This window comes from Centroberyx gerrardi, chromosome 14 (genome assembly GCF_048128805.1).
Source record: "Centroberyx gerrardi isolate f3 chromosome 14, fCenGer3.hap1.cur.20231027, whole genome shotgun sequence".
NCBI lineage: Eukaryota > Metazoa > Chordata > Actinopteri > Beryciformes > Berycidae > Centroberyx > Centroberyx gerrardi.
In genome coordinates, this window is record NC_136010.1 from 21,469,934 (window position 1) to 21,611,454 (window position 141,521).

At 42.0% G+C, this 141,521-nt stretch overlaps 4 protein-coding genes across 5 annotated transcripts; all 4 read left to right on the plus strand.

The window, feature by feature from the left end:
• The first annotated feature begins 25,444 nt into the window (after positions 1–25,444).
• Positions 25,445–29,176, plus strand: zfp64 (zinc finger protein 64 homolog (mouse)). Of its 2 annotated transcripts, none has more exons than XM_071915234.2 (6): positions 25,445–25,587; positions 25,896–26,054; positions 26,222–26,368; positions 26,561–26,623; positions 26,717–26,968; positions 27,058–29,176. In XM_071915234.2, exons 1-6 carry the CDS (start codon positions 25,566–25,568, stop codon positions 28,494–28,496), a joined length of 2,082 nt encoding a protein of 693 aa, XP_071771335.2. In that variant the 5' UTR covers positions 25,445–25,565; the 3' UTR covers positions 28,497–29,176. The 2 variants fall into 2 exon arrangements, with proteins under 2 accessions (XP_071771335.2, XP_071771351.2); XM_071915250.2 differs by having other exon boundaries at positions 25,458–25,587; positions 25,991–26,054.
• A 25,249-nt stretch (positions 29,177–54,425) lies between these two features.
• On the plus strand, positions 54,426–60,509 carry sall4 (spalt-like transcription factor 4). The gene is given in 5 exon segments (XM_071915220.2): positions 54,426–54,484; positions 54,486–54,592; positions 57,039–59,504; positions 59,585–59,889; positions 60,075–60,509. Coding segments are annotated over 5 exon segments (3,372 nt in total).
• Positions 60,510–63,177: 2,668 nt separating this feature from the next.
• atp9a (ATPase phospholipid transporting 9A) lies at positions 63,178–93,325 on the plus strand. Its single transcript, XM_078288373.1, has 28 exons — positions 63,178–63,295; positions 65,247–65,391; positions 67,223–67,336; positions 67,598–67,706; positions 68,986–69,044; positions 70,064–70,115; positions 71,217–71,311; positions 72,427–72,507; positions 72,665–72,740; positions 73,334–73,410; positions 73,633–73,793; positions 73,947–74,089; positions 75,173–75,285; positions 75,986–76,195; positions 78,770–78,931; positions 79,545–79,637; positions 79,829–79,912; positions 80,992–81,162; positions 82,009–82,107; positions 83,187–83,276; positions 83,490–83,634; positions 84,192–84,256; positions 84,895–85,050; positions 86,448–86,512; positions 86,765–86,873; positions 87,017–87,074; positions 89,921–90,124; positions 91,383–93,325. Exons 1-28 carry the CDS (start codon positions 63,228–63,230, stop codon positions 91,517–91,519), a joined length of 3,141 nt encoding a protein of 1,046 aa, XP_078144499.1. The 5' UTR covers positions 63,178–63,227; the 3' UTR covers positions 91,520–93,325.
• A 7,748-nt stretch (positions 93,326–101,073) lies between these two features.
• On the plus strand, positions 101,074–119,835 carry nfatc2a (nuclear factor of activated T cells 2a). Its single transcript, XM_071915457.2, has 10 exons — positions 101,074–101,462; positions 102,036–102,969; positions 103,103–103,271; positions 105,831–106,033; positions 106,169–106,341; positions 108,306–108,446; positions 111,210–111,265; positions 111,439–111,571; positions 111,702–112,415; positions 118,338–119,835. Exons 1-10 carry the CDS (start codon positions 101,330–101,332, stop codon positions 118,391–118,393), a joined length of 2,712 nt encoding a protein of 903 aa, XP_071771558.2. The 5' UTR covers positions 101,074–101,329; the 3' UTR covers positions 118,394–119,835.
• Positions 119,836–141,521: the final 21,686 nt, after the last annotated feature.

Here is a 141,521-nt window from a genome sequence, read left to right on the forward strand (position 1 = left end):
TAAACATATTAGAACGTGTCTTTATCTACCGGACAGTGCTTACAGTGAAGGCCCTAGATTTGAAGTGGGATAAAGTAACAGACTGTTTCACTAGATAGGCAAAGCGCCCTTCATTGAAAGTTATTGCCAGGCAGCCAGGGGTAATACATCACAGCTTTTGTGAGGACAATGCTACGAAGCCGAATCCAAGTACAGATGCATCATAGTTGCACAGTGAGCATTTTGTTACAAATAATGTTGTCATCAATTTTCATCTTTTGTTTAAACATATTAGTCTTTTGGACAAGATAGGTCATATTTCAGCAGGTTGATAAATTTTCTCCCCTCTCCTCTTCACAGAATGTGCACTTAATTAATTACACAACCTTTAATTGGACAGATTATTCCTAATGGTGGTACAGTGCTAAATGTACAAACTCTGAGAGGGCTCACGAGTAATTATTTTAATGCCACTTTCTCAGCTAGTTGTAATCAGTATATTTCAAATAATTAGTGATTTTCATAGTATAAGATACAAATACTCTAAAAGAGACAAATTACGTTTACATTTGTATGTTGGGGAGATTTTTTTTTCTGTTGATCTCGTCTGGTGCATCACTTCCATGTGCTGAGGCTGTGCAGTGTTAAGGGGCGTTTGATCACCACTTGATATTTTACGATATCTGGAGGTATTACCTCCTGTTTAATTACCTCAGTAATGTGCGTTGATGTACATGATGGATTTTTACGGAAGCGGGCTTCTTAACTATCGGATGCAACGACATGAATGATCATCACCGCTGCAGTGGTCTTAAGAGATGAATTAATAATTTTGATTGAGGAAGCAGAATACATTAGCAAAAGCATCTGCGGTCAACTAAAGAAGACAAATAGGAGCACAAACACGCTTACATATAGCGTTGTATCACTTGTATGTTATACTGTTGATATCAGCACATGCTTTCATGTCATCCTTGAATAAAAAAAGATAAAAACTAAGCATCAGGCGTGTTGATTTGTGCATATCAGGCAAAAAAACATCCCCACATGTATTTAAGTCGAAGATCACATTTAGTCAAAGTGCACAGAAAACATCAATTTACATCTATGAGCGTTCCCACTCTGCACTGCTGTGGAGGTGGTACGATTGAGAGAGTTGAAAAAGGGGAATGATGGCACTGTTAAAACTTCACAGCTTGACTCTGAGATAAGGGGAGAGTGGTTAAACTAATGGCTGAGGCCTGGTTTGAGGGTGCCTAGGCCTCAAAGTCATATAATTCAAAGCATGTATGTCAGCCTGGTGCTCATTACCATGACTGATCATACTGTCTACCAGTATCCTGCCCGCCTGGCACCCAGGACCTGCAGGTGGTACTTTATCTAACGTCCACCTCGATTATTCACAGGGAATCTTCTTTGCTAAGCAGTCAGGAATCTCAAGTTAGGAGAGAACGAAAAGATCCAGAAACCAAAAAAAAAAAAACAATCAACCCAAATGAACAACCAAACTGCATATGCAGGTAAAGGGTACACGACAAAAAGGACGCAGCTGTACTGGGATATATCAACTTATTCTTTTATTTACCTTTTCAGTGGTAGTGGACAATATAATTTAATAAAGTGTATTTTTTATGTCTTTTTTTTTTATGTCTTTTTTTGTGGTCAGTAGCCAAATACACCAACATTCTGTTTGGACAAACCCTGATTTCATATATCTAAGTGCTCAAATGCCCAAAAATCATGCGTCACTGACCATCATTCTTCCCTCTCCGGCATCGATGGATCTTTTTTTTTTTTTTTTTTTGTTTTCCCTCTTTCTCCCCCCTCTGTCTCTTGTCCTTCTCTTTTATTGCTTTGTACAGCAAAGCACCATTACTGATCCCTTCCAAAGCACAAACTAAAAATCTATCCCGTTGTCATTTGCTGCACCGTGCCATCTATCATCGGGGGTGCTTGGCAGCGTCTCCATACGAGAGAGGAGGTGCTGGAACAGGAGGCAGAGTCAAGGACTTTCACGCGCAACAAAAAACTTGTCACAATTATTTATGGCTCTTGCTGGGACACATAATAGGACACATCAAACTGCTGTTTTTTTGTGTGATGAGCGCCCTCACATCGCTGGCTCCCTTGTCGAAGTGGGTCACAGGCATCTCTTGCCTTACACATACAATTTCCAAGACAATGGCGGAGCACTTGGGGAAGTGACAGTGACAAATACTGGAGCCCCCACGGAAAGCTGGGCAGGCTGTTACATGAGTGATTGCGCCAATAATCATGCGGAGTCGTCACGTGTCTGTGGAGCAGGAGGGAGATGGGCAGCAGGGGTGGCAGGGGGTGGGAAGAGACAGAGCGAGAGAAAAGGAGCGAGAGAGAGAGAGAGAGAGAGAGAGAGAGTGTATGAGTGTGTGTGAATAAGACAGGGAGGAGCTGGGGGGAGCAGCAGGCCCGTGTAGAGAAGTGGCTAACAGGTCCTGGCAAATCATTTTTTATTTCCTTATCATCCATCTCCCACTTCCTCCCCTCAGATGAGTTGCTGCTAAATGACTGTCACTTTGGACGGTGCTGTGATATGTTCTGCTGTAGCGCCCGTAATTGGGAAGGGGTCACCAGTGCCTGTTTCTCTGTGTGACCTTTCTTAAACTCGGCCGCCCAGGGAATTGGGCAGAGCCTCAGATTAAATTACTTCTCCAGCGCCTCGGCCCTTCACCTTAAGTGCTGGCACTTGGCTCCAGTTCATGGGAAAGAAGCCCCCTGTTCCCGCTTCAGCGCTTCAGGCACCAAGCACAGACTTGCCCTGTTTGCCAGCCTGAGCTAACGGGAGAGAGAGCATGGGCCTGTGCTTTAGATATATGGCTAAACTATGTCTTTACATTGTACCTTCAGATGCATTTCCAGATAAACGGCCGCTACGCTCCGTAACTCAGCGAGCAGAGAAACTTGTTTGTGGTTGAGTAATGTGTCAACAAACATTGATAGTGACAAAGAAGCTATAATCAAACGTAGCAAAATATAATTTTCAAATTACCACTTAATCTCCCTCAAACCACACATTGACAATCTAAGTAATATAAGTAATCCCCAGTGGGTTTGTGGCATATTCACAGTAAAACTCTTCATACCACAATAGACAATCTATTGTTTGGCCAAACGCTATAGTATGTAGCATAATGTGCAGGGTAAGGTAATTTTCTTTGTTTCTGGTATTTGTTTCTACTGTTGGTAAACAACAACAAAGAGTTAAATGTGAAATCATCATCTTGCTGTCAACAATATACCCCCACCTCCTCCCTCCCGTCACCACTTAAAAAATGGCACATTGACCTGACACAGCAATGTGAGGAGAGAGGCAGCTATTCACTGCTCTGTTAGATATGATATAATGAGACGCCACCGCTCTGAAAGACTGACAGAAGAAAAAACACCACCCAATTGTTCTCCAAACATTGTGGGTACGTCTAAATAAAAATGTCACATTTTGGCTCGCTATCATGCAAATTAATGGCATATCTGGCTGTAAAATAGACATTATGTGAAATCAAATCATCTCCAAAGACATAAAAATGCTCTGATCAAGTGTTCGTCCTCCCCTTTGAGAGCCTTCAACAGCTCGACTACCTCCTCAATTACTTTGGGTGTCAACAGACAGCTATCTGCAACGAGGGCATGTTTTCCCACATAATGACAACTGATAGCTGGTGTCAGACAGGTTATGCTTTTCAATTTGTGTCTGGCAATAATAACAATTACAGCTCATGCAAGTCCTCATTACCTTACAGTATGAATTCATTTTCCCGTACATATTTCCCAAAACACTCATCTCTGTGACCGTCATCTGAGACAGGCAGCAGGCAGGACAACAGAGAACGGAAAACAAAATGGCAAACTTTCCTTCAGTTGACCTTTAACTTTGCATTACGTTTTGAAAGGAATCAGTCCTTTAGCCTGGACCGGCCCCTGAATCACTTTGGCCCCTTCTGGAATTGTTTTAGCAATTCAGGGTCAAACCTCAATGACTTGTTTGGAGATAGCGGCAGTTCTGCTCTGGCCACCAATCCAGATCATCAAAAAAGTGGATTGGGTAAAGCCACATGGGAAAAACGGGGCTTCTGGCTGTTCAGCGGCAAAGATTCTCCAACTGGTTAGGGAAGATTAGCCTGATATTCAGACTGAATGGCCATTTTGTTACCACTCCATTATTCAGCCTGAGATTGCCTCCTAGTTAGCTGTTTTCTGTGTTGGGGGGGGTTGACTTTCCCCGAACCAATCACTAGCGACCGATGTATCCAGACGCTGTGACGTGTGATTTTCAGTCACACTGATGCTGGGCGTATTTACTAACTTCACCAAGAATGTCGGTCATTTTTGACGAAAATATCGTCTTTGAAAAGAGAATATGTTGGTTAAGGAATGATTTCAGCAAATGTTATTCTGCCGAAACGCCAATGAAAAGCCGTCGCACGAACGATTCAAACTTTAGTCCCGCCCACAACGGCGCTGATTGGCTCGATTGTTTCTCCCAGCGAGAACAAGCCGTTGACAAGAGCAACACCAGACTCTCTGACTCACTCGACAAAATCTGAAGAGTGGGCGGGACAAGATTCAGGAGTCTGGAACCAGGATAAGGAAAGATCCTAACATTATTGAAAAAAAATTTGGATCAAAGACCTCTATTCTGGCATCTCTCCAGGGCTCCAGTGATGGCAGCTTCATACTTCTATTCAGTAACAATTGCTTGTACAGGGAGACACTCACAGTTAAACTCTCATTTACAAGTGTTGCCTATAAGTACCAGGGCAGTAAGATAAAATATAACAGGATGCATTAATGAAATATATACAGTACATAAAAATGCAGCAGCTTATAAAAGCAAAGAATATAAAGTCAAGAAAACGGCAGAGTTTAGACAACAAACGAACAAAAGGAAAACAGTGAATTAAACCCTGGAACAAAGAAAATAGTTGGAGCACTCTTTTGTCTATCAGACAATTACTGATAATTTCAAATAGGAAAATAGAATGAGTGAATCTAATGTGACAGATTGCTGAGGTTTGTTGCATTTGGTGGGTGCATAAAAGCTAAAGGCAGACTTTCCTATAGTTGATAGAGTTGATATATGGAATTGTCACAACTAGATATTCTTCTGGTCACGCTTGGTAAGATGCTTTTGTCTGTAATTTCAGAGATATGTGAAGTAGTAAGATCATTTCTGCTGTAGGGCTGGATAGAAAACCAATAGACATGGGTCGTTCCCTACTTCTGTATTCAAATTTACACAATGTGGAATGACAATTGAAATTCATGAAATGGACTAAAGACTAAAAGCATGTTACTTTATAGTAAGAATCTCTGGGTTATACCAAACAAGTCAGAGTGTGGTGGAGGAAAAGCCTGTGGATAAACCCCTATGTTTCACATTTTACTGTATGTCTGCAAAGTTTTGTGACTACTTTGAATATTGAGGATTGATCTTTAGAAAAAGTATCAGTCTAAATCATGAAGTGGAGCTGCTACAGAGGGAAGCGTTCCTTTCCGAAGAATTTCGACACCATAGATTCGCCCCTACTCGCCCAAATTATGTAATTCCTTTTTTCAGGTATGGTCACTGATAGGAAATGTTCTTGCAGGAAATAGCGAATCGAAACTTAAGAGCGAAATACAAAACTTTCTCCAAAATGTCAGCGAGTGAGCGCTCCGTCCACAGAAAGCTGGACTCACCAAGAACGGCTGAACCTGCTGACAAAAGCTTTTTTTCCACCATCTTCTACCTTACCAGCCACTAAGAAAAGGAAATTTAGGTCCAAGTAGTGTGCAGTTTACTGACGTCAAATTACATGTCTTTTTGGGTAATGAAGTCCTTCAAAAATTAAAACAGTTATGTCCTACTGCCATATGGGGCCGCCAACGTGCAAAATTACCCAGTACAGCTTTATTTCACCAGTATAAAGGTCCACTTCTCAGTTAGCCAATCTACATCTTTGATAGGAGATGCAAAGTACTCTTGACGAGGCTTTAGGCCCGTGGGTGCAAGTCTTGATTTTTCCTTGTCTTTGTCTTAGTTTGGTTGTTTTTTATTTAATTTTTGTCCTAAACTCTAACTATTGCCTCAGTCTGGGCTTGCACTGCAAAATAAAACACCTAGTGACTGCTGGATGATGGCTACTGAACTCTTTTAGCCACAAGCACTTGGTCATCCATACAAGGTGGACTGCCAACTTTCCTTTAATGCATAAAAAATATACGGTTGTATACTGGCAGACAAGCTAGGAAAGTGGGTCATTATAGTAACAGTGCATTCACAAACAGTAAAAGATGGTTGAGTTGAGGGTCATTGCTTCTGTCACTGAGCTGTAGCTTCTCATTTTCCCTGCCTGGCATCCGGCCCTATAAGTCGCTGCCCTCAGTCTGGAGACTGGCTTGGCATATACAACAAAGACAGACATGTTTGGGCTCCAGTCAGCGCTCCATGGTCAAGGCCCACCCACCCTGGAATGCTTGTTTTTCCCTCTGTGACATGAGCTGTAGTGTTTTGTCCTCTCTCGTCTTTGGTTTCTGTTATTTCTGTTCTGAATATTTCATACATTCAAGTTTTGCCCATCTGACGGGAATTTTCTACTTTCAACCAGGAGATAAATTAACCCATTCATCATGTTTAGTCTTTCTGTCTGTACGTCCAGTCCCTCCCCCCACTTTACTGCATGAAACTGATTAACGTTTTTTTCTTCTTCTTTTTTTTTTTTTTTTTGGTGGGAGGAATATTACTTTTCAGGCACTTTTTGCGATGAAAAAACTGACTGCATGAAGTTAAGGATTACCCAACAAAAGCCAGCATTAGGTGCTTTAGCGGCTCGTGTGATACTCTATTGATCCCTGAAGGAGAAATTTGACTTTTCGCTGACCCCCCCTCTACAGAGAGGTCAAAGTGCAGGATTAGCTGCAGAACAGCGCCTATGCAGTTGATAGGGATTCAGACAGGGGAGATGATTGCTGCCATGGGGCCTTGAACCTGAAGTCTGTCAAGTCACTACACCATCCTGCTGCCCCTGTTTCTTACTGTATACAAAGCTGTCATTTGTTTGGGGTCCACATGCACTTTTTATGATCAGTAACCAGAATAAAGGATAAAGAACAGAGATAGAAACTCCATAACAAAGTGCTCCAACACACTTGGATTTTCATCAGGTCCTGTTCTAGTATAGAGGCTGTATTTGGAAGGAGAAGTCAGTTTTAGTGCCAGTGGGTGCAACAGGTCCTCAAAAACATGCACTCTTGAAACTATTCAGTATTAATATACTGTTGTTGGAATAATAAATGCATTTTGGGCGTTAAAACTAAACTGATTAGGGATTATTAAATGCAGTGAGAGGTCAGCATGGGCGAGTGAGTGGGGGATTTAACAGATTCAGCCCACGTCTTGACTAATTCCAGCCGACATCTTCTAGAGGAGGGATTGTATTGCACTGGCATCCATGTGTGTCTGCTCCTCTTAAACACTGTGGATGTGTGGCCAAAGCGGCACTCGACAGCGACACAGAGTGATGCCCCCTCAAAAGCAGGGAGAGGGGATCCGTGATGAATCACGTCCCATGTAGGGAGAATGTGTTAAATAGCACTTGGACACTGCAGCATGATAATTTTCTATCACAGCAGCCTATAAGTATCTGACAAGCCCTATGCTGACTCGGCAGTCTGTTACAAAATGGCAGGCGTGCCCTTTTATCTCGGCACATGTTTCACGGCAATTGGACAATCAGCCACTGCAGTGAAAATCCATAGTATTGATCGGCCTGTATCTTCTCTATAATTCTCTAGCAGGAAATCCCTGATGACAAATTATATCTGCACCAGTTTTTGATTGGTGCTTTGATGTAAGCGATCTCCAAGGGCAGACTGAGGAACTGGTTGAGGCTTTATTAACTGAGTCTAACCTGGCTCTTCCTATTCTCGCACCTGCCCAAAGCCAGACGTTCTGTCAGACAGTCGGGCTGCAGGCGCCCAGTCAAACCTGCTTCAGCAATTCACAATTTACAGCTGCACATACAGGCCACCCGGCAGCATAGACAGAAACGCGGGCGGACTCTTCTCGAAGGATAGCTGGCTGTGAAGGTGACTGTCTGCCTCCAGTGTCTAGACGTGAAGAACACATACGCACGCCGACACACATGCCGACACGCGCGCGGCACAGTAAATCTCGCATCAGATATCAGACAACTTTTTTTCTGTTTATTTCTAGATCAGAGCAAAGTCATTGCTGTATTTCATTACAATTTACAACATGTATACTGCTTTTTTACAAGTCCATCCTGAGCCAGTCGCTGCCTTTTATTATGCCTTTGTAAATTGTGCCGCAGTGTTAAGTTTCAATTTACTGTCAATGTAAGCGGTCATTTCTTTCAGGCAGTAGAGGGCCAGATCCTAAACCATTTCCCCCCGCATCTGCCATAATGGTCCTGCTACAGTGGAGCTAGCCATCTCCTCCAATCTGCCGCTTATGAATGTAAAGCAAAGGGATGGAAAAGGCAACGCAAGACAAATCAAATGTGATAGTGTTCCCTATTGATTCTAAACAAACACACACGCGCTCTCTCTCACTCTCTGCTGTCGGCACTTGATGTGTATAACGAGCCTTATCATTATGCACTATGTACTACTGCTTTTTCCTCAGTTGATAACCCTGACCACAATGCACCGCTCAACACAGTGGAGTGCACACATCAAGAGGCCTCTTCTAATCCTGCTCGGATACTTAGCAGGCGTCAAAATTGGCGCAGAACTTTTCCGAATCCAGTGTCATAAATCCGATGATTTTTGAAAGGAGAAGAGGAGAGAGAAAGCCCTTTATTGGAGAGTCGGAGGGAGGGGGGGGGTGGATAATGTCGGACGTAATCCAGCCTCTGACAGAGGAGGAGGGGGAGCCAGCATCGTTTACAGAGAGGCATATGCTCCCTCCCTTCACACAGACATGAACTACAGCAAAGCAACCTTTTACCAGCCAGTCAGAGGAGGATAATCTTTCCCCTCGCAGCACAATGCAGGAGATTACATGGAGAACATGTCAGTCTGCACTGGATTTGCTAGACACCAGATCTCTTGTCCCTATCGATTTGCAGGCTGCTCATTCATGTTTTCACACGGGTCTCACAGGCATTGGGGCCAAAAGCATATGGTTGGGGAGGCAGCCATTCTTCTCTTTCTGCTCTCTCGCCCTCTTTGTGTGATTGGGTGCACCAGTGTGTGTGTGTGTGTGTGTGTGTGTGTGTGTGTGCGTGCGTTTATGTGTGTGCTCGAGTTTGCGCTTGCATTTGCACATGATCGCAACGGTGTCAATGCAACACCTGCTCCCGGGAAATGCGTTTTGTAATCACAGGACAAGTTAACCTCGACACCACAGACTGCAGATGTTGTAATCCCCGGTGCCATTCTGTCGCTGTTGATTTGCTTCTGCGCAAGCACAATCATCGCCCTCATTTTAGGGGTTATAGTTTTCCCCAAAGCTTCACATTATTAATCAATTATTACATTGCACACCCTTACACAAACAACAGAAGCTGCAATAGTTTACTCACTACTGGACCCAGGTGGATAGGACTTTCTCTATCATAAACAGGGTTCTTTCTTATGTGGTGTGCAGGAAATGCTTGTTGGTAATGCGTCACTTACAGCAATTTAACTGATGGAAACAGAGCTCTATTGTTGTTGGGAAAGGCAGCTCAGGGAAGCATAGCTCCTTGGTTTATTGAACACATATGTGCCAAAACACCCACACCATTCTGACAAGTTAGCAAACCATCCATTGATATGGTTGCACAATTATTGCCGGTAAAGTGATCATACCATAATGAAGCTGCAAAGTAGAAAAAGGAGCTTGTAGAAAACTCTTCAAGCAAGTTAACTCAATAGCCTTTTTTTTTTTTTTAAGTTTTAAATCTGTAGCATCAAGAGCTGACTTGAGAGATTACTGACTAATACCATATAACAGATCATGAAAAGAACAATACTGTTGTAGCAATAAACTTTGTTGACACTTAACTCAAGCAGAAATGCTTTTCTAAAGAAAGAAAAGAAGTGGCAAAGAAAGTCTATGGTGAGCCTAGCACTCCTGGTCCTGAATGACAAAAGCCCTCCATATTTCATGGAACTTGAAGAGGCCAGATTAAGGCCCACAGCAGTGGACTTTGACAGAGGAGTCCAGTGGACTCACAATGCCCATTTTAAGGAGCAGAAAACAAGAAGTCCTCACTCAAGCGTTTCCTAGTGATCAATATGCTAACTCGAGGAATGCTAAAATCGAGGCGGATGCTTGACAAAGATGGATAGATTTGCACCGTCCGTGAAATGTCACTGATTCAGTGGAGGATGTCACCTCAGGATCGCTCGGCTGTGTGATAAGCCTGACACATCAGCTTGGGGTGGAAAGTGGCGTGGCGCCACTCTCTCGCTCTCTCTTCCTGTCAGAGCAGACGGATGACAACGACCACCGCCGCTGCAGGCCCAGTGGGACCCAGGTAAAAATGAACACAATTAAAAAATGGATGAGTTGCAATCTGTGGAGGAAAGTCAATGTGTGGGGTTTCGGGTGGTTAGCGACTGAGTGGTCTCAGAAAAATAAAATCATTAATTTCAAGTGAGAGTTGTCAATCTAGATTTGATACAAACACTCTGAAGTGCAAAAAAACTTTTCTTATTATTCTAACTGAATCTCAGCACTTGTCTTTATTTGCAAAAAGTGATTGAATTTCAGCTTGTTTAAATTGCTGAAGGTAGCCACCTTGACACGGCGTGATAGGTCCACATCCACTGTAATATATTCAGACTGACATACATCACTTTCATTTTCAGCATATCAGCCACTCCTTGCTGGAGATTTCTCTGATGATAGGAACAAAGCTCTGTCATTTTCCATAGATAATGTAATTGCCATAGGGAATGGAGCCATAAAGATGGCAATAAAGGTTTTAATTTTACTGCCTTCTTCCAGAATTTGACCCTTTGTGATGCCCATATTTCCAAATGCCCTGAGGCAGCAGCTCTGAGACTCTTCTCTCTATTTGTTCTAGATCAAAGGTCTGTCCAACAACAAGAAGCACTGACAGTCTGGTTTGGCATATGTTGGGCCTATCTACTGGGCCATGGGGAAGGTGAGAGAGTGGGAGTTTTCTAGCTTACTGTTTTCCTCATCACTCTGTCAGAGAGGCCGATCTCCAGAGAGTTTTGTCCAGTTTGTGTGGTCAAAACAAGAGAGTCACACAAGGGGGAAAACAGCAGGCACCAGAGTGGTACTTTAGACTGACCCACAGCTTGACTCACTGTCAGATTCCCCACCTTGGTCCATTCGGATGTTCCCTTTTGCCTGATTTTGACTGATTGGTTTTGTTTGCTCTCACCTTTTGTTGTTTCTCAGTCCTACCCTCTTCCCTCCTTCTCACTTCTAGGCACCGCGGGTCATATCTCATATTGTATCCCACAGACTTTGATTGTAATCCTGTTGCTTTCTGAAGGATAAACACTAGAACCTGACAGAAGACAAAGCACCATCCACCCACAGGATCCTGGGTAACTAATAGCCCAGGTCAATGTCTGTCCTTTTATTTATAATCCTCAGCGGCATGAAATATGAAGGGGTAGATTGAGATGCATAACTTCACCCCCTTTTTTTGAAGCAGGAAGCCCTCGGACACCAAAAATGATGAAATGCTTTGGCTGAGAGGTAAACTATTAATAGACTCCTCCACCTGAAACTGTCACTGTGATCCCTGCTCTACGGCCCTGCATCCACACCAGGAGCACCTTTCAGGGACCTGTGAAGGGCTGCTGAGAAGGACTATCACATATGCTGAGGTGCACAGAGCACACACCGTACAACAGCCATGGATATCCAGAGACCAATATGTTCCATAATTGATAGCAGCATGCATGTGTGGGTAACTGTTGATGACGATGATGTGCAAGCAAAGTGTGGGCATGCAGATATTTCATATTGTGCTGATTCTGGGTATATAACTGCAAATCTGTTACAAAAGCCCAAGTGTTGTTGAGTCAAATAGGGGATGATAGTAAAAAAGGCATGCCTGCATTTTTCATGGCCAACTAATTAGCCATTTCCCCTAAGAAGCATAATAAGAGCTCTTGTGTGTGTCACTGCCGTCTGCTGTGGATCATGAATAAAATGCTCATTTTAAACATTTTGGGGACAACTTTCAGGATGTAAATCAGCCAGCAGTAAAGTTATGTCAGAGGAAAAGTCACTGCCGGTAGCAACCACATTCCACAAATGATCATTTATTACCCAACACTATTTTTAAAGGGGAAAATGGCAGCCTCCCTTTGTCAAATCTAACAAGGGAATAGCTTTCAGGTGCTTATACCACTATAACTCATCTCGGTGACCTTTTGAGCAGGAATTAGGGCACTTTCATCCTTGCTCAGGTGCTTGTTGAAGTCCATTAGCATTTTTAAAAAGTGTTATGGAGTGTAAAGAAAAACAGGGAATCTTTCATTAATAGACCTACTGAACTTTAATATGTTAGGTAAATTATGAAAAATGACCCGATGAGGGATGATTATAGCATTGATACAGACTCTACCTTGAAATTCCATCCAGTGACTAATGACTTGATGGCGTACTTTTATTTCCTAACAGTAACATTGTGTCTTTTTTTTGCACAGTGCGTCACATTAAAGCTAAAATCCGTGACAACTTGAAGCACACGCAGCAATCATGAGTTCATATTTCCTTGCTTCAAATGTTCAGTTCCTTCTTTATCATTATGCTCCAATTCAACATGCTCCTCCTTCAGGGAAATTACATAGCCCGCCACCTAATCCCAGTCGCGGTGAATGCTATTCCACGGTAGCAGACCAAATTAAACATCTGACTGAGATTGCTGAGAGAGACAGGACATAGTCTTCTAACCCATTCTCTATTTTTGAAGCTTCTAAATAATTCATAGATAAAACAAAACACAACAAATACCTTGAGACGTGTGCTACCCAGTAAGTTAATCCCACAAAATGAAATAGAACTTTATCTTGCTGCTCAAATTGAAGCAATACCATGATATTAAAGTGTGAAAGAGAACACAAACACTGCAACAAATAACAAAATGCCAGGGGGACCAACAACAGTATTACAGAGGAGGACAAAATACCATTTCATTTCAGAGTGTGGGACATGCTGCTCAATATTAGTGTTATTGTCTATAAATTGTAACATGCAAGCTAGTTGGAATCATCATCTTTTGTTATATATTGAATGATGAGGTAGCTGTATGGTTAATTCCCCCAATCATATAACATTCATTCATCAGCTTTCATAATTCCCGATTTTGCATTATGAGAAATACCATGTAAGGCCAGCAAAACTGATTATAGTAAAGAAAAAACAGCAACCGCTTCCAAGTTTTGTTTGAATTAACAATGTAAGGCACTCCAGAAACCAAACCAAACTAAAATCATCTAAAGTGCTACTTTGTGTTGAGATGTCATACCTTCCACTGCATGACACTCGTTTTGTATTACAAGTTCCATTGTGATCAGAAGCATTAATCTAAAAAAGGGGGGATATCTGAGTGCAAATATCATCTTTATATCGCCATTACTTATTAATCTTTATGTTCATTCCGGGGCCACTAAGTCATGTCACCTACAATGTCCTCTGAAAGCAAATGGCCCGACACAGTATATTGAATTACATGTTCCCCTATTTACTGGAAAAGCAGGTCTTGGAGATAACAAGAAAGGTGATATTTACAGTAGCCTGCAGCAGTGTGATGTGCCCTGCCAAATCACAGCTCAGGTGGGCCAAGGAGCTCCTCTGTGTCGGGGGAAGAGGAAGAGAATGGAGTTGTGCTCGCTGTGCCAAGAGACACATAGAGAAGATGCATATAGAGCTCGCACATTCAGACCTGTGTGCTGTGAAGAGGGGCTCAAATAATTGTACTCATACATCAGTGACTGGTGGTGATTCTGGTTTTGTTTTATTTTGACCACATCTTTGGCGCTAAGCTTATTGCTGTGGTGTTTTTTTTCTGCACTTCCCAGAGATCACCTGTCACTCAAACTGTCCAGTACTGTGACATCTCTTTCCTTGGATTTTCTGTTGATGCAGTTTGAGTTTCTGTAGGTGGCGCTCTTTTCTTTGTCTGTTCAGCCATGGTGGCTATCACTGCTCATGCTAACTACCCAGCTCTTCTTCTGTTTATTCCAAACAAAGCGCTGTTGCTGCTGCCGGAAACATACATCGCTTCCTGTGCGAAGTGTGAATGTGAACTGAACACACCATTTTCAGGTCGGCTGACAGTTAGGTAGGTTTTCGTCATGGGTAAATAAGAAAAACTAGTAGAAAATGTCTTCATGTGTTGGGAATTGAACTCAGGTAGTCAGGGCTGAAGGTAAATATACACACTCATCCACCATCCCAACCTCCATACTGTTAGTTCAATGTCAAACTACTGCCTGTTTCTAGTCGCATCTCCTCCAAGTAATCCGTTTGTATTGGGGAAACATATTTATCTCACTTTTCATTATTTGCATTTTATGACATCGTGCTCATTTCACATCAATTCTTAAGACTAGGCTTTCATGAAATCCCTATTGTATCATATCAATCGGCAATATAGCGTAGCAAAACAGAAACAGATTATTACTTTCAGTTAGACATATTTTCTCTGTTAATTCACATGACCTCTATGGCCTCATTTAATTGGTTCACGGTGATATATGACTATTAAAAGCTACATTTAGAGCCAGAGATAGTCTAACATATGAACGCTCCATCCTCCTGTTACGGTTAATAAAGTGTTTTGATCATCAGATATAGGACTTGGGAAACAGGTGCAGATGAAACAACTGGAACACATGGTGTAAGCCAGAAGCCCAGCACACCTGTTCTCTCCCTCCTAAACAGCCTCATAGTGGATCGTCTCTGGAGCACAAAATAACTTCCATCTCACACACAACAAACATCCCTCGAATCCTAATAGCACGGAGATGCAGAACAGACATTTGTCCCTTTTAGGGCCAATAGCAATGGTGATAAATGAACGCAGGACTCTTTCTCTATGCTGCTGGAAGATCTTAATGCATTTTCCTCTGGTCTGTGTAGACATAGCGCTCCGCAGGGAGGGAGGGGAGGATAAGTAACTATAGGAGGTGGTAATGGTGTTGGTATCGGCTGGTGTTGTTTGCCCTCGCTGTATTGAAGCGATGGTCCCTGAGGAGCCTGGCACAGGGAGCTGGGTTTGTCAACCTTGTCTGAGGGACTTAATATGAAAACAACACTAATGAGAACCATTTCCATTGCTCTGTTTATTTTCAGAGATGCATTGAGCGGGGCATACACACGGCTCAGTGATCGCACGTTGCATTGCATTCATTATGGGGCCCTGGATGGGCTACTGATACATTACACACAAACACACTTATAATTGCATTTTTTTATTGTTCAATGCTACTTTTAATGCTGCGCTGAGGCAAAATGGGGTCCATCTGACCAAACACAATCATAAGGTTATGCATCTGGTAAGCATCCTCTCAGTAATTTCTATGAATTCTGACTGAGAGCTAAAAATTAGACGTATTTAATAAGGATTTCATGACCAGGGCCAAACACTATAAATCTTTATATATAGATTCTATAGCATCTGAAGAGGTATTCTCTCCATCAATAAATGACAAGCTTGAGCAGACAAGTATCATTTCCTCAAGCAAAATGAATCCTCCCGCGTCCATCTATTCACTCACAGACATGCCATTTTGAAAATATCTCTAAAGTGACATCACTCTACAGATTGAAACCACTATTTCATTGAGCAGAAAATTGCTATTGAATTTGGAGCTGAATAATTGGAAGCCATGTTCCAATATAACCGACGGAAAAGGTGGAGTTATGTTTTACTGTCACACTCAAACCAATGACATTCTGAAGCTGAGCGGCACAAATGGTATGGGTATTGTTGGACGGGACATTGCTCTCCTTTGTATATGAGCCATATCAAGCAAGGAGTTGGAAGGCAATTTGGAAGGATGCATTTCACTTTGATTTGATAGAAGGCCATGAATGGAATAAAAAAAAAAAACAGCATTATACAGAGACGATACAAGCGCTCAGCTGAGCAGTTACATTTGCTATATTTGTCAAAGCATGGACTACATATTAATTTCCAAAATATGGCCTATTGTAAATAGAACAAACTATAATAAAAATCTTCTTCCTACAAGAATAGTGCTGTTTTACAAAAAAAACAAAAAAAACAAAAAAAACGTCTATCTGGCTTTAGGGTAAAGCATATTTGTTGGCATAAAAATCAGAAAATGAATTAAACATTATTATACATAAGCAATATCATGTCTACAAAATATGTGTCTACATGTATAGTGTCACTATGTTCCTGATGGTATGGCAGTGACACTATAGGCCCCTTTAAATGGTCTACATTTACAAAAACCACCCCCATTTAACAAAGCAATAACTGCTTCAACAGCTCTCCTCTGTCTGTTTGGTGTATTTCTTGTGTTGAGGTTGGCCGCACTGCCTTTCTCCTCTTTTTCCCGGCCCCTCCCTTCAGCCAATGATCGTTTTGTGAACCCGTTAGCCTGTCATTGGTTTAGAGACTCCAAATGACCCTGTGTCTCTGCAGAAGACTCATTCATCCCCTCCCTCTCCCTCTCCCTCCCCAGGCCAGTGGCAATACTGATGACCACAAGACAGACACACACACACACACACCCACGCACGCACACCTCACAGACACACATTTGCAAGCTTACACACACACACACACACACACACACACACTGATGGCTGCTGTGGTTTGCTGGTGTAATGTGCTTTGTTGTGTGAAGGTATCAATCAGAGGGGAGCAGATTATTAGAGTGTCTGAAAGAGATCAAACAATGTTGCCGTCTGCACCCACACATGGCTGATTTACAGGCAGGCTGATAAAGTACTGCAGCTCTCTGTCAGGGGCTACATGACGGCTCGCCGCGCTCTTAGGATAAATTATTGCAGAGGCCCGCGGTAATGTCTCTCCACCTAGCAACCGGCCGCCCCAGCCGCTGCCAGGGGAGCCCAGCCTCGTCTGCCATAATGGCACTGTGTCCGGGGTCAGCAGTTACTGTATCGTAGCAGGGTTGGGGGGGGGGGGATACGTACACACACACACAGACACACACACGCTTGAATGCACGCGCACACACACTTACACACCTATTCTCGTTTGTCTCTACACCTGCCATTGGAAGCAATGCTAAAAGACACCCAGGGATGTCTATGGGAGGGCTGAATGGACACAGGGGAGGTACTGATGTCTCGCTACAATTTCGCAGTGTAGCAACATTTTGCAAAAAAAACTGACACCAAGGTTCCAAACAAGACAGCACTGAAAGGGGGCCGCCATTATCAAAAAATAAACCTTGGCAAAAGCATTATAGTAAACCATTTGTAAAACAGGTAGCTCCCACTGCACTTTGTGATTGGCCAAAAGGCAATTTTACAAGACGTTATTTCATGATAGGCCATGGCTACTGTGGAGTTTTTGCCCCTGTCCTCATATCAATATGCAAGCCTGCAGAAAAACAATGACTTCCTGATTGATAATAGCCTCATATGGACATTTTTAAATACTGCTCTTTTTATGGCAAAATACAGCATCTAATTGACACATCCACGTTTCAAAACAAAGCTGCATAGTATGAACAGAGCTGTAGCGAACATAGGGAAATATAGATATATGGATAGATAGGCAGAAATCACAATGAATAAGTCACTACCTAAGAGTGGATTTCACTTAAAGATGAAGCATAACTATTTCATGTCCCGTTGAGTTTCTTGCCCTTTTATTTACTCAAGATGGCATTTTTCTGGACACTGAGCAAGGTCGGAGAAAGTGGAGTTCACCCTGGAAATTGGCAGGGAAGACACAGGCTTGTAAAAAGTAGAGTAGAAAAACTATACCAAGATGCTAAAAGATAGATGCTGTCAATTGAGCGTAATGAATATTTTACTGAGGCTTTCTCCATTAGAGCTTTTTGACAGTATCCTATGATAAAAAAAAAAGGGAGGGAATGGTAAGAAATGAAAAACACAAACAGAAAAAAAAGGCATTTTTCTGGCTGCTGAACTAAGGTGGTCCAAAGGTAGGAGTTCAGAAACTGGCTTTGGCAAGTCGTCTGCCATTTTAGCAGTGACTGGGTGATCTCCCCCTCCCTGCCCCCTCCCCTGTGTTATCTCGCTCAAAGCAGTGCCATCCCTCCATTGTAATAATGCCGCTTCCCGGCAGCCCTTGGAATGACCTTTCTTTAATTAACTGCATCTTGATGAGCAGATCTACATAGAATGTGAAGGTTAATTAATGAAGTATCACTGCTTAGTCTTAAAACCATCACCTAGCAGATGACAGCCAGCCCACCACTCTCAATTTTTCCCCCCGATCTCATTAGCAATAGTAGGCCAATGGACAGCTCGGCTTTGGCCGGTGGAATTCAAGTAAATTGTATCAAAGACAGGCCCTTTGATATCCTTCATATGGCTACATAAGACCGTTCTGACTCTACACTTTGAATAATATATGAGAGATGCTCACAAATACACACACACATTCTTGCATCACATAATGTGTTCATGTTTTTCTCTGAGGTATGAATCTAGTCAGCAACCCCATAAATAATTCAAATGAAGGTAAAATAATATTTCAATTAAGATCCATGTAATCTGTTTCCTGCAAACAAATACATGATGGATGGTGATGGATAATTCTTGTATTATTGCACAGTTTCATCTTGATAAGCTTTCGGTTTCCGTGTGATTTCATTTCAGGGCGCATTTCAGCATTGCTTATCATTGCAATTTGGAAAGAAGATCCACATTAGCAAATGTTGGCCAACTACTAAGAGTGTCTTTCTGTGGCAGTTTAAGCTGGTAAAAGATGGGATGATGATGATCTAGGGTCTACGATTACAGCACATTTCCCAAAACTGGCTTTGCTCGCACAGCTCTTTGTCTATCTATAATCTATCACAGTGGAGGATGAGGTGAGATATCACCTCACTATGTTCAGCACTTAGAGCACTAACACTAGGTGGAAACGTGACACTATCCATCATCATAGATGGGGTATTTTTTGTTGCTGTTGATTGCAAGGTTTCCCCCAGTGTATCACAGGCCATGCGAGCCACCTGGGCTAATTTGCCTCTCCACCTGGCCTGGACATTGGAAAAATAAATAGAAAGTTGGGTTTTCTGGCTACTTCTATGTCGAACGGAGAACCCCAAACAAATAGGGATGTTTTCAAAACCTATTCATATTTTGCGCCTGAAGGAATATTTTGCAGTTCTGTCATTATGCTGCTATAAATCTGCCACCTCGTATGCATCGTATGCAGTTTCCACCAGGACTAACAACTTTTCTGAGTGACGCCGTGTGCTACTGTAGCGTGTACAGATCTAAATGTAAATCTCCATCACTGATCTTCAGTATTGAGAAATATGATTGAGGTTCTGCAAGTAACCTTGCTTTAGCCCTAAAGTCAAAGCACCAGCGTTGGGACTTAATGCAGGGCTTCAGGTGGGAGTGACAGAGGCACAAAGCAACTTCCACAAGACATCACACTTTGACAAGTGCATATTTATCCTTCTTTATCCCGTATTTGCAGAAGAGAGAATAAAATAGAATAAAATATGATAGATACACATGGGCCTTCTGGATACCGATAACTCATACGCAATGCTACCAGTCTCTATTTGTGCCTGTTAGCATTACAAAGTTATTGATTCTTACCATTTACCATTACAGTCTTTTGACAGCAGAGACAACCAAGTGCAGTATGTAAAAATCGACATGGCTGACATCATGACAAGCTAACAAAAATACACAAGTGATATCCCACTGCTGTCTCTCACTGCTGGCTCTCTGTGTATTTATAGAGTAGAATAGAATAGAATAGAATAGAATAGAATCATATCCAGAATGCCTAGACAGAAGAGTGATTTCAGACATGATCTCCAAGCCTCATTTATGGATCAAAACGTACATCAAGTCATGACGAAAGACTGAACGAATTTCTCAGTGAACTCCGTTTTGTTACTCATAAATAGTTAAGATTTTGCCAAGGTACACTAAATCCCTAATTGGTGTAGCTTTTTGCCACCACTGATACGGTGTCACACCTTCACTGATGACTGTCAGGTAAACTTTCTATATAGAAGTATTTCCCCAGCTGAAGCATCTATCTGATTTTCCTTTCAGCACCTCGAATGACACCCCACTAAAAGCTGGCACAATACGCTTCCCGCACACAACGCTGTCACCAAAGACAACTTGGGAGAAGCGAGTGTTTTGAGAGTTTGAAACAAAATAGCTGGTGCAGCATTTCCCCATTTCCGTCTGAAATCCTTGACACCAGAGGATTTACAGTGAAGTGAAGTGAGGTGGGTGCCGTATGGAACGAGCTGTGGGGGTAGAGTTAGGGGTGGGTGGGTGGGTGAGGTGGGGGGTGTGGGGGTGGGGTGTGTGGGGGGGTCCGCACTACACTCATGCTGACAGGGATCCTCCCTGTAGCGCGTGCTTTTTTTCCATTAGTTCCTTACTCACTCTCTTGCCCTCCAGACCCGCAGAGTGAGGAAGATTTAAGTGGCCAGTCAAGTGAAATCCCCAAGGTTTGGCAGGTGTGAGGTCTGGCTTCATTATCTACAGACACCTCTGTCCAATTATGAGCCTTGCTCCCTCTGTGACGATGATGATGCCGCGTGTGTGTGTGTATGTGTGTGTGTGTGTGTGTGTGTGTGCAGGGCATGAATGAGCCAGCCCCGTTGTTATCTGTCTAACTATCAAGATTCTCTCCCATATCATGACATCATTGACAATTTCACACACATACTTGCACGTGCACACACACACATACACACACACACACACACACACACACACACACACCTTTTGTTTAGGTTTAGCTCTGTGGATCTGTCTCAGCCACAATCTTCACTCCTCATTTCTTACTCCATTCTACTTGGGAGGAGGAAAGCAATACCTGAAACCCACATGTGCAATAATGTTATTAATGGTCAGTTCATAATTAGGACTCACTATGAAAAAAAAAGAGCAACAAATAAATTGCATGCATTTGTCTTGTGATCAAAAGACTCACTGGCTTTGATTCATCTCCACGGCTTCACCATTTTGCTGACCCACTGGTTCCAAAATGTCAGCTGCTACAAACTGGAGCAGTGCCTTGTAAGCTGGTTCAAACAAGCACAGGGTCTCTTTCTCTAGCCTGATTTTGGACACCCCCTACTGACACTACACCAAAATACAAGGCGCCTCCCTTCCAGAGCCGACTGCACTTGGAACACTTCAGTTTAGATTCAAGTGCGCTTTTAAATAAGACTGAAACGAGAGTTAGCTCATGTTTCTTCCCCTATATAACATTAGCGTTTTATATACCTGCACACAACTTAACGGCAACATCAACATTTGTGTAAGCTGCTATGTCAGCGATAGCTTCACTAATAAGGACAAAAAACAATTCTACTTCATAGAAAACCCACTAAAAAGGTTACAGTTTTTGCCTTAATTTACATCCCAGCTCGTTTGCAAGAGAACTTTCTGAAAGTCAGTAACTCTCCTTCTAAGGCTCCGGCCTGCTATTGTCTATATGAAGGCACATGGACCCTCTAGTCTCTAGTTAGCTTGCCCTCATCTGCAGCCCTATCATCTGCATCAGTTGGCAGATACAAAGAGCATAGCGCTGATTTGTGTGTGAGCATGTGTGCCTTTTGTGTGTAGTATGGGAGCGTGCGTGCGTGTGTGCTCTGTGTGTGTGTGTGTGTGTGTGCGCGTGCGCAGGCTGTGTGCTTGTGTACACTGTCTTTTTGTATGATAAAGTGGAGTGTTGGAGGCATCTGATGGTTCCCAGACTTTGGCTCTGTTTTATCTGATGCTGAGATGGCAGCTGTTGACCAAAGGAATTCATACATGTGTGTATAATTTGTCTTGTGGCTCAAAACAAACATGCAACTCGGGGACATCTTTTACCCATTCAATTTGACATGATACAAACAGAAGGTCACCATGTATGTTTGGATTCTGTGTTGCTTGATTATAATTTCAGCGCTGTCTATAAATAGATTAGGCCTAAAAATCTACGCACGTTACACGGTCTTTTGTTATCGTTGTATATATAACAAAACATCCACACACTTGAACCAACGCAGGCTGAAGCGCAGTTGCAGCACAGCTTTGAACTCACCATCTTATTTGCTTCCTCTTAATGATAATAATCTTAGGTCTGGCAACGGCAAATGAGCCTCCCCTGAATCGCACAGAAGAAAAAAAAATGACATGAATTAGTAATGAGTAAAATTACTCAAACTCTGCACACCACGACCTGCCGCAGCACAGTGAGCAGTGGGCCCCGAGGTGACAAAGCTAGGTAAATATTTTATGTCTAAATATGATTTTGGGGTCCTGTGCTGCTGTCTGACAACGCTGCCCAGGTCTTTCCAACACACGGCTAAATCATTTAAGCTAAAAGGAGACTCGGAAACCGTTTGCGGCTCTATAGTCTGGACAGAATCAGCCTCAGAGATCAGGTTTATCTGTAGCAGCCGGCTTCTGAGGCCGGTCTCTTGCCGGTAAACTGAGTAAATGGTGTTCCTTGGGTGCCCTCAGGTGGAAGCTTGGTATAATTGCTGTTGACAACCTACAAGTCATTGTGCAATTAAAGCATCTGCCGCTCCTGTGTGGCAGCGGGCTGTGATGCCTTGTGACAGCTCGTAGCCATTAAGCAACTGTAAGCAGCTGGCGTGCCTCGGTGGGGGAAAATAATGTGACAGAGGCACTCCCCCCTATTGTTGCCCTTGTCTCACAGGGGAAAAGAGGGACATTACATCACTCAGTGAATACCGGGGTGTCTCAATGAATGGAGATGGGGAGCGTCGACAAATTAGAACTGGCACAGCTGGATGTCCAACTGATATTTTTCCTGTTTCTGAGTGCAAATCATTGAATGAGTGGATCATAAAGGAGATGGGGAACCGGAAGTGCTAAAAAGACTCATATACTGTATATTAGACTTATATATCACATAATTAGTCATATATGCACTACCAGTCAGAAGTTTGGACACACACATTTTTCTTTATTTTACTATTTTCTACATTTTAGAATAATAGTAAAGACGTCAAAACTATGAAATAAAACAAATGGAATTATGCAGTGACAGAAAAAGTGTTAAACAAATCAAAACGATCTTATATTTTAGATTCTTTAAAGTAGCCGCCCTTTGCCTTGATGGAAAGGCAAAGGCTTTGGGAAGAAATTCATACATAGGCATCAACTTCACTATTTATATTTGTCTAAGAAACACATTTCAAGCATTTAAGCAGAAGCCTTTAGATCAAAATGGCTTTAAGAGAATGAGAAACATAGTACATTCAGTCAGGTGTGTCCTAACTTTTGACTGGTAATGTATATTAGGCTATGTATTTGTTTTCATGTAGCAATACTTGTACTAGTACAAGATTGTTATTATTGGAAAGAATTGTAATGATGTTTCCTAACCGTTCAATCATGACAGACAGTTCCTCACTGCAGAGTGAAGAGTAGCCTAAGCTGCAAGTGTCCTGGATTGGAAAAAGAGGGAGAAAGAAAAAAAAGATTTATAATTCACCAGCTTGATTGTGAAAATGAAGTCTAGATCAAAGTAGTGAACATACTGGCCCGTTCTCCACTGCTCGGGGGGATGAAATAAGTCTTTCTTTAATTACCCCATCTCTGAGTCATTTGTCTGTCACATGTAAATGTGGTCTTTTGATGTACATTTAACTGTATGAGTTTGTGGGGGATTTATGTGCATATGATTTGCACGCTCTTCGGTCAAGCAGATTTAATTATTTATTTAATTATCTTCCTTTCATTTCTTTCTTCCTCTGAACCGTGTCATCAAATTTCAGCCATGCTACTGTGAAATGTCCTATTTTTTTTTTTTCTTACCATGAAGCACTGGGTAAATCAGTACTACTTCCTTATTAATATAACATGAACATTTGTCATTTATCTAAAAATGACCACGTTGAATGGCCATCTTCTCATGGAGCGATGGGGACAAACCTGACAGAGTCATATTTAAAGACAGTGGTATTGAACTAGTCAGCTTCATGTGTGTAGGCTATGGAAAGGCCCTGTATTTTGTGTGTGTGTGTGTGTGTATTTGTGTGTGCGCACCTCCTGTCTGTCTCTCCAGGATTTGCTGTTTCAGCAGGGAAGGAATCAGTGCTGTGCCTTTGCCATGCAGGAAAGTCAGCGTAAGGAAATTCCTGAGCTTCACAGTGGCAATCAGGCAGTTAAGGACCTGCCAGTGAAAATGGAGCTGTGTGTCACTCACTTTCATGGCTTATTCACACTAGCACGACTGTTCTGGCATAAAAAGAAGCATTCTCATTGCCGCACCCCAACAACCCAGTAAATTGCCTTCACTTGAAAGATGGTGGACCACATATATTTAAGTGTCCTACAACAAGTGAACATGCTAAATCTGGAAGCCTACCTTTCACACGACAAACAGGCTGCAAAACTAAGCTTTAAGCACGTGCTGTTGCAAGGTACAGGCCATAAGCTAGGCTACTCAGTAAAAAAAATGAATGCTATTGTATGATCTACAGCAGGCGTATACGTCTGTTGGAATGAGATACAATTTCTGTAGTACGAACTGGAGTCAAATGATTTGTTTTCATTATGCATGGGGTTTCTTAGGACTTCCAGTTCGATAGATGGCAGTAACGTCCTTAGTACTAAGGTTATGAACTTATGTTTTGGCCTTTTGGACGCGAAGAAAACCCGGTCGTGGCTAGAAGACATGCTCAATTCGTTCCGTTTTCTCTCGCGTGGTTTTGCACCTCGCAGTCACTTGATATTAGGCAGCCATCTGTTCGTTTTTTGAAAAGAAAAAAAACGTACAATGTTAAAAAAAAAAAAATTGTTTGCAAAAACCTACAGAAGGTATCCAGGCCTGGTCCAGCGGCTGAATCCTCGCCTCGGTTGACAACAAGCTCTGGGCGGCATTGCTGCATTCAGGTGCTCGTAAATATGACTTGAAGAGCATTCAAGTGCTTGTAATTGCTCTTTTGATTTCTTTATTTTCCAAAAGTAGAAACGTGACTAATAAAAATTAAACAGACAGCACAAGTTCAACCATATAACAACACTTATTATTTACAAAATAATAACGAAATAAAAATACCATCAATTGTTGACGTCCGCCATGCTCTCTGCTGTGTTTTCAATCCGACAGTCCCTGAAGGCAAAATATGACGTCATTTGGACAAAACGCCGATCTCTTTTAGCCATAACTGGAGAATCACACTGCCGCAAACCCTGGGTAGCTTGTCGTAAAACCGATCTGCAACAATGTTGTCAGAGAAGTAAACTGTTATTGCCATTGGTGTCTACACCGCTGCCGATTTCACCTCACGAAATGTGTGATAATTGTGCTGGCTTCATGTTGAGTCGAGCCGGTATGGTTCACGCCATGAGGGTTATCGTCTAGGCTTTGGGGAGCCAGAAAATGAGTTGATCTCTACCAAAACAAACGTGCAAAATGGCAACATACAACGCCGAAGGTAAGGAAAGCACTTAACTGTAGCCCTGAAACTATTAGGTAAATTCCTTGACATCTCAGTATTTATTTCCCGTGTTATTATTGCAATCATATTGTCCTGAAGAGCATAATCCGGTTTATAGCTCACTTCAGGTTAGTTCAAATCCATCAAGTCAACTGACCATATCTTGTGTCACTTAATGCATGTAAACTTACCTTAAATATACCATAGAAGTTCATTTTCAAAACATGGGTTCTTGTTTTCTCTCTCTCTCTCTCTCTCTCTCTCTCTCTCTCTCTCTCTCTCTGTGCCTTCTTAATGTGCTGCAGGACACGCTGTAGTGGTGGAGGTTAGCCCAGATATCCATATATGTGGTTTCTGCAAGCAGCAGTACAATAATTTTGAAGTCTTTCTCGCCCACAAGCAAAATGGCTGTTCCATACCCACCTCTGACACATCAGCCGCCACTGCAACACCCACTCTTACAGGTAAAGCAATGCTATGCTTCTAGTTTTCCTTTCATGAATTCGCCTGCAAACACATCAGATTCTTTCCTTGGCCTGAAAAAGCCCAGTCAAGTCAAGCACATCTATGTGTTTCATATGAGAGGACAGAGCGCCTGCAGTCAAAACCCTCTCATTCTTTTACTGTTCAGACTCCAGCACAGAGTTTGTTTTCGAGGAAACCTACCAGACCTGCGTTATGCGAGGTGTCAAAAAGATCCTGACCAAAGCACAGAAAACACCTTCCAAAAAATTAAAACCTTCCCTGACTTCAAAGAGGCACAGCTGCTGTTTCTCAGGTTGGTGCCTCTTTCTGTTTATGACTGTAACACATTCCTTCCTTTCAGCTGCCAAGCAGGGAGAACTGTACTTCCTGCCAGTCAAGTTCCAGCCCATTAGGTTTTATTTATTTGAGAGACTTTTACATTACCTTTCCACAAGTACAGAGGCTTCGCACACCTTGTAAAAACACTATTTCTCCTGATCTACAGGTTGCACTTTTAAGACGCAGTATGGCCAAAAAGACATGGAGCGGCATCTCAAAACCCATACTGGTAGGTCAATGCCTTCCAGGTGCATTTCTCCATCCCTTGAGCGCTTCAAAATCAGGTATTGACACACACATTGTTTTTCTGCCACGTGTCCAGGTGAGAAGCCGTTTGAATGTGAGCTGTGCCACAAGCGCTTCAGTCGGCGGGACAAGCTCAACATGCACAGCCGCTCGCACACGGGCGAGAAGCCGCACAAGTGTAAACACTGTTCCTATGCAGCAGCAGACAGCAGCAGCTTGAAGAAGCACCTCCGCATCCACTATGATGAGCGGCCCTTTAAATGCCAGATCTGTCCGTACGCCAGCCGCAACTCCAGCCAGCTCACCGTGCACCTCCGCTCTCACACTGGTAGGTCGTCAGAAATGCAGAAAACTTTGGCTGATGTTGTTCTGTAGATTGCATTGAAAATCCATAATTTATTTTACTTTTTCCCCTAGGGGACGCACCTTTCCAGTGCCAACAGTGTGATGCAAAGTTCAAGATCAACTCGGACCTGAAGAGGCACATTCGGATTCACTCCGGCGAGAAGCCCTACAAGTGTGAGTTCTGTGAATACCGCTGTGCCATGAAAGGCAACCTGAAATCTCACATCCAGATCAAGCATGGCACTGACAACTCCTTCCACTGCCTGCACTGTGACTTCCAGTGCGCCAATAAAACTACTCTGCGGCAACACACCCGGGAACACCAACCCATGCAGCCCATTCAGTGTTCCAAGTGCACTTACTCTTGCTCCAGCAAGGGGGCACTCAAAGTCCATGAGAGGATCCACTCAGAGGAGCGGCCCTTCAAATGCGACTTCTGCAACTTCTCCTCCAAACAGCGCAGCAACCTTGTCATCCACAAAAAGAAGTGCCACTCTGATAAGCCTGAGAAAGGCAGCGGTGGGAAGGGTGTCAGAGGTGCAGGAAAGGGCGGAGGAGGGGACTCTCCCAAACCCATCAGCTCGCGGTATCGGGCCAAACTGGACGCAGCGCGAGCTTTCCGCTGCGACACGTGCGACGCCTCCTTCGTGAGGGAAGACTCTCTGCGGAGCCACAGGAAGCAACATAGAGACACTCAGAACGCATTGCAGTTCCAGCTCTCCACCCAGCCCGGTACAATCAACTTGGGTCCTGCCACACCCACGCAGTGCAACACCCAGCTTGAAGTCCCGGTCCATTCTGACCCGCTGGCTCCTTACAGCAGTGCGCAGCTCAAAATCATCGTGTCCCACCCTCTAGGTCAGGAGAGCTCCTTAATGCAGGCTGGAATGGATGGCCATCAAAATAAGGCCAACATGGTCCTGCTGAGCCCAGACAGCCAGGACATGGTGGTCAACTCCATGATCCAGCAGGTCAACCTGCTGGCACCTATGCAACCTCTTGGGTCGTCCCAGACCGCAGAGGGCACCCTTGAACCCCAGACAGTCCTCCTGACGCAGCTCGGCGCCGAAGATAACAGCAACCCGCTGCACCAGGCCCTGCTCCAGACAGCCATCACGGCTCAGAACTCCAGCAGAGGCACGCAGACCTTCATCACCGCCTGCTCCGACCTGGAGGGCCTCAACGCCTTGATCCAGGAGGGCGGCACCGAGGTTACGGTGGTGACGGAAGGGAATGGCCCCATGGTGGCCGCGGCGACGCCCCGCGACATGGTGTGCGGTCCGTCGGAGGAGATGTCCAAGCAGGTGGGGGCGGTTACGGCCGAGGACAGTGCCTTACCCTGTGATGGCAGCAGTTTACTGGTGCCAAACATCACGCTGGGCAGCCAGGGCGTGGTCATCCACAGCCTTCCACTGATAGTGTCCACCCAAACACAGCAGAACCCAATGGAGCAGCTCTCCCCTCACACACTCTACTCAGATTCACACACCCTGGAAGGCATCCCGCAATGACTCGGGGCGTCCGTGACTTTTCTTGACCATGGAAACTGAAAATGGGAAAAACTGCAGGCTGTGGCTCTTCGCTATATACAATATATAGCTGCATCATAAGCTATTTCTTTGCCAGTATGAACTCTAAGGCCTAAACATCATGTCTGTGCAGGCCATTAACAGGTGTAACACAGCTTTTTCAGAAGCTTAGTCATCAACCACAGAAGTGAATACATTCTTGTCATGACTTTGGAGACATCATTGTTTTAGTTTTCAGATTTTAGAATAAAGAATTCAGAAGTCATAGCTCAGTAGTCCAATCCAGCATATTACTATCATTATCATTTTTCACACCGAGGAACTTTGAAAGTCACATAAACATGAAGGTCGGTCATGACACGGACCATTTTTGACAAAGATTCATACATATCTGCACTCTATTTTCAAGTGTCATTTTCGGAGGCATCAAAATGAAGATAGGATTTATTTTCAGCCAACATCTTGAAATGTAAATGAATGAATAAAGTCTGAAACAATTGGGCAATACTTCGTAATAAATTCCTGGTTTCTTATCCAATGTGAGTCATGAATTCTCAGATTTGTCCATAGGGTGGCAGTAGAGTAGTAAGGGGTAGTAGGGTTTACTTTGTGTAACTGGGCAGTATTTTATCCTCAGTTATTAATACTACATGTATGTTGAGGATGTTTTTTGGAAATGAGTATTTCCAACTGCAATTAGTCCTGATATTAGTCCTCATTCTGAAACTAGGAAATAGACGTCATTTGTTGAAAACATTTGCCTACATATCAAGGTCTTTGGGTTCTAAAAGCCTAATTTGTCCCCCAATAGATTTTCCAATAAAGTGCCTGTTTAGCTTGTTGCTATCTATTATTCTGGCCATTTTTACACTCAGACTTCAGCTCTTAGTTTTTCCAAGAAAGTGAAGGCTGTACCTGAATAGGAGTCTCCTAGGAACAGTTGACCATTGATTTTTTTTTTTTTCCTTCAGCACTAATAGCTCTTGTGCCTCAGACCCCTGCTTTTTCTGGCTCAGCATGGCCACAAAATAAAATGAAATTGTTTTGATGAATGACTCTCTGCCAGCAGTGAAGTTCAACTAGGAGTGATAGTTTGGTTTGTGTTTGGAAAGGGGAAACTATCTTCTGCTGGAAAAGGTGACAAGTTAGTCACAACAAATATCTAGAGAATATAAAGTTCCAATCCCTCTTGCAGTCAAATGCATTTAAAATATCTGGTCTATTCAGTTTGATAACTGATCTATCACTCAAAATGTTTTAATTAAGAGTCTATTGTGCTGTTGTATCCCGTAATTGCCTGTGAGTGTCAGTAAATATCCATTTTAATCATTCTCTCCACACCAAACCCTTGATCAGTTTTATAAATGAAGAATTGCTCCTACTTACCACCAGCAATTTAGCATTAAATCTCAAATCCAGGATAACTTTGAGCATATCAGAAACAGTCTTGAAGTAGTGGTTGGACTTTCTGATGGAAAATGAAACATCTACCTTTCAGATAATTTACTGTAACTCAAAATACAGATCCTTTTTGATCTAATGTTCACAATCAATAAGCAAACAAATCATTTACAACTTCAAAACAGACTATATTTAAAACTGTTCAGCTGTGTCCTGGTTTCAGTCAATCAATTTCAGGGTGAAAAATGTCATCATTTTATAGATAACACTATACTCTGATTCTGGATTGGGCCTTTAAACTGGTATTGATGTATTTGATGTTATTGATGTAAATTATCAACTTGCATTGTCAGCAACTGTACTCGGACCACATTATGATATAATCACACTAACACTAGTTTTGGACATTGTGTGCGTCATTTCAGTGCCAAAGTCTGTTGCCTGATCGCTGGGTGTAATTGCTAAACCCTTTTAAAATTCCATTACGTATTAAGATGAGCGTTATGTGGGAAAAGGAAGAAGTGCTCTCTGGTGCATCTCTTTGATCTATTATCTCACAAACTTCCAGGCCCTAATCCCAAGCACCCTTGAGGAGGAGGGCCCATACAGCCCCACCCCCCCATTCTACATGTGCATCATGTGGTTAAGTGCTTTCTCTATGGGCTACAACAAATAAAGTGCTCCCTCTTAGAGCTTTGCTTGGAGGGAGAGTTTTAACTGCTAGATATTGAAAAGCTCCAATCATGCAATGCTTATTGTGCTCATTTAATTTGGGTTTGTTTGATGGGTTTTGAGTGAAATAATGAATGAAGTGGTGGGTTACGTTAACACCTTACCCAGTCATAAATACATGCGTACTAGTTGGTTTTCCATAAAAATCTATCATGTTCCATCATGAAATCCTAAAGTTGTGCTTTGGATAACGGTGCTGTGGTCTGAGGGCTTTGCCGGAAAGGTAGCAGGAACTTTAAATGGACCTCTTGATACTGTATGGCACTTCTCAGTTCCTTCCTTCCTGTGTTTGAGATGTCAGCCTTTGAATGGGGTCATAAATGTCTCCCCAAAAAGCAATTTTCACTCACAGCTGCTTAAAGAAATCGTAAGTTGTGATGCATTCCTTCTGGACATAAACAGATCCAGAGAGGACCAGGTGACAGAGGGACAACCACCAGAATTGGACTACACATGGACATTAGCAAAAGAGGGCAGGTACTTTTAATAGTGTGAAAATGTCAAAGGGCTGTAAAATAAAATGTAATGAATATAGTATTACGGTTAATTTCTCTCGTCAGTGATGGTTATAAATCGTTCAGACAGTCATTGACTTCAATGCCAAACTCTCTTTTTTTGCCTACTACAATCTGTCACATTGTCCCTTGGTTTGTGCAGGATTAACAATACATTTTTGACCTTTGGTTTGTTTGCACACAATTTGCTATCCCATCAGTAGATGGCATTGAATGCCGTAATGAAATTAACTGGTTGGTCCAGTATTGATATGGATTTGTTTTCCAATGCAGGCATCTTTTCACTCTGACACTATTGACATTTTAAGTGAGTTTTGATTTTTTAGGACACTGGAGGCTTTTATCTTGGTCTCCATTCAATTCTTTTTGTCTATGTGATAGAAATACAGAAGAATATTTGATTAGCCTTTTACAGCCAAGTGACTGAAAGACACCTTAATTTGCTTTTCTGAATGCACTGTGATTATTTACTAAGACATTATTAGGCTATTACAATGTCTAACAGTGGAATCAATAGCATTACCTAATTTAAAAAACTTCATGTCAAATTCTGGTTTGTAATATTATTTCACTCTAACGACTTATGTTAGTATGTTTTCATATTGCATTTGCACTCTTCTCTTGAATGAAATCAGGCAGAATTTGATGTGGCCTAACTGATGCAAGTGATAGTCTGCTCAAATCTATACATTACATTCATCTATACATTATACACATTACTTACACATTGCTAATCAATCAAGTTTTTCACACCAACTGTTCTGACCCAAAAGTATTGTCACCTACTTTGTGATATTCATTTGACATTTGAGTGTTTAGGGTGTTGTTTTTGTCTTTTTGTCTATCTTGGGTTGTCAGGAAGCATTACCCTGACAGGCTCTTTTGTTGTTGTTTCTTTAAGATTGAAAGCAGCAGTTTAAAACCAGTCCTCAGGGGGCAGAAAAATAAGTATAATTTTGAGCCAATAGGCATGGCCGGGGCGAGCTGGCCAAAGCCCATAAAAGTCCTTTAATGGACAAAGGAATGCTACAGTATCTCCTGCTTTCAAACACAGAAGCAATGCCATTTATAACAATGTCCTTTATAATGATGTGGGTTTCACCATTTAGAAATGACTGACTGAATGTGATCTTGTGAATGCAAATAACCAGCTATCAGCTTTTGTGATTCAGTAACAAAGACATTTAGCCATTGTTTTATTGTCCTGTTTCTGTGCCACTACCCCTAAACAAATGAATGTTTGCATGTTTTTGACCGTGCACATGGTGCCATGTATTGAAGGGGGAACAATCACTCAATTGTTTTCTTTTATTCCATTTTTTTTATGAGATATAAGTTGAATTTGGAACACTGGCCAAGTGTTAGTCTTGTCAGTTCCATGCTCAAGCTCCACAGAGATACAGGTTGTTTTTTTATGCTCGGTTTTGTGACAACCTCTGATCATTCTCACATGTCAGCATGTTGCTTTGTGTTTTCTCTGTCCGCATTCTCATAGTTTGCAGGGACAGGACAGTCAGTTTTGTGTGGTTCAACATTTGTTTTCATTGCCAGCCTGTGATTTACAAAGAGTGATTAGTTTGCCCTCATGCATTCAATATTTTCAGTTGCACTCATGAAGAATTGGAATAGGAAGGCTGATAATAACAATGCAGATAAATGTTGGTGTTCTATAGGATTGCACTGACCAGTTGCATTTGGGATAAAGGTATACCAGTAGTTTGTTTCATTTTAGTAGCATTCAAAAGTTTCACTATTAGTAAAGAAGTGTAAGCGCCTGATTAGTTTCACAATTTAAAAATTTCCAGTTTTTATGTAATAGTTTTGAGATATGTCCGTCAGTAGCCAATGTATTAAGATATTACCACAATTAAATCTATTGCATAACCAAACAAACCTATTTACAATTTTAGAAATTCCACTGGTTTCAACAGATGGCTATGAGCAAGCAAAATATTTTCTTTGTTCACACATGCCTTATCCTAAGAAAACAAACACGATGGAAATCTGATCTTTACACATACAAGCCATTGTTTTGTGTGTGTGTGTGTGTGTGTGTGTGTGTGTGTGTGTGTGTGTGTGTGTGTGTGTATGTGCACTCACATGCATGTGTGTGTGCTTAAGTCTATGTTTACCTTGCCTTCTTTCAATGCACTTAATGCACACTCATACTGCTGTTGCCAAATACATTCTGATGCAACCTGGAAGAAAAATCCAGGGAGGATTTGAAGCAATTAGAAAAGCAGTGTGAGCAATGTCTTTTTGAATTAACATTGGAATTCAAAATAATAACACTGCGTCCGTGTCTCTTATTGTGTTATTGTGTTTATTGTGTTATTCTGAGCACCTTAGTAGTTTTAGAGAAGGTTTAGAGAAACACTTTTGTTCCACCTGCTGACATGGATATCGATGGGCCCTTTTTGATCCCTTTTCATCACGTTGTTTGTACTGAATCTCAATTCACAGAGGGACAGTGAGTTGAAAAGATTTTTTTCTCACAGAAATGGTCCAGAATTTTGTTTTAGCTTCATAGCAGCAGCGCTTTTGGTTCGCCAGCGTGGCCTGCAGTACTTTCAGTGTCTCTCTTCTCCTTGTGTTTTCCCTCCCTGCCCTCCATCACGGGTGATGAGTCAGTTCACAGAGGGACTCTCCCAAAGGCAGACCCAGAAAATGTTCCTGTTTTCATTTTGATATGACATGGTGTTCCTCTGGACTAGAGGGGCAGAGAGAGGGAGTGGAGATGGGGGCAGAGGGAAGATAAGATTATGGTTGTGCTTTTTTCTTTTAAGTATAATTATTACCATAACAAAATTGTATCATCCTAAAAGTGGTCATTACTCTTTTTTTTAAGTAATGTCATTACCATAACAAAAATGGATCATCCCAGCGCTGGCCATTCCTGTTTAGAATTCCTTAAATCAGGTTCTCTTTTTGCCGCCATAATGTCCACCCAACCCCATGATTTAAGTCATAGCCTGTCCATATTTGCTGTTTGTTTGACCCCATAAGGCCACGAACCCTGGCTGATCCTTCATCTGAGGACAAAGCTTATGTTTGCAGTGACATCATAAATGCCTGTGCAGAGAAAACAATGGCTGATGAATTCAGTGGGAGTCGGGGCACAGTGGACAGCGGGACACAGAGACGTGGCCCGAAACGTCCAGTGTCATGGAAAGTTTCGGACAAGAACCCACGCCTTGACCAAACACGCACAGAGAGCTCCCAAAATGAAGGGATCGAATTGCTGTGGCTGTTGTAGGGACAGTGGCAGGGAGGGACTGACCGCTCTGAAAGCTGGTTATATTATACTGACTATACCCGTGCTGGGATGGTCAGGTCATATCACTAAGTGTTTATATGAAGCTTAGTGAGACAGTCAGAGAAAGGGGGTCTGCTCCTTGGGGAAGAAAGACGCTTTGTTTTTATAGGCTGCCTGGAATGTGTTGAGGACTGTGGACATCTGCTTTATTAGCATATGTGATTCCACCCCCAGCTATGAATCTGCTGGTGGTCTGATTATGTTTCATACTGTTACCGACACCTGTAAATTCAGAGCGTGTCGATAATTGGTCTGCAAATGTTGCATAATGAAGGGATGGTGGTTCCTCATTATATTGCTCATATTTAAAAGTTTACATTTTGTTTTGTAACGATGATTGAAAGAAAGAAGCAGTAGGATTTGTAAAGTACATGTTTTTGCATGCAAGAAGCTTAAATTGCACTGCATAGAGCTTAGAGCTATATGAATGTGTGTGTGACTCTGCAAAGTTTGGGTCTCTCCTGGAGCTTATTGGTGTGAAAATTCCTCAGAGTCATTCTCAGGTCATTACAGATGCATCCCACCCATGCATTCATACTGGCTCATGGATTACCATTTTCTTTGTTAGGCTAATAACATTATTGTGCCTTTTTAAAATCCAGTAGGGGGTATATGTATGTATGAATGTACAATCGCTTAGGAATGAGATGTTTTTTTGTATGGAAATGTAATGGTTAGTATTCATTGTGGACACTCAAGTTTTTTGGGATTAACTGTGAACATGCAAAAGTCTTTAAAACACTTAAAAAATGCTGTTGGATGTTTTTGTAAGAAGAATTATGAAAAAACTTATCATCTCAAAGAACTCTCCCCTAATATTGGGGTTGACTCTCAACACACTGCTTCAGGGTGTTTCCTGTTAGCACAACTTCATGTCCAGATAATTAATTAGTTTATGAAGGACGCACCATTTCTCAAAAGCCATGAGTGATAAAGATCCCCCTCGACAGATATCATCTATTAAATAGGCCAGGCCAGCGTAACCTAACACCTATTGGGGAATGCACTCAATCATGCCTATTGTTTCTGGTCACATACAGTTCCTTTCTGTTAGATAAGTATGGCCTGGCCACAGAGATAACAACAATGCCTTAAAAGCATGGATGAGACGTCCAGTGTCAACACCTCGGTTTGCAGGGTTACCACCCAGATTAATGTGCTGGCTCAACTTAGTGGCAGGCAGAGTGGTCAACTAAGTGGAAGGAAATGCATGTTACTCACTTATATTTACATAATAAAACTGTAAGTGGACAGCCTGGGTGTAAGCCTATTTTTTAGGACAGAAAGTCACATTAGTACTTCATATTGTCTCATTATACTTGGACATCTCCAACAGTCCAGACATTGTTTCCAATATCAATTTATCCCTGGCTAATATTCAGACTATTAGTCAGGGTGTAATGAGGGGAGGCAGCACTATGGGGTGAGTCAAGCAGCAATTTGATGGGGGGCAGCTTCTGAATGGGCAGCATAAATATTATGGCATGGAGGATGTGAGTCAGGACACAGAGAACCCAGTTCATTGGTCCATTACTTGAGTTGAAAGGAAAGAGAGGAAGTTGGTAGGAAGATTTGTCACCAGCAGATCTCTCTCTTTTGGGAAGGGGGTGGTCTCTGTACCACTCAGGAATGTGAAAAAAGACCTGGGTGTTGGGAGTGTTTTTTTTTTTTTTTTCATGGATAACACCAGTTGATCATCAGATTCTGTGAAGTGTTACAGCTCAACATGACTGATTGAATGGTGTCAAAGCAAATATTTACATTTGATTTAATATTTTGGGTTTAAGTTTCCAAGGTTGTTTAATGCTTCAATAGTTTACTATTTAAAACCATCACATATCATCATACCTGAAAATACCTGTTGTTCAAGACATAAATTACGCAACATCTAATCCCAGTAATCTCAGAACAGCATACCATAAACTGGCTCTGACACAATTCTCTTTATTGTATCAAGGCCTCTTCTCTTCATGACTGTCATGCTAACATGCTCTAGCTAGGTCAAAAGGCTACATTTCACCAGTTCCAGTGTTTTAACTACATCTACATTCCTGCTGAAAGCTCATTTGAGGCAGTTGTCCTGCTCAGACACTCATCAGCGGTGGTGGGAGGCTGATATATCCATCTGCGCCTATGAAGGGGCGCTAATCCTTGACAACTGTGCCCCTCTGGCACCATATCCGTTGCACTGCTGGTTGCGTGATACAATGGGCTCCCCTCCTTTGTCCTTGAAATTGTTTTAATTAGCCCCTCAGCGGGGGTGGGGTTGCAAACATAAGACTGACTCAACAGGATTGTCAAAATCACAGGAGCATGATACTACAGGCTTGGAGGTGGTTGACACGTGTTTCAAACAGAGAATGGTCTGTAATTCATAAAATACGTCACAGTAAAATAGATCTATAATAAATGCAGCCTTTTAAATCATATTGAATGAATGGGACCAACCTTGGACCTCTAGATAAACACCTCTACTGGAAACTTTCTGAATGTTTTAAAATTGAATCTACAAAGTTTATAGTGTTCAGCACAGTGAGAGCAGAACATCATAAGAAAAGAATTATCCTGAACTTCATGTTTTGATTAGCTTGGTAGAGGATATGAATATTTGATATAGAAGCTGGTTTCTCGTTCCAGCAGTAATGCTGTTTGGTGGAATTGAACCCTCTGCCAGCAAGGAATGTAAGTGAACAATAGTAAATATTTCATCGGTGACATACCTGCCATGAAACACATAACTAGACAATGAGTCCAAAAAAAGTCATCTGTCACTTGCAGCCCTGATTGCAAACCTTTGAAACCTGTTATACTTGCTGGCCCTTTCTTTGTCACTAAACAAATGCAATGTCACATTTCTTTGCACTGCATTTTTAGTTCAACTTAAAATCCCATGGGCAAAGCCAGAGCTTGACCATATGAAAAACTGCATTGAGAGCATTGAGTTGAGTGCGTGTGTATATGACTGGGTACACATGTCTGTGTATATGTGTGCTGGTAGATAAGACATAGCTGCAAGCAGTTGCTTGTGTGTCCACCAAACCTCCAGCATGGACCACTTGGACCTCCCAGCAGCCAGCCAGACCTGCCAACAAGAGGTGACAAGAAGCCAAGTCGTTACGTGATCCAAGAGGATCATGTGACCACTAAAATGCCACCATAATCCAATATCCATGTCTGTTTTGTGGGTCTCTCTCTAAACTCCATTCAGGGAATCTCTGTGGAATGCCACCCAAATCCGAGGTTCCTCCAGATCTGATGGGGCTTTGACACCAGTTCTTGATAAGGGGAAACAACAAGTTGTATTTTAGGACATTGTTTGCCAAATAGCCAAACAGTAACTCACTATGGATACACCATGGAGGAAAAAAAAACTTAGTTTGGCCTATTATGTAGATGCCCCCACCCCCTTCCAAATTCAGCTCTCCCAAGTCAAATACACCCATCCCCCTCGTGCTCCCTCCTCTCCCTGCCCCATGGGAGGAGGGGTGGTGGAGAGAGATCCCAAACCATCTGAATCCCTTTTAACTAAGTGGCCAGAGAGGAGTAAGGGCAATTATTCCACCATGATGCATTCCTTTTCAAAAGAGGATACCACCACTGTGCAACACTTGGAATGCAAGCTGTGTTATGGGCATTCAAGGCATGTCACATCCTCATACTGCTCACAAAAAAACTAGAGATGTGCATCAAAACACCAAAACAGGTGCTCACAGTGGCATGATATATGTCAGCGCTGTGCGCACAGTGGGAAACAAAATATGGGAATATGGGAAATTACTTGCTTGTAAATGATACAAAAGATAATTTACACATACACTAGAGGCTCATTTGTCTGAAACCCATGAGGATGCAAGTTGTTCAGTAGAATGAAATGTTCCGAATACTGAAATTCCAGATCAAAATGTATTCAAAATCTGAAAAATAAAAAAACATGCACAGACATTCCAAAATCATCTATAAAGTCAAATTTTCATTTTAAATGCTTCAAAAAATCAACAAGGGAATTCCACAGTCATATAGCCTATATTCATAATATATTTTCACAATTTATACAATATATATTCAGAGGTAGGTGTGGGCAAACAAGGTGCTGAATGTTTGTCATAAGAGACACATTTGACTATTTTACACAAATAGCTGACCACAAGCTGCATTACTCTTCCGCCAAAGCAAATGTGTGCTCCCATGTCAGGATGTTCCTTGATGTTTTAGTGATTTGCCTATTTGTCATTTATGTTGTTATTCAGTTTCCTGGCACTATAAACACAGGCTTAATGATGAAAAATACAGCTGTAGGACGTTTGAATAGAGAGGCCTACAATTAACAAAGATTAATAATGGTGTGCTGTGATGAAGCCCCTCCTCATACCGGCGCCCTCAGGCAAAGTTCTGTGAGAAAAAAAGTGTTTGTTTGTTTTCGCCCTTCATAGTCATGCTGATTATAAGAAACCGGAGATGTCGCATTCTTCTCTGCATGGAATTTGAGGGCTTTTTTTTTTTCATCGCCTTTCATCATTAATTCATTGAAAACAGAGCAAAAGAAGGCACATGTGTAGGTTTTGACAAGAATAATGTATGTTTCAATGAAATAAATCAATATTCTGATATCATAACCGTCTTTGATTATTCAACATATCCCATTCTCACCCAGCATCATTTCCTAATAGAGGCATATGGGGAGGAAATAATATCCTCCAGCACACTTTAGTATGACAAAAGAATTGTGACTTTAGTGCTGTGTGGCCTCACTTTTTCATACTCCACCTGTAGCTTGTGCAGTATTGATTGCTTTCAGAGAGCCTTGCGAGGTCCACTTCTTCAGTGGTGTTTAATGAAGCTCATCGTCCTCTACCAATTCTCTCACCGTTTCCTCTGAAACTGGACACTTGTGCCCATGTATCATCCAGCGGCACCTCTCTTAGGAAGCGACTGGAGCATGGAGCGCGAGCTTTAACACTTCTTTTAAGAGTAAGACAATAAGCACAAGACAAATTTCCAACTGAGCAGCTGTGTGGTGGAAAACACTTGCCTTTGTCCGATCCTTCCCACAGTGTTATAGGGGCTGTCATACGCCGAGCATTTGTTTGACTGTTTCAGATGGGTTTTTGAAAGCATGTGGGGTGGAACCAAACACATTCTTATGTGTGTGAAAGTCAATAGAACAGAACGGACAGGGTATAAAGACAAATGTTGCTTTACTGTGCTCCCATTTTCCCTCCTCATCTGTAATATTACTATTGACTCTATCTTGGAAGGAATTTTCTACATATAATTGTGGCATTGTAATCAAAATCAGCTTCTATCTAAGCATGTTTTGCCAGATGACTCCAGGTTTTACTGCTGTTACGTGGCTTCAACTCAAATCATTAAGGCTGTTGTTATCAATTGTAATTCAATTAAAGTGTGAGCAACATCTGAACTATTCAAGCATGAACAGCTTTTTGATCACAGATCGATGGAGCATTCAGAATGTGGACCCATTCACCATTTCAGAGACTGAAATAGGAGAGATAAGTTTGAAATGTGTGGGTTTACACAAATGTACATGTGGGTGTGTTCCATAACAGACTTCACCGTGTCTGTATTGTGTTAGGAAGCAGATTCCACACACTGACACAGGGAGCAGCCAGCTAAATGTGTCTGTGTGATAAGTCCGCCCCAAGCCTTTCATCCCCTGGACATTTGGACAGAGACACAGACAGGTCAGGGTTAATGACAGGCTGTCAATGCACCTTTAATGTACTATGTGTTGATTAAAGGCCATTTACTTGTCCCCATATGGATAATGGTTTTGCATAGTAAAGCAAAAAGAAATATCAAAAGCTATACATTAAAGGAATGCAATAAGTGAACAGCCAAGACAACAAGGCAAAACTGCAAGAAAGATGTATGTAGGTTTGATAGTATGATTGAGATGGTGATTTTGTCAAAGCAAGTCTTCTTGGCTTGTAATTAATTTATCCTGCCATCTGACTCCACTATAGTAAGTACATATACCATATCTGTGCCACCTACTGTTCTACTTTACTCTGCCCAGTCACACAATCCACTAACATTTCCTTCAGAGATGGCCGACTGTAATGGAATACTTGTTAAAAAGAGAAGAATGTGCTTTAATTTGTCAAGGGGATCTGAGCTGACAACTTTAGTAAAGTCCACTATAACAACCTTCCAGGGCCCCTGACCTAGGGAGGGAGTGACCCCTGACCTTATTTGGGCCTCTTTTATGAGGACTTTTTTCGGCTCCGGCCAGATGGCTAAACTATCAAAGGGTTTTTTATGAGAAAAATCTGCAGGCAAGAGTGGAGTAGTATATTTATCTCATTGTGTGGAGGACGAAGCCTCTGTAACTTCCGACTCGGTGGGGAGAGAAGGAATTGGAAACATAGATGGGGGTGTGTGTGTGTGTGTGTGTGTGTGTGTGTGTGTGTGTCCACGTGCTCACCACTACCAAACATAAAAAGTAGCCATTTATCAGTCTCTCTTTCATAAACAGTGATAATTTAATCTTAACTTTCAGGCATGAAAGGTGTTTTATTAAACATATTGATCTCTACTTTCCATCTTTCAGTCTCTCCTTATCTTAAACACAACCATAGACATTACAGTACAATATAATTGGAAGATATTTTTGCACAATATTTTAGATTAGTCGGCTCTCTTCAAAGAGAAATTTTAGATTGTGTCCCCATTATCAGCAGCTCGCTATTGACTCTGTCTTTCATTCCCAGCTAACACTAACAGCATCAGCAAACAAGCAAAAGATATCGATTTTAAGTCGTTGCAACTCAAAAACGGCTCCTTGTCGATAGTTGCAATCTGAAGATGGAATGAAATGAGCGACTTTTACAGTCTATTGTTGAATAAGGCCGCTCCCCCTCTGTCCACAAACAAGCTCCGGCACTTTTATGGGTGGCGTAAAAATCAGTTTATGAAAAGGTTTTTTAAATGCCACCCTGAAACTGATGTGACAGTTGCCTGAGATCGCAGATGAGCGCCAATCAGTGGAATTTGTGTGTTTGGGGAAGGGAAGAGTTGTGTGTCCCAGGGTCACTATAACTCGCTCTGCTCACATCACTCATGTGGCGTCTTTATGAGCGATGGGCTGTTTTGTTGGATTAGGTTTCTGGGGAAGCATTCATTCCAGGCCCGGTCTATAAGCACAGCAATACGCCAATAGGTGAAAGATCCCAGGAAATGTTACCTTAAGTGTGACGGCTTGGGTGTATGACCGAAGTGTAATATGCATATCCAGTGTATGCTTATGTGTGTGTATATGCATGGATCTGACTTTGAGAGCTAACTTTGAGCTAATGACAACAAACCCACTCTATCAGTGAAGTCACGCTGGTGAACGCCCCACTCAGCAGGAAGTAGCTGCCTTCTAATACACACACACGCATCGACACACAGCTGCTGTAAGCATTAAACGTTCGCCGTTCTCCTCAGCTGGTCCCTCTGAGCCCACTCGTCATCTCTCTTTCGACTTCTGTATGAACACGAACAAGATAATTTCCAGACATTTCTTCCGTGTGAGTGAAAGGGGATATACAGGGTTTCCAAACTCCTTCTAGCACCAGATTCATCATGTGCATGCATGCAAAAGATTCAGAGTGGACAGATGCTTAAAGAATCTTGTCCCTTTTTTTTTTAACTTTCAATACCAAAATGGTATTTGATGAGAAAAATGGTTTTCCAAATTCACTTCAATACAAAATGTATTGTTTTTTTTAATTCATAATCATTCCACAGTGACTCTCTGATAATAATAATAATAAAAAAAAAAAACACAGATCAGTCAATTCATGAAGTTCTGTGGCTGTTCAAGTTGCATGTAGCTTGTTTTCTCCACCCATCATAACTGGGTAACCTAAGCTGTCCCCGGCCTAGTTGTTTTAATGTGGCCATTCCTTCTCTTGATTGCACTCAGAGGTCGAGCGAGATCTGAAGTCACTGGAAGCAGTTAAAATAATAGGAGCTGACCATGTGTTTGAGGTTATAAGAAGGGGAGGGATGGCCCCCTTTGCACAGACCCCAAACAGCCGCTATGGGAACTGCTGCAGTTTGCTTCTACATTGTATGAATCTGGAGAATATATGAAGAAAAACATCAATTATGAGGACTGGCATCAGTTATAACAGGCAGTGTAGATCTCAAAACTGAGGGTGGCATGACTGGGTTTGTTTTTTTTGTTTTTTACTGTATTCTACCCATTGGCATTGATTGTCACAATCAGGTGACAAATATTACATTTGCGTTCATGGATTTTGAGTTGACGCGTACAGGGGTGCTCACCAATCATGCATTATCAAGCTGTGTGTGTGTTTGCATGTGTGTGTGCATGGACGTATGTGCAAGGCTATTATAGTTAATTGATACTTAAACTAATAAAAAACTGGATCATGGCAGGAAAAATGCATAAAAAAACTGAAATTAAAGTGAAGTTACAGTCTCATAACACTCCAATATTACAATCTCTGCCAGGTATACTTGCAATGAAATTGATTAATAATCAGCATGGAATACTTACAGCTTTAGTCTTTTGATTAGCACCTTAATGAGAGTAGTGTGAGTAATCCTCTGGAAATGAATCTATCAAGACATTAAAATATACAATGTCCTTTAAAGGAAAATAAAATTAAAACACTACCACTGAAGAAAGAGAACTTAAACTGAATAAGATAAAATTGGAAAAATGAACTAAAATAAGAAGATCCAGAAATCAAATCTAAACTAAAACTGATATTAAGATGGAAACTTTATAAAAATGAAAACTTATGTTATCTACTGATTACCAGTTTGTTATGCATGTTGGAGTTCATCTATGTGCTAAAGTCAGTGCAGCCTTCCTGTTTGCCTTCCCCTGTGGGGCTACCCCTGAGGCTCAGCACATGTACACACACATGCACACACACGCCTGCTTTCAAAAATACTCATACACACACACACACACACACACACACTCTAGATAGCTGTCTCCACCCATTTTCATTCACAAAGAGAAGCATGGCTGGGGAGGCGGAGCTAATGCTGACCCAAATTTGTATGTGTCACTGAAAGAGCACATCAGGCTCTGTGCTGCAGTGAAAGTCACTTGTCAGTCCAAATGATGCTGTTAGTGTGCAAAATCACTAAAGATGACTGTGTTCACTGTGCTTGAACATTACAGGATCTTTTGTCCCATGGCCATGCAAAACATTTCATCCCCTTGGATACATGTAAACTGCAGTGTTTGATTTCTGTATCTTGCAAATGAACGAGAATCAGAAATATGAGGGGAATCCTTCACCTATGGACATTTTTTTTCTTCACCCACTGTTGAATCTGCTGAAGTTTGGGACACAAAGGCCCCTCGGCGCAGGCCAGCCCACCCTGCAGATGGCTGGAGGATCAGAGGCTGTCAGCACGCTTAAACGAGCCAAGAGTCGGGGCTTCGGCCCTGCGGGGGAGGACAGCGCATGAATGGGGTGTTTCCACCAGCCTCTATAGCCCCCCACTGGGCATTTGTAAAATGATTTGTGGCAAATTTGTTTAATCAATATGGATGCGGGGGTTTGGATACCTCCTGTGCACTGTTTTCTTTCTTTCTTTCTGACTCTCTTTCTTGTCTGTATGTGCCTCAGCGGTCACTACGTATTAGCCCAGCTCAGAGCTCAGTCTGGTGTGTGTGTGTGTGTGTGTGTGTGTGTGTGTGTGTGTCAGAGTGTGTGTCAGAGTGTGTGTGTGTCAGAGTACAAGAGGATGTATACCTGAGAGGGAAGAAGTTATCGATCAGGAGAGGACTTGCCAAACAAGCAGTGGGATTCAAACAAGTAACACGAGTTTGGCACACTTGATAAAAAATGAGTGGAACAAAGCCTTCCCTGGATTCAGTTTCCCCCTTTTTTAGTAGAAACTTGTCAAAATGACCAAAGTAACAAATGTTCATAACTGTGTTTCCAAGTTAGTATCAACGCATTTTGTGATTTGTATTGTTCTGGCATTGTTTGTGGTGTGAAGTGAGGGGACATATACTGTAAAAGCCATTAGCGTGTCATGTCTTATGTGTGAATGCATTCGGCACACTCTCTTTCACAAAAAGCTTAAATCCTCCGCTTGTCATGTAGGAAAGCAACAGCAGGTGGTTCCAGTCCAGTTCTGCCTCTGACCGACACTGTGGCTGCTGTCCAGGAGGAAGCAAGGGACAAAGGGCACCTATAGGTTTTTCTCCTTTTTTGTCTAGCTTGTACTTTACAGTTTTGCCTCTCTCTCTCTCTCTCTCTCTCTCTCTCTGTGTTTATCTCTTGATCTCTCACTTTTTGTCCAGCTGAAGAGAAAGAGAAAGAGAAGAGAAACCTGAAGTAAAGTTGTTGTGTTCTTCACTTCCCTCGACATTGATTTAATTATTGTAGGGATTTTTACATAGAAAATCAAAAAAAATCAGCACTTAGCCAACATGACAATCAGGTTGTGTTGCACACTAAAAAAAACAATAAGGCATAAATGAGGTAGAGATCCCAGCGGCCAGGGAAAGAGCATCCATATCCTACCTCTGCATACCTTTCTGGTTGCTATGTCCTGTTTTTATTTAAAGCTTTTACAACTGGATGCTTCTGGCTCTTCCGCTGGGACGGTTTTGTCAATATAAACCCAGGAAAGCACATAAGTACTTTTGTCACACACTCCTTGGCCCGGTGACTTGAATAACTTTCACAGGCCCTTGAATCTCTCTCTCTTTCTCCCCCTTGCTCCCTCTCAAAACTGCGCTACCAGAGCTAACCGAATCCCAGTTCTTAGACAGATGTTGGCAGAATTCCTAATTTCATTCTTATTCTCTCAGCCTGTCAGTTTTGAAAGGGGGAAGCAGGACAGAAAATAATCGGCAGAACATCCCATAAGTGTGAATGGGGAGCAGCAGATGTGGATGTGGAGGGGGGCTGCCATCGGGCCTCCCCAAGGCCCATCTGACCATTGTTCGGCATAGGAGCCATTTCTGTGGTTGCTATGACAACAATAATACACTTTTATCTATGTCCCCGTGCAGGGCAATATGATAATGTGAGCTCTGACGCTTTGAACTCACTGAGATGGGAAGAGGCCAAATAGCAAACAAACACAAATATGCCTTTTCAAGGATTAAAAAAAAATCTGAGATATATTTGTCTTGCCACTGTAAAAATGTCAAAACATTTACCATATTCTATTATGCATTTTGGGACAATAAAGCATGAAATTACTTTTTCAAGAGAACTGTGTACTCTATGTTCAACTCAATTTACAGGAAAGTTGAATAGGTTTTAAGTGCCTGGAAGTGACTAATGTTTCATACAGTAGGCAGCGACTGTGGGGATTCAGTGTTTCTATTCAGCGGGTCACCAGTGTCTCTCTCAATGGCCGCTGTAAACCTACATTGAAGAGACTGAAAACACACCAGGTGTCTTATAGTCTTTGAGCCCCAGAAGAATGACACATTCATTGTCAAGTGCTTTATGCCCTGTGTTTCTTTTATATTCGGGGCAGTTTTTTCCCCTTCACCACCCAAGGGCACAGGAAAGGGCTTTTTGCTTATGCTAAACATAACCTTCATAAATCACATTAGCATTGTTTTAATCATCTGTTTTTTGAGGGCTTCTATCATTTTGATGATGAAAAGGAACGACACAGATTAAATCGTGTCCATCCAAATCCATCATGTCTTTCACAAATGAAGATGACAGTTTATGTATCCATTGATATCTATATACTGTATATCTACATATATATAGTTTATACAGTCTATGGGTATGTATATAAAGATATAGATAGATAGATAGATAGATAGATAGATAGATAGAGATATTATAGCCTAATGTATATAAATGATATAAACAATGTGTATAATATACAATATTATGTCTATTGTTCTTGCTCTCAATTAGCCAATGAAACAGTAGCTTGAAAATAACCTCAAAAAACAATAATTTTAAAGTGCCTGACCCCTGGTAATATGGAATAGGCAAAACATGATACATCTGTACTTGCAATTAGTTAATTTTGATCAAGTGAAACCTATTTTGCCTGTGAGAATCAGGTAGACTGATTTAAAACAAAGGAATAACATTGAGCTTTGCTTTTCTTTAGGTTATATTTATATTCCTTTCAGAGCAAATTTGGGACGAGTAACCAGCGCAAATATTTGTTTTGTCTTTGCTTCTAGCATTCATTTTAGCCCATTAATCCATTTCATTACATGACAGGTGGGTTTTGTTTGCAGACTAATGTGTGTGTAAATCATTAGACCCCTTAATTCATTTGGCCCAAAAATCTGAATAAACATACGAACAGTTGATATTCCATGCATGTTTTTTTTCTGCTTTCCTTAATGTAAGAAGCTACTAAATCTGTCAGAGGAGGACATGTTTGTTGTAATGATTTTATGTGAAATCTCCCTTAAGGTGTGTGTGTATGTAAGTCTGTGTGTTTGTGTGTGTGTGTGTGTGTGTGTGTGTGTGTGTGTGTGTGTGTGTGTGTGTGTGTGTGTGTGTGTATGTGTGTGTGTGTACATGCGTGCATATGTGCAAGGATGGGTGTGTCAGCATGAGATCATATTTACATGGGTGTGTTACAATCATCAATGTTTCATCAGCACCATACTTTACCCTGGTCACTTTGCCATCTGGCTGCACTTTCCACAAAACTTAATCCATCAATGTGAACGAGCATAACATGTGGGCTGTAGCATAAACCAACTCTGAAATACTTTGGTATCAGTAAATCAATGACAAAACATGAAAGATACTTATTGACTGAATCATTTTATTCCTTTAATTTAAATCATTGGACTGACATAATTTACATAAACATCTATTCAGAGCTACATTGTATCTCATGATGTATTATACCACTTAATTATACCATACATGCCATTATATACGCTTTAGCATTGTTATGATGACTTATATGCTTATAGACGCTTTCACTTTACTCAAAGCTCTGCTTATGTTTTATAAGAGTAAACTGTGAAAGGTTTGCTTTGGCCAGTGAATTATATGGGGACTATGTGTTCAGCTTGATACGTTTTGTTGGTTTGTGAACCTCAATTTTGCTGCTTGTTTGTTGTGCAAATATTCTATTATGAAAATCAAGAAGTGATGCCTGTAAATAAAAAAAATCCACGTGCTATTGTGCATTTGGTGCATTCCCATAAGCTAATTGGAGGTGGGGCAGGGCTGATATCCTGCAGCCCCTCTCCCCAGCACTTCCCACCCTGTAAATGTTTATGGCCCCGACCCAGATTGCATCTTAGATTTGAAGGATTGGCCCCCTGTTGACTCACAGCTTGATGGTGACTGCCAAGCTCTCTCTCTCTCTCTCTCTCTCTCTCTCTCTCTCGCTCTCTCTCTCTCTCTCTCTCTCTCTCTCTCTCTCTCTCTCTGTTTGTTGTATCTCAAATTCTTCAGCTTGACTTTTTCCTTCTTTTCTGCATCCCCCAAAACTACCACTCACTATTATAAAATGATGAAAATTAGTTCATTAGCGGCATCTAAGCTCAAGAGTTGGGGGGATTGTACCATTTAAAAAAATCTCTACTTTTTCTAATGTGTGCCTTCATGTCCCTTAAAGCTGCCCTGCTTCGTTACACAGACTCATCATAAAGTACCTCTAGTCAATGTGTGGCTGGCTGAGAGTGAGAAGTGGACACAGTAGGGTTCTCTCCATACAGTGAGTCCTTGTTCCCCCAACCCTCTATTGTTTGTTGATGGAAGCAGTTGTCATAGTCATGCAATAACAAAAGCCTGACTATTGGTGTGTTTACCTCTGCACAGGAACCACTGGGCAATTCTCCATTAAATTACAGCCATGTGTGGGCCACTGTTCTCTCCCCTCACCCGCTAGCCTCCTCTGCCACAGACGCACACACACACACACACACACACAGACACACTATCACACACTCAGGGCTGGGTGGGATATTTGACTGTTACCATCACTAGAAAGGGAGGGATGGAAAATCACAAGGGGGTTCTTTTGTCATATCTCCACCAGTGACAAAATGAATGTGTAGCTTGTATGTCAAACAAACATTTCAACCATTTTGCACATCAGAATTATTACCCATAGCTAAATTCAAAGAGCTCATGACCAGAGCAGACGAAGTTCAGTTGTTTGTGGAATGCTGTGGCACATAATTTCCTCCAGCCCAACCCCCGACCTCCCAGCCGACGGTGTGAGACAAATAAGCAGTCATCTTGTTATCTCTAAAGACTCACATCTCTGGTTTAAAGACAGAGTCATTTATACTTCCTGTGTCCTCAACTGACTTTGTTTCACCCAGGTGTTACAACCATTTCTGTATTCCACAAGAAGGTGATTGAGCTCCTGCAGTGACATGCAAACGGTCCCATTAAAATTTTGTCTTTGTCAGTTTTTAGATTTAAATGTTTATCTTGCTGCAGGGATTTCACTGTATCTATTTGGCCAGTGTGGTCGATGTGGCAGTGAAATGCTGTACGATTAATATGTGTAATGCTTTTCAAAAGAGCAACATTCAACGGGGAGAAAAAAAAACAACAATATCGCAACCGCAGAAAAACATCCAATACCTTTCACCTCAATGCCCTCCATCTCTATTCTAGGCTGACGTTAGCGAACAAAAGAACTAAATACATGTGTTCATGAAAAGGAGAACATTTGAAAGGGGTGTTTGCTGATCAATAATGAAAACAGTCTAACACTATGGCAGTGATTGCTGTGAGCCTCTGCACTTGTATTTGCTAGATAATGCTGTGTTTAGATGATTGTACAATCACAGAAAACAAAGAGTGGCAGTCAAACTGAAATGAAAATTACTGTATAGAACTACTTTAACAAAAAAGGTGCATTGATTAGCTACGAGCCAGCCTCGCGATGTGATTTGACCGGTATAAATGAGGAAAACATGACTTAGGAAGTAACACAAAAGGTCGCCAGGACTGCCTTTATTTGTGCTCGCCTGTCCTCGGCATTACTTACCCTTTCCATGGGAATCAAGTCTTGCATGAAAAACTTTTTCCTTTGTCCTTTGTGTGGGTTTAATGACGTTATTTATGGCTACAAGAGAGGAAACGTTTCAGGGGCACCTGAAGACAACTCACAAAGAGGAGAAAATAATAAAAGGGGATCAGGCAATACACTCAGAAATGGCACAAAATCCTTCAGTCAGTGAGTAAGTACCTGGGCGACCATTAAAAGGCCTACCAAGACTACTAGCAGAGTTTCCACCTTTTGAAGAAGACAAAGCATAACACTGTTGAAATGGTCAGAAATGGGCCAAGTCCTGTCTGTCTCAGGTCCTTCTTCAGGGAAAATGCCCTTTCCTTTATGTCTCTCCGCTATAATAAATTGCCATTTGGCAGGTCATTCTCTGCAATCAATCACTCGTCAAAGTGTGTGACACTCAAAGAGGTAGCTCATTACCAGGAACTCGGATGAAACTCTAGATGGACCGATCATAACGTGGGATTTCTGAAATGCCACAAATGCCATTATCAATACAACTCCAGGGTTATCACTGAGAATGAACGGATGACTCAACGTTCCAAAACTACTCTGTTACTCTGTTGGTGATGGTAAGTTAAAGATGTGTCCCCTAGTGTATTTTGAGCAATCAGTTGAATCCAAGTATTTGTGTTTTGAGAGAAATGTAAAATCATACCAAAGTTCCCTATTTAGTTTACACCATGATGAAATAAATTGCAAGGTATGGCCATGACTGTAGAACTTCTGGTGAAAACATATTGTATTTTACTGTATGTTCATACAAATATTGATGAGTAAAGCAGGATTGGTGGTTTTGACAGTGTTTATCATGGTGCAGATTCCCTCTGAGTTGAGGGATTATCACACTGCTGTGAAATATCTCATCCTTCCCAAGCTGCTCTGTGCCTTTCATCTTTAACAGAGTCCTAAAAAACACATGTTCAATCCACAATTCCTCAGCAAGTGTTAGACTGTTATTGTTTGTCCACTGCAAGGTCATCGTAAAGGTTAGTGATGACACATCTGAGAAACTTCCCGTCTCTCCGTCTCGCAACATGTTCTTTGCCAGTTGAGTGGCGCGTTTGCAATGCTTCTTGTTCCATGTGGAGAGTATAAACTCCAGAGGGAATCAGAAAAGGTTGCGTTACAGAAAATATTCATTCAATAGTAACTATCCAAAGGCTGTTTTTGAATTGCAATGTTGTCCGTTGATAAGGTCTTACATCAGTGACCTATGTAGACGCTCTATTGTCAGATACAGGTCAAGGTTTCTCAAATCATTGTATTATGTTTTCTTTGCTTTCTTTGTTGCCCTGGGACACTGCAGCTCTTAAACAAAAAATAAAAAAAATAACATAACTGACATTGACCAATACAAAAATATTACAATAGGCCTGAGCAGCAAAAACATAACTATCACTTCAACAAAAGGCAGGAAAATGCCAAGGATCAATCTCTCTCTTTTCAAAGGATCAATCTCTCCATACAGAGTATTGCTTTTTACAAAAAAATGTATAGAGCAGTGAGATCGAATTATATTCTTTTTTTTATTCTATTCTTTTCAAATTCTATTCTTTAGTCCAGTCTCCATAGATTGTGTGTCTCAGTTAATGTGAAAAACTGATATATTTCTCTATTCAATTCTTTAATATTTCACAGCTCCATTTTATTATCACTTGAGATGCATTATAAGTTACATTATTTAACTTTCAAAAGGAAAGACCATGTAGATGATATCTCTCTCGTTCCCACAACTGCAGTTTTATGGCACGACTGCACACAGTTTGAATTGTTTAGATTGAACGCAGCAGAAACAGCGTATTCAAGCATAGTTTCTTATTGGGGCAATAAACCGTCTAGACAACACTCCCCTCTTTTTCACCTTCAGCCAGTCCCTTAAAGCACATTTGTTTATCTGAATATATTGGCTTGTCTTTGTCTCACAATTATCAGCTGTGGCATCATAAAGCCCCACTTTCACGTTGAGGCACGGCAGAACGGAGAATGATAGAAAAAAGCTAATATCACATATGACAGAGGGTTAGTGTTCAAAGTATATCAATGTTTATTTCAATTCATGCACACTTATGTCTTTATTTAATCTAACTGATGGATGCAAAATTAACTTTCTCCCTCTTCTTCTACATTTCATATATAGACAAACTTGTATCCAAAAACAGATTCTGCCTCTTTCTATACATTTATGGAGATTTCTTTTGAACTGATGCATGGCAAACCCTTAATTTACTATTTGGCTGTGGCTCTATTCTCTAAGATTTATGGCTTCTGATGACCCCTCAGAGTCTGTACAGTAGTATTTGTATACAGCTTGGTATGTCACTGGCATGTCAGCTTCCAAAAATAAATTCCTGTCTGCATATGGCAATGTGAGAGAATGTGAGAGTTACAAGCAAAGCAATTTATATTTACTACATCACCACAAGCATACTTGATATTTGCATACTCCTATAATCTTAAATCTTTAAGAGTGGTTTGAGTCGTGGTCTTGACTCTTGGTCAAATGGCTGAGAGTGGACAGAGCTTCAAAAAGACATAATAGGTTTATCCTCTCTCTGAATGAGGGCAATAAATTCTTTCTCATCCTCAACATTCACCAGAATCACGTGGACTGATACAAAGAATGGGTTGAACTTCTGGGTAAAATTAAATGGTGAGTTTTGGTGGGAACTGCAGAATTACACTTGTCATGTTCCAATCTGGACACACCAAAATGAATTCTTAATGTAAAGCCATGGTGACACACACCCTGTTCTTATTGAACATGTGAGGACCTTGACCCTCAAGGAGTAGACCCTTCAGCCAGATAAAAGGTATTGCCTGGACAACCACAAAATAAAATAATAATTTGTCAGAATGGGATTTTAGTGTTGACACAAGACATGTGATTATTGGTTACTAATAACAGATAATTCATTAAATTGTTCCACTGTACATACGCCTGTCTAACCCACCTTGTTTTGATTATAGACTTTATTGTAGACATACAGAGGAGGATCTTTGTGCACTGCAGGTACAACAGTGTACGAACAGCATATTCAATAAACTAATATAAAATCTTCCCATATAGTGTGAAGTCTCTTCAATGGTGCATAGTACATTTCCTGATATATGTTTGGTACACCTACACCTAAGAGGAGAATGTTAATGCTATTGAGTACCATCATAGCAATACTCTAACATAATCTTCATCCCATAATGCATCTCTTTCTGTGTTGCAGTGGTATGTTCCGGAATGAAAACGCCCCTAAACAAGGCACATTTGTTTAAGCAATCATGGTTTACAAAGCGGGATTCTGATATTAGCCAGAGGTCAGGGTCACGCTAATCACCAGATCAGAGGTCAAATGTTTATATTTGGATTATATTTAAATTTGGAAATTGCATTTGACATATTCTCTGCCATGACAGTATGCTTTTTTTTAACCATTTGGTGACAACTTGTGCACTGTGGGTTAGCCTTGCCATTTAGGAAACACTTGGGGTTAACTATGGGATAAAACCATCTTCCTTCATGAAGAAATGCCTCATGGCATATAGATGATAACTCACCATCTGGAGCAGTGAGCAGCACCTCTTGACCTTTAAGGCATGGATGGACCAGAGCTATTCCAGAAAATTCCTCACACCAGCACAGATCTAATAGGTCACTGCCATAGTAGGAGATTACGCTGTTGGACTCCATTGCTTTGTGCATGGGTCTACATATGTATTCTCAGTAGTCATGTTGATCTCAATCTACTAGTAACACACTAAATATTCAGTTACTGGAAAGAGACATACATTATTAGGCACTGTCGATCTTATGCAGTGATGTAGTGGTAAATTAAAAGGTGGGTAAACCAGCTGGTGGTCATCATATGGCCAAGCAACAACCAATATAAACAAAATTAATTTTCAGAAAAGCATTCATTTCTGGGTTTGTTTTTTTTTCCATTGAAATATCCTATCCACATATAACTTAAATTGTTTGATAATATCTACCATGATGTATATTATGAATTGACATCATAAATACAGAGTTAAGGTGGGTGTAAACAGAGTTAAGGTGGGTGTATCCTCTGCTACATCCCTAGTCTTATGCTCTGGTTGTTGACTGTATTTGGAGGAGTTTAGTATATGATGAAGCTCGTGGTTACACCCTTGACAGAAAGACCTATAGTAATCCTATAATACATCTTAGAAGAATACAAGACAGCAAAACTATATTACAGTGATACCATAGGAGACAAAAAATACCATATAGGTCACTGTAAATTTACTTTTCTTTACACACTAAGTCCCAATTGGAACTTCATAAATACATTATGGGGATGCCACATGAGATAAAAAGAAAAGATACCATAAAGTACTATAAGGTTACTATAAACACACTATTGAGTACCAGACACTAAAAGTCCCTGTAGGCACATAATAGGAAGATTACAGTGATGCCATAGGAGATTACAAAATACCATTAAGTATGATAAAGTATCTATAGGAGTAGTATAGTGATCCCTTAGGAAATAAAGGAATTGCACAAAGTACGATAAGGTCACCATAAAATCACAACTGACTACCACAGACACACTGTAAATCCCTACAGGAATATTATCGCAAAATTACAGTGATTTTTTTGTTAGGGTGAAAGAATATGACGTAGCCTGGGGTTACAAATAGTCGAGTAATTTAAAAACAAGAAACTGTGACAATCTCCTGCTAGCTTGTGTCTGGTGGTGGTGACAATATTTTTCATGAACAAGGAAAGAGCGATGAGTTGGGTGTTATTAACCCTCCCTCCATCCAGCAGTCCATCCACTAGCATGGCTCCTCCCGCCCCCTCCTGCCACTCTGCTCCGCTCATCAATAGGGACCCCATTTGAATAATGTGTGAGCACTTGGACTGGAGCCAATCAGCTGTCAGAGGACCGTGATAAATCGCAATGCATTATTGATAATAATAATTACGTTGACATGCGCATTTCTACTTGAGGGGCTAATTTTCCAAGCCGAAGAATTTGTAAAAGAAGGGGAGGAAAATTGTTGGTAACTATTTGCTCCTGATGGTTGCACCATGTCGAGGCGCAAGCAAGCCAAGCCGCAGCACATCAACTCCGACGAGCCCGGTCCGTCAGAAAATGGTAAGTTTAGATACAAGAGAGGAGAAACTTTAACGTTTAGCCCCGCTACACCGTGTTACAAACTATCGATATTTTATCTCAAAGTTAGAGGCTACCTTTACATTGTTCCCCTCGCACTTTGACCTGTTTGCTGACCCTTGGAACTGACCAGGAATAAAACGTAGCCTTCGTGTTGTACAAACGACAAATTATTATTTTTTTTAAACTCCAATACAGGTGCTATGTGAGGTCCGCTTTATCCAAAATACAAGACCGTACGCTTTTTACTTTTCTCATACACGAGGTCAAAACAATATTAACGACTCGCAACCTTAACTTGGAAATAATCACGTGCATTAAATGTATCATGAATCCATTTTATCATACGTCGATTAGGCTACATGTACAGATAGCTTTTTTTGCGTTTGTAAAAGTACAGAAGGTAAATCCCATTGAACTTTAGTGGCTACATTGAGCCGTGTGCTGCTACCTGTTGGATTTTGGATACATTGTGATGCATTGTAACTTGTCTGATGTTTGGGGAAACTAAAGCCTGTAGCCTGAGAATGATTAGGTTGATTAGACGTCTTTCATGTTTCGAATATTGTTTTTATTTAAATGATGACTGTGATCTTTACTATGTATCGTCAAACACCACTTTTACTTGTTTTGGTGTGTGCTTTTTAACTTATTGACTGAAATTTAGGGTATTGTCGTTGTTACATTATTTCGATGATCCAGATTTGACTGTTTCTAAACTTTTCTCAGAAGTTTGCTGTTGCCATTATTTTTTAGCCAGTATATGTTATGTATTGATAGAAATTGCTCGCTAGTGTGCGTCTAATTGATGAAGTTTTAAACAAAGGTTCCCAACAACTGTGTATGAAATGTGACTCGGGAGTAAGCTGACCTAAAGGCAATAAATCCCCCAGTTTAATGCATGACTGTTTCCTTTCGTACATATGTGGAGAGGTGGGGGATGGAGCAGTGGTCTTTTTGTGGAGACTGGGTGGGGGTGCGTTTTGGTGTTGCCATATGCAAGCCCCAGCAATGCCATGGACCTCACCTTCTAATTATGAGGCTTGGGAAACGTGGTGTTTACAGTGAGCCGCAGTGATATTTTATTTCGGTGTTGCCATTTATAACATTTTTGATTTTGAAAATCGGCTACTTTTTGTATCTCTAGACTTGCACCCATGAATTGAATGTTTAGTCTCACCTCGTGTCATGAACCCCAGTAAAGGTGATCAGATACAGGTCATGCGCCATCAAGTGGTAAACTAGTGGCGTTGCCTTCTGATATTCAATTCATAATCGACTGACTATGTATTCTGTCTTTATATATGGAAAGTTGGGCCCCGAGTACATAGTTGATGGATATTCTTCCCTAACAATTTCGCCTTGGGCCATATGTGTATTGGATGCAAGTTTGCCTGGATTGCCTACACTTGTGATAAGAGCACTATCCTCTCTCGCACACCAATGTGGCCGCGTTATTATGCACCCATCGTTTACTTGTTTGACAATGAGAGGACTCTGAATACAATGCAATTTGCAACTTTTTGACGCCGCTTCATGTTGCCTGGTGAGCAATTAACAAGTCCAACAGTCTCGTTGGGCAAATGCAAACAGGTGGTCTAGTGGTCTACCCCCCTTTCTCGGAGTGCATTAGCATTTGACAATGCACCCAGTTGTGAAATGGCCTCTTGGTTAGCAACAAATTAAAATGCAAACATGGAGCACTTATACGGGTTTCACATAGTGTGAAAATGCCTACAAGTTACTTTTCATTGAGATGTTTTTTGCGCGCAAGTGTAAGCTTCGGGCGTACAGTTTATTTCTTTTTTTTTTTTTTTTTTTTTGGTCTGTATTTGTTTTTTTCTTTCTCACTGATTGGAACATCAAAATGTCAAAATAGAAGCTTATATTCATTGTACAACCTAGATCCACTCTTTGTAGGCTTTTAGTATAATATACCTAGCATAAAAGTATTGCCCCATATGTGGTGTTATTAGAAGATTACTAAATAATTTAGCCTGATCTAGAATTTGGTCGGGGGTTACTTCTTTCAGTAGCAAAGTAATTTAATGTTCTTGGTTCTTTGTCTCTCTGGACATTTGCTCTTGGTAATGTTAGAGGTAGATGGTTGCCCTCTACTGGCCCTGTGGACAACAGGCAAACCAAGGTCCTTTTGACAATCCAGTGTGTTGACCTATGAGGAGACTGAGAATTTGATCTCTTGACACATTCTCAGTAATGCCATTCTCTGCTGTTCTCTGTTGCAAAGCACCAACCCTGCAAGGCTGTATATTAAGCCATATTTAGCCTAAATGTTGATTATTATTATTATTATGAGTATTCTTATTATTATTAATATCATTCTATTGTTATGTATTTTGTTTTGTTACAGATGCCCTCATTATTGTATAAAGGTTGTGGGATTTAAACTTTTCTCATCTTGTTTCAGGGATTATTCCAGATAGTCAAGCTGAAGAGACTGGGAACGAAATGAAGAGGTTCAGAATGGACGAGACAAGGGTCTGCAACAAGTGTTGTGCTGAATTCTTTGATGAAGCTGAATTTCTTGAACATGAGAAGAATTGCACTAAAAGTCAGCAGGTGGTTATCATGAAAGATGGAGATGGCCATGAAGTGCCTGAGGAATATACACATGGTTCTCCTAATGGCCTCACTAGTGACCATGACGACGGCCAGTCCAGCAGTCACTCCCTATCAAATGTCACTACAGAGCCTCTGGAAAGAACAGAGGAAGAGACCAAAGTGAATACAGAGGATTCAGACCAACAGGAACGGGCAGAGATGTCTGCTAGCCCAGAGATGACTTTCCAGCCCTCACCCAAAATGCTAAATTCAAATGTCACTCTCGAATCCATGACTGCCACTAAAGTGGCTGTCACTCAGCATTCTTCAAATCGTACATCTCCTCCCTCGTCCCAGGAAGCCCTACAGGCCATCCCAATGATCCTTGAACAGTTGGTGTGCCTCCAGCAGCAGCAGCTACAGCAGATCCAGCTCACAGAACAGATTAGAATCCAAGTAGCCATGATGGCCCCTCATGGTCTCCAGTCATCAGTTGGGGCAGCAGTGGACCCCCTGAAAGCCCTTGGCGCCCACCTCTCTCAACAGCTCTCTGCTGCAGCAGCTCTGATAGGTAAAAGGACAGGCAGTCAGAGCCTTTCTATGGAGACAATGAAGCAAGGTAAACTACCTCAAACCACTGGCATCCCTACCTCTCTGGCTGGAGGACTGGGGACAATGGCTTCTAAAACAGACATTTTGAAGGGCATTCCAGATCTGGCCAGCCGATTGCCAGCACTACTGCCCCAGTCTCCAGGGGTCATGGGTTTCCCCAGCACCTTCACTGGTATCCAAGCAGGGATTGATCCCTCTAAAAAAGCAAAGAGCAAGATGCTGACCCTTCCATCGGAATCAAAGAATGGTGATTCTTTATACAAGCACAAATGTAAGTACTGCGGCAAGACCTTTGGGAATGACAGTGCTCTCCAGATTCACTTGCGTTCTCACACCGGGGAGAGGCCCTTCAAATGTAACATCTGCGGAAACCGTTTCACAACCAAAGGAAACCTCAAAGTGCATTTCCAAAGGCATAAAGACAAGTACCCTAACATTAGGATGAACCCTCACCCTGTGCCAGAGCACCTCGACAATGTTCCCACCAGTAGTGGCATTCCCTATGGCATGTCTATGCCCATAGATGAGTCCAACTTGGCAGAAATAAAGCCTATGCTAGGCCATCCAGCTGCTGGGTTACACTCATCGTCCTTACCAGGGTTCAAGACAACATTTGAGGGCTTTGGAGGGGACCCATTTTCCCAGAGACCCTCCCCCTCAACAAGTGATGGTGCATCAGTTTCCTCAAATGTGTTTGGCCAAGAGACGGGGTTGGATCAGAACCAGGATTCTAAGGAACTGATTGGAGCACTGCATCATATGAATGGTAATGCCCACTCAGGAGAACAAAGCTCTGGAACAGCCAAACTTCAGCAGATGGTGGATGGCCTGGAAAAGAGGACCAGTGACCCCAATGAGTGTGTCATCTGCCATAGGGTGCTCAGCTGCCAGAGCTCTCTCAAGATGCATTATCGCACACACACAGGCGAGAGGCCCTACAAGTGCAAAATCTGCGGCCGTGCTTTCTCCACCAAGGGTAACCTCAAGGCCCATTATGGAGTGCATAGGGCTAATACTCCCCTCAAAATGCAGCACTCATGTCCCATCTGCCAGAAGAAGTTCACCAATGCTGTGGTTCTACAGCAGCACATTCGCATGCACATGGGTGGGCAGATCCCCAACACGCCCATGCCAGAAAACCAGTTTGAAGCTGCTGAGGCGATGGACTCCTCTTTACCAGATGAGAAGTCTATGGATGCCAGTGGTTTTGATGCAAGCATGGAAGACCACGAGACGGAGCTGGACTCCCAGGAGAAGCCAAATGACACCTCAGATTCTCTCCCATCTACCTCTGAGGAACAACCACAGCAGCATGCTCCCCCCTCCATGTTTTCCAGCCTAGATGTTTTGAAGAATCTCACCTCGGCTCTTGCACTGAAACGCCAGAGTAGCACAGCTTCAGAGAGTGAGGGAACACCTAAAGAATCTCCCTCAGCTCCTAGGGAGCAGGAATATCAGAATGGCCGTAGTCCAGCCATTTCTGATTCGGCCATGTCATTTCACTCCTCTTCCCCTGTGAACAACCACATGGGTAGCAGCAAGTCTCCTGAATCTGCCATGGCTGATGATTTTTCCCGCAGTGGGTCAAGGCCAGACTCTGATAGCGGCGTTCAAGATGGCACTGAGTCAAGTGGAGCCCTTGACCTCACAGCTCCCAGCAGCTTCACCCCTAAAGCAATTAAAGAAGAACCTGGCCTGCCCTTCACTAATGGAGACTATGGTGAGTTTATTATTTTATAAAAGTTTAAAGGGGTATCATGTTGAGTGCTTTTATCTAATTTTGCCCACCTGTCTCTACAGCTCCTAGTCACATGCCTTTCATGAGGATACCTCCAAGCTTGGCCAGTCTGGACATGAAGATTCCTCCAGAGAATCCCTTGGGTCCCCATGGCTTGTTCAGCTCCCAGTTGCCTCAGGGAACAGGCATGCTCTCATCCACCTCCAGTGCACCGCGGCGATCAACCAAACAGCATCTGTGTAATGCCTGCGGAAAGAACTTCTCGTCTGCCAGTGCCTTGCAGATCCATGAGCGTACTCACACGGGGGAGAAGCCTTTTGCCTGCACCATCTGTGGCAGGGCTTTCACCACCAAGGGAAATCTCAAGGTAAGACATGTCGGCCTAATTTGCTTAATGGTATTAAAGATGACTTGCATTGAGTGGTTAAACTAGGCCCTTATCAATCCATTTAAATGTGTACTTTTGACTAATGCAGCTATCTGTTCAACAGTGCTTATAAATCAAGCCTTTTGATGGGATTGTAATTGACTGTGTGTGCATGTTTGTTTTAGGTGCACGTTGGAACCCACATGTGGAACAACTCGTCGAGGCGTGGCCAGCGTCTGTCTTTGGACAATCCCATGGCCCTGATGGCAATGAGCTCGGAAGCTAAAATGTTGCCAGAGATGATGCAGGCTCCCAAAGAACTGGGTGCTCCACCGATGAATTTTGACCCCTCTCTGTGGAACCAGTATGCCGCTGCCTTTAGTGGTGGCCTGACCATGAAGACCAATGAAATTTCTGTCATCCAGGGTGGTGGCATCCCACTCCCTGGGAGCCTTGCTGGTGGGCCTCTGGTTGGATCCACTGGAGGCCTCATGAAGATGGATGGGTCCCACTCTGGCTTGCCTGTTACCATGGCCGAAATTGAGAAGAACAGCTCTGACAGTGTGCCAAAATCACAATTCCCACATTTCATGGAGGAGGGTAAAATTGCAGTTAATTAGGCTTCTGACCCATCAGCCAGAGTTGTGAGTCTTTGAATGTTCAGGGTGGCAGTGGTATTGCTTACCTTTTGCCCAGTTACAGGTACAATCAATATTCAGAGTAAACCTTGTTGAGAATAATTCTGCTTAGATTGGTTGAAATTTTCCATTAACTTCATTGCAGTTCTTTCCCCTTCTGATCTGATCAATTCACTAGTGTTATTTTTAGTTGAACTTGATATAACTACTGTAGTTGTATTTACTGTTTATTTTTTATATATATATGCGGGTATTTTTTCGTGACCTTTTTTGTGTGTATCCACAAGTTGAATGTATGACTTACTTGAAACTGCTTTAATTCAGAATGTCTCCCTGACACACTTTTGAAGGATTTTGACTATAATTGGAGTTTCAGGGCATGACTGATTATGGACACCACGTCTCAGTGTTCTCTGAAATAATAGTGTGATATTTCTCTATACATGACTACTTGCTTTCCTATTGTGTGCCATAGATTTTATGAAATTGTACAGTTTTGTAGTGGTAAATGTCATTGGCATGTTTCTTTTTGAAGAGAGGCTTTTGATCAGTTTGGAGTCTTAAATTGTTTGACAAATTATTCCAGTGTCCTGTCCCTTTGTTAAATCAAAGTGCGCTTGTTCAGTCATCAATTTTTGATATTGTAGATTACAAAACTGGCTTTCATAAATGTTTTGTGGATGCTGAAGATACAGTAGTTGGTGTGAATCAAACCTTTTGCTAAGTGCCTAAGCCGAATTGTACATGTTGCTGTTGTCTTTTTAATGCACCATAAAGTTGTAATGAAGGCCCTGTTAAATGGATACATCAGTATGTTGTACTGTGTAGCATTGCATTGTTTTATATTTTCATCCCAGTTTACAAAAATCAAGTATTTTTTTGTTTCCATATATTCCACTTGTAGACCTGCAGAGTCATTTAGGTGGCTGAGCTCTGAAGGCTATGAAATGCTTAATGCTCTCATGCCTGCACTTTATATTTCAAATTGTTTAATTTACATTTAATGGTTACATTTCAAATCCATTTCATCTACTACCATGATAGTTACACTGGAAAAGCGCAAATCAACAATTTTGTCATCTTTTCCTTCCCCTCAGATTTTATTTTTTGAATCGTTGACCATTTTGCTCATACTTTTGTTTACCCTTTGACCTCTGTTGAGTAATTCTCATACTTTCATTTTTCTATGTTCTTGTATCAACTGTTTTTTTTATTTATAATACATGAAATGCTTGAGTTTAGGGGGAAGTTCTACCTCGTTTAGATTTGTTTTCCTCCATGCCCCCTAATCTCTATGCAATGCTCTGTACATTTTCCGATACATTCTTGAGTATGCGATGATATTCTTTCATTCTCAACCTGCTGAGTTGAACAGTAATGAATGTATCACTGGACACTTTACACAACTCAGAATGGTCAGAATATTTATAGGCTCCTGCTGTACATTCCTCATTGATATGCATTTGCCAAGTTGTGCCTTTCTTTAAAAAAAGCAAACCATGTCAAAACTGCTTTGAAGTTGTCTCTACAATTCAAGTAATGTTGGCCTGTTTACGATGTAAATGTTTTTTTGTTTTTCAGTTGTTTCCTTCACCTAAATGTTGATTTCTTGTCTTTTTGAAAAATAAAATCAGGGTGACTTTTCCAACATTGTGCCATTATTCCACCACAGAGGAAATGGTTACAGAACCCTGTAGTTAATCGACCTTGATAGATTAGCTGGAGTGTTGTACTGGCTACTTAAGATATATCTTCTCCAACCCTTACATTGCTTTCTATGCCAGCTCAGGCTGGTTTATTTGGATTTGACTAGTACTACCTGATTTCCATCAAGTCACCTTCAGATGCCCCAAGTGAAATTGTTCTTTCTGATCTCATGTGACCCAGCAGTGGATATTCCAATGACCTGCTTAGCCCATACTCCATTGTCATTTTGCATCCTCAACGAAAATGATTTGCATCCACAACTAAAGCATGCTGTCCAATCACGTCTTTCCACAATCAGGTTTAGGTCAACTACCGTGGCCTTTTCTTTCACAATAGTGACATGCAGCATGCCTCAGACTACACGCACGGTCACCATGCAGACCACTCAAACTAGTTGGCTAAGTGTGCATACAAAACAAGAATTATATATCCATAGGTGCCTGTAGGTATTTGAAAAGCATTCTAGCCTAGTGTAAACTGAGGATAGGATAACACTGTTGCTTCTGGTCATGTATCACCAATACAAACTCAGCTGGTTTCAGTCAGATGGTGGTTCCCAAAGTGGGGTCGAGGGAACCCCAGGGGTCCTTGAAGGGGTTCCAGGGGAAACAAGCAAAACAAGAACTATATATGTATTTTTATTTTTTATTTTAAGATAGGACAGTGAGGGGATGACAGTGTGACTAACTGCTCATCACCAGAGGTTTCACTCACCTCACCTAAACAGTTCTGTACCAAAACATCACACCCAAACACCTAAATCTCCTCAGACAGTGACAAAGTCTTATCAAATAGGGGTTCGCGGCTTAATGGTCATCTATTCGGATATGTCCGGGACTCCCTTAGTGTAGTACTTGCTGTAGTACTACAGCTAGCCTTTGCTGCCCTACTGACTGTAGCTGAACAGTCCCATGAGTGACAGCTGGGGGAGCCTCCGCCCAGAACCGAGACAGCCAGGCGGACTGCCTACAGCTTCAAGCAGGGGCTGCAGGAATGACGGACAATATTCCGCTACAACCCGTGCGACGCCAGAAAAGACACGACAGTAAACACAGGAATGGGTAAGGGCGTTGAACAGCACGAAAATCTAAATACCAAGCAATTTCTTTATGTATTCCTGCTCGTCGGCTAACTGCTGATGTCAGTGTTAATTGTTTACAGAAGCGCGGCGCATTAGTCGACATTGTCTCCACAACTCCGCGGAGGCGTATTTTAGCTCTAATTTTTGCAGTTGAAAAACAAGGGGCTTGGTGGGGACATTTACATGTTATTATAGGAAGGACGTGGCCATTCATTATCTCTCGGAGAAAGAGCTATAGCGCCAGGAGACATCCTTGTTCCGGGTGCTGTCGGGGCAAGTGCATTTGACGCCCATGCCAATATTTGCTCTGTTGATTAGAGGACTGTCAGCGCACAAAAACACGCAGAAATGTAGGCCGTGACTTAAAATAATGTGTCCCAAATTCACGGGTATGCTAAATGATGTCTTGTAGCAGTATTTTGAGCAGCATAGGGGTTAGCTAGGCCTCATGAATGATGATGGAGAAACACCGAGCAGGCACGTAGAGGCAGCTGAGCAGGCTGTCCCAGACATCATAGATGATGTCACCTCTCATAATAAACACGTTTATTCGTACAAAACAGCTTTCCAAATGCAGAACTCTCCAGAATATTATATAAGAGCACAGAATTAGCGATAAGTGTGTTTTTTTTGCTGTGACCCATGCAATATAGGCCTACGCCTGATAACAGTTCTTCCCAAAGGCCTTCATCCTGTTCACCTGTCCAGCCCTGGTCTCTCCTAATGGTGCATTAGTGCTGCTAGAAAATCAATGAGATATGCTTTTATTTCAGATAGGGATTCATTTTTAGCGTTGAAGTATTCCGTAGATTGATATAATGTAACAGAGGTCTAGCTTTAATGTAAGGCATGGACGTCTGGATAGCAGCAATTATTATTTTATTCACTAGAAGTTTAAATGAGATTACAGAATCCTAGAATGATGTTTCTAGTGAGAGGGCTCACTCTTGCCATTGTTATTTCCCCTAGGCTATAAACTCTTTACATCATATCTAACAGCACAAATCTTTATTATATTACAATATTAAATGGAGCTCTGTGGCCGATGCGGATGTATGTGGGGGTGCTTGACTTGGAAAAAATACAGCAATCCCTGCTCTAGAGAGGAACCTTTTGTTTAGAGTCATCTCTAACATGTAATGTGGGGCAATCATACAGTATGTCTTGAAGATCAAGTGCAGTAGGCAACCAATTTATGGGCCTGCCTGGCAAACAGTATTTGAGCAGTGAACAGTGAATGTTGTTTGATAATGGAATATGGGAAAAATGACTCATCTCTTGTAAATATGGAGGCTCCCTCATCAAAAACTTGTCACTGAATGCAAACATTTAGCCAGCATTGGATAATGGCTTTATATACACACTGCAACAGTCAGCTATCTTTCGTCAGTCAAAATGATAGTTTCACAAAACTACTTGTGTCTTTATTTTGTTCACAGTGTTTTATAACTTATGAAGTAGGGCAATTATTGATTATAAGGTCATCGGTCTCTTAGTTACTGAAATGGAATGTTTTGTTTGGGTAGGGCGAAGGGAGCGGCCAGCCTGCTGCAGATGAAGTTAATATTTATTTTGTAAGGCCTAATCTGTCCAGTCTCAATGGTCATGGACCTTTTGCACAGCCTTGTCTGTTCTGTAGGTTTGTAGTTGCAATAAGCAACATATTAACAAAGAGATGTCTCAGGAAATTGAGCAGAGATGGAGCAAGTCTCTTGATGACTTCATACAGCATAGGGTTATGACTAAAACTGAAGAATGAGCATGTTAAGACGTGGAATAGCCTACAACACAAAAATGTATCTTTAATCTCTGTTTCATTTGTTAGTCATGTAATTGTTCTAACACTGCAACTTATCTCTCAGAATGTCTGATAATGAAACAAATTCTCAGATTCTGTGAAATTATTTTAATTTGCTTTGCTTCTTCCCCAGGTGCTGCCCGTGGTCGAGATGCTGTGGCATGGGGGACTTCCGTCCCCGCACCGTGTGGCTCGGCCACCCAGAAAAGAGGGAGCAGAGGTACCCCAGGAATGTCATTAACAACCAGAAGTACAACTTCTTCACCTTCCTGCCTGGGGTGAGTGTCAGCCAGAGCCCCCTCTCCACCCCTCCACCCCGCCCCCACCACCACCACCCACCTCCCCCGGCCTGGTCCTGATTCATTGCCAACTTAGAGGACTGGTTTGCCCATTCAGAGTTTCATAATGTTGAGAGTCATTGGGCAATGTGGCTTTCACCTTGCATTTCTTACTATTGGTTGTTTAATGTAGGTAATCTAGGAATTTAAGAGCGTTCCACTCATTATAAGTTGCTCTGGATAAGAGGATCAGATAAATGCCTCAAATGTAAATATGAATTATGTTTTTATGCTTACATAAGTGTAGATTGGTTCTTTGTCTTGTTTGCCTATAGTCACCCTAACCAGAGTTCACTACCAGTTTGTTGGCATGCCTCTGGATGTTTAGACACACAGACCTTGGTTACACTTGTCATATGACTTATGTCAGCAGACATTTTCTGATAGATGCACAATTGTGTGCATTGCTATAGGATCTTCCAGGCCTGATCTGGAAGTGACTGGATCTTGGATTGCAAAATTGTCTAGATGCCTCAGTGCACATATTGGCAGTGTAAGAAGATCAAGAGAAGGGCAGGGAAAACGAGTGATGCATATTTGTGATACAGTGATACACAGATTTAAATAAATGAAGGATTTCATTCCAATCAGTGCAGCCGTTTTGGAATAAATGTTGATGTTAATTGCTCTATATTTAAACAACACAAATGATTACATTCTTCAAAAAATGCTGCTATCTTTTAAGTAACAAGCTCAAGATAACTATTAACTTCAGTCATATTCAATAGTGAGTAAGGTGTCTGGTATTATAGTGGATATCTGATTTTGAAATGAAGATGTTCAAATACAGTGACAAGAGACACATGATAGACTTTTCAAGCCATGTGGACGCACGCATGTGGTCTCATAATATCAGATTATTTATGATGATTTTTATAATGATATGATTTATGACATCCTCAGACGAGCTTGGAAGTGACTGAGGTTGTAGATTTCTTGCTGTTCCTCAGCTGCAGGTTTAGTTACAATAAGGACAGCGGTTACTAAGTAGTGTGTTTTTGGCCCTCCCATTTTCCAGACCTGATTTACATATGCATTTGCTTTTCAGACATTCAGTAGTCTTAAGATCTTATGGCTTTTTTGTATATGAAGTCAGACATTAAAAGCAGCTCGCATTTGTTTGGAGAGCAAAAGACAAGACCATAGCGTTTTTGCATTGCAAAGTGTGTTGCCTTTTATTTTCTTTAGTTAATGTTAAGAAGTTTGTCTCGGACAAAGAAAGAACAACAACATATTGTGTCTGCGCTGTACTCTCCTCTTGTCAACAGTTTGGGAAATAACATGCAGTAGCTAGAAGAAGGCTCAAGTTTTCCCTTCATAGTAATCTTGCACATTGGTGGTAATGAAATTGAGTAAAGGTGTAGCATGAGTGTTAAATGTAAACTTGGTATTGGTGCAAGAAAAGCTATGTGTTTGCACGCTTTGCTATAACTCTAAAGTGTGTTTGTTTCAGTGACTGTGAAAATCAATGGATTCTGACACACAGCTCACTGAATGTGAACAAAGTGTTTTTGTATGTACATATGGAAGGCATGGCACTACTGGATTTTGGCATTAATGTAGGACTCTAGGCATTTTCTATGTCATTTTGATCATAGGCAGAACTCTTTGGTTGTATCAAGGCACATTTAGTCTACATATACTATTCCATGGCTGTGAAAATCATCTCTGAGAATGAATGTCAAATTTTAAGCACAATAGCTTGACAGGAAAAAAAAAAACCTCAGTTCACACTGTGCTGCTTCTAAATGTCATTGTTTTGTGTTCACAGGTGCTCTTCAATCAGTTCAAGTACTTCTTCAACTTGTACTTCTTGCTGTTGGCCTGCTCTCAGTTTGTCAATGAGCTGCGGCTAGGTGCCCTCTACACCTACTGGGTCCCTTTGGTATGCAGCATCTGATAAAGCTTTGTTCATTGTAACTGTTCAATATAATGGTTAATAAATTGCATCTCCGACTCCCGTATAAAATTTGTGTTCAGTGCATATAATGATAAATGTCTAGTAATTTGATGGAAATGCACAAGCGATTCCACAGAACACATTTGCCACAGCACTAAATAGATTGTGTTTGTTGTTCTGTGCTTTGAAGAAAATAAAGATTTTTGAGCAATGAAGCTACTAATTGTCACATCTCTCTCTCTCTAGGGCATCGTTTTGATTATTACCATTATGAGAGAGGCAGTTGAAGAGATAAGATGTTACCTCCGGGACAAAGAAGTTAACTCGCAGATTTATAGCAAGCTTTCAACAAGAGGTAAGAATTTGAAGCTTGGACTACATTAGTTATACTTTGTATGAGTTGATATCTGAACCGCGCTGTTTATTTTTCGGCATCAGCGTCTATTAACTGTAGGAGGTTGGTCCTATTAAAACTTATAGGGGCTAGGGGAAATGGTGGGTAATTCAAAGCAGAGATGTAAAAGTGTACATAAGAGGCCTTGGAATAAAGTGCTACTAGCAATAAAAAGCAGGAGACCTCTTATGGTTTCCATCACTTTTCCCCTTTGATGTGGCAGCTTGTTTTACCCATAAACACAATGACTGGTTGCCTCCATGATAGCGGCCCCAGTGCATATCTTAGTGCATGGGGAGCTGTGGTTTATGGAAACTTAGTGGTGGAACATGGCTGTGTGTTGTGTTTTGAGCATAGTAAGAAACTGGTAAGCTCATTGTCCCTTGCGTCACCTGTAACATATAACAAATGACAAATAACTAATTTGCATGATGGGTTGGTGTAAGTTTTTCAAAATCATTTTTTACATTAATCAGAGCCTGCCATCTCTTGGTCTGTCATTTTTGATCAAGTCTTTCTTATGTTTTGCCATGTTTTGTTTCTGTTACATCAAGCTGTTGCCTCCTGACTGATTTGTTCATCTGTCTTTTGTAAAGCACCCCCTAACATTTTATTGTGTCAGTGGAACAGAACACCATGTGAAGTCCCGTGAACCTAATGCATAGCAATATTAATGTGCTTTAATGTCTTACATATGCAAAACCCAGAGGTCACGGCAGAGGTCATGGGTCAGTGACCCCCTCCAAACAATTTTGCCTGTTCATTCCAAATGGAATGAGAGAAAAGGCTCAACTCCTCCTGCATTCTTTCAAATCTGCATGGAAAATTACTTTCCCAAATTCACTGGGGTGACTGGTGGGGCAACAATTCATCCCTTGCATTGTTACACAGAAGACATTTTTGGTTTATAAAAAAGAAGAAGTTTTTTGTTGATTTATTTAGCTAGGGGAACTGAGCAGTATAGAGAAGGTGTGTGTTTTTTTTAACAATGTCTTTGAATGACGTTAATGGTAACAGGATGTCTCACTGCCATAAATCCTGTAAAATCCATGTTGAAAGTTTACATGGATGGCTCAGATTTTTACTTTGTTTGTGCAGGCGGGCTGCATTCAGTCAAACTCAGATTGGAATGTCTACTGAATGATTGATAACTTGATTTTCATATATTTTCACCAGATGTAATGCATAGAATACTACACAATGATTCGGAATAGTTCATTAACTTTATGTTATCTTTCAGGCACAGTGAAGGTTAAAAGCAGTGGAATTCAAGTTGGAGACCTTATAATTGTGGAAAAGGTTTGTACTTTGTATAGCAGAAATGTGTAAAATATTGTCTCATCCACATCTGTGAACAGTCTTGCCTTTTTAGGATTGTCAAGTTGCCATTTATATGACAAAGAATAATGAGTGAGTTTTTAATCTTCTATGCTAGACTGGTGACTGAGGTGAAAGGAGTTAGTAAAGATTTTGTAATCTTGTGATCAATGCTGAGCTTCAGCCTGTCAAACTCAATGCATACATAACAGACATGAACTTAAAATGCCCTTAATTGGATCTCAAACACAAATTAAATGAAGTACTATTTATTGATACCATTTTTTTTTCATGTTCAAATCCCATTAATAGTATGCAGTTGTTTCAAAATATCTAAATAAGTCCCATTTTTGTGGGCACTTTGTTTTATACATCCGTTCCGTTGCTCTCTTGCTCTTCTTGTGGACGGAGTGGATTCTCTAAAGTCTTTGTACATGAAATATGAGAAGCGAGTCCTGTCTTCAGTTTCCAAGCGGGGGCTTCTTTCTGAGTCACTCACCTCAACACAGCTGAAGGAAAGGTCACACATGTTGTTCTACACATTTCACTCATACGATCGAGTGAGTCAAAGTTACGCGTATTAAAAATTATGAAATGTGAGCTGACAAAGGATAAGCTTTGGAATTTGGAAATTACCTAAATGTGAAGAGCCGTAATACATCTTTATTAGACCATCGACCACTTAACAATAATCCATGCACAGTTCAATGTTTGGAAATCTGTCAGGCTGAATCGGACGGGGAATTGATCTTCCAATAACTCTTAAGTAGTGTAGTGGAGAGAGCGGGTCAAGCAGAGTGTAAAACCTGGTCAGGGTCCCATTCAGGCCGAGGCAGGATGATTTGCTGGAGGGCTTATTATTTTGACTGACTCACTGCAGGTAGTGTGGCACATGGAAGTCTTACTTCTCTACAGTCAAAGAGCAGAGGAGGAGGAGGAGAGAAGTGCAGGATCAGGATGTGATGTTGAAGTCATGTTTTTCTTTCTGTCTTGCTTTGTAGAACCAGCGTGTTCCTGCTGACATGATCTTTCTAAGGACCTCTGAAAGAAATGGTAAACATCTGCTGGTCATTCATCCAGATCTCCACAACAGGCCGGTTGGCTGGCTGGCCGGTTGGCTGGCTGGCTGGCTGGCTGGCTGGCTGGCTGGCTGGCTGGCTGGGAAAATGGCTTGTTTAAAAAGGCGCTGAGGTGCAGGGATTAGCCCTGAGCCAGGACAGGAAGTCCTACAAGGTCTAAATTGTAATTGGGTCCAGTACTAAACTATCGCTCACAGTGTGGTGAGGTGGGGAGTTGCTGTTCCATGTAATGGTGATGATGGGCACGGTAGAAGAAGCGTTGTCCACTCTTCCATCTTTGTCTGTGACATAGCCTCCCCTCTGACTCATTTTGTCTTTCAAATGATAAGATAATGAAAAGGGAAAACAAAATGTAAAATGCAAAGAGAAAACAGGAGACCGTGAGACGAAGATGCCTCATCTGAATAATCAAATGTGGATTAGAGCAAGATCTGTCGGTGATAAAACAAACTCAGTGAATTGCAGTGCATTGTTTATTTGCACATATACAAAAGACACACGAGTCCATTCAAAATAACAACCTCCATCACAGAGACCCATTGCTTTATTTTAGGCCTCTAGAAACCCAGTCAGGAGATGTAAGGAAAGCTGGCTGCATGTTGTTGCGTCTTCCTGCTGCGGGAAGAAAAACAACAGCTTTGTTTTACTGGAAATAGTGCTTGGTTATCTCCCTTCCATGTGGAGGCCATTAGGTCAATTATGAGGAGCCTAGGCCAGGATTGGGAGTTTTGGGCAGGATGACGCATGCAGGCCAAGGGGGGGATGGGCTTGGGTGGATGCCTCTACTTGTATCCCCACTTGATCCCAACAGTAATGTGCAGCTGAGAGCAATTCAGAAAAGTACTTATTCAAACTGTAAACTTGAAAATGTATGTGTCAAAACAAATGCCAAAGGTTGAAACAAACAACAGTAACAGTAGTCTTCTGTATGTATTGGAATATAAATCAAATGTATCATGTAAAGAATACAGATTGTGATGTCCTTCACTCAGCTAACAGCCTATGTAGTGGTGCCCCCTAGGGGTGAATGTGCGTCCATCTCCCATCAGCAGCATCTCTTGTCCTCCTCTCCCAGGCTCTTGTTTCCTGCGGACTGACCAGCTGGATGGAGAGACGGACTGGAAACTACGCCTCCCAGTGGGCTGCACACAGAGACTGCCCACTGCTGCCGTGAGTCACAGGACACACACACAGTGGAGTAGGAAGGACAGGACTGAAAATTACATGTAGCAACATGTAGCAAGTAATTGTGTAAGCCACCTATAGTCCAGGAGAGACAAGTCTTTCGTAAGGACGGTGTAATCATTAACACGGAGCGCAGGGCGGCCTGGTGGTCAGACACCTGGGACTCGGAGGTCACAAGGTCAAGCCAAGTCTCTTTTTTCTAGAAGTGTCCTTGAGCAAAACACTGAACTAGGGTTCGACCGATATAGGTTTTTGAAGACTAAAGTCGCTGATGGCCAATATATTGTGCCAATTTTCAAAATCTTTAAATTTTACACATTTTCAGTGTTTCCCCCAGAATTTTATTCTTGGCAGGATGGAAAAGCCTGTGAAAAAGCAGTCAGACCATCATATGACACTAAAACTCTCCATTGAAACCCAGACTAATGAAATTTGTTATTTGTTGGATATGTTAGGTCTTAAAATGAAGAATTCACTCACAAAAATATTGAACAATCAAATTATATATAATAAATGAAATGGGATAAAGAAAATAACATTTCATTGCAGATTTTACAAACTGTTTTTATGATGACACTGATATCCGATATTTAATAAAAGACCAATATTGGCCCAATATATTGGTCTATCCTTACACTAATGCCCTACTTGTTCCACTTGTTCCGCACGCTTTGATCCCCTGACAGACAGACTTGTGAGAGTAAACTACTTCTGTACATGCTTCAGGGTGATTTGCAAAGTGACAAATACATAACCGCCCTGTTTGTAATATAGCTCGTGTGAAATGTTTCAGAGCATTTTACCCACTAACCATAGCCTGGAGCACATCAGCCAGCTCATCAGCTCTTCACTGTATAACACAAAGCAGAGAACAAACACTGCTGCTGCTGCAGGAATCAAACTGCTGAATGATACTATAAATGCCTCCTGTGTCCTTAAGAGGGATATATGGTCCTAGCCAAGATAATGTGATGTCTGATGAGCAAACACAATTTTAGCAATGATTTGTATATGTCTGTTCTTTCTAACTTAATGCAAGTGAGACATTCTGACTTTCTCCTGTGTCATTGATCCTAAGCCATGTTGTCATTACCTCACAGGACCTCCTCCAAATCCGATCATATGTGTATGCAGAGGAACCGAACATTGACATCCATAACTTCATTGGAACTTTCACCAGGGTGAGTTGTTACATTACATTACTGTGATGGGAACAGTGCTTTTTTGTTTAGATGCCTCTGTTTCACTATAGACTAAAAGCTACAAGATAACTGTGTGACCGACTATTTTCTGTAGTTTTATCCCTTGTTGTCTTATCTCTTATATTTTATCTTATAGGAAGATGGAGACCCTCCAGTCAATGAAAGTCTGAGTATTGAGAACACCCTGTGGGCCAGCACTGTCATCGCCTCTGGTAAATATCTGACCCGGTGGTGCAGCTAATAACCAGGAAGTAACCAGGACCAGCCTTCTCTCTTAGCTTACAGAGCTGCGATGAAGCGTTGCTTCCTTCACAATTGATGTGCTGATGACTTGTCTTTCAAACACACACAAACAGAAAAAAGTAAAGAGGCAATCAGACATTTGGTCATGTCTAAATAGCTGTGGGGCAGCTAACCATAATGTTGAAGAAAGCGTGCGTCTTCCATAGGAGAGTGAATCCACTTTAACCTACGTAACACATGTTAGCCATTAAGTAATTGGCAGTCTGCATCTTATATTCCAGCTGTCATTCTGCATTTGAAAAAGTCTTTTCATGTCAAGATTATAAGTCTGGGAAACATCTTCTTGACATACTATGTTTTATGCTGTTTCTTTATGATGTCAGCCTGAGGTGATTTGATTTTTGTTTTTCTCTCCCCTCCCTCCCTCTCTCTCTCTCTCTCTCTCTCTCTCTCTCTCTCTCTCTCTCTCTCTCTCTCTCTCTCTCTCTCTCTCTCTCTCTCTCTCTCTCTCTCTCTCTCTCTCTCTCTCTCTCTCTCTCTCTCTCTCTCTCTCTCACTCCAGGCACTGTGGTGGGGGTTGTGATTTACACAGGCAAGGAGCTGCGCAGTGTCATGAACACCTCCAACCCAAAGCACAAGGTACAGTAGTGTGAACCAGAGACCGAAGACCTGCATTTAATTATTCAGGACTTAGTTTTAAGAGTTTGAGACTGGATTTTTCCTCCATAGATTGTTAGATTTATTTAACTTTTGAACAACCCAGTGATTTGCTGAGAACAATGACCTTTTACAAAAACTGACCTTTGTGTTGACAGTGTTCATGATTTGTCCCTGAATATTTGCCTTTGTGGCTCATGATAGGTGGGTTTGTTTGACCTGGAAGTGAACTGTTTGACCAAGATCCTGTTTGGAGCGCTGGTGGTGGTGTCGCTGGTCATGGTGGCCCTGCAGCACTTCGCCGGGCGCTGGTACCTCCAGATCTTCCGCTTCCTGCTGCTCTTCTCTAACATCGTGCCCATCAGGTAGGACCCGACACTCTCTAATCCTTCTCCACAGGTCATGACAGTTATCTGCAGTGTGGCATTTTCAATAAGCAAAATGTAAGTGAATGTAAATGCCCTTGTGTCGGGCGTGGATCTAAAAAAAACATTTGTGTCTTGTTTTATTTGATCCAGTTTGCGTGTCAATCTGGATATGGGAAAGATGGTTTTCAGTTGGATGATCAGGAAAGACTCCAAGATCCCTGGGACAGTGGTGAGGGCGAGCACCATACCTGAACAGCTTGGACGCATCTCCTACCTGCTGACTGACAAAACAGGTGAGACCGCAGGACATTACAGTAAGAATCGGCATATGAGATGTAACGTCTACAGCGATTTTCCCTATAGAGATGTTTTTTCCTCCTTCATCCATCGGAAAATAAGCCAAATAAGTATTTCTGCACGTTCTTGCACGGCCAAAGAAGCAGTGAGGCCGGTGTGGAGTGCTTTTAACGAGAGCTGACAGCGTTGAGGATTTGCCAAGGAAGTATCCAGTAGGACTGAGTTAGGTCTTTTCCTTCCCTTGGGGGGTTTCTGCTCTGTGCTGCTCCCGGAGACATGCTACTTATTGGCCCCTTAAATCAAAAAGGCCCCAAAGTCTCTCATCTATACGCACCCTCAGAGTACAACACCTTCACCAGTGCACTTCCTCGGGAGCAAGGTGTTACCCGGCAGATTTACAGCCCTCATGCCCAATAAAGTGATCAGCCATTTTCCCATCCAGAGCGTGATAAGGCCAGCGGGGTCCGCAGGTCAGGCTAATGTATGTGCGGGGCCCCTCTGGTCATTTTGATATACTGGCGGAAACTGCTTTTAAAGTGAGTGTGAGGCTACAGAGGGCGCGTATAGTGTAGCTGAGAATGCTTTTAGCTTCCCTGCCGGTATTTTTTTTTTTTTTGCAATCACCAAATGAGACCATAATGACATGCAAACTCTGTTTTCAGATAGTGATTAATGCTTGTAATTAATAATAATTGACTACATTTATATAGCGCTTTTCTAAGTACTCAAAGCGCGTTACATATCGGGCGGGGGGGGGGGGGGGGGCCTCAACTCATCCACCACCGGTAAATCCCAACCCATGAAAAATACAGAAAAAACTAATGTTGAAAAACATTAACACTAGAAGAGTTAATTTCCAAAACTACATATTAATTTTGGAAAATTCTTATTTGTCAACCAAAACTTAATTTGCCTGTTGTCCCTGATTTGTTCTAATTTTCATTTCAGTCATTTTGCATGAGTAAGTGTCACTTTTTAGCAGATGGTGGAATCAAACTTGGAATGAAATGTTTCACTTTTTTGCAGTAATTTCCCTGGCTGAATTATAAAGATTGCCTTCATTCTATAACGTTTGCCAGGAACTCTCACACAGAATGAAATGGTGTTCAGGCGGCTCCATCTTGGCACTGTGGCATATGGGATGGACTCAATGGACGAAGTGCAGAGCCACGTGTTCAGCGCCTACACACAGGTAAAGAACACGCCTCAGATCTGTCATGGGTAAGAGAACAAATCACAGAAGATCAAGAGATTCAGAACGGATAGGAAAGAAAAGATTCAAATTCCAAATGCTTGGGAAGGGCTAAAGCAAACAGTCGGGGGCATTGTTTTAAGAAACGTATCAGTTTGTGATTATTGTTTAGTTGAATGCTTCCTGACCTCAGATGACACTCTTTGTCCCTTTGACACCAGAGGTTAGTGAAGCAGGAAACAGGATTAGCCCACTAGCGAAGCACTGACCGGACTTCTTTAATGACGCGGCCATTAACCCCTGGGATGCACCGCCTCCAAAAATAGCAGGGCCACAATGCAAAAGCTAATTGTTCATATTTGCTTTACACATCTGGTTATGCTTACATGCCACTGCCACACCACTGATACGCAGAGATAGCGAAGTGGCTGGTTTCTTAGACACAAATTCAGTTCATAATCTCTATTTTCAAATTGGCTAGATTTGTGTAAGTGTGTTTTTGTGTGCTATTATAATTCTGAGTATAAGTGTTATGTTTTTCTGTTCGACAGTATAGATTTTCAGTTCCATTTAGCCGGCACAATGGCTGCCCTCTGAGAAAAACCTTGACAGGAGAGAAAGATTCCTATTAGAAAAGACGGTTATGCTCCTTTTCAGATTCCTTGTCCTTTTTCTGATCGGTTTTCATAATTGTCCCCAGCCCACTCATGACCTTCCAGCCTCCAGGGCTCCAGCGGCCACTAAGGTCCGCAAGACCATCAGCAGTCGAGTCCACGAGGCGGTGAAGGCCATCGCCCTGGTGCACAACGTGACACCGGTGTACGAGTCCAACGGCGTGACGGACCAGGCCGAGGCGGAGCAGCATTACGAAGACACCTGCAGGGTCTACCAGGCCGCCAGCCCAGATGAGGTACGCTGCCAGTCACACAGAACCATTAGACACACCGCCACTGTTGTCCAATTGTGGTGATTTTCATGTTTAAACTGCCATTGAAGGATTACATTCTCCTCAATGGGTTCAGAAAAACCTACAACCCCTTATGGGCTTATGAAACGTTTTCAAAACCAAGTAGATATACTCAAAATGCATGGTCATCAAGCTAAAAACTCTTTTCTTTAACTTCCTAAAGATTTGACATTTTCAAGTCGTGAGGTTTTTACCCGTCAACAGCGATAGATTGTTGTTTTTTTTGTCTATTGTATTATGGATACGCATGTTTCCCATGTTTACCATACTCTGAATGTATACAAAAAGCTTCAGTATATCCATCAGACAATATAAATACACATACACACAGACAAATACCAATCCAGAAATATATTTCAAATCAACCTGTCAGGAAATTCGCCCTCAATCTACTGTAAGGTAATTTTCTCAAGGCCAAACACTCTTAAGTTTGACAGGAGAACAGACTTCCGATCTTAAGATGGAGAGTTCTTGGTTTTTGTCAGTAAAGAGCCATTATCTTGAGTGTCTTCACTGCTTTCTTCCTTAAGGAGGAACCTTGAGGAGACAAATGGCATTCCACATTTATGTCCTTGATCAGTATGAATCCTTTGAACAGCAGGAAGAGGGCTGCGGAATTCGACTTGATCCATTTCCTGCGGTGTAAATACGGATTTCCTTAATGTGCTCCCCAGCCCATTGCACTTATGCCCTTTTGAATTTCCTCCTTGATAATACATATTTTAATGCGGCCCACTACAGCTGTCGCTTTGTCGTGATAATAGAATTGACTTACTATTGGTTGCTTGTGTTGTTGGTAGGAATTTAAGCTTATCCCACTGTTGCACACTGCAAGTCGCTCTGGATAAGAGTGTCAGCTAAATGCCTAAAAGGTAAATCTAAATATCCAGTTTCATGCAGTGAAAACTTTGTTCATGCCAGGATTATGTCAAAGTCTTATTGTAAGAAAATGAGCAATTGTGGAGAGGTTTTCTCATTAGCAGCAATACAGAATTCTTTACTTAGATTTATGGTTTGCAAGTTCCTCTTTCCTTTGAGTTGCTCTGCTGTAAAATGTGCATTGTATCAGTTTGATATAATCTCGGCCAAAATTCAGTTTGCTTTCCTACGGCTTGTCAGGAAGTCTTAATATAGATATGGTTTTGGCTGTGAGTGCCACGGTCACAATACCACTGACTGTTGCATGCATGGTTTTCACTATAGGATGTACTGCAGTCAAAACTGACATTTGTCTAATGGTGCTAGTTGCTCTGACTGATTTGTATGAAACACAGTTTATTCTAGCAGCTTAAGTAATTATATCCACGTCAATAAGTATTAATTTCACCTTTTTACTCACCATATGAAACCATTTTTATGATATATGACAAAAATTGAAAGGATAAATCATATTGAATATAGGTCATTCACAAAGGAGTGTTGATATCTGAATCACTTTTTAACCATTCCTCCATAAAAACCTGTCAGCCATGTGGCAGTTGTGAGTCAAGCCACCTGGATGCCGTGTTATTCAGGCCAGTAGCACTCAGCAGTCGGCCCAGACAGGGCCGTTACAAGGTGGTGCTGTTGTGGTGGACACCAGTTCCAAGCATGCCTCCACAGTGAATATTTCTAGACTGTGACTAAGGCACAATCTTCATATTTCCCAACCTGGATGACAAACATTATGGTAGTCAGAGCTTTGCTGACGTTGGAGTGCTCTTGGCCAGGCATTGTCAGACTACATGGTCATGTATTGCCAAAATAAGTCATTTTGGAACCACAAAGCCTTCGGTTTAGAATTAGAAGTGGAACACAGTCATCTTTTTTTTCTTTCTTTTTTCCCATCTGTGTCCGTCCGGCTGCGCTGACATCTGTCATTAGAGTCAGAAGATGAATGATGAATTGGCTATGTGATCTTTTTCTCATCTCTGGTCTGGAAGTTATTGGGCAGTGTCATCTCCCCTCTTTCTCCCCCTCTTTCTCTCCACCCACATACACACACACACACACGCACAATATATTAATGGATGTCATCTGTTGTGTCCTTCAGAAAGGATCGGGCAAAAACAATGTTTTCACCGGGAATTTAGAAATGGACATCTCCCCAGTTTTTCAATCAATAGTCTTGAGTGCTGAAAATGCTTTAGCTATTGATTAAGGCTGAATGGTTACTGTGCTCTTTGACAATCTTCTCAGTCCAAAGTGTCCCTCACTTTTGCTTGTAATTCATGGAATGGTACATCATGTTGACATGATGGTTTACCATCAGAATAAAAAAAACCTAAGCAGTTCAATAATCTATATTTTGATAGCATCTTTTGCTGTGTGTGTGTGTGTGTGTGTGTGTGTGTGTGTTAATGGTAATGGTTTTGATGATTATTGATTTTTACTGTTGATAAAAAAGAAAAGTATTAGCTAATAGATCCTTATTGGACCCTATTCATCTTTCTCCTCCCTATATTATTATAAAGATATTACATATGTCATTTATTTCAGTGACCACCCTCTAACGCCTTTACAATTTGGGATTGATAGGTGTCGCTGGTGCAGTGGACTGAGAGCGTTGGACTGACACTGGTAGGAAGAGACCAGTCCTCCATGCAGCTGCGGACCCCTAGTGGCCAAATACTGAACTTCACCATCCTGCAGATATTCCCCTTCACCTATGAGAGCAAGAGGATGGGCATCATAGTTCGAGTGAGTGCTGAGATGATATTGATGATCCTGATTATTGTCTTCTGTCAGCTGCATAGCATTATATGTTATGCATTAAGCTTTCTGATCTGCTTCACAGATTGACAATTGACTGCTTAGTTTGCCTACTGCTTGATTATAAACTAACCATCACAGTCATTGGGGATCATTGGTTGTTGCTAAGAAACACCCTGGGGTGTATGCTAGCAACATCAAACAACATGAAAAATTTAAACATAATATTAAAGAGTTATCTGAGAAAAACCTCACCCAGTAATGACCTGTGACTAAGTCTGATGACTAACATTATTTTTGTTGGCTTGCCTAGACTCTGCTAGAACTCAGGAAGCCTGGGATTGAAACTTGGCTTCCTCATGATAATATTTTCAAACGCTTTTTAGATCCCATGTGAATACCAAAATAAGTTCTCCTTTTCTAGGCAACAGACAATCATGAAATAGTAGGCCTACATGTGCACCTTGGCTCACGTGGGTTTGGACTGGGAATCTCTTCTGGGTAAAGCACAGGCTACAGTGGCATTTGATGTATGATGTGTTATGTTTTTAAAACCTATTTATGTCTCACACTGGATCGATGCTGGATAATTGTTTTCTAGGATGAATCTACAGGAGAGATCACATTCTACATGAAGGGTGCTGATGTGGTGATGGCAGGCATCGTCCAGTATAATGACTGGCTGGAAGAGGAGGTACAGTTCCCTCTTTTCCATAACAAGCTAATGATCTTTTTTCATTGCTCAATTTAATTGGACTTTTTTTGGTATGTTTGTTTCTGTATTTGTTTCTCATTGCTATTAGAAAATAACTATTAGACAGGTAGTTCAGTCGATACTCTGCATGCGCCTCAGTTGCCGCTGTTGAAACTCACTCTGTTTTCCAGTGTGGAAACATGGCGAGGGAAGGCCTGAGGGTCCTTGTGGTCTCTAAGAAGTCCCTGACAGAGGAGCAGTACCAGGACTTTGAGGTGAGCGTGCTTTCATCGGGTCGACCCGCAGGGGAATGAGTCTGAGCTGAGGGAGCGGGCCTCGCCTACATCCAACAGGAGAACAAGGCAGTCTTGATGAAGTATAGCTTCACTCCCCTGTGGCTGGCTGAGTTCATAAGCAACCTTGAAGATTCACTTTGTTTTGACAAAGTTTGGTAAAGCCATTATGATCGGAATACAACCGGAATATCAGGAAGTGTGCCTGATATCTGAGCACGTGCAAATTCTACTCAAAATCTGCTGACTGCCTAACAACAAAAAATGCAGATGGATAATATGGTAGTTTATGTAGACTTTTCCACCGTTTTTAAATGTCAAAGAGTGCTGTTCGGTAATTGGATTAACCCCCGCACCCCATACACCCCGCCCTCCCACGCACACACCCGTGTACCCCTACTGCTGCTCAGCCCGTACACACACACATATTGCCTCCCATTGTTGGGGCAGGGCAGAGCAATTTCTCCCCTGCAGCCCTCAGCCCCGGGCCCATTACTGAAGCGTGTGATTGTGTGAGCCGAGCTGAGCGGGGCTGGGCTGAGCCGAGCTGGTGGGCAGCAGTGAGTCACGGACTGAGTCACACACAGAGTTTGTGTTCCTGCATGAGTCACACTCAGATTGTTTTTGCTTTATCTCACTCGAAAATTGCCCTGGAGCTGGAGCGCTGGAGATGGGCGTTAACCGACCGGTCGCGTCTGTTCTGTATTTCCAGCTCTCTAAAACATGGTACCTTTTTAGGGTTGCACATGAACAACTATCAATAGAATTATATTGGAGTTTCAGTGTGACTTACTCGCTGGTAGATAATGGCATTTATTCATGTTGTGCACAGTTTAATCTCTGTCTAGGTTGCGTAATTCCACAAACACATGCACACTGTGTGAAGCGTCCCTGCTGCTGATTTTCATGTTTCTATCTGTGTTTTCTCCTTTTGTTCCTCCCCGTTTCCCTCGTTTGCTCTTCTAATGGTTTTACCTTATTTATACTAATTTCATCTCTCCCCACCGCAACCATTCCCACCCCCGCCCCCGGCTCTGCCCACCCCTCACCCCGCTCCCCAGGCGCGGTACGTCCAGGCCAAGCTCAGCGTCCATGACCGCTCTCTGAAGGTGGCCACAGTGATTGAGAGTCTGGAGATGGAGATGGAGCTGCTGTGTCTGACCGGGGTGGAGGACCAGCTCCAGGCTGATGTCAGGCCCACCCTGGAGATCCTCCGCAATGCAGGCATCAAGGTCTGGAGGGTAGACAGCCTCACAGCGTACAGTAGCAACACACTAGTAAACAAAACATAGGAACAAGATATTAAAGCAAAAAAAATATCATCCTAAAGTAGGATTCACATATGTTTTTCGTCTTATCTCGAAAAGCATAGTCCAGATTTACGTACAAGCAGAAGTCTTTCTCAAGCCCCGGTGCAAAAGACAAGAATGTTGTACATACAGTATAATAGTATAGATAGAATGAATGGATAGAGTGAACATGCCCATTCAAATCAAAATTGTTGAGTTTGATTACATTGTGATAGAAATGAGCCTGGTTTTGTGCAGGAGACTAATAAAGCTGATTAATCACCATGTTAAAAGTTTGTATAATAGTCATGCAAGCGGTACCAGAGGAGATTACCCTGATCGATCCATTTAAGTTCTGTGCTCTTATCTGTAATGTCGCCAAGCAACATCCAGAGCTACTCCACTGAGAATAAATAGGAGACAGACTTTGGATAATGTGATAGCACCCTGTTTGATTTTTCTAGAGATTTTGGTACATTTTCTGGTAGAAGCTCTAGCACCATCATAAAATAAACTTCATTTGATTGTAAATAGTCCACAAACTTAGTCTCCCAGATAGAGCAGCTCCAGAAAGGTTCTCATGGTAATGTCACTGATGATTCACTTTGTAAATTTCACTTTGTTCTGCTAATTTTAGCTTGTTGTTTACCCTTTAAACTGCCAGGTTATGGGAACAGCACATGCACATTTTGTTTGAGTGGAATTTCCCTTTAAAGATGTAAGCACATGTCCTAATTCCAATGTCTTCTTAGCTACAAAAGTAAATCTTATTCTCTGATTTCAATTTAGGTGTGGATGCTGACAGGAGACAAGCTCGAAACGGCCACTTGCACCGCCAAGAACGCCCATCTGGTCACCCGCAACCAGGACATCCACATCTTCAGACCCGTAAGTGCAGGAGGAGGACCCCTCTTCCTCTGATGTGCATATGAAGTGGGTAATAGTTGATTTTAGCGTCGCGGGGGTTCATCCCGGTTCAACAGGGCACTCACAGTTTCCTGACTGTGTCGACCCGCGGGCATCCATCCTCTGCGCGGCCAAGGCTCATTTGCTCGCGGTCGTACAAGCCCCACACAAGTACGCATGCAGCCCGGGCCAGGATCCGCAGCTGAATAAATCACCTCCCACCGGCGCAAGCATCCAAGCCACTGTCAAAGAGAACAAACAGGCCTTCGCTCAGACGGAGAGGAGAAACCAGCTGAACCACTCCCAGAGGGAACACGCAGAGGGCTCACTTCCTAATTTGTTTTGCAGGTTGTGGGTTCTCTCGACTGCTTTGATAGTCCCCTTTGCCTTCCCCTCTGGACCCGTGCCAGAGCAGAAGGAGAGCCTGCCATATAGGAAGGTTACAACTTGCGTACAACTGCGGTTACTGGAAGAGCATAACAATGGTTGGCACGGCTTGAAAACCTCTGTCCCAGTGGATAGGGGGAGTGCTGACTGGGCCCGCAACACATACATCTGGATTAGTTTCCTGGTTGCCACCAACGACATGATCTGGATTGACGTATGAATAGTCAACGGTTGAAGGATATTCATACCAGAGCATAACACTTGTTGACAGATTAATACCATGCCATGTCAGTGCCGCATTTTTGCAGAATTTTTTAAGTCTATATTTGAAACTGACACAGTTGTTGGTTATGTTGCATGTTTTTTCTGGACATTTCCACTCAGGAATTTTCAATAGAATAGCTTAGCTCAAATTTTCAGTCAGTGATTTTTGGGTTGAATACTCATTTAGTGGTGGTTGACAGTTATTAGGTTACTGTAGGTCTATATATAATTCTCCTAATCACGGATAAAGGCAGTTGAAGTCGAGCTGACATTTTTTACACTGTGGGTTTGATTGCTATCAGCAGGCCAGACTCACTGACTGTGACCCTGATGATTCTTTTTGTGTGTGTGTGTGTGTGTGTGTCTGCTTGCATGTGCGTGCATTTGCAAATGCGGTTGCATTGCCATAGGTGACAACGCGAGGAGAGGCCCACCTGGAGCTCAACGCTTTTAGGAGAAAACACGACTGTGCACTGGTGATATCAGGGGACTCGCTTGAGGTAAACACTGTCTGTGTGCTTGCGCGTGTCTAACCCCCCCCCCCCACTTCTCCCTCCTTAAGGATCTCTGGAAGTGGTATCTGTGGTTAGTGTTACTGCCTAAACCGCGGTAGGAGTTAAACTGTAAAGTAAGTTGAGTTCCACAGCTGAGATAAGCGGTGTGCCCCAAGTTGATTGTTTTTTTTTTTTGTGTGTGTGTGTGTTTTTTTGCAGGTTTGTCTGAAGTTCTACGAGTACGAGTTCATGGAGCTGGCGTGCCAGTGTCCCGCTGTGGTTTGCTGTCGATGCGCCCCCACCCAGAAGGCTCAGATAGTCCGGCTGCTGCAAGAGCGCACAGGCAAACTCACCTGTGCTGTAGGTGCGTAGCATCAAAGCAGCCATGAAGGGTGTATCCCACCTGTTTCACAGCTTTTTAAAGTCAGATTTACCCTATCACACTTTAAAATGGTATGATGATTGTTTTTCCTCCCCTTGTTTTATTCAGGGTTTTTATCATTTTGGGAACCTCTTTACCTTCTCCACACTCTCCATCTGTCTAAGCCACAAACCTCTGTCACTCACTTATACTGGTTCATGTCAAAAACACTCCCAGTATGGACATTGATCAGCTATGGCATAGTTATTGATAATGTGATAAAATCGAGGGGTGCTGATTTTGATTGTGCATGAACGATAATATGCTATACATCTGCTGACACTTAGTTTGTTGTCTGGCAAATTGCATTGTCGTTTCATCTCCCTTTAGATGGCTGTTATTGGTCTCTTTTTCAGGGCGAATTAAGGGAGTGTCTCGCCCAGCACACACACACACACACACACCCACACACACACAATGCACAACGCACTCCCTGACAGTCTGCATGGTGAGTCAGTGATGTGAATCCTGACACTTCCATGGCTTTTGTTTTCTCTTAGGGGACGGAGGAAACGATGTCAGCATGATCCAGGAAGCCGACTGTGGCGTGGGAGTGGAGGGCAAAGTAAGACTCTCTCCATCTCAGCGCCTCACATTGCAGCGCCGCTCTCACAGTTGTCGCTGCGCGTTTCCTGTCAAGAGGGTTGTCACGTTCACAGACATGTAGAGGGACGTGCACACAGATGATCCCTCTTTCCTTCTATGAGAATCTATTCTGTGTGTAGAGGAAACAAAGATGACAGAATGGTATTGCGCTGACGTAAAAGTAAGAGTCTCTCAGCAGCCCAATTCTTGTCCTTCTCACAGTTCTGCAATGATACTGCTTACCTTGCAGAGGAATGTATCATTTATGTTGGGGAAACAAAAAAAAGGTGACATCATGGTATCATGTTGAACAGCTGCAATGACAGCAGTTCACACAGACATAATAATTGGTATTGGTCTAATCAATCAGATTTTTTGTATTTGACTGATTTATTTAATATATGTAAGTCTAATACCTGCTGGATTCTAGATTCATATACAGTATATTTCATGATTGATGAAACAGAGTATTTGCCTGTGCATAACTTGCTTTTTTAAAGTTTACAAATGATTGAGCTCCATTTTGTTCATTATATCCACTCATGAATATGCTTTTTAAGGTTACCAAAGACCTTTTGTAACATTTACTCACTTTCCTCTGTGCTGTGTCTTTGGCAGGAAGGGAAGCAGGCCTCGCTGGCTGCCGACTTCTCTGTGACTCAGTTCAAACACTTAGGCCGTCTCCTCATGGTCCATGGGAGGAACAGCTACAAGAGGTCTGCAGCCCTCAGCCAGTTTGTCATCCACAGGAGCCTATGCATCAGCACCATGCAGGTAGGCTGGGCCAGGGTGTGGTGCCACTTAGGGTGCTGTATACCACTCATATTGAAACTGTAACTTCGCATGAAAATGTCTGCAGGGAGATATGGGTTATGGGGTTATATCAGCAAAACACTTTAATCCAGGCAGTGAAAAATAAGGAAGAGAAGATTTCAGATTTCATTTATTTAGCCTTTTACAGGAATTTGCATTGAACATTGAGTCAGACATTTACAGACATTTCAAAAAGATAACATTTAAGACATCGAAGAACATACATAAACCACACAACAGGAATGACAGTGCAACATTTCAACATACTAAGCTATGTGCTGCAGCAGGTTAGGGTCCTGATCATGGTGCAGAGTCAGGGGGTAAAGTACATTTATGGGAGTTCATTAGTTTGATGCTAAGGGGGACAAATTAATTCCTGTTTGCTTTTGCTGCAGGCATTTTGAAGCGCCGTCCAGATTGCATTAAGGTGTATTCACTGTACAGGATATGGGTGGGATCACTTAGGGTGGAAATGGTTGTGAATTTTGGTAGTGGGAATTTTGTTTGATACGGTTATGGAACTGACAGAGATCCTCCCCAGGCTGCAATGCAGGAAGTCAGGATGATAAAGCTTTTATAAAACAGGGCAAGCAGTGCCTGAATAGACAAGATATCCAAATCTGAGGAGGGAGTGATCAGGGTGAGGCAGGGAGAAGTTTCATGGGTGGTCATGGAAGGGTGGGGTGCATGATGAGTCAGAGGAGTGGGACCTCGGTGCCCTTCTGAGCATCCCACCCCCAGTCCCAGTCCCATACCCCAGTCCAACCTCAGCCCCCGCCGTAGAGGGAAAGCCCGTGACTCACTTGGCCGTGGACCTCGGGGGTTTAGGGAGGCCCTCCTCCACATGTCTCACATTAACGCCGGCCACAGCCACAGCTGTGACCTGTCTGGTATGGGGCCGCCCGGCTGGCACGCCGACGACTTGACAGCTCAATATTTGCACCGTCCATATGTCGAAGAATCATGCTAGAATTAGTCAGCGAGGTTTGCTTCTCTGCGGCAGTGGTGCTGTGGCAGAGTAATGATTATTGCCATGTTTCAACTGTTTCGAATTTTATGTATGTGGGATTTGGCTAATTGATTAGTCAAAGTGCGGTTCCCTTCTGTATTGTGAATCAGCGTTACCATAGCAGATTAATGGTATTTCTTCTATTTCTCTGATTCGCTTGCTATTTCTGTGATGTAGTAATCATTTATTGGACTCATTGGTGATATTTTTTTTGTCTGTAGCATTTGGAAAGTGATGCCACTGATTTGTTCCATCACTGTCTCTAATGCCATCAGAGGATTGATATGAAATGAAGAATAAATGATGACTCATTCACTTTATCTGGGTTATTTTTTTCCCTCTCCCCCAGGCTGTTTTCTCCTCTGTTTTCTACTTTGCTTCAGTCCCGCTCTACCAAGGCTTCCTGATTATTGGGTGAGTCTGAATAGTGATGACTTATCAACAGAGCATTTGGCTGCCTTGTTTCTCTGGCATTTCCTTTGTGTTAAAGCACTTTTGAATTGTGAGACTGGGGAAAGTATGAGAGTATTTATGTACTGCAGTAATTCGCTTAAGCACTGAATTTAACAATGAAATGCATGAAACTCCTTTTCCTTGTGCCATTTTATCTGAGCCATGTTCTCTGCACTTAGGACAGTTGAACTGATTGTGAATCATCTGTTTCAGCTACTCCACCATCTACACCATGTTCCCTGTCTTCTCCCTGGTGTTGGACAAAGATGTCAAGTCAGAAGTTGCCATGCTGTACCCAGAGTTATACAAAGATCTCTTGAAGGTACTTATTTAATGGTCACATACTGAATGTTACATTGCAGCACTGAATATGTCAGCAAAACATGACCCAAAATAGCCTACCACAGAAGCATATATGAATAATATAAAAATCAAATGTTTTGTTCTACTATTTTTTTCTCACAGGGCCGACCACTATCTTTCAAGACATTTCTAATATGGGTCCTAATAAGTATCTACCAAGGTAAGGAAGAATTTATAGCAAAATACTGATAATCAGAGTAAGAATAACTATATTCACCAAGTGCAAACATAGTAGCTGTAATAGAGAGACATACTCATAACTTAAATAATATGACAGTACATATCGAGGGCTTGGAGCCAAAGGGGCGTAAGTGCGATTTTGGGTGAATATGAGTATTATATATCAGTTGAAAGGTCTCAGTGAGATCCTTTTAGTGCCAAAAGGACACAACTGAAATCATGACCCATAAGTTTTAATTAAACAAAAACTGAAAGCCGTAACAGTAAAAGTAGGGTTTTGTTTGCTGCCAAAAGGGCGTAACTGCACTTACGCCCTTTTGACACCAAGCAAAACCCCACTTTTGACACTGAACAAGCATTGTGGGTAGAGGATTCTAACAGCACTTAGGTCAACTCAAAATGCATGCTGACGTAAGTAATGCTAGCATGGCAGCATGATCACATCATTTTTAGTATCCTATTCATATCCTAATTCATATTCTAGGTCAATATTAGATGAATGTAAATATGTTAATATTCCCATGAAATAGGCCTATAGATTCAAAATGTTATTTTATAATGTTAGGAGTGTGAACTGGTCAAGATGAGCTCTGGTAGTAAGACTGCTGGTAGCTGAAGTTATCCCTCAGTGTTATGAGGAGTTTTACAGGTCTTTGAATGTGTCCCAGGACACATCAATAAGTGATGTGTCCTGGGACACATACAAAAATGTATTATACTAGCAAAAGAAAAAAAAAGTAGTAGTTTAGAATCAAAAGTAGTTTCTTATGTCTATAGAGGTTTATTAAAAAGGTTTATTAAAAGCTTTAACAGAAAAAAATGTATCAATCAATTTGATATGTTCCATGTAGCCTACAATTTTAAAGGCCTTGGTGAAAGTTGCTGAGCATTACTTCAAGATAAAGATATTCATTCTGATCTTGTTTTATATTTCAGTGTTGATTGAAGTGTAATTGCTAGATTTGTATTAAAATGAATGTGTTTTACAATTGTTTACTTACATTCGCCCATATTCTGCATGGCTGTATTGGGACAATGTTCGTGCCAAAAAGGCGTATTTCACTCTTTTGCCATTTTTAAAAAAGTTAACAAATATAATTCAACTTAAACTGTAGCAGTATTGTTTTTATAGTAATGCTCAATCTGATAACACAAAAAGTTAAAATATTGTGCTTAGTATGTGGTAACGGCAGCTGATCCAAGTTTGATCAAAATTTGTTTTGGCTCTCCTGTAAAATCTACTATAACACACTCACGCCCCTTTGGCTCCAAGCCCTTGATATGGACACATTGTACACGGACAACAGGACATAACATACAGTGCAAACATGTGATAGACAGTAGACATATCGCTCTACATATATACATTCAATTCATTCATTATGTGCATTCAAACAGCATGTCGTATGGCTGCCTAGTAACATGTAGATGTACAAGACACTAGGCTGAGGATCTGATGTTTTATTTAGCCAGGAAGACAAATCGCACCCCAAGCTGCTCTTACAAAGTCAATAGAAATGATCCTGCTCTGCTGTCGTGACATATAGTTCTCCCCAACGGCCCACACATTTGTTCTTAATTGCTAGAAGGGTTTATTTATGTCTGTGGTGATTGTGCATGTTAAAAAACCTGAGGTAGTTTTCCGACATGGGCCATTTGTAGTGAAAAGGCGTTTCCACGGGCATCCAAAGCTGCACCCCTGCACCTTTTGTCTGTAACTCACTCCCAGCCTATTTCTGTCAACACACAGATATTCCATTTTATGGCTGATCCAAAGCTATATTTCCAACTGACTGGGCCTGCTTTCCAAACCGTTGATGTGTTTATTGGTATCAATTCCATTACAGTTGCCTCTACCTTCTTTTCGAATGCCTTGCAAGTGTATTTGAGGTGACTAAATGATATACTTCCAGGTACAAACTCTTTACTGTAACTAGGGCTGGGTATCGTTTAAAAAAGTACGATACCAGTACCAATACCAGTACCCTTAAAGTGATACCGATACCAATAGAGTACTTCATTCGATACCTTTTTTTTTTACGTTTTGGTGGCATCTCGGCACGCTGAACTGCCAACTCCGTCACATACACCGCGCTCGACTTCACCACAGACTGTATGGGTTGTAGCTGCTGCGGTAGTGGGCCAATCACACGTCACATTAAATCGAAGAACGCTTGTGGTGATTGGCTGTGAGCAAAACCATACAAATAGTCATTTTTTTCTAGATCTGTGTACAAAAAGTATCGAATGCAGGTACCGTTTGACTGGAGAAGTTTGGATACTACTTGGTACTGGGTTATTTCGGTCGATACCTTAAAGGTATCGAGTACCGATACCCAGCCCTAACTGTAACTAACTACATGGAGATAATGCATATTTTTTTTATAAGATCTGCTAGTATCAAATACATTTTCAATCCCAGGAAGTGTTACATGGCCTGGTTTTAAAAGGTCACAATAACAATCTGAGAGAAGTGGTGGGAAAGAAGAGTCAAAAAATGTGCAAAAGTGGAAAAACTTCCTCTTCCTGTGAGGGAAAATTCTGCCTGTAAAATGGATCTTGTTACTTTTTAAATTCAAAAGATGTGTTCTGATCTGTTGACGTGTGATATAGTATTTCAATCACTCCCTGGTCGCTTTGTTCACATTTTGCTGACGACGGCAAAACGCGGCATAACACAGCGACCAGAGTAAAGTTCAGGTTGAGTGTAAAGCCAGAGTCACCTTATGTGACACGTATGGATTGCTGCTTTAAAGCTTGCTGTTCAAACATCCGAGGCGCTGGCACCGTTTTACTCTCAGGTCGTGTTCTCTCTTTTCTCCACAGGGAGCATCATCATGTACGGGGCGATGCTGCTCTTCGAGTCGGAGTTCGTCCACATCGTCGCCATCTCCTTCACCTCCCTAATTCTCACCGAGCTGCTCATGGTGGCCCTGACCATCCAGACGTGGCACTGGCTCATGATCGTCGCCGAGCTCCTGAGCCTGGCTTGCTACATCGCCTCGCTCGTCTTCCTGCACGAGTTCATAGGTGAGTAAACACAAACACCGGAGATTGAGCTTGCGGCAGTGTATTTCATGCGGATGAGAAAACAAACGCGGCCTTAATTCATGTCAGCGTGGCCTGATGGATGGTATTGGGCTTTTCCTGACCTTGAAATAGTACGTCAGCGTTCAACAATACGGGGGGATCTGCTCATTCATATGCCTCTGGTGTACAGTAGGCCCTGGCATGCTGGGTGTTAGGAAGGCTAAAGGTGACAAATTGACCTGGTGTGGAACAGGCACAGGCATGCCATAGTATCAAAGAGGAAATGCCAAAGTCTCCTGTTCGTTTCCCGTTCCTGCCACCATGCACTGCCAAGCTCCGTGTGTTTATCACAGAAAAGAAGGTGTAAGCGTTTGGTAGAAAAGCAAAATTCTTCTCTGTGTTAGAGCGGAACAGCTTTGTAGCTATTAAAAGTGCAACACAGAAAAGAATAGCTTTTATTGTGGAAGAAGTTCATTGCATTGGTGTTTATATTATTCCATTTCAGTCTGTTTGTCGCCAGGCTGTTTATTTATTTGACCTGGCTAAAAAATGCCAATTTTAGTTGTGCCATATTGAGACTCGTGACACATACAATACTCAATTGGAGCTTTCCAAACATATATTTTTGGGCTTTATGTGGGGTGTGGAGTTCCATTTTCAGCCTGCAATCTAGACCACTGAGTATCATGACTGGAATGTGGTCAAGTTTACCCTTTTTGGACACTTTTTCTCTTTCTTGAAGTCGGACTAGAATAGATTTTAAAAGCCATTATTCTTGGGCATGTCATTCACACACATATTTGGGCATTTTTCAAGTACATTTATATAAAATTATTTGAGGTTTATTTTTCTATCCCCTACATTCAGAGCCCCCTAGATTCATAACTTTCCACCTCATGACATGAAAATCCATGTCAAGAACTCCTGAGAGAGATTATATTTGATTTTCTACTCACTAGGCTCAATTAATGTGATGCTGTACAATATCATTAACATTATACACAGGTAGTACCACAGGAGAGACAGAAGATGCAATTTACTTGCCAGTGGCAAAATCTTAAATGACTTGTAACATGAAATTAGGTGAACCACCATTATAACAAAACTGTTGACTGTCAACTAATTACATCATTGCTGCTTTGACGCCAGTACAACTGTGAAGAACAGATAGTTCAGCAGTGTTTAATTAGGCTTAGAGGCGTTTGTCTGTTTCCCCCAGCCTCCCTCTGACCCTTGACTCTGTCTGTGTCTCTGCCAGATGTTTACTTCATCACCACGGTGTCGTTCCTGTGGAAGGTGACCGTCATCACCCTGGTGAGCTGTCTGCCCCTTTACATCCTCAAGTACCTGCGGAGACGCTTCTCCCCACCCAACTACTCCAAGCTGACCTCGTAGACCGCGTCGGGAGTCCCCAGCCTACAGAGGGGCGTCCCTCCCTCGTCCAACAGAGCCTGCGCTTGGACCGGAGAATTAAAAAAATGGAGTTCTTCCCCTTTAATTTATTCTGAAAGGTTCCACTTGCAAATTTGGGAGACAAAGGTGAATTTGTCTGGGTGTTTTTGAGGAGAGTTTTGCATTAGTTAAACATCAGTGTTCCTTGCTACATGTGTTTGATGCAAAGGCTGATGACGCCTCTGGATTGAGAACACCTGCAGTGAACTGTGGGTCGGATTAGTCTCATCAACTGGTTTTAGAAGCAAAACGTCTGTATTCTGTCAGCATTATGGGCATGAAAATGTTTTGCACAGCGAAATGTAAATATGTAGGTGCCATAATGGAGTGACACATGGCAGTTTAGGCCTGTTTTAATGAAGTGAGTCACTAAACCGATGAAGCAAATCATTCAGGTTTTTTTGTAATTTAAATTATAAACACTGAGAAACGTAACTGGAAAAGTTGGATTGATTTGACCCATTTCTCACTCAGTACTGTAGATGTGTGATCAGGTTTTGGGCTGGAAACGGGACATTTTCCTACTTTTCCAGTTAGATCTTGAATAGGAAAGCCTTTTTTTATTGTAAGACACTGAAATTGACGTAGCATTTTCTCAGGACTTGATTCACACTCTCCTTAAACGGCCGATTTCTAAATGGAGTTTGAGAATTATATGGTGAACCGGTTTACTGGCCAGACTTTGCATGAAACACATGTCTGTAAGTGTGTGTACTTGTTTATGCGTCACTCCGATGCTACAGCCCAACATGACGGAGGTGGTGCGGTTGTTTATTTTAGCATGACCCACAGTCTCTGAAGTCAAATCTGTCTTTGTCTTTTCGTACGGACCCTGGATGGTAAAGCTGTTAGTGTTTGAGGAGCGCGGTCAAAAGAAACAGCCACTAAGGAGCATCGGCTATTTGCAGCCGAAACCTTCCTCCGGCCGTCCCGACAGGCCGTGCGTTCACGAGGGGAACGTGTCGCCCTCTCATGTGGCCGCTCCGGAGGCCAGCACCGGCCGCACTTCTAGCATTGCATGATGACTCACTGTAGTAGTGACCTAAAGCCATAACCCAAAATACCCCACTGACCAATGTCCAGCTTGTCTCACTGCTACGGCTACTAACCCCCGCTGATTAACTGTGAGAGAGAAAGAGAACAAATCACAACTATCAGTCAAATACATGAATGTGAATATTGTCGTTAAGTATTACTGCACATTTAGAAAAAACAACAGAAGTACTCTAAATCCATTCCTCATAATTCATTTCACTAGTGGCGTGACGATGGAGATACTGTAAATAATTAGCAGTTACTAGTAATATCTCCCCGTTTTCCTCATTTTATTATTTTATGGTCATTTTGAGTTCAGCATCATGAAATGGTCACTGGGCTGATGTGACTCAGTGAATCCTAATGTGTCAAAGAGCGTACAGGGTGCCATAAGTAATCATGTTTCATATTTCATGTGTTCAATCGAAGTTTTAACCTCCGTTGAATTTAACACGCTTTTTGCACAGAATTTTGTTTTGTACGACCGACGATTACACCGTTCTGTTATGTTGTGGAATTGCAAAACATAAAAGGCGGTAAAATTATATATATGTACTGTTATATATGTTTTATTATTTGGTGACTTGTAAATAACCTGGTTTGGTTTTTTTTATTTATTAACCTTTTTCATTTTATGATCTTAATTGCACTCGGATTAGCAGAACAAAAAGGGAGGATTGTGTTGATGTTAATATTGTGATGATGATTAATAAATCTCATGTTGTTTTCTTTTCTAGTGCCATTTTTCCTTTAGCATTCCTCAGAAATGGGTGTTGTGTGTGGGCTGAAAATATCATCCACAGTTTGTGTGTGTGTGTAAAAACTATTATTATGGTCTTCCATCCAGATCTTGATGATACGGTCTGAGTTATACAGTATATACAGATAAGTCCTTTGTGTTCTGAGAGCAAGCTGCAGATCCAGGCTTCACTGTCAGTGTTTGGCACTCTCTCACCAGATGAGGGAGTCGCTGGAGCTTCTGTCTGCACTCTCCACTCATACTCACATCCCATCAGGCCAACTGTAGCTCAGGATATGTCTCAAACACAGCCATTAGACCTAATCATAAATTAATAGAGCTGAGTAATATAACACCAAATAGTACACGATTATTCATAAAAGCTATAACTTTGCATGGAAAACAACATTTCTTCATTTTTCTTCAGAATGAATGTTCACGGTTAGTTTCATTTAAAGGAAGGAACCTGTAAATTGGTCGTATACACAAGTTGGAAAAGTGTTGAATCTCAGATGGTGTATTCATCCCTGAGGTGGTTTGAGTTGGACTAGCTTCTCAGTCATAAAATCATTTTCAAGAAAAAAAAGCACTGCACTACTGTATGTTCATATTAAAACTCTGCGTCCAACTCTTTTTTTTCTTGTTCCATTGCCCAAATGCGTAGGTTATACCATTAAAAGAAACCATTTAACTTAATCAGTCCCATGAAAAGTGAAATTCCACTCCAGAATCAACAGAGCTGCCTCCTAACCTTAACATTCGTGGTCTTTCCTCCCTGCTTTAAACCATCTTTGGAGCCCCTATTGGTTCACCGCCAAATCCACAATCCAATCACACCAGAGAGAGAGAGCGCAGGTCAGAGTAAATTTTGAATTTTACTGTGCAGTTTACTAGGTTTTTGATTTTTAAACTTTAAAATAGGTAGCTTACAGCTGGGACTTACATAACGTATCCTGGCTAATCATCGCAAGGTCGGTGCATTTTATCATTGGCACTTCAAGACAAGAATTTGTTTCCAACTTGGAAACATCTAACACGCTGCTCCCAATGGAACAGTGCAAGAGAGAGGGAGAGGGAGAGAGACTCCCGCTAATGTGCAACAGAATACACCACAAACTGTCATGGGGTCTTGACTTGAGTGGTTAATACAAATGATACTATGGAACCATGTGGGATCCATATCCAACCTTCAGGCCAAGGCAACCACATCAACAGGGTTGCCTGGGCCTTCGCCAGTTTCCTAGAGAGAATACTAGACTACTGCTGGGGAGATTGGGACTGAGGTCAACTGTGCTTCTGTGTCGTATCAAATTGGTCGGAGGCCCAATAAACTCCCTGCCTCACCCATGATGACGCGGGACAATAACTCTTATTTGTAATTACAATGCTTATAGGGTCATAATGTCTCATTAAGTTGCTCTGCTTAGATGCAGCATGCTGTTTTGAAATAACAAAAACCCCAGCCGCCCAGAATGTTGCTAGATTTGCAATCACACAAAATAACAACGGACAAGTCGGCGCAGATGAATTGTTTACTACACACTGTTATTGCTTAGTGTAAACACAGGATTTTGGCAACGAGCGGCTCCTCACCGAAACATTGCTAAGCATGAACACACACCCTCTTCTAGCGTCTATTTATAGCTCAGTGGGACTGGAATGCTTTGATTTGTCTTAGCACCCACTACTGTTAAGGCAGGGCTGCAGATGTGTTTCCCCGCCTCGCCTTGTGATCCCTAATGACACTTGTTAATGCCTCCCTAAGCAGCTGTAGTCAACTAGCCAAATAATGTCCAGATTGACTAGATTAATCATGGTTTTTTTTGTTTTCAACAGTTTAAATGAACGAGGGACTGGTGCAATGAGTGATTAATTAGTGATTGTTGACGTGGAAGTGCTGCTAGAGGAAATGCAGTCAGTTGTTGTTTTGAATTATGCGAGGACAGACCGGTTCTGTGTATCTCCTTTGTTTGGGAGGGGAGGAGGTGACTGGGAGTTTGCTCTCTGCCGGTTCTCCTGAACTACTGAATAAGGTTCATCCACTCTGTTTTGACTACCAAATATTGACTGCTTTGCTTTCATATTGTGCTGATAGTAAATACAGAGAGATGTTGAAGTTATGAAATGGGATGGAACTGGAAACCTGGATTCGGCAGGAAAGCGTGTCGACAGGGGGGGTGATATTGTTTCATGGGATTTCATAACGCTGCGCTCAAGAGGGAAAAATCCATGAGCTATTCCTTTACTTTCCACTGGACTTAAGACACTAGAATTCTTTCTGCAAACATTAGAGTATCGATCAGAATCCTATTACATAAGACGGTTGTTTCAGCCAGCGTGGATGTATGCAGTTTCCATATTGATGGAACATATTAGTTCATACAATTCGGAAAAAGGAGGAAAATGTTTTCCAGAGATCGCAAGTTGTGGCAGGAAGGAAATAAGATTCCTTATTGCACAATGACATACCAGCACTACCCAAACTGAAATTCTGTCAGTCGTGGTCTTTTTACAAACTCATGAACTACAGGCTTGCTTGTGTAACTTCCAGTCATTTGAAAGAAAACCCAGTTATATCATGTTGCTATATCATCACAAAGCACAACACCTCGACTCTTTGATAGTGTGCTGAACTAAAGCATCTTCTTTTGAAATATTTCCACTCTAAGTTCAGTACAGCACTGCTCTATATGCCTGCAAATACAAATACACTCAACTCCTGTTAGTCACAGCAAGTTACAAACTATTACCATGCTACTTTTTAATTCACCTATTTGATTAGTCCAAAAGGAGTTAGAGGTTTCAAATCCAGATCCAAATGGAGGCAGAAACCCATGCTTCCCTTTGCCCCCTGAATTTCCTCGGAAAGGTTTCCATGAGACATGATACAATGTGCCATTTCCATATCAAAGTTCCACTGCTTGGATTTAGAAACTCAATCACACATGTTACACTTGGAAAACTAAAACAGGGCAATGCTCTAACCCAGACAACGCTACCTCAATGAGCTGTTTTACAGTGATGGAAAATACTGCATGAACTTGGAAAAAGTGGGCTCTCCTAGCAAAAAACGGAAGTGCAAACTCGGCCGTCTGGACACAGGCAGTTTTCCTTTCTCAAGCTTGTGCCGTATTCATTTACTCATTCATAATTTGAGTTGCATAAGAGTTCCGTAACAGTGGAGGAATTTACATCTGGTAGACGAGGCCCGCTGGATAGTTACCCCCAAAACGTAAGCTCTGGGTACTGCGGTTTACAGACTCATTGCCGTCACCTTGTTCACCCCGTAGTCTAGCATAGACTCTCTCACCCATACTAATCCAAGTCTCAATCCAAAACAGATCCTCTGATTAGTCCCCCCCCCCACCCCCGAAAAGCACACAGATTTTCCTATGAGTGGCCTTGGGCCTCACGTCACTGATGTCAGCACTGTATCAGTCACTGAGGCAATGCAGAAGGTTTAGCACATGGGATAATGAAGATGTTTTACTACAGGCTGAGACAAAATGAAACTCCTCACAGTTTTAGACTCTGTACTTTGTTGGGTCTGTATTAAACTGCTTAAAGCCACATGTTCTGCCATATGCTGTATATGTAGGATGCATTTCATCTATACCATATACTGTATATAAATATGGTAGACCATGTTCAACATTATCTAGACCTACTTGAATTTGTAAAGGTGATTTGGAATTTGAGTTGGATTCGAAAAAGGACTTTGTTTGCTAATTCTAATAATAGATTTCCTGAGTTTTACTTCTGTTTATCTGTATTTTGGAACCTATGATAGGCACCATGCTGCACTGAAAGCCTCAGCAACAGGCACAATACAGCAGTGCTTGAGCATGACACTGACACAGTAGTGTCTCGTTTGACTTGGCTCCTCTGGATGGCTTATTCCACAGCTTCCTCTTCTGGGCAACATATGAACTTGTTAATGGTGAAATGGTTTCTCTTGAAACATTTATTAGTTTGTGTTACCAGCTCCGTGACTAAAGCAGATCTGTCCAATATAAAATGTGTCTGTGTGTGCCTGACTACCCGATGAAATCTATTTATTACTTTCAATTGCAAGACAGCGGGAATTGCAGAGGGTTAAGCTCCTGATTGGAGCCTCTGCCTGCTGTGGTCTATGAGCCTATCTGTGCCTGTTCAGATGAAGCCCAGGCATTAGATGAGGGATTTACAGTTACTTGTAGTCAAGGATGTGATAATCAGCCACCTCACCATCAGTTCAACCAGCCCTTTTAACCTCTGCTGCTTAAAGGCCTGGTCAAACCATGTCACCCAGGTGATTACAGATGTTTGAACAATAAACTCTTTTTCTCAGAGTCCTAATTCATTATTCAGCTGGATGATGGTAATAAAGGAAACCCCAACACACAAGGGATTGGTGCTGTTTTCCAATTCCACATTCACTGGCAAAGCTCTTGATACGGTAACTGAGTGCACAACACAGTAAAACATGAGTTTTAAATACATGTAGAATATGTGAAAGGTTTGCTTATATATGGAGTAAGGTGTGTGATATATACTCCAAGTAGTATTATGAAACAGTTTGCCAAAAACAAATGCTGTGCTATGATGCAAGAAAATGTCATCTTCACTGTGATACAAGAGATACTGAAAGTGATTTATTCACAGAAGCTCCAGACTGGGACTAAAAGCGGAAGTCTGTAGTTTATAGTTGAGAGAACTAAAGGAGGTCTTCATGTCTCACTCCCTCAGTGACCTCAGGTAGCGACTGTGTTGACACTCGCCTCCCTCCACAACCCAAATAATGAAGTTTCATGTGGAAATGAAAAAGTGAGTCTGTATTTTTGGTGTCCGAGAGGAAACTACATACTTGCCTAAGCTGCATAGATGAATCCAAAATATCAATATTCTTTTTTTCCCTGGATGCTACCTTATATAACGTCTATTGCAATGGAAAATTAGTCCTCATGACTGCTGGGGTCAATCTATCTAGTAGTCTTGTTCAGCCTTTTTTCCAGTCAAGTATCAGAGTCTTATTATGTCAAATAATAAAGATGCAGCAGCTTTCCATTAGAAAATGGATAGTAGCTTCCCTAGTGGGAACAATGGAATTCTCTATATTCCATGTTCAAAACGTCAACTCGCCCTGGGCCTGTAATTAATTGAAATCAAATAAACATTTTAGAGCGGCCAGTCTGGTCTACAATCATTTACAATATTGGAAGACAGATTGTACTGCTTACACAGAACAGTCTACCAAACTGTGTAAAGAAATTTTATGTAGTGTATACTGTAATCAAACATCAGAACTATTTTTCATTTTTTCTCTCTCTCTCCTACAGTGTCCTACAGTAATTTCTTCATCCCTACAATGAAGTTCTTGTGTGCTACTGTCTGAGAGAAGCCGCAGAAATGCCTTGGCGCAGGAGCCGGAGACGTCATGGATTCCTGAGAGTGGGGCTTTGCAGGAAAGCCCTGAGTCTCCGACATGGACCGGCTCCAGGTTTCCATGGCAAAGGCGCACAAACAGGAGGAAACACTGAGGGAATCCCGTTATTTTACAGCATTGGACCATTATAAACACCCAGAGCGGGGAAGGAAGCCGCTCTTGATACTCAAGTAATCCTTATAGAGCTCTAGGAAAGAGACTTCATACCATAACCAGTGCTGTAGCTGATGCGGCTACATGTTTTTGAACAGAAAGGGAGTTTGCGCACAGCTGCTCCGTCGCAGCTACAAGTTTTTGAACATATAAAAGGAGTTTTTTTCCCCTGCTTCATCTCGGGTCTACGTTTTTTTTTTACTGAAGATAGTTTCTTCTGCTATGGTTGTTAGAGGAGAATAACTTTTCATCATTTTTAATTTTTTCTTTTACTTATTCTTCAAATGTTTAGAGAGACTTGGAGACTGGCACAGTACCACACCATGAGGTCGATGGATCAAGGTACTGCTGAAGTGTTGTGATTATCTGGTAATCAACCCATTTGATTTTTAATCGATAGAGCAGTGTTAGCGCTGGATGTGTATTGTGTCGTAGCCTAATACTGGTGTGAGCTGTAATGTTACCTCTCAGTTGCCTGTCTAACATTTCTGAGATAGTTGAATGCGTCAGGGAGCCTATTTGGGTAGAGACACGCTGCTGCGCTTAATAGTTGATCAGCGCACAGCGTGGTGTCCCGCTGGAGTTGCATGCCTGGGAAGCAAAGGGAACACATGAAGTACTTATCATTTTATTGACAATAATGAATAGTAAAAAATGAAATAAACGTAACTTAATCGGGTGCAAGTCAAGAAAGGCGAGTTTTATGTTAAGAAAAAGGGGGAAAGACAGGCTACTACAAGATGTTTTGAACTAATTAAGCATCAAAGTTAAATGTGTTGAGATCAATGTGCCGTGAGATGTGAGAACAACGTGAGTAATTTGTGAATTTTCCTAATTGGGGGCTGACTATTATCTAATCAAGATTCTGGCCCGGCCCCCAATTACGTTCGCAATAATTTAAAATATAGTGGAAATGCTGTATGTGTTTTCGCGAGGACTTTCTGTTTTTTCACTATAGTCGCAAAACATCTTGAAAACTTTCCAGGCTCAGGTTTATATTCTGTCTGATACTGGCACAAAACCTTTTGGCAGTGCTGTATAGTGCGCTGGAGGTCACAGGTCAATCGTGCCCAAGAACAAGTCTCTGGGGTTGCATGCTCAAATGCTTATTAAAAAATAGCTAATTGAACACTTATGCTGGGCTACTTTCCATCCGGCCATCCAATATTTTAATCCTGCCAATCTGTAAAATTGTAAAAATGGGATTTGCCGCACCTGTGTGGGATCAAATCACGTCACCAAAAAGATCAAACCGGATTAGAAACAGAGGCTGTGTTACTGTGAACATATGCTGTGGGCCACATCATGCACGTTTATCATTTTTGCTGACTGAGCAGAGTGAACACTAGGGGGTGAGGCCACCACTGCAGCAGGAATGCCCTATAATCTGATTCCCATAATGTGTATAGGCTTCCTGTCTGTCTAAATAATTCACGATGTAGCAGTGCATCAGAAATATTTCTGTCAAATTAGTTAATGTAATGAATCTAAATACAGTCAGTGGAGGCAGGGGCAGAGAATGGGATATTTCAGAGGGGGGGGGGGGGGGGGGGGGGGGGGTCAGCATCACCAAATACTGTTGTAGTCTAATAAATGATTCAGTAATTGGTGTGTTTATGTCCACTCACCCATTCATACATACATCCATACATAGGCCTACATACATACATACAGGAGTGCATTAGGCAGGTTTCAAATTTAATGTAATTGTGCAACATAACTCATACACATACATGCATACATGCATGCTTACACACACAGACACACACACACACACACACACACACACACACACACACATATATACATGCATGCTCACATAAATACAGTAGCCTACATACAGTACACACAGTACATACATACATACATACATACATACAGTAATCCCACTACTGCACCCCTCGTCAATAATAATAGATAACTGATAACTGTTTTAGAGGCTATGGATCGATAAGTGAACACCCTGGTGCGTAATTGCAACGTGTCAAACACCCGGGGGCAGCAGCACATAGTGTGTTAGCAGAGCTGGTAATCCGCCCGCGGTGCGGTTAATTCACCACTTTCAAGCTGCACTTGTGCTTTTTTTCTTTTCTTCGACGTATCAACGAACGGGGAGGCGTGATCCACCTCAAAGATGAACTTGAAGATTCAGTATGAAAATAGACCCGCCTTCATCCGAAAATAACTGCGGGAAGCTGAAACAGGAAACTTGGTGAAACTGCGCTTCACCTTGCTGCTCTTGCCGCTCGCCGATGCATCATTTGACACTTGAGCAGGTTCCCCAAACACATCATCATCACCATCATCATCATCATCATCATCACCGCCGCGACGCCCCTACCGCCGCGTCTCCGTTGTTTCGTCTGAACCGGGACAATTCGTAAAAAAGAAATATAGACAGATGACCGCTTTATACGACGAAAAAGACTTGGAGGAGGAACTGAGTCGAGTGAACTGCCCCGATGAGGATTTGGAGTTTGAGTACCTGTTTGAATACGAGCCACCTTGCAGCGAATTTACTGGGGGAGATCAAGGTTTGTCCGAGGCTTTCTGGCAGCCTGTGTTGACTCCTCTCCCTCTCTGTTATTTATAGCCTCATATGACTTTACAAAATAATATGTAGCCTGTGGTGTAAAATGAAAAGAAAACAAACAAACAAACAGAAAGTTAATTTCACAGGCTTGATCATGAGGATTATGACATGTAATTACCATGTGAGGAAAATGTAATGAGCTTTTCGACATATGTTTTTACAAGTAATTAAAAAGATTAAAAAAAAGAAAAAATTAAAATTAACTTTGACTAACTACTTTAAAATGCAATATCTTTGTCTGCAGGTTAAGTTGTCAGTGCCATCTAGGGAGCAGCACAACATTAACCTTTGTAATGAAATTCATAATTGGGAGGAGAATTGATATGTAAATAATGTATTGCTCTGGTGTCATCATAATTGGAATAATGGAAAATATGTTAAATAATAAAAATGCTGATCTCTCTTGTGGCTCCTGTTTGAATCATATTATTGACCCGCTCCGTTGGCTTTGACAATATTTAAGGTTTTCTTCATGTGTGTTTTAATGCTCTTTCATCCTTGCTCTCCTCTGTAGATGACCCGAACCTTGCATCTCACAAAATCCTCGGCCCCGAGTCTGAGCAGGCCTTCCCTCTGGACCAGGCCTCCCCGTACGGCATCAAGTCCTGCAGTCCCCCCTACAGCGACCACAACACTGAGGTTCTCTCAGGATATGAGCACCAGGAGGCCAGAAACTACCTGGACAACTCGCGGCCCGGGGGCCTGGCCCTGAGCCCGCGGATCGAAATCACCCCCTCTCGTGAGCACTACAGCCATGGCCGGGACTCCCTGCAGAACCACCCGCTGAACATTAGCCCCCGGCCCACCCTCACCGTGCCCGGCCATGACAGCCTGGCCTACCGCGAGCCCCAGTGCCTGAGCCCCGCCAGCAGCAACTCCTCCACCAGCTGGCACTCGGAGAGCTACTCCCCCTGGGCGTCTCCCTGCGTGTCGCCCAGCAGCGGCCAGAACGCCGACCTCTGCCCCCGGCTCCAGAACATCCACACCGGCTCCCCCCGCACCTCCCCGGGCACCTCGCCCCGCACCAGCCTGGCCGAGGACGGCTGCCTGGGCCCCCGCTCGCCCTCCCCCAGGCCCGGCTCGCGCTCCACCTCCCCGCAGGGCAAACGCACCTACGACATGTACAGGAACCCGGGGTTGATGCCCGGGCACCGCTCCCGCAGCCCGTCCCCCCACGGCGGCCACATTGAGCACAACATAGGTGCCCACTACGGTACCCACAACAGCCTCGCCGACGCTATGAACGGCTTCGGCACCGGCCAGCCGGGCCTGGTGCCCACTAAAATAGTCAAGACGACCAACCAGGTGTACACTCTGTACCCCGAGAACCACGGAGAGGGGAACTACCTGGTGTCCTGCGACCAGGACGTGAAAACCAAATCTGGTGCTGAGCCTTTCTTTGTCATCCCACCCATTTGGCCCAAGCCACTGGTTTCCAGCATCTGCAGGTAAATGGGTGGGGAAGCCAGGACTTGTGGCTTGCATGCACACAAGATAACGATCCATTTTCCAAGGTGCACATTACACTAAACTTGATTTTCATTATTTCTGTCCTCTTCTATATCCTTTGTTATGTTCCAGCATCCCTGTGGCTTCTCTCCCCCCTTTGGAGTGGCCGATCCCCAGCCGCTCAGACCAGTACGAGCTCCACATTGATGTGCAGCCCAAGCCCCACCACAGAGCGCACTACGAGACGGAGGGAAGCAGGGGTGCTGTGAAAGCCCCCACTGGAGGACACCCTGTTGTCCAGGTAATGCCAGAAAACATGAATGAGTTCAATCAATACAAAAAAGCACATTTCACATACACAGTGCTCTTCAAAGACCAAGGCGATTGATTTACCGTTCCAGTTCGGGAGCTAACGCAAGTCTTAAAGCCTCAGGCAACCCATGACAGGAGGCCTTGCGTGTAATGGTATTTCCTAGTCATTATGCAGTAAGTGCTGTTATTGCCCAGAGCCAGTTGTATGAAAATTACTCCGTGAGTTACCCCGGCTTATTCTGGCCACTCTCACCTTGCTCGCTTCTACCGTCCTCTGCACGTAGTTTGCAACACTTTTGTGAAACCCAGCTGTAAAAGCGCGGCCCCAGACATATGACACGTCGTAACCACCCTGCAGCCTCATGACAACACAGCCGCGCAGATTTTTGCCTTCCTGCTTAAAATAGTCTGCTGCTGTGCCCCCCCCCCCCCCCCCCCCCCACCCACCCCCACCCCCCCCGGCCCCACGGTTGTAACCACACAAACAGACCTGTGTTTATGCTGTCCATGACTTCCTCATACACAATGGCTTGATGACTGTATGGGTCTCACATGAGCAGGCTGACTTTCAGTGTTGTAACAGCTTTACTTGGCATGTATTCAAAACTGATGACTACTCGCCTACCTGTGATTAAAATCATTTAGAGAGAGAAGAAACAGCTTGCTGAGATGTCATGAACAGCATGTTGAAATTATTTGTAACATGTTTATGACTCTGACTTCACTTTTTTTTGTGTTGCCGTGGCGACGTTTCAAGGCCTTTTTTGTTGTTCTCGGTGATAGTGGGGACCTGGTGGAAATGAAGCTTTTCTCACTTCTTTTCCATTTTCTGGCCCTCCCCAAAGGCCCACCCTGAGGTCAGTGCTGCCTGGTTTGCCAGGCCAATCAGATGGTCAGGGCTGGCTAGCCACGGCCGCACTCCTTCACCTCCTCTTTCCCTTCCTCTATTGCTCTCTCTCTCTCTCTCTCTCTCTCTCTCTCTCTCTCTCTCTGTTTCCCCTTCCTCCCCTCTCCTTTCCTTCTCTTTCTCACTTTCTCGCTCTCCCTCTTTCCTCCCCCTCTCTCCGGCAGCACCTCCTTCCCTCTCTCCCCTCTCTCCCCCTCTCTCTCTCTGAGCCTCCTACCCTCCACTTTACTTTTCCTACACTGCTCTCTGTCATGACTCACTGCTCCTGCCACTGCCATGACAACCGACCAACTGCTCACATGGCCTGTTGAGTGTTTGCAGTCAACTTCCTCTATTTCACTCACTGTGTCAGCTACCTGGATATGGAGCCGGCAGCACACTCATTCATGTTGCCATAGTTTCTGCTCACATTCGGCAGCTGCTGCGGCGTGTGTCAGTTACGCCGACCAAGACGATTGTTTCTTCTTCAGCAGTGAATTTGATGTACAGAAGCTGTACAGTCTCTCCATGCTCGTCTCTCTTTCCGTCTGTCTGAGCAACAAGGAAGCTAGATGGGGAAAAAAATTAATGAGTTACCTGTAGTGTTTGTACCATCACTTTGGAATCTAAAATATGGTTATATTTTTTGACGAAGGCAATGCACAACACTGTTTGTGCAAATACTTTTAGATGCAACTTCATGCATTGTGGTTTTGCATGCATGTTTCCACAGGAGGTAGTCTCTCTCTCTCTCTCTCTCTCTCTCTCTCTCTCTCTCTCTCTCTCTCTCTCTCTCTCTCTCTCTCGAGCCTAGCAGGCCAATGTTGCTAGCATGATTTACATACTGCACCGTATTTGATAACACTTATTAGACACCCTGGCATGCAACAATATCGTCAACCTTCAATTCACAACATAACCCATTTGATAATTAATTAATTATTTAATTAATCAATTTCTTCCAACACATAGTTTCAAAAAGTATCCCTCACACATGTGTCACTTGGTCAAGCTGGCTGTTTATGACAGTTTCAGTTCTCATAATCTTCTAAGCGTGCCAGTGATGAAAGACAGAATCCCTGCTGAGTTCCTTTGAATTCTTTAGCCAGTTATGAAAGAACAAGTATAAAACGTATGGCCTCCAAGGCCATAGGATGTGAGCTCTCTGCTGGCTGCTGTTCAAGGCTGTAGAAGAGACTCATGGTTTTACACGTGGGTCTGACACTGATTAGTGACCTCAGGGGAAAACTGGATGGCTGTGGAGTCAGCTGCTAACGAGATCTGAAAAGGCAGAGCTAAAACAGGAGGATATGAGAAATACAGTCAGTTTAAAGTGCCTTTAACACTTCCTTCACATTTATCTTTCATGGCCTGACATGAATCAAGTAAAAAACAAGCGCGAATTCGCAATAGCTGCGACCACGTACGCGCATGCATACACGTGTGGGGAAATGTTTGTGGACCAACCAACCGACCAACCGACCGACCAACAGAGCGAGCTATAGAGCTGCTGGTCGCAGCTAAAAATAGGTCATGAAAGGAGATAGGGGATGATAGGAGATACCACCCTTTTTAAAAACAATTACATGTTGCCAAGCAATGCCAGTAAGCACACATACATTCATTCAATTTCCTGTTTTTTTCCTCTTTTTGTATGTGCAGTTACATGGCTACAGGGGCAAGGAGCCACTGGGCCTGCAGATCTTCATCGGCACGGCAGATGAGCGCATCCTAAAGCCCCACGCCTTCTACCAGGTGCACCGCATCACCGGCAAGACGGTCACTACCACCAGCTTCGAGAAGATCATCCACGGCACCAAAGTCCTCGAGATCCCCCTGGAGCCAAAGAACAACATGAAAGCAATGTGAGAATATTAGAATGCATATTTTTGAATAATTAAAAAAACTTAAATGTACCACCCACAAACTCACAAACGCACATATTTTCGTAGTAATTTTCCATTGTTCAGTTTTGCATAAATCCCTCTTCTCTGTCACAGAATTGACTGCGCTGGGATCCTGAAGCTGAGGAACGCAGACATTGAGCTGAGGAAGGGAGAGACCGACATCGGCCGGAAAAACACTCGCGTTCGTCTTGTGTTTCGCGTGCACATACCTCAGCCGGGAGGACAGCATATCTCCCTGCAAGTGGCCTCACATCCCATAGAGTGCTGTAAGCAACTATATATCAAGTACAATCCAGTTATGCTTGTTGTGCTATTTGTACTGATTGTCCCCATTACGATTCATAATTATAAGACACAAGTTCTGCATGGACTTGGTTTTGAGTCCTCTTTGTGGGCTTCATGAATTCTCCATGTATGCTTCCTCTTGAGGTGAAACTGATGATGTTTTCACCTGAGTGATGCTCACCAGACTTAATATAAAGTAAACATGGTAAAAAATGAACCCGCATTCAAATGAGCTTGGAGTTGGGCTGATAGTCCAGAGTCCTACGCACAAAGACGTCTTTATGCTACTAGCACTTGCATCCATCCAGCAGGTACTCGCTGTATGTGTGTGTGTGTTGTGGCTGTGAGTGTGTCGGCGTCTGCGTACCGGTTAGTGTGTGTGTGTGCTCTAGTAAAGTCTGTGTTTGGGTACATGAGTGCATATGTACACAGTGTTATTAAAGCACCTGGCATAATCAAAACTCAAACAACGCCGCCCTTTATCTGGCTTTGAACAGCTCCCGCGTCAACAAATAGCATTCAGCGTGTCAGTGGAACACAAAGTACATACACTACGCTCCTGTCACTGTAAAACAAAACACAGTGATGCAGAATATGATATCACTTTATAATTGTCATTTCCCGTCGCCGTTCCCATCTCGGACAGCGCGGCACAATAGCCGCTATCTACCTGTTGAGCCGTCGGATGAAGGTCGGGACAGTTGGCGTCAGTGAAAGCCAATCGAGCGTGAACCCGCCTACTACGACACCTATGGCGCATCTGTCAGGCGGGCCGATAAGCAAACTGTGTCAGTGTGTTTGAAGAGACGGGGCCTCTTTTAGTGTCATCCTCTCTTTGTTTTGTTGACGCACGGCGTAGTAGGCCGAACAAACCTGTTCAAAGGTCACAGGGTTGTTTGTCGACACCTCAACTCGCCTCAGTGGGTATCGAATTTCAGCCGAACTAAAGGGTGACAATGAGCTACAATATGAGGAAGCTAGATCCTCGTCGTTAAAGTCTCTAAAGTGTCAACAAAGCTGACAGCCACAGTGGTAACATCCCTGACTGTGTCGTATACTGTACATGCAGTGATTAATGAGCATGTTTATTTCTTGCCTAATCGTCCTTAACATGGCCAGAGTGGTTACAGTCCTACTAGTTTATGCGAAATCAGCTGAGACATAACACAGTGCTACCAACCTTCTTCATAAAGGCTATAGGGTCTGCTGAACACGTGACACTCCAGTGTGTAATTACGGATTGACAGGTGCTTGTGCTTGTATGGATCTAGGACATTAAAACATGTTCAAGCAATAATGACCGAGAGCCCATGGGTTGGTGAAATTTACTGACTTACAATATTGCACAATAAACCACAGCGTTAGGGTCATTATCACTTTTTATAAGTGTCATTTTAATTTGAGAACTTTCCCTAAACCCAATTTAAAAGATAAAGTGAACAGGCTTGCTGGTTATCAAGTCCTTTAGTTTTCATCTTCAGGGTAAAACCTGGCAACAAGGCAAATTAGCTATAGCACATAGAACTTATATAGACTATAAGGTATATAGATAAGTTTGGCTGCATACAGGCAAACTAAACTGCTAGACTCGCTTGTTCATCTCAAGTGTTGATTTGACAGATTGAAATTCGCAGCCTTCTAAACTGATAGGAAGGATTGTGATTTTGTAATGAGTCAGCATCACTTATTTAATGTAAAGCACAGCCACTTGTTCCTGTGTAGATGTGGAAAATCAATGCAAAGCTGCAAGTTGACTCAAAGTATAGTATGTCCTCTCACTGTGCGTTCACTCACATTCTACGAGTTATACGCTGGTTCACAGTCGCTTCACAGCTGGGAAGGAGTTCCTGATGTCTTCCTTCCTCCTATGTGAGTGGAAGTCTCAAAAGTGCAACTGTAGACGGACACTGAATGCAACACCCCACTCCTCTGTGTGTCCCTGCAGCCCAGCGTTCAGCCCATGAGCTTCCCATGGTGGAGAAGCAGGACATGGACAGCTGCTCTGTCCTGGGAGGCCAGCAGATGATCCTGACTGGGCAGAACTTCAGCTCCGATTCCAAGGTCATTTTTATGGAGAAAACCCAGGGTGAGTCACATTCGGATCCTGTCGCATTCACATCTGAGTGAGCAAAACATCCTCTGGGAAAGAGTCATCCTCTGTCTCATAAAAGAAGCAGAGTCAGATGGTAATTCTCTAAGATCTGTGACAATGTAGAGTCTTTGACAGATTATATCTATGCATCTGTTGTTTCTGGTATTACATGACCTAATTTCACACTGAACACCGCAGCAGTAGTGATAACTAATGAGCTATTACTCAGTGAACATGATTACCCATGATAACCCATCAGATTCAGTGATATAGCTTTCAAATTTCATACCACACCACGGCCTCTGCGATCCTGTGTAGACGGAGCCACATGCAGTTTACCTATGAGTCATTTGCATGATCCAGATGATAACTCTGCTGCCTCACTTCCCTTTGCCCTTTTCTCCCTGGCTGACTTCCATGATGTCTTATCACTCAGATCGGCCTTTTGTCGTGTGATGAATAGTGTTGTGTGCCATATAAAAATCTTCTTGGGGAGGTCGGTTCACATACTTTTTGTCGGTGTCCCTGGTTTACTCTTAGTTTTAACTCTGAAATATGTCTGGATGGAATCAATGATCTGTTTTGATCTTCGTTTATGGTAAAATCATGACATAATCATATTTTTTTTTACCATCTATTATCTAATTTTAATACCACATGTAGTAATTGCACTATTTTCTACAACATTTTTAAGACAAAATTGAGTGATTTAACCATGATTGCTGTAAATTAATGCTCCTATATCATTGATATAATGACAAAGGTCACCCTGCCGTCATTTGAATCCTGACTTTTCCTCAGTCACAGTGTATTTGCATGGTTCTGGGACGTGTCACATGCCTGCTTCATTATTTTTCATTAGTAACATGATTGAGAAAAAAGACAATGTGTGCAATTTTGCAAAGAGTAAATTGAGCTGGATTTATATTGTGGAAGTATTGTCAGTAGTCTAGGTTTCATTTACCATCTGTTATAAATCATGTCTAGTTTTTATTTGCGGTTCTCGACAGTATACCTCAAGCTGCTTGAGAGCTGTCTGATCTGTCTGCATGGGATCGTGAACGATGTTGAGACACTTTGTGTTTGAGTGAGCATATGGTCGTGTGACTCACTGACTCCACTGCTGTCTGAGAGCGGAGCGCTTGGCTTTTTAAATGTGGGCTCTCCAGGGGCCGCCTCGACTAAAACTTGGAGCCGCGTACCCGAGCCGCTTTTTCTTTTTTTTTTTCTTCTCCGGGGTTCCCTGCCGCTGTGTTACGACACACCGCAGTAATGGCCAGCAAGACGGAGACGGAAAAAGAAATCTTACGAAAAGGGATTGCCATTGTTTTGGAGAGTTTCTGTATGACACAGAGTTCTGGACCAGTGCAGCTGTGAAATCTCTCTGAATGAGAGACAGCTGCCTCTGGCTGGGGCTCCCCTGGCTCTTATGCATGGACAAGGTTGTACGAGGGGAAGAGGAGCTTTCCCCCGGCCAAGTCGAGCCTGCTCAGCTCGCTCTCCAACTCCCTCTCCCCCCCTCTTCACCCCCATACACAATTATCTCCAGAGCAAGAGAGAGAAAAAAAGATGGGGTATCCCTTAGAGTAGAATTGCAACAAAACGCAAACAAACTCAAACGCCAAGAAAGCAGTAGTCATCCCCTTTTGTTAGTGAAATGGAGCAACTTGTTCACGAAAATAAAGTTGAGAAAAGAAAAAAATAAGTAATTTTGGCAAGATGTGTGGAATCCCCCTTTCTCCTGCTGACTCATTTAAGCCATGTGTGTTTAATTTGCAATCTGACAGAGGGTTTCCCACCTAACATTAAAACAGAACTCAATGCACCACAAGTTATATTGTATGTTACAGCTCAATAAAGGCCATATGGAGTTTACGAGCACATTTTTGACAGCAGTTGTTTTGTAAAGACGATGCTTGTTGTTAAATGAGAACTTCAATGTAACGTGGTGAAGCGGGGATGTAAGTAGAGGATGAACGCAAACCATAATCGCTGTTGACATGGAACAGTGCTAATGCTTCCAATGCTCAGCACTTTGTCACAGCACAGCGTGGAGTAAAGTTGCAGTCCCTTGCCCACGTTCTCTTCCTTCTACATTAAGTCTTGATTTCGTATCTTTCTGATGAATAGGCGACTGTATGTGCGTTTGGGGCAGATCCGTAGATCAGCTCTCCCTTGAGGTGTGCTCGCTGGTGTAAGAGGAAGTGGTTTTAGTAGTGATATGATCTGCATGCACAAAGAGCCTTTTTCCCTCCACTTGAATTTGAAATCACATGGCACACAGGTCGCAACGTGTAAATGCATGAAGGAATATTGAGAGGTAGTCTTTTTTCAATTGTTCAATAATGTGTCTTTTATGTACAAAACGTTCAGAAATGTCATTAAAAGCAGTGAAAGAAAGTAAAAACACAAAGGACCAAATGAATCCACAATAAGAATAACATCTGAGCTGGAGGAACTTCCCTGTATTGGCTAGGATGCAGCATTTTCCTAACAGGAGGCTTGAGAGTTACAGCATTGCATAACTGTCTAATATATTATGTACTATGCTGGAAATAACCAACAGCCTCATGCAAGTCTTAAATACCACATCAATTTAATTAGTTAGTTAGTTTGGGCATTTTATTGATCAAATAAAATCCTCTTTAATCCATTTCCTGTGCAACATGAGACCATTTTAATTATTTGTCTTCAGTGATTAATTGATCTCTCCTCCCTCTGCTCTCTTTTTCACTTTCTCTCTTTGCTTCTCTCTAGACGGGCAGCAAATCTGGGAAATGGAGGCGACAGTAGACAAAGATAAGAGCCAGCCTGTAAGTACAACTCATCCGGCTGTCCCACAGATGACCCGTCACACCTGCAATACACATTAGACCTGGAAACTGTCCTGACTTAGTAGTTTAGTTGGAAACAAACACAAAAAAAGATATTTTGGGCTAGTACAGCACGTAATCCCACACTGAAATGGAACAACCATGTGTTGCAGAATATGCTGTTCGTTGAGGTCCCGTCCTACAGAGACCCGTCCGTCTGCCACTCTGTCAAAGTCAACTTCTACGTCATCAACGGCAAGAGGAAGCGCAGCCAGCCGCAGCACTTCACCTTCACACCATTGCCAGGTAGGAATCGTGTTTTGAATAGATTAGGTTGTTTGATTATTGAATAGACATCTAAAGTATAGACTGCTTCAGCTCTTTCCTCCCAGGATGATTTACAGCCGCGTCTCTCTTCTTTTTGTCTTCCTCACAGTTCCGTCCATCAAGACAGAGCCCTTAGATGAGTATGAAGCGGGCCACATGGGCTTCGCCATGCCTCAGATCTTGGGCGTATCCCCCCAGTCCTACTATCATAACCCCCGCGCCATCCTCCACCAGGACAATGGCCTGATCTCCGGCATGGCCTCCTGCCAGCAGGGGCGTCCGGGCTCCGGCCTTCCAGGCCAGGACCCCCGCTTCCAGCAGCAGAGCCCGGCCATCGTCTACTCCCGCGGGGGCAAGAGTCTGAGCGGCGGCCCTGGCCTTTACCAGCAGCCCGGGGGGATGATGCCCGACCCTCACCGCTCGGTCCTGGTCCACACCGGCTCCCCGGCCCAGTCCGGAGGTCCCGTCGGCGCGGGCCAGCACCCTTCTATCATCCAGTTCTCCCCCACCAACCAGCACCTGCTCCGGGGAGGAGAGCCTCAGCCTCTCCCCGCGCCGCAGCCCGACAACCAGCAAATCATCTACTGCGACGGCTACTCCCCACAGGCGGCCGCCGCCCACTCCCCCACGCCGGCCCAGGCCCAGGCGGCGGTGACCCACCCTCAGCACTACCCCACCGTCATCCAGCAGCAGCCGTACACGCAGAAGGGCCAGCAGAAGGGCAGGGCGCCACCCGGCACGGGGCAGATGGAGGCTCCGGGAGACGGGCAGAGGAGGGTGACGGTCAAGGAGGAGAACCTGGACCAGGCCTACCTAGATGATGGTGAGTGTAAGTTCATGCTTTTATACTCTGTGTGAGTGGGACAGCTTGTGAATGTGTGTGTTTGTCTGCTAAAACATAACTGTAATGAGGGAATAATCTGAGGGTTTTTTTAGTTGTTTTTATTTTAGGCACAGAAGAAATATTCATTCTCATTGCAGAAAAAGTGATGAATATGTGCAATTCCTTTTCTGAAGGAGATAGACGTCAAACGGAGATAAGACTTTTCCTAAGAACAATTCGAGGATATTTACAATATCTGCGCCATCTCCCATTCACATATCCCCTGTCCGTTCTGTGCGCTATACAGCGTCCCTCTGAACAAGGCCAACAGAACAAGCTCACACTGTTAAAACAATCCTTGCCAGGAGGTGTAGTTATGTTCCACTCAAGGTGGAAATAACAGGGATTATGAGTCATATGTTTATACTTACGCTTGTCAACCCCATTACCCTCTGACAGAATTAATGTCAGGCCACATCCAGCAGCAGTCAGGAGGTTGAGCCTCTTCATTTTGTAAAGGTCCTTCAAACTACATGTTTTATAATATAATGACCTGCCCTGATAGTGGTATCCGTATAGTCTTTGGTCCACGTCAAGCCAGTGGAGGAGTTTAAGTTTGTCGTCATGCTGCTCCATTCACCAGCGGCCACACTAATGCTCCTTCTGCTTGTCGCAGGGTTCGTCTGGCACCGCCACACATCAGGAAATGAGCCTTTGGCTTTTTTTTCTCTCTCACTAAAAAAAGAGAGAGAGAGAGAGAAAGGGAGGGAGAAAAAAGTGTCACTCTCTTGACCGCCTGGATATGTTGACACTGTTATGAAGTGAAAAACAACTTCCATGGCAACCATTGTCAAACAGTGGAACGGGCTGCCTGGGAGAGCTGGGGAAAGCCTCTTTGTTTGTTATACTTGGCCAGGGCTTCCCCTTGGCCTTACGCCCCTCAATTCTGTGGGGGAACCCACCAGAGGATTAGCTTTTTTTCCAACCGCGGGATTCTGCCAATCTGGCACAAGAAATTCCTATTTGCAGCTGCTCTCCTCCAGAAATCCAGCCTGATCCCTGTAAGATAGCGGGAGGGCGGAGGGTAGTCCGCAGGAAAAGGGAAGGGGCTGTGCGTGTTTCAATGGAAAAAATGAAACGAAGAAAAAAGGCCAGCAATGGAATTTGTGTTTTTTGGATGGAACTTGCAGGGTTTCCCTCCTCAGTAAACAGCAACAGGGTTTAGAGTTAGCGAATTAACAGGGAGTTATAGGAACAGTCAAACTGGGCCCACTGTGTTTGATACTCCCATGATCAAAAGGTGATGATGAACAGCCAACTCCCCACCAAGGTGCCTCTGCATCTTTGTTCTGTTTTGGCTTTACTCTAGTAGCACATTACTCTCTCCCTGGAAATCTCATAAAAAAAATAATTGCAGAATTAGCAGTTACTTGGATTTAATTGCCTTCTTTTATCCAAAGCACTGGAGGCTATTTTCACCATTATTATATAAACATGCTTCAGAAAGGAATAACAGCAATAGAATGATTGACATTTATGTAATACCACATCCCTAAATGTTAAGAGCATTATGCATAATGGAGCTTGCACAAGTACTATGCTGCTACACAGGCCAACAGTAACAGTTTGATAGTCTTTTCCCAGGTTATCAGACATGATAGCCATGAATCCACCCACTCACATCATTGGTAGTGTCTAGTCATTGCTGCGAGAAAAAAGGGGGCTGCCCCATATTCAAAACATTTTTCAGACAAAGGGTGAGAAGATAACAGGGCAAAAAGTCCCATTGTGTTTTACTGCAAAGGTGTTGAGGTGTGGGCATGACCACACAACAATCATTTATTTGGAACCATCAAAGACATTTTCACCGAAATAACAAAGTCAACATTACTCATCCTGGTGTGTGTTTCACTCTGTACTCATTTTTGAAAAAATGAAGACGCCACATCCTGGTATCGTCGCAGTTTTGTGGTGCATAACTGTCACATCTCTGAGGTGTCTGAACTGTGTCACCTTTAGAATGCTAAATGAAAGTCAGGTATTTCACTTTAAGTAAACCAAAACTGGGTTTACACCTCCTCCCACACAAGGGGCTTGCATCTGCCGCCCTCATACATGTTCCTATGCTACCTAGTTCTAGTAAAGACAAGTTCCCCTCTCAAACACTGTCAGTTGCCAGTAGTGATAGTTGCTGCCCTGACTGTTTATCAATTCTCTGATCTGATTGAGGCATCCTGGCCACAATCCCATTCATAATGAGCCAACGATTCATGATTCATAAACGATAAATAATGATTTCGATTTGTTGAAGTGAACAAGGTGCCTGCAGGAACCTGCTTTTCCGTGGGACAACAGAGGCTAAGAATGTTTTGGCCCACAAAAGTTGCGAGCCACATAGTTTGTGAACAACCGGTTAAGAGCCACTGGCATGGTCTACAAAGGCTGAGAGTGACAGATTTAGTGGGTGTGGAATAAAGCCCAGAGGCAGTGGAGCAGGTGAAATTGTTCCAGCAGGTAGAGATCAGGGCAGGAGAGATAAAGCACACAGAAACAGGCTGCTGGACACGCATTAGTTTCAGCTCACTTCCATCCCATTTAAGAGGCCAGATTAAATACACAACCTGGCATCCCCTCTGATACAGAAGGTATTACGGCCATACTGCTGAGTGCATGACAAATGCTTCAAGAAATTGATATTGTTTTACATACAGTGTAATGTTATGTGAAACGTTTGCTCGTTCTGTGAGTGTGCTTATTTAGGGAGATTTTTGTACATTCAGCTTCTCTAGCATTCAGGCACAGAATCTGAGGTTAGATTAGCAGTTAGCTGACAGTCATTCATACCACTGGGGCCGCAACTAACGGTTATTTTCATTATCGATTCATCTATTGATTATTTTTTCAATCAATCGATTAATCATTTAGTCTTTAAAGTGTCAAAAATAATGACAAATGCTCATCACAAGTTATCAGAGCCCAAAGGGATTCTTAAAATTGTTTACTTGTCTGACTAGTAGCCAAAAAGAACCCAAAGTATTCCTTCTATAATGATGTGAAATGGAGAAAAGCAAGCAAATCTTGGTCTTTGTGAAGCTGTAACCAGCAAAAGTTTGGTATTTTTACTTGATAAATGACTAATATGGTTATTCGCTTACCAAAATTATAATCGATTAATTTCCAGTCGATTGACTAATCAGCACTACATACTACTTTATCTTTTCTCTCTATGGGTTTCAGCTTCATGTTGAATTACAATCCAGCAGCAACTTTTCTTGAGTGCATCCACTCACATGCAACCTGTGAACATACTGTATACCCCCCCCCCCCCACACACACACACACACACACACACACACATATACAGTCACTCCATGAACATGCAGATCCATGCAGACACACACAGAGACACACACACGCATGCTTTACCCATTCCAGCTCACAGCGGGCAGTGTGCAGCGACTGAGTCAGCTACTGTACAGGGTGTCTCTCTCTCCTCCCACCGTCGGTTGGTAAACAAGCCGGCTCATTGGTGCAGAACCCAGGAGCCAGACACTCACCTATTGTGCAGACTAGTCTGAGTGTTCCCTGGGCCAGCCTCAAATGGCCGGTCCGTGCCAACCCTTCATTAGGCTCAGTAAAGCCCCACTGTATGTTGCCCCGCTGCGGCGCTCCTGCTGCTTCTCTGAGCTTGTTTTATGCTCAGGAAAAATCCTGTGGCACCGCTGGGGAGATGAAAGTTTCTTTAAGGCATTAGGTGTCAGAGGGAATTCCACTAGAGACTAAAATAAACAGGGACGCTGAGGCTGTGACGACAGCAGAGCGCCCGCTTTGGCCGCTCCTGCCGCTTCGCAGCACTCAGATGCAGCTCCGGCTATAAAATGTGCTTAGTGTTGAGTTGCTGTAATGGGTTTATTTCTCTTTCACATCTGCAAATGATCAGGTAGAACGGCAGGTAGAGAGAGAGAGAGAGACTGGTTTGTTGGTGGGAATAACACCTCTCTCTCTCTCTCTCTCTCTCTCTCTCTCTCTCTATCTTTCTCTTATCCTCTCCTGCTTGCTAATTATCCAAATTAATATGCTCGCATCTTATGTACAGCGCTCTACTGCAGGTTTCGATGATTTTTATCTATTTATTTTTGAGTTGGTATTGCAGTAAAGTCTGTTCTGGCCTTCGCAGTCTGATCAGCTCTGAGATGCTGCTGCGTGGGTGAGATGGTGTCTGATTTCACTTTAATGTGTGTGTTTTAATAGTTGCACCACTTCCCTTGCCAGTATGTAGATCAAAGCTTGAAATAGCGCTATCAAACGCCAACTCAATAAAGTCCCCTCTAAATTTCTCCCTGAGTGTAAGATAGCAGTGTTTATTATTATGTACAAACTACAGCTAGCTAGTGTTTCAGGCTGTTCAGCCACAATCTTAATCTGTTCATTTTTATTTAACCTTCATTTATGTAGTTTAGTCCCATTGGGATTAACAATGTCTTTTACAAGGGAGACCTGGCCAAGACAGCAGCAGCACCTTTAGTTACAGACAGAAAAACAAAAGCATTTCATGATACATAGATAATGTTAGACAGTGTGAGACACAAAGGAGAGAGGGATGGAGAGAGAGAGAGAGAGAGAGAGAGAGGCACAATCCTAACACAGCCAACCTAATTTAATCTGCAACTCATTTTAAATTAGTATACTGAAATTAGTAAGTAAATAATTTGCTTACAAACTACATCTACCACCTTTTGTATTTGAAAGGATATTTGAGGAAAAACTGCTAATATTAATCTTCTAACACTTGACTACACCTTCTAGTTAAATCGCCCTATGCCCAAATCCCAGTACAACCCATTACCATGGATATAAAATCATAGACATGATATGTACTGTGGATGGCATGGTTACAAAGCAAAAAAGCTTTTTTGGCCCACTTTGAAGCGCTCGTATTACTCATCGGTCCTAATGAGTTCCCCGAGGCGCGGCGGAGGCAGCGGCACCGGCCCGCAGTGTCAGAGTGCCAGTGTACACAGACGCACAGCGGGCCCCCCCCCCCGGCCTGCGCCGCCCTGATAAAGACCAGAGCAGAGCGCAAAGAGGATGTGGCGTATCTGGAGAGACGGCATGTTACGCATACTAGACATTCCTGCCTCGCCTGCCGCACGGCTCCCTATTGTCAGCGGGACTCGGGCTGTGCTCAGATAGACGTGAGCGGACGTCATGGCGGCCTGACACAGTAGCAGGCAGGTGAGGTCATCCTCCCTCCTCACGTCCCCTTCCGAGTCCAATTAGGACTCACAAAGCTCTGACTCCTGATGGTTCATTTGTCCACTGAGGCTCTTAAATTGCTACACAGTGACAGGTATATAGAGTCTAATTGTATTTTATTTTATTTTTTATTCATTTATTATTTTTTAGGTCAGGTCTAGTCTAGGCTGGGCATTTTCCAGACCTTATCAAGCTGTGTATTATTATTTTTCTTTTTAATTTTCCAAACCATGACACGGGTATACACCCCGCACATCTTGCTTCTATTTTTAGAACCTTGAAACTGTGAAAGTTTCCATTTAAAGTCCCTTTTCCCCACCCATGATGTGTATACACACACACACACACACTCTATCAGCAGAACAACAGGAAGCAATTGCCTATAGGCTTTAGCATAGCTCTACCCCTAGTGGTGACTCGACACCAATGCAGCAAGCAATATTTATCTGCCTTCCACTATACTGCACTGCACACAAATCAACCAGACCATGCTTCATTTGTGTGATTCCACAATATTTCAGGAATGAAAATACGAAATACTTACACTTTTAAATGTTGTTAAAAAGGTTCTGTTTTGGGATTTTATTGTAAAAACACACTTAACAGCGATCTGGCCTTCTCACTTTCTAACTTCCCTCTTTCTCTCTCTGTCTCTCTGCTCTACAGTGAATGAGATCATAAGAAAGGATCTGACTGGTGTCCAGGCCAGAGGGCAGACATAGAGGAAGGACCTGAGCAGGAAATTACATCATGCGCCCCCCCACCCAACCCCCGACCCTGCAGCGTGGTGACACCCCCCCCCCACCCACACCCACACCCACCCCCACCCTCTTCTCTTCCTTGTCTTCTCTGCCCACAGCAATATAGATGTCAGCTCCCTGCCATCATGCTGCCGTTTGCTTTGGATGTTTCCCTGCAATAAACAGCTTCATTTGGCAAACAGAGAAGAATTCATTTGACCCACAACTTCTACCGCCAAACACCCACCAGGGGTGAACCGACAGGAACCAACAGGAGAATGTGCCTTATTTTGTTGACTTTATTTTCAGGTTTAAGCAAAGATACAGTTTGTTTTGCAAAGAAAGAGAAAACAGGGGTGAAATAAACAAGTCCCCAAAAACAGCACCAGCCACATTACCCAGGCAATAAACTCACATCCAGTTGGCTCCCACATGTACTGTCCTAGGGAATGATGATTATGTAGCATGTCATTGTTTCACAAGAAATTGGTGAGATTTCTTTTTGGAGAAAAGTAATTGGGTTGTCAACAGGTTGACTTCTTGTACCAAAAAGTCGCCTCAATTCTAACGCTCAAATATTGTAACATTCCTTGTGGCCAAACCATCTATTTTGTCTAATATATCTCTAACTTTGTATGCAGTTTTACAAGAAAACATTGTCTTAAGCTTACACTTTGATCATCTCATTTTAGGTGCAGTTTTCTAAGTGAAAAGAAGCGCACACTGCCTTAACCATATACAAATGAACTGTTGTGGCACCACCTAATATGCACTGTTTTCAATAACGGGGGTCAATGTTGTTTCTTTTTTTATAATATTTGAGTCATGTGAATAATGTACTATTTTATATTAGTAAAATATATGTTGCATTATATTCAGGTGACATGCCAAAATGGCTTCACAGGGGCCTGTGATGCTACAGCTACAGCTTGGGGCTACATTTTTAAATTGAGATTCATGCTCCAGCTGATTTTCATGCAAACTTTGTATTGACAATCATTCAAAAAATGGATCTGAATTCTGACTCACGGAAGCCAAAGTGAGGGATTTTGCCCTTTGTGTGCCAGCTGTGCTCTTGTGTTGAGTGTTGTGCATCCAAAATGCCTCACACTCAGGTCTGAAGGTGGTTTTCTTGCTTTTATATCAAATGTTCATCTATTTTATTTGTATTTCTCTTAATATTGATTGTAATAACATCTGTGGCTGTTTACACAGTCCCAGAGAGCATATCCAAAGCCTATTTCTATGTATATCGTTTTGTGTATAGTTAATTGAATTCTGAGTTTATCTATAACATATTGACAATCAATATACTCAAAACTAAGTGTGTGCCTATACAGAGGCGTCATGTTTGCAGATGTAGTGTGCTTTACTTTTCCAAGACAATCCCACATTTTTCAAATGAAATATATTTTTTCAACATCTATTTTTCATTACACTTTTTACGCACTGTAAGCACATCAAAACAGAATGTTTAGGGATATATGGATATTTCATGTGCTAATAGAGCTTGCATTGATAAAAATAGTGGTAGTTTCAAAAGTAAAATTATTTTTGTAAGACTTGTAATACTTCACAAAGTGAATTGGAGTACATTATAAGTGCCAGGTGCCATTTATATGACTGTAAAGAAAAACAAAAAAGTTAAAAGTAAAGTAGTTTAAAACATGTGATAAAAGGAAGACTGAATCTCCATGTTTGATATTTGATATGGACCTATTTGATAGAATATAAGATTTTATTGTGTAATATTAGTAAAGCTGATATTAATAGATCTGTTAAGTAAATGATTTTTTCCCATTGAGCCATTCTCTCAATGTACAGCACAAGTGTATTTGACATTTCTTGAATGTAATCTATATTGAATAGTTTTTTCCCTTTCTGTAAATATTAGATGGAAAGTGTATAATTGTCCATGTCTTAGAGTTAATAGTTAGAGTAGCCTAAAATAGGAAAGATTTGTTGTATGTAATGCATCTTTTAACTGTCAGTCTATTTGTGTTTATAGTATACACAAAGTTGTAGTCATCAGTAAATATGTTTTAATCTGTTTTATTATAAGGGAAAACTATTTTCATAAAGAGCAACAGGGGTAACACTCAAAAGTAAACATTGCTCACATGTCATAGGCCGATAGTTACTGGTCTCTTTTCAAAAGGGAATGAGGATACATGAAACTTACAAAAGTATCCCTCAATAGTTTATATTTTTGTTTATATTTTTTATTATTTTGCAATCTCTGGTAATGAAAAGGTTATTAATACCATCTTATTTTATTTTTCTTGTTGATAGTCGTCTTCTATTTGTTCTATTATGAGTCTGCTAGACTTTGTGTCTCCTTAAACAGTTTCTGTTTCATCCTATTTTTGTATCCTTAAAAAGTAGCAATAAATCATAACCATATACAGTACCATCACGGTTGTCCTGTTTTGATGTATGACTGTTCTGCAGTTTCTTTCAAATTAGATTAATAGAATGAATGAATCAATCAATCAATCCGTATATTGTGTCAACAACATGGCTAAGTGGAGAACATAGAAACATTTAGAAATTCTGTGCTTGTAGAACTATGAATTGTTTGACCTCCACTAGATCTGTGGTACTTAACAACTAAAACCTTATGAATGTTTGGCAGTGTAGATTACACACTGAACATTATGGCCTCATGTCAACACTGAGATTTGTCTCTGGACTTGAAATGGTTAGTGGAGCTTTTGCCAATTAGTAGGCAGCGTCTGTCATTAGGTCTGTGGTGGAGACAGCTCAGAGGTGCCTCCTCACTCTGTTTAGTGGCTGTTATGAGAGGAAAAGTTGAAAATTAGTAGACCCACAGCAGACAGTGACTCATCAAGTCCCCCCCCCCCAACAAATAAAACAGCTCCCCTCCTGCCTGTCCCGAGTTCCCCTGGAACAGACACGCTCACAAGAAGACCTGTTCTGCTGTGGTGTCCCTCCTCCCACCATGTTTGTTTTTAAGAAGCATAAGCTGAATTTATGCAGCATGAAAATACTCCTATCTTACAGTTGAACCCAATAATATGTGCTATTTACATAGGCGCACACGCTCATGCACACAGACACGCACACTTTAGGTCTCCACCCCTCCCTCAAACAAATAACAACAAGAAGGGAACTCACATGCCCAGCGGCCCTGTTGCCGTGGAGACGGCTTGTTTGGAGCCTGGTCCCGGTGTCGGGAGGAGGGCTCTGTGAATGAACCTTGTGTTCAGGAAGTCTCTGGCTATGACATCACCACGGGTGAAAAAGCAGCACGTGGGCTTCTCTGGACGAGCGGTTTTCACCCCACTCTTACAGATATGCCGTGATGACTCATGCGCCCTTTAGCACTCGATGGTGTAATGAGTTCGGACTGCGTACAGATTTACTGTGTGAAATTCAACAAGAATGAAATACATGATCGCTTTCATGGAGCTGGCATTTCATTCAGTTCCCTTTTGTGTTATTTCAAAGACAGCGCCGGGCTCGCCCTAATGCTGAAGGCTTAGTGTGCCATCATAAGAAACTGGCCACAATATTCGTGTTGCTTTCAGTATAAATTCAATCTCATATATAAAGCAGGATTTCAAATAAATATGGTTACACATATTTGCATTGCATGTTCAGGGATGCCGCAGGTAAAGATAATGAAAGCATTCTGAATCCTCTGGCAGTAGAAGCTCAGTGTAATATCAACCTCTCCTTTGACCAGTCAGGTGTCTTGCCTGTGACTTCTCACCTCATGAAAGCCAAAAAAATCAAATTTTCTAAAATGGTATAGGGTCAACTGCGGACCAACAGTAATGGGCTGTTTGTGTGGAATAAAGTTGGGATTGTCCAGCTGCAGACACTTCTGAAAACCCAACATCATTTTCTCAGAGACGTGAGTCAGTTTCCTGGGCTTCAGGTGTAGGCTACACCTAAGAGAGCTGTGCAAATACCGCTCTGAAGCAGCCAGTCTGATTGAACTGACTGAGATGCAGCACAGATTTCATCAAGATGCTAGAACTTTATATTAAAAGATTATTCAAATAAATGTAAAGATAAAACAAGGTGAATCTTCTATTTTAAAGATGTCATTGAATATCTATGGATCTGTTACCTCCCATTGAATATGAATGTCTGGCCACCAGCTTCTACTCATTCAGTGAAATGTAAAACTTCAAAGCTTTTATCATACAGTCACAAAACAACTGCATTCTGACAGATGATCATTTCATCCAACCTGTAAATGAATGAATAAAGCAAGACATAGAAAGTAGAGGGGTCACATACACCATGTTCATTCCCTGTATTATAGCGACTACTAGTGTAGCAAGAGGGAAGAAAGGCCTTAAAGGGGAAGCACATGGTCTGCTCTGACTCTGTCCTGCAGAGGGAGACATGAACATATGCATGCAAGTCTGTCAGAACCACAAGAAGCTTTTCACAGCACTCCACTGGAACAGTGAGACAATTACGCAGTTACACCATAGCACATAAATGGCTCCTCTATGCAGTAATGAGGATGTTTCAGCATGATTTATTTTTACCCCTGAACTGGTAAATTCGCTCTCTTCAGAATTGCAAATTGAATCTAAAGAAGAACATATTAGCCTTGTTTTCACTGGGGCTTACAAAAGCTTCTTTGACAAAACAGCTGCAAAGCAATTCATGCTTCTTCTTTTTTTTTTTTTTTAACCTATTTAAAGAAGTTTTAACATTTTAGCAGATGTAGCATATTCAACTACTTGAACTATCTTATAAGTGGTATGGAACTCTAAAAGTGCATTTTATTTAACCCCAAATTCAGCTCACAACCATTGCAATGTGGCAGTAGAAGCAGAGCTATAGTGTTATCAACCAAATGTAGAAATGAAAAACAAATTAAATGAATGAAACTGCACACCTTTGACCAGGGAGGAGCATGAAAAATCCAAAACACCAGACAAGCAAAATTTGATAAAAGTTTTAGAGCTACATAATCCTACAAAAGTTATTCCTCTCTTATGAATACAATATGTGCACCTGGGGAGACATGACCCGGGAGAGGGATAGCTAATCTTACTGCATGGGCATAATCCTGCGTTTGATTATTTATATCAGGGCTATAATCTAAAAGCCCCAGCCAATGCTCCCATCTTACAAATGACTGGCATCCTTAAAGCAGGAAGGAAATCCCCCAGATGAAAGAAACTAACTTTAGGTCAAGCAAGCCTTTTCTACCAATGTTACCAAGAGGCAACCCGTTACTGTAGCAACCCCAACCCTGTTACTGTATATAGGTATTCAAATGTTGGATGAAAAAAGTCTTCACAGAGAGTACGCATGCACTCACAATTTCACAGTAACAAAAGAAGAAAATGTGTGGAGTGGTTAAATTCTAGCGCACAGTTCATTTACACACTTGTGTGTGTTTGTCCCATGCTTCAGCCACGCAAACTGTACAAACTATAATAATGGTTCATTATTATCACCAGTCAGTGAAATCCCACTCCCGCTCAGAGGTGAGCGGTGGCTCCGGCTCTGAAGAGCCCCTGATGCTCATTAAATCAGATGGAACAACAGGCTGTAAATACAGCTGCCGCCCACCACCAACAACATATGCAACATATCGCTCCATAGTTCATGTCTATAGTTCCCACCACCGGCACTCGTGTCAGAGTTCCTGTGTTTACATAAAGCTTCCTTCTTACTGCAGTCCACTCCTGACATGGGAATATTTATGAGGATATTCATAGAAAGCCTCTGCACTTTTATAAAAGGAACCATTTAAAAACCAATGGATTACAAGACATCATCTGTTTGTAGTATAGGTGAAGAGTGTAAACTGTGAAGCCAATGCACACAGTAGGCAGATTTCTTGAAAAAGCCACCCTTGGATTCTCTTTCACTGTTAGATATCATCAATCTGTGATGTTCAATGCATTCCAGGAGTTATTTTGTCATGAAATGTTGTAATTTACTTCTCCTGGTGTCCCCACTTTCTCTCATCTACTTTTACTTCAGTTAGTGAAGTTACATTAGTCACTTATTTATTACTTATTATTGTCTTCCTAGATTTTTTCATCCACTCCAGGATTTGAAGTGTAATCCAATCACAAGCCCACAAGCAAATGCATTGTAGCCATAAGCAAAATGTACTGACAAAGTGCTATGCCCACTATAGTGGTCAATCTCTTTTAGTGAGCTGTTATGCTTTAATTCTCTCTCTAAATGCACACACACACACACACACACACACACACACACATACACACACACAGACAAAAGACACGCACAGCTGCATATCAACTCTGTATGTGTCTCTTTGGTTTAATTAGATGTGTCACTTCTCTCATTCTAGCCAAAGTTAAAATTCAGAATGATTTAACTTCCCCTAAAGAAGAGACATATCGCAGCACTGCCAGCTTTCAGTCCAGCCACTCCTCTATATTCCTCTGCTGTGTTGTTGATTACCATCTGTGGCCACTATACTATCTCCTTTGTTTGTTTACTTCGCTGCAATTGGTCCCTGGATATCACAGAAGCAGGGAAGCAGGATCAGATGGATGGTGTGCAGGCGTTTGTTCACGAGAGGCCGTTTTTATTCGTCTCTTGTTCTCTTGTAATTGTTGCGATAGGGAGAGTGTTTTCGTTATTACGGCGCTAAGCACTCCCAGCAAGTTAAATTACACGGACTTGTATCCTGACAGCCTCTCACGTTTCAGATGCACTCAGCCTTAGGGAGGTCTCCGAGGGAAATGAAAGTGGCACCAGTGGTTTCATCTCTGAAATCTACCCATTTACTAACTGCTGCTCTCTCATTCACAGTAACAACGGGTTCTTCTCTCTCTCTCTCTCTCTCTCTCTCTCTCTCTCTCTCTCTCTCTCTCTCTCTCTCTCTCTCTCTCTCTCTCTCTCTCTCTCTCTCACACACACACACACACACACACACACACGCACAAACAAACTTACCACACACCACCATGTACACACAGGTACATTTCAACTTCATATCCATAATTGTATGTAAATTGTGGACAATTTGCGATTTGATTTTTGGTTGCCTACACCAAATGAAAGTTTACTGAATATTAATACTCTCTGATTTCTCCTGTGTTCAAAGCAGCCGCTGCCTCTTCGTTACAACCTACACTTTCCCAGCAGTGCATCAACTGCATGTCATGATCTCTAGTCTACAATGAGTAATAGATGGGCAATTAGCAACTCAGCCCTTGTTTTCTCAGGCCCATCAAATCCATACAAAATACATATCTAATGAAAGCCAAACAGCCACTTCACCTCTTCAGCTGCTGTACTTTCTACTGGGTCTCAAGATCTAACCTCAAACAATGAGTAGTGCAGCTGAGGGCTCTGATGAGGCAAAATGAAGTGGGAACCCTAATTATACACCTCCATCTTATTATAATCACTCTCCTAAGCCAATATTAGTAAAAGAATGACAAATTATTTGAAACAATCAACTGGCCACAATGAAAAGCTCCTGATGATAATTCACAGCATGAGGTGAGAATCGTAATGTTTGTGTGTCTGGGTAAACTTTGAGCATTTGGGTAAATGTTTATTATCTTCAAATCCTTCATATTTCGAGTGACTTTGGTGTCTCATTTTCATGAATCCAAATGCCCAAGTTTGCCTGTCTTTGAAGGTCCATATTGTCTTTCAGAAAAGATTGAAAAAAAATCCATCTGCCAAGCTGAGAACAGACACCAAAGACCTCCTGTTCCCTCATCTCACTTATACATTGAGTCCAAGACCCAATTTACATCCAGCAGAGACTGCCTCTGATGGCGTGAATTTGGGTGCCAATGTCGTGAATAACCTTGTGCATGAAGACATATCAGATTTTAATGATGGTCGGGACTTCTGTTCTGCCTTTGGAAAGAAGTCAGATCGCCTGCTTTGAGTCGCCACAGGAGATCTCTGCTGGTCAGACAACAACCACACAAGCAAAATGAATTTACACTATGTAGTCTGGAAAAAAGTCTAGTTTTAAATGTAGAATAATATAATGTACATGTAATAATATATAATAATATGATCTATAACTCTGGCATTAATGTTACTTCCCATACTTCCACACTGAAGCACTTCTGGATTTGAAATACTGGTTTGTTGACAAATAAAGCTTTGGGGATGATTATACCAACCAGTGAACTAGAAGAAAAAAATCACTGTGATACGAAAACTACGTTGTTAATAATATCAATCATCATAAAAACAGCTCATAAAGCACATCGCAAAAGTACATCATTAAACACACCAGACAGAGGAAGACTTGCACAGATTGCGCTGAGGAGGGAACTGCTATTCTGCACAGCTATAATCAAAGCCATGGTGATCAACAGGCCTGCTGAGTTATAAACTGGCAACTCCTTAACATAGACAGCAGACGGTTGACTTCTAGCCTTTGGAATAGACTTAAAAGAAAGAGAGAAAACAGAGGGAGAAAAAGAGAGAGAGAAAAAGTGAGAAAAAAAGAGAGGAAAGAGAGAGACTTTTTGGGTCTGTGTACATTTAAGGTTTTCCCTCTAATTCTTGTTTTTTTATTTATGATTATATTATTTTTCCGTGTAGCCTAATCACAAAAACAATGAGGCTCTAAATGACGCTGGAAACAAAAGGAAAGCAGGAAACCAGCTTTACAGAATTAATGAACCTTGACTTATTGGGTATTCAGTTCAATTAATCCACGTCCGTTGAGAAGCAGGCCATTCAATATTCACCCTGAATGGAATGGTTAATCCAAGCCATTTTGTCTTGAGTGTAATTACAGATCGTATCTTAATCTTTGCAGTTAAGAGCACATGGATTTGCAAGTCTTTTTCTTGCCTTGTTTGTCATAAAATGGCATTGAAATGACTTGACAGTAACAGTCAACACTGAAATCTTCCATTAACACTTTGTATCCAGAAATGCAATAAACTGGCATACCATTAACATAGGCGTGTAATCCCAAAGATTAATTCTGCAAACTACAATAAATGTTCCCATTGATGCTTATTGAATATTTTCGCCAATCATACACGTTTAACTTTTCATAAACCAATACTATACCATACTGACTGTAGATTTACTGCATGCCTTTACACACCACCATACACTCTCCACCTCATCTCGCAACTCCGTCACATAGCAACAATCTGGTATCCATAGAAACTGAATTAAACTTAAAACAAAAGATATTTATATCTCTATCTTCTAAGACAAGAATTCTTTAAACAGGGATGGATAATTTTGGAGGCAAATTGTTTGCATTTGACTTGAAGTATTGCAAGACATGCCTAGCCTGCATTGAAAGATGTGTAGAGTTTAAACTTACACAGTAATCATCATGAAAATCTCAAGATGAATTTCTGTTGGCAGCCTGTTCTTGACACTTGAGCTTCTGCGCCACGTTCCCATACAAAACATAGTGGATTGACTGGGGTCGTACACCTTTTGTGCGTAAAAATGTCTCATTTCAGTCATTCTATGGTTCATATATTCAATTAGCCTTAATAAGTTTCCACTGAGTGAACTGACCATGTGCACTGTAATGCTACGCTGAGAGACAAAGAACGTGTAAAACAATGGGCGTCCCTTATATCAATGACTTTACTTTTCAATTGCCTTTTTGCTGCAAATAAGTTTTGTCTTTGTCTTCGGATGAGATGTGTGCAAACTAAATGAACACTCAGCTATTCATTTCCACTTGTATGCTTGTCAAATAGATCTGTTTTATTCACAATAAACTGAACTGAAGCAGCTTGCTAACCAGTAAAGCAGTAAAGTTATGAAGCATTTCATGATTCATGGTGCTTTATCCTATCTTTGATACATGGTATGAGATCCTCTTACCCAGTCTTTCCCAATTCAGTCCTCAACTACCACCTGTCCTGCAAGTTTTTGTTCCATCTTTACTCTTGCACACCTGATACAATTAAGGGCTACACACGTTCATGCTAGCCCTGTTCAGGTAGATCTGTTTCTACTGCTCAACCAATCAGCATTAAGCCCTTAATTGGATCAGGTGTGCAAGAGTAGAGCTTGAACAAAAACTTGCAGGACAGTTAGGTACTTGAGGTTGGGGAACGCTTGTAGTCTTCAATCCTTGTCCCCAGGACCCGAAGTACTGCTGGTTTTCTATCCTACTAGGTAGTTACAGTTAATTACATTCACCTGGCGTCTCAGGTGTAAAATAGTCCATGATTAGATGGCTAGAATTAAAACCAGCAGGTCTCTGTGCCCCGAGGACCACAATTGAAGACCACTTTTCTAATCCATTTGCAAGTTTGTGCAGGCCTCTATGAATCATGTAAATGTAGCATCATTATGCTCCCATAATATTAAATATCAAACCCATTTCATTTTGGAAATACCTTGATTCAGGCACTGCAGAGCTGCTCACACCAGACAATCAGTAGAGAATGTCAAGTGCACTTAGTGCTGCCCGAGCCCCGGGATGAGCCTTTGAACAATAATCATTGGATCTTCAAAGGAACCTCTCGAGTTTGTTTTTGAGTACACTCAATCTCCCATTCTGGTCACTGACGTTCACACCAGAATGACCCATCATTCCCTGTTCAAGAGGATGTATTTCTCAATTTTCCCCAGCGATCAGACGACAGCATTTCCACGGGGATGAGTCTCGCTGCTGTCCGAGAAGCCAAAGTTCATGGACTGCTCACCAGAGGTTCAGCAGGTTGAGAGTTTAAAAGCTGGTTGCACAGAGTCCATATTTCCTTTTGCATAAAGTTGTTTCTTCTAAGGGAAAGACTTCTTTTGAGGAATAGTGATGAGCTTTCTGATGCACATAGCACTAGCTAGCTAAGTCTAGCTCCATAGCCTATCGTCAAATGGAATAATCACTATTGTTTCCTAACACATTATTAATCTTGATCTACTAAAGACTTTATACTGTGTGGATGTAATATCAACTAACTCCTGTCCAGTGGTTACCATGTACTAAAACTCTTGCAACACACTGAGTTAGCCAGTTGGATGTTTAATGAATATCCCATCAGAAACAGTGCTGTAAACCCAAAGATGGGTTTATCCAACACACGTAGTTTAGGGAATTAGTATTTTGTTACAGGTTGAGAGAAGCTGAGGAGAAGCAGAGAGGAGTGAGCCAGATAAACAGAGAAATGCAGAGAGGAGTGATACAGATAAACAGAGGAGAACAGCAGTCACATCCAGTAGAAAGAGAATGCAATGGGAGAGACAGAGACACTGAGTCCTACAAAAACATCTGCAGAAAATCAGATTATGTTGCATTGCAGCAAGCAACAGAAGCCAAACATACTGCTGGTCAGTGTACCAGTGAATTGTTGTTGTAATATGACTAATACTAATAAAGGGAAAATGCAATTTAACATAATGGTGTCTTTCCGGGCTCATTTAAATAGAAAATGCAATACCAAAGGCAACCTAGTCTGAACCAAACCCAGATTGACTTTACAGGTTCTATCTCTGTTTGGATCCTCTTAAAATCTAATTTCTAATTGTCCCAGGATTTTGATATTTTGCAAGTCAGCAGGCCTTAGTGAGCTGTAAAGGTAGATTTTACTACATAACAATTTTGCCAACTGGGACGTCAAAACGTTGATGCTCAATATCTCAGAACTGCTCTTTACCCAGATGGAACCTTACAATTCCAAGCTCACACATGGCAAAACAAAACTGTATGGTGAATTCTTGGAAAACAATATTGGCACAATATAGATGTGCACTGAAGTCTTGTTCTGTATATCAGCCTGCTGCATGTGAATTCTGTGTTTCATACTGTATCCATGTGCTAAGATTAGCCTGCTAGGGGAAATAAGGGTGCAACCAGGTCAAACTGAACATACAGTCAGAACCTACAGCAGCAAGGAGGAGAAGATATCTGTCCATGGCAACAACACAATTAATAACATAGTGATGAATATAAAAAAACACCTCTCTGCTGCAGCAATGTGCTGGGCTGCAACCTTAGGCTATTTTTGGTATCAAGTCATGTGAACTACTGACATGTGAAATTGAAGCTGTGCAAGATACTGAGCATATGATATCTATTACCATGTTAATTGTGTTTCCTCCTCTTCAGAGTTTCTTCTTCTCTACTTCATATCAGGCAGCGGCATTCTCGCACTGTGTTACCAACAGCTGTAGCTCTCCAAGATGCTGCATTCAAACACAGTCTCTTTTAGGGCTTTTAGCATGTCGGCTAAAGGGTTTTAGACATGACTGGATGATGGACAATGTATTTGAGTTGTCTATTATTCTTGCAAGGACCATAAAACATACAGAGTGCGGTTACTATAATTTACACTATAATTACACTCTCAATCTGTCATTCATTAAACTCCACAGCGCTAATTGTTGCTAATAAATCATTGTGCTGTGTTAAAATCCTTCCCGAATATTAAGCGCTTTAACAGTTGAATTCTGTAGAGGAAATTGCTCTGTCTCACTACTGTCAACTCACAGCTTTCTGCTACAATGTATGGATTAAACACTCACATATACTCACCTACTGATTGCAGAACAGTTCACGTGTGTCTTTTAATATTTATAAATGATCAATTTGTAGAAATGTTTAAATTTCGTAGGAATTCTGCGTCTTTTGAGTGTTAGGAATGCAATGTACAGAATTCATTCAGAGCAAAGTTGCTGTCTTGAGATGTGTTTATGGCTCACAGACTTCAAATAGTTGAAGGATTACTTGTGGGTAAAATGGAAAACCTGCAAGATGATTTCCATTCTATAAAAACGTTATTCAACTGGCAGGGATCATCATAGACATGGAAATGAGAACGCCAGGATAGATAAAGCTTTTTCTATAGAAAATGGGTGACAATATTTCTTTTGATTACAGTCTCTGAAAACGTTTTTCCACTCTTCGCTCTGGTGCACACAGATGAACTCGAATGCATTTGGCAGCATTGCCAATCCACTTCGACCAACAGCATCATCAGAGGAGAAAATACAACACTATACATCCTACGTGTGCGTACATGTCGGGTTGAAGTGATATGTCCCAAGGCATGAATCTGAAACTGTGTGCACTGGACAAGGTCCTTGTTGTCTGTCAATACTAGATCAAGGCTTGCTATTGACTGACGCAGCACCTCAGCTAACGATGGCAGTTCCAATGTGGTCCTGTGATGATAAGCCTCCATGTCAATAAAGTGACAGGGAAGAGAAATTCATCATAATACTTTGGACAGTTTTCTCTTTAAACAAGCACAACAGTCATTAAAAAACAAACAAACAAACAAAAAAAAACACAGAAGCCTCCCTGTTTGCAGCCTCTGGTTTCCTCTCTATGTAAATGGTAGGTGAGTCATACAAAGTTCAACTTGGACCTAAACAAATGTGAATGTTGGCTGAACTTAAGTTATTTTCCACATGTACAGATGTATTGTCTGACACAGAAACATGTCTCCACTTTATTTCTATCAGAGCCCAACCTCAAGGTGGCAGGTAATGGGACAGAAACACAATCAAGCTGTCACCTGCAGCACGGGCAGGCCGGCCTCTGCTGTCCTCTGAGAATAACAGCAAGACTCCCATACCCGCTGCAACAGAGATACAAAAACAAGACCTGGGCCTGGGTGGTAACACACACACTGCAGCCTGTCAAACACATTGTGACAGCTAAATGACACATTTATTTTTTTTGCCTCTGCAGAGAGCTAAGGGTAGATGGATGCTTTTCATCAGTGGACGGTGCCATATGGTGCTGAATCAATTTTCAAAAAGTATAATGTAGGATGATGCCATATGAATTGAACACATTTTTATAGCAATTTTTCTTGTTTTTTAATGTTTGCGTTACATAGTTCCCCATCAATGAAATCAAATTGTGTCACACACCAGATGTATGCGATGTGCCATTATCAATATCTTATCAAAGGCAATGTTAAGAGGGTGTTTTTCCAGTTCTCTGGATACACAGTTCATGCAGTGCACGTTCTCCTCATTGTGGTTCTGCTGCTGCTCACCACTTCCCCGGTGATCTGCTGCCTGGATTCGTCATTGTGACTGAAATTTCCTGCTCCCTTTATTGATTTTCTTTGAAGAAAAGGAACAAATTGGTGAAATCTCCCTCTTCGCCTTCAGAGGTGTGATTACCTGGCCAACAGACGACTCCAGCGTCGGTGAGAAGAGACAGAGGTTCACTTAGTCATGTTCAGAAACTACAGAGCAGAGGCACTACAGAGGTTTTGCTTCCAAGTGTGGGAGTAATCTTTCAACTGTACTATCACATATGAGGATATTTTTATAAATTCTGTACCAAAATCAGGCTCCAAAAATCCTTTTTTCGTGGTCAATGTGTAATAAAAAATAAAAAAATCGTACTGAACTTTCGAACATTATGTTGTTCTGTATTGACCAAATAATGATACAGTATTCTTCAATCCAAGAAACCGAGGCCTCCGTTCCCCCTTTTCACACCACCAGCCTATATTATAAGTGCAAACATTTTTTTTTGTTCTCAGTTTTCAAAACATAAATGACAAAAAAGCCCTTTCACAGTGTCCAAGGGAAGTTCTGATAATTACAGCATGTGCAGACAAGCAGATCCCTGGTTTACTGTGATACCGGTGATGGATAGAGATGTGTCAGTGCTTTTTACACGTACACCAGCATTACTGTGATTGATGTGTTTGTGTGGGGAAAAATTACGCCAAACAGAATTTGAAATTGTGCCTTGAATGGGCTTGCTTATATGCATAATGCATAATGCATACATAATCCATAAGAGATGTGTTATCATTTAAGTTGTATTGATATTGACTTGCTTTTCAGTGTTTTTTGTCACAGGTCTTTCAGGTCATTGCATTAGACATCGCCTTCATTAAGGTTCTGACGTAAAATAAAGAAATGCAGTGAGAGGTCTCAAACAATGAAGCTGAATAAACTGTAAGTTGACCGATGCTTGTATTATATGGTTCAAAAAATACCTCCATAACATTCTGTTGCAAAAGCTGGCCTACAATCATGAATGAAAGGAAATAATGCATTTCTTTTATTACATTTCATTCATTTTCTATATGGATGTGTATCTGGTCCCACCCATTGTCACTGTTTATGTGTCAACACCAGGTTATGGCAGACATAAAGCTCTTGGACATGTCACTCTGCGATGTGATTGAGCTCAATCTCCGTTCAGATGGAGATGCTCTTGGGTCCCCCCGTTTCCCCACCTAATTTTTTCCATTAAAATAGCAATAAAGTGTGTGCCAGTAGTCAGCCTGCCAAAGTGTTGATAAATCTTAAATATAGACTGTGAAATAACCGGCGTAGAACAAATGGGCAAATTTCCATTTTGAAAATTGGGTTTTTACTAAAGGTGTATTTTAGATGTAAATCACATGTATAGATGACAGGTGTGGTCCTTCATGCTGGCAGTACTTCCATGGTGTGTGTGTGTGTGTGTGTGTGTGTGTGTGTGTGTGTGTGTGTGTGTGTGTCGGGGGGGTGTGCTTGCTCATATAACGGACAGCACTGATCAAGCTAATTTAAAAGCGAGCCCTGAGTGAGTTTTATCAACCGCTTCATCAATCTCTTCTCCTCAGCCTCAGCCTCAGCCTCAGTGTGTAACCTGGCTGTGTTTTTCTGCCTTTGTGTCCAGTGTCTTGTTCGGCAGAGTCTTAATAACATTGCTCAATAATCCATTAGTTCAACGGGAGAATGTTAAAACTGAGCGCATACTTCAGAAAACTATCCTTCGGCACGCTGGTTCACACAACAGATGGACCACTACACCTGCCAAAAATGGCTTCAAGTAGGCCCTGGGCTACTTCTGGAAGAGGCAATTTTCAGAGGTGGTCCAGGTGGAAGGCTTGACATTTCATGGGATTGAAGGTGAGTGGATGGACAAACATCGCGGTGTTTGTCCATCCAGTTGCATTGGGTCATTCTCTCCACTAAAATGATTTTCCATACATTATAGGAGAGGAAGATTTTTTCATGTTGAGCCAATGAAGATTCAATGTGTCTTCCTTTTTATTTGTATCTTAGTTTATCATAGTTTATCAAGTTTATCATCAGTGCCATTGATATATATATATTTTTTTTTTGCAAAGGGAGCCCCAGCCAGAGGCACATTCCATTATAGTCAATATAACGGCACAAGGTGCAAGATGCAATCGGCATGTTTTTCACATGTGAATAGCATGTTGTTTGAACAAATACAGGGATCTGTGACCTGACAGCTATCAGAAATAGGCTGAGGTCACAGCCACCTCCCACGCATTTCCACACTGTCATACATAATGCTCTAACTCTTCCGCTCAGTGATAGCACTTATACTAATTTCCCTCTTGTTTAATACCAGCGCATACTGTGCTCATCTTTATGATCCGCAATTATATTCACTATTTTAATACCAAATCAACAATGTAATCTTCTTTCAAGCAAATTGTTGGTTTTCAACGCTGACTAGGAATAACCACTGATCTCCTCAAACAGACACAGCTGTGCCTGTTTGGCACCTGAACCTTATTTTGGTTGGGATTTTGACAGATGGTAATAACCGTGCGTCAATTTTAGAGATGAGCTATTTTCAACACCATTGTATTCCTCTATTATGTAACACATAATGAAAAGTATCTGGGTATTGTACATTATAAAAGCACCACATAAGACTGTAATCTCTTTTCTATGAGATCATTCCTGCAGGTTACACATTACCTTGTTGTGCGGCGGTTATATTTACCTCGCTGCGGCTCCTGGCAGAGCAGCATACTTTTCCAGCCAGCTTGCTCTTGTTTTACCACAATAGGTCGACTAATGAGAAAATTAGATGATCGATCTCATCTATCCCTCCTACACTCATTCAGTTACTTAATTTGCGTGTGCTTGAATGGGAGGCCTGGCAATACTGGACACCATTATGAGAACCCCATGCAGTAATTCTTGAAATATGTTGCCTTTTAGTAAAAGCTTCAACTGTGACTCTCATTATCTCCTTGGGCACCTTCACTGCTTCTGTCCAAGTTCTGTTGTGAATGATGGGATTTCTTCTGATTAGTGTCATCAGGACTACGGCATGAGCAGCATCCACCTCTGTTGTGCATACAAAGAAAGCCATTTCCGAGTATTTCTATTGTGATTACAGTGGTAGGGAACAAGACTCAACAACAATGCAGTTGTGTGAGTGAGAGAGCTAATCTTTTTTGCCTGGAAAAGAAAATAAGAGAAAGAATGCCTTCCGCCAAGTGTTTCCTCATTCTCTCCTCAAGGTTGAAATAGTAGCAGCAAACAATGGCTGACTGGCTTCTCTTCTCCTGCGGCCCTGGATTCACTGCTTTATTTATCTAGATTATCATAATCTATCCTAATAAAAAGTCAGTGGATGAACACAGAGATATAGGGAGCTTGCAAAGAAGGATCAACAGGCTTTGTTAATGAGAACCGCGAGCTTTTAAAGAATTAATTTTTAATTTGATAAACAAACACATTGTGAGGGGGGATTCTTGGTAGTTATTGTGGTTACAAGTCCATTTCTTGAAACAGGAGAGAGTGAGAGAGCCTGTGTGTGTGTGTATAAGATATTCCCTCTGTGAGATCAATGAAACATCACATCACTCACAGCCTTGTGTGATAGCGACTGTGGCTTCACCCTGCTTCTGAAGGCCACAGCCCCAGTGGGGTGAAACCACAGCCAGCTCACAAACAAAGGCGTAACCAATCAATCTAATGAGACCTTAGTTCTTGGTTTTCAGTGAGAATATCCAAATGGGTTATGGTCCCTTAAGCCTTTGGGATCCTTACACACATCAGTGGGTGAATTTTGTTGAGCACCATATCAACTTTGCATATTAACTAGAGTGGATTAACTTCTGAGTGTTTTTCAACTCCAGCATTGTTTTTGCCCGGGACTTGCCCTCATTACCTCCGCCAAGGAGGTTAAGTTTTCGGTGCCGTTTGTTTGTTTGTTTGTTAGCAGGATTACAGAAAAACTACTGGCCCAATTTTCATGAAACTTTGTGGAAGGGTGTAGCATGGGTCAAGGAAGAACCCATTAAATTTTGGAGTGGATCCGGATCCGACTCACAAACAAACAATAACAGCACGAACCTTGGCGGAGGTCTGCGCTCTCTGAGTGCCCTTCTGTGGAATGACAATTAGATGTCTGTGGGAAACCAATAGAAAACTTAAGATGGTTCTGGTTGATAAGCAGTCTGGTATTCAGCACCATTAATGCAACTCTACCAGGAACTGTGTTGGGAATGAAGTGGTAATACAGCTGATGGTATTGCTTCTACTCTTGGAGAGTGCTGGCTGCTGCAAAGGCTGTGAAACATGCTCACATAAATAAAGCATGGAGTGCCATAAAACCCCTCATGGGTCCAGGCTGAGGATAAGTAAACCAGCTGGAAGAAAGGCTAGTGGTGATGGAGAATGACAGCAAGTAGCAGTGTTTGTAACAACAACAACAATAATAATAATAATAATAATAATACATGCATGCATACATACATACATATATAATACTTTATTAAGAACAAAAGAGCAATACATTCAAAATTAAAAATAAAATAAATTATAAATAGATCAGACAAAATTCCAAACAAAATTGGAGAGGAATAAAAATCACAGAAGGAATAAAATGAGTTAAAAAAAAAAGAAGAAGAAAGAAAGAAAAAGAAGAAACCAACTACATATATGCCTCTATAAAAATGTGTCAGAATTGAGTTGAAGAAAATTTTGGGACACTGAGTCTTTGACATAAACTAGTCATGAAAGACAAACAACTTATTGTTCTCTGGTTTAACAGAAAGATACAGCTGAGTATGCTCAGCATATGGCCAATAGGTAAATTATATAAAGAAAACAGTAGTGGCCCAAGAATTGACCCTTGTGGGATGCCACACATGATCAAAGAAGTAAAAGAAAGTGATTAAGTCAAGATTTTTTGTTTGACAGATAAGCTGAGGCCAAGTCCAGGACAGTCCCAGATATACCAACCCACTTTCTCAGCGTATCAATCAGAATAGCATGATCAATTGTGTCAAACACAGTCATCATTCGAACCCTGAGGAGGGCAGTTTCACTGCTATGATGTTTTACAAAAACCAGACTGACATTTTTCAAAAACGTTATATCTTTCGGTTACCTTGAGGAGTTTTGGAGATAAAAGGTGCCTTTGAAAGCACTGATGGATCAAAGGACGCCGTCTTCAGGAGAGACTGAATATTTGGAATCTTTAAGTAGTCAAGAACACAACCAGTGGAAAGACAACTATTCACAAAAGAGAGCAGTCTAGGCCCTTTACCCATAATGTCTTTGGGAAATCTAGTGGGAATGAAGTCTAGGGGACTGGATGCGGTCTCATTTGTGATACAGTATCAGTAGAAACAGAAGGAGCAATCTACATCTGATGCCAGCAATCATCTAAACAGAAAAGGTTAAAAACATATCAATAATCAGCAATCAACAATCAGCAGTAGAACACCTGCAGGGACGATCACTGCTGCTGCTGATTTGCTGAAATAAGTTCACAGAAACATTTAGTTCTTACTTTCTTAATTTTTTCGTTTAAATGTCCTTTTCCAAGTTTCCAAGTTTTTTTTTATTACCAGCACTACATGCCTGAATTCCAGTGTATTGTGATTAATAATCCAAGCCAATTAGCCAATTAGCATATATTCAGGCTAATTAATGAACAACAAACCTGTACTGCTCTTAAAGGCCCAATTATTATACTAGAAGTAAAAATGCATAGCCCTGCCACCAAAAGCCAAAACATGGAACTGAAGGCATATTTTTCTTTAATTCTTAAGCTACATTGTATTTTTGAGTCAGACAGAATTGCTTCCTATTTGCACGGCTAAGAATCTATGCACACTATATACCCAGATAGATGAAAATTAGTAGTAGTAGTAGTAGTAGTCATAGTAGTATTGTTGTTGTTACATCTACCATAAAATGATACTTTAAATGAATGGAGCTGGAAACAAGTGTGTATTTTTAGCAGGAAGCCAATGAATCTAGACGGTTTTAACAAGGATAACCCTTGTCTCCCATTGATTATCATTCCTTTTTAAGATACAGTACTTACTGTCTTTGAGGGTCCTTACAAATGTTATGAAGGATCTCTTGAACAAGGTGTTGCTTGATAGCCTGGATATCATACAAATTAGACCATGATCTCATATGTCTAGTGCTCTGATTTGTCTTGGAGGCCTGGTTCTGTATTGTGTAAGCTCAGTCAAAACAAACTGAGTGTGCTGCCTGGTGGCTGCAACAGCAGATTTTTCCACCATAGCAATGATAATCATTTAGATAATCGTTTTATTTTGTCATATCTAGGAAATGCTCTGATTGTATTCTGATTCCTGGTCTCTTTCATTAAGTTTGTTGTGGAGAAATTGCATTTGATCACCCAGCTAAAACAAAAAAAAAAAAAACACTCAGCTTGAAAACAGAATTACTCACAGGAATTATACAGTTGCTTTTCTTTCCAGTATGTCAGTGCTCAGTCCATATACTGTAGAAAAAAATAAATAAAACCTAATTGATTTTTGAAACATTACAGCCATACACAGCTGACTGGGAAAGAGAATTGGTCATGCACCAAAAAAATAATAAACATTTAGGTTTTTGCCAGGGTCCAAAGCCTGTGGCACTGGACAATCACTTGCTCTGTGATTTGCCATTATGGGTCTTTATAGCACTGAAGTGAAAATAATAGACTGGGATTGACTTGTCAAATACATTGACTTCTGCAGTCCCCATTCAGTTCAAGACAGGTCGATCAATAAAGGGATAATGGACCCTACAAACACAGGCAACACAATTTTGAGATAATGCCCAGTGGAGAATATGCAGACGTGCCATGCATACTGAGAATAGCTTTAGTTACTAGTGTTTGCGTGAGTAGAATTTCATCTCCATCGTGTTTTTGTTTATGTTATTGCCACTGTTGGATTCTGTATGAGCTCAGACATAAATTACATGATTTGTTGTTTTATGCAAATTAACTTTTTAATTGTAGCAATGCATTCCCTCAGTCAATTTAGTTATCTAACCCAAAGTGGACATTTTGACAGCTCCTATTCTGTTTGTAGGTGCTGTATTGGTGAAGATCACTTTCTGAACTGGTGATGGAGTTTGTGCTTTAACAAATAATATTATTAAACGACAAGACATCACTTCTATGGCAGTGGGGGACAGATGATGATTGACAGCATGAGAAAAATATAACTGTGTTGTGTTGGCGGTGGTGAGTGTTACCTCTTAGCATTTACTGTGTTAGACGCACCTTCCTCGTCATCATCATACCTCATCATAGCATTTCGCACCACTCGTCTAAAATTGGACACCCTGGTGAGTATGAGCTAGCCCGCATCCGGGTAACCCACTGGACAAATATAAACCTGTGTGTGAATCTACAATCAAAAGGGAGTGATTATTCTCATTTCAAGGTGGTGGTGGTGGTGGTGGTGGTGGGGGGGAAGCACTGCTTGCTAGATGGTGGTTGCCATGGATTTCTCTCAAAAGCTTTTTGAATAATGGCACATCCCACTTCTGATGTCAGAGCTTGGAGCTGTTGATGTGAAAAGGGAGGAGGAAGGAGTCGAGAGAGAGAGGGAGAGAGAGGGACAGAGAGAGAGAGAGAGAGAGAGAGAGGAGGGAAACGGGGGGGAGGGAGGGAGGGTGGGAGGGGAGGCAGTAGCCTGTTGCTCATGATCATCAAATAACCTCCTCGTACTCCACAAGCCGTGTGCCTGTGCACAGACAGAGCAGAGTTGAGCGAGGCAGCAGCAGCAGCAGCAGCAGCAGTAGTAGAAGAAGAAGCACATTTCACGTTTTCCTTCCCGCACGTTATTCTTGGTGCCTTCAACAAACTACCACCAACAGCTGCTGAGGAACTGATTCAGGAGCACAGTGAGTATTTATTTATTTTTTTTTTTGCTTGTCATTCATATCTTCTCACTTGAGATTGTTGTTGTATGTGACACAGTTTGAGAGTTTGTCACAACAGTACTAGTATCTGTTTTCACAACATGTTGGAAATGACAGGGCTGACTACTGTATATCTGACATTTTAGCAATTGATATTTCAGTGTTAATATTAGGAACTATTTGTTGGGATAGAATATTGACTTTTGTCCCCTTTTCCCACTTTACAAAAAATAGTCTAAGTATTCAGTACATTCAATCCCTTTGTAAAACCAACTTTGAAAATAATGTGTTATAGGGGACAGATTTATTTGTTTATTTATCTTAATGCATTGCTAAGATGGAGCTAATTAAATATTTGCTCTGTAGTCCACATTTGATCAAATTAAACTATCGTTTAATTTTGGCTCTATCAACCCATCTACAACATGTCTTTAACAGATGACAGATGATTTGCATACTGGATACACTGCATACACTCCACGGAAACACGGCTGCAGATACACTACAGTATATTATGATCTGTCAACATTTACTGATACCTACTCAGAGACCGGCTTCTGTACACTGATTCTATGGCTGGAGAGTCAGAGGCTGTTGAAACGAAACATTCCCTGTGCCACAGTCTCCCATGCCAATGCACATGCTCTGCAAGCAGAAATATGCATACATGAATATTTGAGTTCTCAAATACTCTTGTTGGAAGATAAACTTTTCAATCTGAGGCCCACTCCAAGCCATCAAACAGTGAGTCATGGCCGATGTTAGGTTAGAGTGAGGCCATAAGAGATCATTTTCAACGCAGCACATGGTCGCACATGCAATATTATGTTAGCAGGGCCGTTAATACACTGTAATTCACTCCATAATGTGATTATGACTCCACAATGCAAATGCCTCTCTAAGACTTTCAGATAGTGATAAATGATACATAATAGATCATTCCCACTCCCTCCTCCAGGTAATTCTGATTATAATGAGATGAACTAATGACTTTTCCCTGTTCTAACAGCCATAGTGGCTGTCTGATCGGCCTCCACAAAGTAATTATAAGCTGCTATTCCCAGGTGTCTTTATGTGTAAGGTATCTGAGATAGATGTCTTGACGTGTCATTAAAGCAGGTCGAAGAGTCACGGTCCAACCAGCAACTCTATTTCCCAGAGCACCACAGGGTATGCAAAGAGATCTTTAGTTAACGCTCAGTGTCAACAAAAACTGAGTGATGGATGTGCTTTGAAAGTATAAGTC

What these genes read in the sequence shown, in the direction of transcription:
- atp9a (XM_078288373.1), top strand. Translation starts at nt 63,228, where the DNA reads ATGACGGACAATATTCCGCTACAACCCGTGCGACGCCAGAAAAGACAC. An exon ending in CCTGCTGACTGACAAAACAG is followed by an intron (nt 74,090 to 75,172) that starts GTGAGACCGCAG and finishes AACGTTTGCCAG; the next exon opens with GAACTCTCACACAGAATGAA. An exon ending in CAAACTCACCTGTGCTGTAG is followed by an intron (nt 83,635 to 84,191) that starts GTGCGTAGCATC and finishes GTTTTCTCTTAG; the next exon opens with GGGACGGAGGAAACGATGTC.
- nfatc2a (XM_071915457.2), top strand. Translation starts at nt 101,330, where the DNA reads ATGACCGCTTTATACGACGAAAAAGACTTGGAGGAGGAACTGAGTCGA. An exon ending in CTCACATCCCATAGAGTGCT is followed by an intron (nt 106,342 to 108,305) that starts GTAAGCAACTAT and finishes GTGTCCCTGCAG; the next exon opens with CCCAGCGTTCAGCCCATGAG. An exon ending in CACCTTCACACCATTGCCAG is followed by an intron (nt 111,572 to 111,701) that starts GTAGGAATCGTG and finishes TCTTCCTCACAG; the next exon opens with TTCCGTCCATCAAGACAGAG.
- zfp64 (XM_071915234.2), top strand. Translation starts at nt 25,566, where the DNA reads ATGGCAACATACAACGCCGAAG. An exon ending in GCACAGCTGCTGTTTCTCAG is followed by an intron (nt 26,369 to 26,560) that starts GTTGGTGCCTCT and finishes CCTGATCTACAG; the next exon opens with GTTGCACTTTTAAGACGCAG. An exon ending in GCACCTCCGCTCTCACACTG is followed by an intron (nt 26,969 to 27,057) that starts GTAGGTCGTCAG and finishes TTTTTCCCCTAG; the next exon opens with GGGACGCACCTTTCCAGTGC.